The sequence below is a fragment of the Aythya ferina genome, assembly GCF_964211825.1.
Source record: "Aythya ferina genome assembly, chromosome: 2".
In the NCBI taxonomy this organism is placed as follows: Eukaryota; Metazoa; Chordata; class Aves; order Anseriformes; family Anatidae; genus Aythya; species Aythya ferina.
In genome coordinates this window covers 100,249,014-100,390,201 of record NC_140297.1, presented here as the reverse complement: position 1 = coordinate 100,390,201, position 141,188 = coordinate 100,249,014, and the positions used below count along the sequence as shown (strand labels likewise).

General features: G+C 37.5%; 1 long non-coding RNA gene across 5 annotated transcripts; it reads right to left on the bottom strand.

The window, feature by feature from the left end:
• Positions 1–49,124: 49,124 nt before the first annotated feature.
• LOC311431442 lies at positions 49,125–112,834 on the bottom strand. 5 transcript variants are annotated; one of them, XR_014689431.1, is made up of 11 exons: positions 112,225–112,834; positions 111,504–111,614; positions 110,684–110,834; positions 102,480–102,537; positions 74,915–75,070; positions 69,135–69,212; positions 68,619–68,755; positions 68,356–68,477; positions 66,391–66,769; positions 50,127–50,217; positions 49,125–49,434 (listed from the first exon to the last, which is right to left on the bottom strand). It is a non-coding gene; the product is annotated as an uncharacterized lncRNA (long non-coding RNA). The 5 variants fall into 5 exon arrangements; XR_014689432.1 differs by lacking the exon at positions 102,480–102,537; XR_014689435.1 differs by lacking the exons at positions 74,915–75,070; positions 102,480–102,537 and having other exon boundaries at positions 112,225–112,514; positions 112,632–112,834.
• Between the last annotated feature and the right edge of the window lie 28,354 nt (positions 112,835–141,188).

The following is a 141,188-nucleotide window of genomic DNA, read 5'->3' as shown; positions in this document are numbered from 1 at the left end:
AAATTATCCAGAAGATAAAAATACTATCTGAGTATAATTTCAGTTCTAATGCATGGGACTGAATTTGATGTTCTGTTTCTCCTTTTTAAATGTCATCCTGATTAGAAATTATTAGAAGGGAGACTTTTTTTTTCCTTTTATATTTTTAGGGGAAAATACCCTTTTTCCTGGGATAAACATAAGAATACCCCAGAACAAATGCAAAAACAGTTTCTAAGCAGCTGAAAGTTTAAAAAAATAATAAATAAAAAGATTAGAGAATCAACCAAGATGAGTTTGATGAGAACAAAGCTTGTTAAACCCATCTAAGTGCCTTTATGGCAGGGTAACAGCCCTTATGAGCAGAGGAGCTTTACCTCTGACATTGTTTAATGTGACATTTTCAAAGCAAGCTAGAGCAAATAACTCTAGCTGAAATAGCTGTTAGGTGGGTGCAGAGAAAAAATGACTTACTGAATATCAGCAGTTCACAGTAACACTGTGATGAAAGAAGGAAGTATTAGGTTCTAGTGCTCTCTCCAGGATCTGGTGCTGTTAGTACTGTTCAGCAATAATAAGGACGATGGTAAAGGCTTATGAGATTGAAAGAAAATATGAAGCTGAAACAGGCTGCAAGTACTCTCAGGGAAAGATTACAACTTCAAAAAAATTAGAAAAATGAGAGAAGAGAAGGGGGAGAGCGAGAGGAAAATCATTAAAGATAAAAGCTCAAGGGAATAACCCAACTCACACAAATAGAAGATGGCAAAGCTGACCTAGTATGTAGGCCTAGTATGTGAATCATAGCCTGAACACAGTCAACATAGTGCTGTAAAAATTGAAATAGTACCGCAAAATGCCATGCAGAATGCATTAACAAGAATATAATGGGCATCTTTTCAGCCCATACTGACATCTCACTCCATTTGGGGATTCACAAGTCAGGAAGGGTACGATCAACTGCAAACAATCCAGGAAATGATCGGACATCTCAGAAACCCATCTTATGAGAAAAGACTACTAGGAATGCTGAAAACTTCTGGGTTATTCTTGCTTCAGAAAGTTCTTCAAAAATAGTAGTAGAAATGTTCTCTATTTTCTTAATAGATACTGTTCATATTTGACCGATAACAACAACTTGCCAATTCAACTTTGTGGAGGAAACATATGAAGTAGATCAATTTCAAAACTTTTTCTTCAAGATATTATCAAACTTGTAAAGTACAAATGGCTCTGAGTACAAATTATCAAATATCTCACATCTAAGAGATAATTAAGACATCAAAACTAAGTACTGCTAACAAAAAGCTTTCATTTACTAGGCCATTTAAAGAACCTTGTTTAATGTGAACAAAGCTCTGTAATGCCTTTCAAGTATAGGTCATAACACCATCTTGTTCTACGTAAGTATGGTTGTTTTTTTGGTTGGTTGGTTGTTGTGATTTTGTGTGTGGTTTTTTGTTTGTTTTTACATCCCCCACTAACCTTTTGAAATATTAAGAAATACAACTGCCAACTACACTATTTAAATACATCCATTTATTTTAAAAGATGTTAACCATCATTATGGAAAGGCTTGATTGCTAGTAACATGACAGTCACTTCTTACATCTTCGCATTAGTAAGTTCAAAGTCACTAATTCCCTTGGACACAATATTAATAATGCTCTAACTTTTGCATGTGCTCAGACTATGAAACTAAATGGATGGCATAGGAAAAGACAACTGTGCTCTGCCAAATCCATTCCAAATAAAGAGGTACATTACATACTTCCTACAGGCATTTTAGCTGTGATACGTTACCAGAGCAGGACATTCCCAGTAGGTAAGAGCAGAATTCGTTCATTTTCATTATATTGGACATTGAAAGAGAAATTCAAAAAAATATGGCTTTGGAAAAAGTTTCTCCAACTTCTTTCAATTCTGTATCTTTGGTTTATGCAGTTTGAAGGTGAAAAATTTATGTTCCTAGACAAATCATTTTGCACATTATTTCAAATCACTTCTAGGACCATGATGCCCATGGATCTAGAGTAGGTAGAACAGGTAAACTGCAATGAACAACTCCAAATTATCAAAGCTGTTCATTCTGTATCAGAAAAATAATTTAGTCTGTAATTGTTACTGTTTAGGCCTAAACTTCTCGAAGTATTTAGCTATTAACAAGGATCGGCCTTTAAATCAATTATACACTCTCATATCCAGTCCTAGATTCACACAAGAATAGACACAGCCTGCTTTGGGAAACACATGCTATTATGTCTGCAATTCTAAGATATTCCCATAAATATGTAAAACCTTATGCCTTTCTTACCTTTACTAAATTGTCTCCTGAAAGCTGATAAGATGTTTTACAACAGGATTCTTCCCAATCCCACTGTACAATTATTTTCTCCTCACTTGTAGTATCATCACTTTTTGAAAGGAAAATGTTTTTGACTGTATGCATTAGAAAAATCCAACACTTGCTAAATGCAAAAGAAACTCAACAGTCTCCTGTTGAGAGAAAGAGAAAAACAACACTTCTGGTTGATTGAAAGCATTTATCCACAAACTATAACAGAAAAGATCAGCTAAATGTTAAATATATATATATACATACATACATATATAAATCAGATTGCTAACAATGAGAACAATACATATAAAGTGAAAAATCCAAACTTCTGATGCTCATTACATTGAAAATACAGCCAAATGTCCTAAGTTTGGAAAGTGTTTTCTTAGAGTCGAAACCAATGAAATGTTACATCATCATCTGATGTTAATTAATGCCTTTGTGTTGACCTGAGTGAGCACAGGTGTTTTGCAAGGTATGCTCTGTTAAAAGCTATTGATAGGCTAACCACTTTGTAGTAACTAGCTCTGTCTTCCTCCTCCTTGCACTTCTCATGCTGTGAACTAATTAAAACTAGGAATGATTACTAGTATTTAATGAAATACTAGTATTTCATTAAATTCATTTCATTTAATGAAATACTAGTAATTTAAAGAAAAAGGCAATCTTCACCCTTGCTGAAATTGTTTTGACTTGGTACAACACATTTTCCAAGCAAAGCTGTAGGCTACACACTAAAGAGCATTGGATGTAAAGAAGGTTAAAATGTCAAATCCAGAGTGAAGAGTCAAGATGCAATCATTCAAGAGTAACACAAAGTGGCTGTGGGAAGTGGAATTAACTTACTTATTAGGCAATGTTATTAATTTGGCAGCTCATAGAAAGCAATGTTTTGCTGAAGCAAGATATTGCTTTACTGATAATATGTAAGCAAACATCTGAACAGGCAGAGAGCATCACATCCTTCCTGGCACATGTTTGAGTATGATTCCAGGAACTGCCTTATCCCTGAGCCTAGGCTGTTGTATATCGGCATGTGCACCCCTCTGTTTTGAGATGTCTACCATGTAAGGCCAAGGTTAATACTCAGTCTCATGTTCTGTCTGTGACACATTAATAAGCTACAAAGAGTCTAAGCTGACACATTTTTAGACTAACCAAAAAGCGCACAAGACCCTCCACAGCCTTGACATTACATGAAGAGTTGGGTCTTCCTCCATGTCCTCTCATAAATCATGATCTGCAATGCACAACAGCCCCAGCAGAAGTAGCTGGGTGAGAAAAGAAGAACATTCAGACTCAGTATAGCTAATCATTGTTTTTTGTCAACTGAAGCCAACAAATTTTACAAGCTTTTCATTACCCTCCACATTTCCAGTCAATAAAATCTCCGTTGCAGGTCTGCAGCAACTGGAATTCAGTGGTACCAAGCACCCACTGATGTGGAGATGCAGAAGCAGTTCTGTAGTCATGTTTGGAGATAAATCCAGAAGGACTTGTGTAACCCTGTAGTACTCCTCCCAAGGCCTCCAACCTTTACATCAATCTCAGAGCTCTTTGTGACCATCCTCCCCATCTCTCTGCAGCACAACTGATTGAGTGAAAGGAGTGCACCGCTTTCAATACAAAGTTCAGCACCCTGCTTAAGACTACTACTACAGCAGCAATGACTCAGTAGTGGTCTTCTCCCAGAAGCAGCTGAGGTACAAATATGTTTCGTTTTGTTGACTTTGCAGTGATAGCAATTACTTCAGGCAGGAAGATGGTAACCCGCCACTGGTGAGGACAATGAAGTCTTAAAATGCTGCAGCTGCATGCTGAGGGAATGCAAACAAAATTGCAACTGAACATCCAGGCCGTGTCTATCCTAGTCAATTAAAACTGCCAGGAACATGCCATTCTTAGAGGCCAACTGGCAAGGATCAGTCTTCATTTATGCTGATAGTCTTTTAGCCTCTGACACAAACTCTCTCCATGCTAACAGCAATTAGGATCAGACCCTGAAACAGTTTTAACTCTATTCACACCCAAGTAATGTTGCAGTGTGATGCATTCATGTGCCTGGCAACCTTTCTGGGGAATACGTAAATTAAAAGTACAGCTGTGTATTCAGTATCACTCCTGGTATTGTCAATATCCAGCTTGCAGATGCACAGGTTGGTGTTCTGACTGTGCTACATTGGGAGAGATATTTTCTTTTTCTCGCACCATTAAGGTATCAAAGTGCAAGAGATTTCTGCCAGCAGTGTATCCTAATACCTTTTCTGGATAGGATTTTTTAAATTTTTCATAATATTCTATCCTTTTGGTCTTTTTCCTTCTTAAGCTTGTAAGTCCAAATATTGAAGCCATAAAATAAGACAAAATTCATTCAGCTTCCTAAAAAGCAAACAAACTAGGATTTGCCATTTAAGACAAACTTCAAAATGTCAGACTTTCTTTACATACACTTTTCTTTCTAGCTCAAGTTTATTTATACTTGTAAAAAATACTTAGATCAAGTGGTGTTATATCAAAGCAGAAAAGTCAGGTAAACCGAAAACAGGTCAAAGGACTAATGCTGTTTTCCCCTCAGTGGAGCTACAGCAGAACATACCCACCTGCTGTCATAGAGCGCTTCTTGGAATCTAATCAAAGAAAGGCTGAAAATGCCACAAACCCGGCCTACTCAAAAACAAGAGACACTGGAAATTTCCAGAGAGACATGTCCATGAGTTTTCTGTCTGATTTTTTTTTTTCTGATTACATTTTGATCCTCAGCTAGAGTGAATCTCTGAAGATGCTGCACTGTGCCCACAGTTGTGGACAGCTTAATAACACCTGTATTTATGCCAGCATTGTTTTCAAACTACAGCCAGGTTTGGCAGTCAGGCAGCTGAACCAGATGCTCTAATGCAATTTCTGGACACAGAATGTAAAAATATGATGATTCAAAATCCTGACAGGGAAGAACTAGTCCTCAAAAACAACTTATCTGATCTCCAGAGTACACAGAGCAGGAAGATTCCAGGTTTGGAGGCTATGCGTATTGTGGCAGACGCCCCTGAATTTACCCCAGGTACAAGCAGATCAGGTATAGCAGCATGGACTCAATTCAGCACATGCTGTATCTGCTGATTTTTTCCAGTTCCCAGCAAGTTCCACAAACTGTGCTGAGCTCCTTGCTGCTGAAGCTATATTGCTATTAGTCCCTCCATTAGATAACATAAAGCCTATCTCAGCTGCATATAAATTACACCGAAGCCCTGACGCTTTTTTTTTTTTTCTCCCCACAGAATAAGCATTGCTATATTCTATCACAACTATGTTTTTCTAAGGAAGATACAGAGATCTAGCTTCATAAACTTTTTTTCTTTTTTTTTTTTGTTCTTTTGCAGCTGTTTTGTATCATAATGAATTGCACTGTTGTACTCACTATGATAACATACTTCTGTCTATGTTAAATGAGACTTTTAACAATGTGCAGGACAACTTTAAAAAATAAAACAAGTGATTAGTGTTTCTGCATTTTATTTTTACAAATGGTTTCAGTACCTCAAATACAGAAAAATATCCTATATCGGGTAGAAGGCAAATGCTGTTGTGTGGACTTTTTTAACATGGGATTTACCTTTTTTATTCCCATGAGGAAAAAATATATCATTGGTACTCTTGCTTCTCCTTGCTACCAAGAAGTTGTCCAGAAGTTTTGTGATATTCTCCAGAGGTTAACTTCAGCTTGGAGGAAGAAGTCTGGGAATATTTCAGTGTAACTAGACTCCTTTACATACCTAGTTTCTACTCATGGAACAGAAATAATCCTCTTGCACTTCACCCAGGGATCTCTACCAAAAGCCGTGGCTCAAGAAGGGTGAACTTTCCAATGCCCATATCGAACTGTGAAGATACAGTGAATACCTCTAAACAACCTTTCCTATCAAAGCCTCCACCACCACCAAATCACAGTATCTGAGTTCTCAGCACCAAGCAGATGGGGTTAGCATTAATACTTTAAAGCATGATGGTTTTTCCTTTTTCAAAACTTTTTCAAAACACAGTGATCTTCAGCCAAGTATTAAACCATTTGACTGTTGTAAATATATGCATCTTGATGAAATCTAACACCAAAGTTACTGAAAAATATTTTTAAGAGAAAACCTGGGTCTATGGGTAGGGTAAACTGCAACAAATTAAATGAAACTCATTATGCAGCACAAGCTAGATACCTACAGACTCAGGATGGAGTTTACAGATTTGCTTTAGGGAGAGGTTTTGTTTTTTAAACTCAGTAACATATCAGTAATCCTGTTTGTGGTAAGAGTCCACACATTGCTGCATCTGCACAGCTGCAAAGGTAATGAACCACAGCAAAGAAACAAGCCTCTGGGAAAAGAGGAAGATTGTATAGATGAAAACCGGCTCATCACGAGGCTATACCCTGGCATTTCTTCTTCCCATTTGCCTTTGAGACACCTTGTTAAAAATATGCATACAAAAGATTTATCTTTCTGCAATAAGCTAAAATAAAATGCCATTCCTTTTCCAGACATCAATGTATATTTACACTCATTACACATTAAACAGGCTCCCATCAGAGTTGGTAGAATTCTTGTTGGTAGAGTTCTTGTAATGCTAATGAGCTTTGTATCAAAACCAATAGAGGTTCCTGTCATCATTACCTTGTATTAGAGGTTCCTGTCATCATTACCTTGTATTTAGAAAGCTACAGTCATACATTTATAATACAAGTGTAATTACTTGTTGGACTTGCTTATGATCACTTTTAGAAAGCGATAAGAAATATGATTTGATTCATTTGCTTGGTATTTTATTTTACCTCTTCCTTATTTTTGCTCCTTTTTCTTTGTTTTTCATTCATTTAATCAAATGCATATAATTAAGATTTATATAGAAATGCTAAGGATTTTGTATAGTACCATGTGTACCAGTGGCCCCCTGCAAGAAAAGGGTGTTGATTTCACTGTGTTGTTTTTACCCAATCTCTCAGGAATAGATAGCAATTTCATTCATTGCTGCCTTTACCTGAATAACCAGCTTGATAATAACAGTACTTCTGCTGAAGAAAGAATGGGAGAATTAGCAATTCACCTGCACAGCTTCAGTGCAAACGTTGCTTCTCTGGGGAATCTTATATCCACGCCCTTAGCATAGTTAGACAGAAAAGCAAGCATCCAGCAGAACAAATTTTTGCAAAAGGCACTGGCTACCAAAACCAGAACTAACGTAACAAACGTAGTTTAAATCATCTTTTCAGAAGTGTAGGTGGCTTTGGTTTGTTGGGGATTTTGTGTGTGTGTGTACATGAGGTGTTTTTTTTGTTGTTTGTTTGTTTGTTTGGGAGGGTGGGGGAGCTTAGATCAACTCAACTATAGAGAAGAAGAAAAAAGTGCAGGATGGCAAAGCATTCTGTCAAATGTCAGATATCAAATAAGAATTTTTTACCCACTTCTGAGACTGTGGCCATGGGCAAACCTCACCAGAGCAAGGGCATTCTTGAGAGACTGCAGCCATGAGAATAAACAGAGAGAAACACCCATACCCCAGCCTCCTACACTGTTTCTCCAGCAGGGTTGGGAGTCACTTAGTCTTTCCCAAGACATTTGACTGATTTTTTTTTTTCTTAAATCCTGAATCAGAGATGAAAAGTTTGTTTTAATTAGCAATAGTTGGCATAATTAAGTAAAACCCCAATCTGAGGCAGTTTTGCCTGCAGCAGTGGCCGTTACAGACATACTGCCTATACCTAGCTATTAGCCAAGTACCGCTAAGTACTGATCCTATACAGTTTTCATAACTTTTAGTGTGTGAGAATTTTTTGTTGCAGTTCCTACCCATTTTTCATCACCACCATTATTAACCAAAAGGCACCTGACTTCTGTTCATGTTTCACTTGAATAAAGAAGAACTGAAAGTACCAAAATCAAGATAACTGTAAAGAGCAGGCCACGGGGCTCTTAAATTACAGTTTCCATCACATGAATGTATATGAAAAGGAAAGTCACCCCCAAAAATCTGAAAATTTATAGAAACAATAAACTGCCATTTTAACAGGGTGCTTTGCTGATGAATACAGGACTAAAGTATTACATATAAATCCTAAGTGGGGAAGAAGCTACAAATCTTATTTACACATTTTTTGACAAAAGGACTGTTCCATATAATCCTTAAGCCCCTGATACTACAGTCTTTTGATATATGTGTATTTATGTATTTTTTAATCTTATAGCATGAGTCTGTGTGTGAATGCTCATTTGTTTTAAATATATTAGAATGCCAACATGCAAAGATAATAACGGATGCCAACACTCAGGATTTTACATTAAATGAAATACATCACCATACCTCTCAGAAATTGTATTTTCACTTGATTTTCTGGGCTTAGATTTTTGTCATATATTTGAGTCTAAAAATATGAGATTGTAACGATAATATGAAAACAATGAAAACCGCTGAAACTTGAAAGCAGAATAGCATTAACTGTCAATAAGAACCCAAACCCAAGTGTTTGATTTTGCTCTTCTATAAAATTTTTGGTTCAGAAGTCAAGTTTCATACTTTTACTAGCACAATAACCATTAGGAATTTAAAAGGATTCTGTAATGCACTTGTATATTTGTTTTGTGATTCCTCTCACCCACCTTCTGCTGTCAGCCAACAGGTAATTGAAATTATACACAGCTACAGAATGCCTTTGTGTGCCTAAGTGTCAACTGCTGTGAGGGATTCACCTTGCTCTGCCTCCTGAAAGTTAAGGATCTGTTCAATGTATATTTACTACAAGTAGTAAAGCTGTGTGGTAAGTATTCAGGAATGATCCCTAAGCCACTGTACGCACGATCAAACTCAGTTTGCAACTATTGTGTATTGAAGCTGCATTTAGACAAAGTCTGTTTCATTCCCTAAGGTTCACTATGGGTTTTACTTTTATTTTAGAAACAGCTCCTTCCTCTCGCATGGTGGTTGGTACCCAAAACGTATTCACAAAAAAAAAAAAAAAAAAAAAAAAAAAAAAAAAAAAAGAACACTGCCACATCAGATAAGGGATAATGAAAACTCTGTAACACGTTGCTAATGAATTAATTCACATAAAAATATTTCCTGATATTGAGTTAAAGTCAGTTTCACACAACTGGTATTTTGGTTAGTTCCTTTTACAAAAATTAAACCACTCTGACCTCTTCCTACCCACCCAATCCCCCAAGCCCTTTGGAAACTGTTTAAAATTACAGCACATCTAGTCTAAGAAATTAGCATTATATTGAAACTCATATTTTAGGTAAAATCTAGAAACAAAGCTGAAATAACAGGCCAGCAGAGATGAAGCAACTATAATGAAAACACAAAACTGTAAAAATTGGAGTCTTTTCATCTTGGATGAAGAAATGATGATTCTTTGATTTTTGTCACAGGCAAGGGAATAACAGGAGGCAAAGTACTTTGATACCAGCTAAATTTAGTGCCAGATTCAGAAGTCATAACGATAATATTGCTGCAATTGAAAAGATGAAAATTTCAGATTCATACACCACAACACTGATATTCAATATTACAGCTGACTTAACATTAAATATATTTTTATCCTCATCATACCTTATTATATCCTTGCCATAGTCACTCTCTTTTTAATTAAAAAATGAGGCTCTTCACTACCACTTCTAAAAATTATCAGTGATTGAAAAACAGGCTTTGAAAATTGAATTTGCATGATAACAGTTAGCTGAATGTTTAAAAGGACTATCCTGGTAACTTCAACTATAAAGATATGACATTTTTAAGGGTTATTCTGCTAAAATCAAAAGATAAAATTGAAAAAAAAAAAAAAGACTTAAGAACCATTTGTTAACATGGCTTGGGAAAAAAAAAATGCTTCAAGACAAAACTGCAGTACACCTGGAAATAAATACCAAAACCAAATATGATCAACAAGGGCCTAGGGGAACCTTCAGTTAGTGCAATGCCATGGCCACTATTTGGGAATCACCAGAAGAGTTAGCGTTAAGTTTAGGGAAGAGATAAAAGAAAGAGATTGAGGTGCAGCTGGATTGGAAAGGGGATACCAGAACTAAGTGGGGGCAGCTGCAAAGTGATATGGCCTAGAAAAATGTTTGCATCAGGATAATTCCTCATGCTTTTCAGGTTCAGAATGAAGATTAGCATTATGGTTATGACAGAGAAAAGACTAGACCTTCCATCTGCACTGGGGATGAAAGAGGTAGACAGAGCAAAGTGTGGGCAGCAAAGGTACCTAGCCTGGGAGAAGCCGTGTATCTCAGCAATATCTGAGTGAATTCAGGGGGATCACTAGAAAAAAAAAAAAAAAAAATGGGGTAAGGAATTAAGGAGTTAAGGTTGGGCAGAGCTCCAACTGCAGTAGAGCTGAAAAAGGACTGCAAGTGTTCCTAAGGCAAGTGTTCCTAAGGCAAGTGTTCCATGCAAAAAGATCTGGCCTGGAAGAAGTTTTTAATCAGGACAAAGCTTGGAGGTATTACTTGATTTTTGTTGTTGCTGATGTTTAAGGTTCAGCACAAACACTGCAGTTACTGTTAATGAAGAAAAGAAAAAGCTTTGATCTCCAGGTGTAGTGGGGCTGGGAAGCAGCTGCCAAGGTAATAACCAGTCTGCAAAGGGACCCTTCCTGGGAGTTTTGCATCAGGACCATGTCTCCAGGACCCTGAAGATGTTTTTAGGATTAGCTTTAGAATCCTAAAAGGATTCTAAAAAAGGATTCTACCTGTCTGTTAAGGAAAAGAGAAAGTCTAGATGTTTTTGTGTCAGTCAAGCCCCTGTTCTCCTATGTGTATGCTACCATTATTTCTGGACTGGGGAAACTTTTCTTCACTCATTGAAGTGTGTGCATGTGTATGCATGCTGTGGGGGTGATGTCCAGATTTTCAGATTTTTATTTTTTATTTTTTTTAAGGCAAGGTCTTTCTCTTACTATGTTTCATCAGCTTGAGCTCAGCTATGCTAGATGTATTCTCAGGACAGCCTGGTCATCACTCTCAATGAACTTGACTTCTCCTTCCAACACTGTTTCATATCAATGTTCACCCGTGAACAACAAAAAAGCCACTGGCCATTTGACATAATATCCTTTCATCTATTTCACATTTTTAGTTTTTTCATTCATTGGTCATTGTGGTCATTTTGTTCTATAAATTTTGTCCTAGGAAGGAAACAGAGTGGGGGTTAAGGAGCTCAATTTGTGCTTTGTGGTTAAATTCTCATTTTACTTACAGTGGCATCAGTCTGGTCTGTTAAGTGAAACAGTGAGGTTATACAATGAGTTATGGGTGAAAACTATCCTATGTCCCCTGAATCATAGAAAACGGCAGTGTTTGCAGCAGTTCTTAAATCAACTCTTCCCTTTCCCAGGAAGCATCTTAATTTTTACCACTATCACACTACCTATTAATTGGTTCAGTATCATTAAGAAACAGTGCTATTGGAAGATCTCCAGGCATTATTAATCTAAGAGCAATCACGCTTGTTACAGCCTGCCTCTTCTTGACTCCATGGTTCCCTTTGTGCCTGTTGTAGGGGTTCATCTTACCCTGAGCTGGATGTTACACAAGCACTTCCTTCATGGTAACCATGGGAACTGAACTGAGAATGTGATCTGCAAAGTGAATGCTTGGCCAATGTTTTTAACTTACAGTAATGTTTTAAGGACACAGACATACCAATATAAAAATTTTTAGAGATTAGAGCTTTTCCTACCCAAAAAATACACTGAAGATCAGTTGTTGAAAAACATTAATTCTGTATTTCAAGCAGAGATTCATAGTTCTGCGTAGAAAACTATCCTTTCCAGTGAATAACTGCAGTAATAAGAAAATAAAACCATCTATCAAACACATGCATTCTTAGTCATCCCATGACCAATTTAAGCAATGCACCCATAAATCTGGAAGTCTCGAGTTCTCCTTCTGTGTAACCCACAGGCAGTTAACCTTGTTCCAGTCAGTCAAACCACCTATGCCTCAGTCTATCTCTGTGTATCAAGTACCTAAATATTTGCTTCTTGAGTAATTTCTTACATTCAAGTTCATTAGACAAATTTCTCAGACAGCAGTAGTACAGAAAATCTTAACCTTAAAAGTTAGGACAGTTTGTAGGGAGATGGCACAGCCACCACAATTGATCATAAGAAAACCATAATCTACAAAGCCTACTGAGCAGACATAACCGAACCACATAATCTACAAAAAACATTGTCTCATCTGAGATTTCTTCTATATTCTTTGTTTTGTTTGAAACATAAATATTTCAAATACAATGTATATATTGATAAATATATATAATATATATATATAATAAATGTGTATAATATACATATTGATAAATACATCTAGAACTGAGAAAGGGAGAGAGAGAGATAGAGGGATAAGGAAAAAAATTTCAAAAAGTTTCATATAGGTTCTTTTTTTTTTTTTTTTTTTTTGAGAACGATTTAAGACTAATGACTAGGCTGCAATTTAGTTGCTGACCCATCCTTAATACAATGATGTAACCTTCTTTCTGTTTGTATGGGATGGAATGGAATAGTTCAGTTGGAAGGGAGCTACAAAGATCATTGAGGCCAAATGCCTGACCAAAATCAAAAGTTAAAGCACATTACTGAGATCATTATCCAAATGCCTCTAGACAGGCATGTGGCACCAACCACCTGTTCCAATGTTTGACTGCCTTCACTGTAAATAGTTGTTTGCTGATGTTCAGCCTGAACATCCCTGGCACAGCTTTGTGCTGTTCCATCACATTCTAAATCTTAGCCTCGACCCTCTATCCATCCTCCCTTTCCTCACTACTCAACAACTGCTCTCAGATCTGCACAGAACAACACAGTATGTACTCCCAGTGGTGCCAATACTGTCTGAAGAGGCAGTCTAAAGCTTAGACAGATAGAAATATGCCTTATTAATAGCATACCAAATTCACATAAATTCATATTTTAACTGCAATAGGTTTTTGCTAATAGAAATATAACAGCTTATCTGACTGCTCTGCTTTCCCATGTTCCCTACCCCCAGTTCCAACTTTCCTTGCCATACAAATTTCTACTGTTTTCATCTTTGAACCTTTCAGATGTCCTTTATCCATTATTTGTAACAGTAATCCCAGATTCCTTTTTCCTCAGACAGTACTGCATACAAGTCTGACAGGATATTCAAAGCATCTGCTAAATAAAATTAAATAAAATGATACTTCCTAGACTCAGATCCCACAGGCAGAATACCTTCACCCCCACACCTCTGCCTACATTAAAAAGAGACATATTAAGGAACATGCTATTAGACACATGTTATGGAATCATGTACCACAGCCCCCCCAACAAGGTCCTAATCTTTGGCTAGATACGTGAACCAACATAAAGACAATCATGTTATATGCCTTGTTTTTTTCTCCAAAAGATAACCAAGCAGGAAAGAAGCCATACTGCTTTTTCACAATTATTCCAGTCTAAGTGACAGGGGTTTGTACCTGTTTGTAGGCAGAGCTGGCCAGGGTTAGCTTCTCAGGAAGCAATGTTGACACGTCCTGTAATGACAGAGTATCAAGGTCAATAAAGGTATTTGATTTCTTTATTTAACATGTTCCCTTCCCCACACAGAGCTATATTCCTCCACCAATATTGTTACCAACCTTGTCTCCTAGTCAGACATCCTTTGCTTTTGTATTTTTTTTTTATTCATTCAAACACGATCAATTTTATTTTTATTTTTTTTCAGGATAGGATTTCTCTGAGCATCTTTGCTACAGATCCTATATTCAGCATCTGGATACCCAAAGACAGGCTCTGAAAAACTCTGAGTCCAAAGCAGCTCATGCAAATGACAGATCACTTTTCTATGAATTGCATAAGTCTCTACAGAAAATACAGCCGGTTCACTTAGATATTTTTCCATACCTACCTATAAAAAAATAGATATTTGACTGCAACAAATCTTGTGTCTTCTGTGTGCTTTTCTTTCTCTGTCAACAACTTACTTATACTCCACACATTTCGTCTGTTCACAATTCACCTCCAAGCAATACTTAACACAACCCATGAGAACAGTTTACAACCAAACACAAGGTCAGCAACAAAAGCTCTGATTGTAAAGCAGCACTTTTAGGGAATAACATTTATCCCATTTGTCTTTTGTTTATTACCATCATTTAAGCCATTTTCTTTTCCGAGGTGTTCTCCAAAGGAACCATTTTCCTCCGCACAGTATTATTCAACGTCTGCTGCTCTCATCATATCTGTACATTCTCTTCTGTGTGTTAGTCACCTCTTATTATGAGCAGTTTCAAGTAACCCCCCTGTGAAAAGCAGTTTTCTTACATACTTGCTTGAGATTTATTAGCTTAGCATGAATGTCACTAGAAAAAAATATTTCTAAAATAACAGAGGTAAAAATAATGTAAATGCAATAAAAACAGCCTATCATTCAATCTGCAATAAAATATTGATTTCAAATTATAAATATATTTATTTTATTTACTGTCATTTACTATATGTTTACTATAGCATTCAAACTGCATTCTAAGATCCCTCAATTATTATGAATTCACAATAATGGTACATGTAGATATTCAATCCCACATAGTACCATATGGAAACTTTAAACATCAGAGTATACATGCTTAGTCACACAAAATGCATCACAGCAACACATACACTGCCATTTTGTTGGCTTGATTTAATGAATATTGTGCTACTATGAGTAGAACTTCTAGTTAGGAGGGTAGCTTACTCAAAATCATATAACCTTTTTTTTTTTTTTTTGGTACTGTAAAACAAAACAAAACAAAACAAACAAAAAAACCCAAACCACCGGTATGTTAGAGAGGAGAGGGACGACTCCCCACACACCAGCCCCCACCAGACATCTAAAAAGTCCTATAATTGTCACACACACATTCACAATAAATAAATAAATAAATAATCCAAAACTCTTTCCTTACTTGAATATTACTCTAAAACATGAACCCAGTCTCATCTTCAAAAACTATTTACACTAAATACTCATGATCATGTCTCATTCCATTTATTTTCATAATAGCCTATACAAACAACTATACACATAACTAAAGAATAACTAAAGAACTAAAGAATGGTTTGGTTGGAAGGAACTTTAAAGATCATCTAGCCATGGGCAGGGACACCTCCCACTAGACCAGGTTGCCCAAAGCCCCATCCTGAGTGGCCTTGAGCACCTCCAGGGATGGGGCATCCACAGCTGCTCCGGGTCAACCTGTGCCAGTGCCTCACCATCCACTGAGTAAAGAGCTTCTTCCTAATATCTAATGTAAACCTACCCTCTTTTAGTTTAAAACCATTACTCCTTGTCCTATCCCTACACTCCCTGACAAAGAGTCCCTCCCCAGCTTTCTTGTAGGCCTCCTTCAGGTACTGGATGGCTGCTGTAAGATTTCCCCAGATCCTTCTCCAGTCTGAACAACCCCAATTCTCTCAGCCATTTTTCATAGTAGAGATGCTCCAGCCCCTTGATCATCTTCATGGTGCTTCTCTGCACTCGTTCTAATACTTCTGTGTCCTTGTGCTGGGGGCTCCAGAGGTGAACGCAGTACTCCAGGTAGGGTCTCACAAGAGCAGAGCAGAGGAGGAGAATCACCTCCCTTGACCTGCTGGCCACACTTTTTTTGATGCAGCCCAGGATACAGTTGGCTTTCTGGGCTGCAAGTGCACATTGCCAGCTCATGTTGATCTTCTCATTCACCAACACCCCCTCCCAAAGTCCTCCTCAGGGCTGCTCTCAGTCCATTCTCTGCCCAGCCTGTGAGTGTGCCTGGCATTGCCCCGACACAGATTGAGGACTTTGCTCTTGGCCTTTTTGAACTTCATGAGGTTCACATGGGCCCACCTCTTAAGCTGTCAAGGTCCCTCTGAATGGCATCCCTTCCCTCCAGTGAGTAAATAATACATGCAAAGCACACATTTGCACTGAAATATTCTAAAGCTGTGTGAAAAATGGTCAATATTTACTGATGAATTATGTATTTAAAATCGATGCAAGACTTTAATTGTTTCACAGGCTTCAAATTCCTTTCACTGAAGACAGGTGTGTGATGATCAATATGCTTACTTACCTCAGACTTTGCATTTTAAACCTGATTTAGCTGAAAGACTTGTAGAAGTTCATTTTAGTAATCTAGCTTTCAGTTGCTTTCATAACTAATATGCAAGTTGTAGATTTTGAAAGACTTCCATTACTACAGTTAACAAAATCACTCATTACTCAAACCCCAATTTATTTTCAGTTTCTGGTATTTAAAATGTCCCCCCAAAGTAGGGGAGGTCTTTTGAAATCCGGCATGTATACCAATATCAATGAAATGTCAGGTATAATTGTTCCAAATTGTATTAAATATCATACTTTTTATTTTTTTTAAGGCTATGCAGCACTGACAACACAGAGAACTGAAGCTGAATTTCTGTATTTAATACACAATTCAGACAGTGGTCGAGTGTCAAAATATACCTGCTTACAAAGCTATAAATACACACAGTAAAAGAAGTATCATAAATTAATCCACCTAAAAATTTGTAGTTTCTGCAAGGCTAGTACAAATTATGTTGGGTTTTTTGTTTGTTTGTTTTTTTAAGATGGGTAGTGTAGCAGAAGACCAGCATTTGAACGCATGAGCTAAGTCTGAAATAGAAGCAGTGAAGTCAAAAAAACAAATATGAACTGACCATTCTTCTTAATTTCACCTGAGTCATAGTTAAACCACCTTAGAGAAAAGCAAGTTGGTCACGGTGAATAAGAGGAATGCCAACAGAGAGAGATCATGGTTGGTTAATTTCTAAAAGACACCACAGGACACACAAAAGATGATAGGTGAAGACAATTATACTGTGTCACAAGAACGTAGTGTCCATCAGAATCAGGAATTTCAGATCCTATGCTTGTTTTTGCATGGCATTCAGCCTTTGAGGATCAAGACAAAGAGACCATTTGCTCTGTGAAAGATTCACCCTCTAGTAACTGCTCTTGGTCTTTTCTGTTTATGTGTTTGTGAAAAAGTATTTGAAAATGTAAGCAATATTCCACAGTACGGAGTTGCTTTAAATTTCCTTTTAAGAACCAAGACCTTACCAAGATAATCAAAACCAGCTAAACAATGATTACAGAAGAGAAAAGAGATTACGGTCTATTAGTACTGCTATTTTTCAGGTACACAGCTAGAGAGTTTTGTAGTATGTTGCATATGTCCTTTGCTACTTACTAACAACAAAATTAGCCAGAACAACCTGCAAATCAACAGGAATTGCCCCTGTGACTTCCAGCAGGACAAACAGACTCTTTCCCCTAACCCAAAAACAAATTAGAGGAAAAGGGAATTTGGACTCCACAGACAGCTTCACAAAATAAATGGTCAGAAGGAAAAAGGCTAAGCCTTGATTACAAGAAAGGCAGGGGAGGAAAAAAAAAAAAAAAAAGCTTTCCCAACTCAATGCTGCAGTCACCTTCCTCTCAAGGGAATTTGTACCCCAATTAGATTAAAACCTTGGCAGCAAGCCTTGTATCAAACATCCCAGCAGTTAAACTTGATAAAAGTTCCTGGTGTCAGACCCATATCTAAAAAGAATAAATCTGGCCCAAGCTGCATGTTTAGCTTGGGTACTGCAAAATATTTTTAATTTCCATGTAATAGATATCTCTTTGCTCTATCCCTTCTTGCACTGACCAGCAAGTTCCATAGTAAGGAAAAATCTGTTTCCAGTATGGATTGGAATTACACTATAGTCCTGTAACATGCCAGATGTGTTAAGTACTATATCACCAAAACAAACAAACAAACAAACAAACAAAAAAAACACACAGTAATTCTAAAGGAAATATCACTGGTCAGCACAGGGCTTCATTTATTCAGTTTTTGAGTTTTTCACTGTTTACAAAACAGAAGCAGGGCTTTTTGTTTTCCAAAGAAGAAAATAGATTTGTGTGAAAATTAAACTGCCATCTTTTAGCAGATGCCATGTTAGTTTGATATACCCTGGTCATAAAGACAACAAAATAAATGACTGCCTATAAACAGTCCTCACACTGCTAAAAGTCTGCAGAAAAATGTGCGCACACCAAATGATTCAGCACATTTGTTGCCAGCTTTTTAAATAGCTTTACATAACTTAATGAAATTTAAATACAGTGAAAGGATAAGCTTTGATGCCTAAATGCCAATTTCTATATTTTCTTTCTCATGAAGCAAGGAAAAAAAAAAAAAAAAAAAAAACCAACAGAGCAGCTTTGATTAGCTTTGTCCTGATCAGATTTAGAAATTAGACAAACAGATGTCCAAGAATGCATCCACTTCATTTTGTGTAGAAAGAATTCCTGAGAGAACTTGCGACTTCAGTATTTCCTTTAATGGAATATAATAAGTAATAATAAATAATGAAGTCTGAGTGGGAGGACACCTTACACCAAAATAATTTGCTAAAGATTACCGTAGCTGAAATGTTTAGGGTTTTAGAACTTTCTCACATCCTACATCATCTTTTTTTTTCCACATTTAAGCGAGTCAAGTAATGCAGATCTCATATCAAATGGTGCCAAACAAATTTGGTTCTTTTTAAAAACACTATTTGCATAAGCCCATTTATGTACTTGAGTTTCTTTCCCTGAGGAGCTCTCCAGCTCCATGCTGTGATGCCTCTTTAAGGGGAAACTTGAACGTTAGGCAAACCTGAGGCAGGAAAACACATTTTTACGTCCAATTTAAAACTCTAAATAGCACAAAGCTACAATTCTGATGAAAGTACTTAAAATTGGCAAATGACTCCATGTTTGCTCCTATTTTAGGAAAAGAAGCAATGGCTCTGCCCATCTCAGTACAAGCAAAAGACATTAACAACTTTGAAAATTTTCTAAGTAAAATCTGTCTCCAGCTTGATGTTGCATGCTCCTGGTGACGTTTCCACAGTACGTTCCCTATTCAGATGTACCAGCAACACATTTTGTAGTCTGCCTCTTTAGTGTCCTTCCTCAGAACAGGCTCAAACTGTTATCAATGCTAGCACAACTGTAGCTGCTACTGAAGTGGCTAGGGAATGCACAGATGCAGAGTATAGCATGCCCAGGCTTCAGCACTATTGAAACAATTCAATTCACTTTAAGTGCATTTGAGTTATCAGTATCAATTTTAGCTAATGAATTTAGGTATTTCCTTTCTTAAGCTCTTCAGGGCACCTCATGCATCTGTTCCCATCTTAGCTGCTGAGCTCTTCGGGCATATGGATTGACTACATAGTGCTTTTTGTACAGTTCTAACAGTGATTTTAATATTTTTCTGTACAGGGTCAGTAGTTAACAGGTGTGATCATACAAGCCTTGATCCAGAAAATCACCTAATCATGTCTGTAACTCCAATTTCTTGAGCTGACCATTTAATCTGACAAGACGAGGCACATGCTTGAAGTTAAAGACATGTCCCAATGCTCTGCTATTTATCAGTGAGAACGTTTAGCACTATGCAAGGAGAAACAACTTGGTAAAAACGTTATCCCTGCTTTGAGTGAAAAAAACAATGTTCTCATAATTAAACATTGGAGAATGCATGATTCCACTTACATTAACATTTCCCCTGAAGATACGCTTCAGGACAGGTCTTACTCTCAACTACACTATGAAAAAAATCAAGGCACGGGTTTCTTCAGACAGCTACCCATAGTCACTTCTTTTTATACAAAGTACATAGGACCCAGCAGATTCACTTCAATCAAATGTTCTCTTTTAACCTGAAATCCACTAATGTCATGCTTCTGCCTCTCACTTTCAGCAGCAATTTTGTTCCACATCTCATTATGCTAATAAAAGGGAAAACTTGATTAATCAGAAGGTGTGAGAAGAATTTAGACTTACCAAAAAATCACCTCAGCTCTAAGAAAATTGGTACTACAATGAAAACACTTGAAAAACTCTACCAGAGGTTTAACAAAACAGCACCAGATACAAAACTAGACTTTGATATCAGAAGGAAAATGCCTACAGCTTACAAAGCCTCTAACCATTAAATCATATTTCTCTGGTTGCTACACTATTAACCCCTAACTCTTCTTGTGAAAAAGCTACTCATATGGAAGATTTATGCAAGGAACATTATGTAAACAGCCAAAAAAATTATTTTCAGAAACAATTGGTATTTATTAGTAAGGCACATTTATGTAATTCTCAAAATTAGACACAGATACACTGCACATGCAGTTCAAAAAAGATGTCAGATAGATACTACAGGCTAGAATGGAACATAAGAAAATCCAGTAAAGAATCAAGAAAGTGATAATGGAATTCCCGAGGAAATGATAGACAGCTTGTCCAACTATGACAAGTGCCAAATATCACAATTTCACAGACAACTAGTAACCAGCTTGGTAACTGTTGTATATTCAGATAAATAGGTAATTTTGAAATATCTGCAAACAACCTGACACATCTGGTAATGCTTTTGGTTTTGTGTTTTGTTTTGTGTTTGTTTTTTTTTTTTTTTTTTTGCCCATCTCCTGCCTTTTTCATCATAGTTATGCACGATGGATTCTGGCTAATAAAGGCAATAATACTTTAATAATCTTATTACTGAAAAAAAAAAAAAAAAAAAAAAAAAAAAGTAGTTTTAAATTAGGCAGTGCCAACTCAACAAGACAAAATGTGTAATGTCTGTATGCTTTTTAGGAACAGCCAACACCGATTTCCAGCCACTATCTTAACAGAGTAATAAAAAGTGTAAGTGGCAGTATAAGGTTCCTTCTCTATAATTATACGGGTGTGTCACAATCCTGTTTTTTTAAATATTCACCTCTTACAATGAGCAGATCACTCTTTTCTCTGCACTGTTCACTGTGTGGTCACTGTACTGACTATGTTGATAAAAACAGAAACATACAGACTGAGACCATCAGGTAGATTCACATAGGTCACTGTGAAGAGATTTGGTCAACTTCAGCTAAAGAATAACCTGTCTAATAAATTTATATTTCCATCCTTATCCCATCAATAGGATACTTCTGTGGAAGATATTTGGCTAGACTTTGCATATTCAGTTTATGTAAATAGATTCAGATGGAGAGGAACATGCCAGGATGAGAGCTCAAAGAAACTAGTATAATTTTAAAAGTGAAGCTGGTTATACCCTTTTGTAGTTGTTTTCACACTTACCAGCTTTAGAAAAAAATACAAGAAAGCAGAACACAGAGCAGTTCAGTACAGAGCTCCAAGAGTTGTATCCAGTCACTGGTGGCTCTGGGAACAAGAGGCCAGCAGCAGCCTCTACCTTGTGCTGCCTACAACACAAGGACCCAGAACTCAGGGAGGAGGAGATCAAGTGCAGCAGCTAACCTCCAGCTAAAGTAAAATTAAGAGATTAAAACTAGATAACCATTTGACTCCTCACACCTAGAAAATTCACCAGTTTTCACTAACTGTAGGGGCTGTTAGTTCACTGGAAGTCTTTTTTTTTTTTTTTTTTTTAAGGATTTAAAGTTGCTCAGGGTGATTTAAGATTATTATTGTTGTTTTCTCTTTTCCCCTGACTGAAAACTTCACCATTTTGTGAGACAGTATACATTCAGGGAAATTACAAAAACCTATTTTGTTTGCTTTTGGGTTTTCTATCTAAAGTATATAACACCCCATGAAAAGAGGTTATCACTTTGTCTCCCTAACATATGGCTTTTAAAGTGATTACAGACAGAAATTGTCTATGAAAAAATGTAGACAATTGTATACTTTGGAGTAAAGATAGCATATACTTTTAAGTTATTGTACTTTAAAAGCATCACTCTAATTACCTGTTTTGGGGGAGTTGTACCAGTGCCAGCTGGAAAAAGCACTCTTATCGAGCCATCAGCTACAAAGAAGGAAAACAAAGTGCAAGAATTATTGAGCTTTTGGAGTTTGGAATGATTGAGACCTAGTTAAAAGAAACTTATGCTTCTTTGATTACATAGCAGCGTCTACTCTAGAAGTAAAAACAGCAGTACAGACTATGTTAATTGTATAACAATACTTAAATAAAGATACAAGATACTTAGTAACATAATATTAAACATGATGGAACAGTGAAATTGTGTGAATAAAATTCACACTTAAACCACTTCAATTTCTAGTCCAATGAGTGGATGCTGCTTACTCCAAATAAGAATTTACTGAGTATAATACAAGCCTTCAAACAATACACTGACAAATTAAATACGTCTCTGCATCCTGCTTGGTTTGGGGGGTTTTGCTGTCATACAACAATACCCTGTGCCTTCTAGAATTATGCATATTGAACTCAATTTGAAAATTCAAGTCACACTATAGCTAAGAAAGTAAGGGCTTTAGTATATAAGCAGCAGCAAATTCCCATGCAGTAAATTACAGAAAATTTGAAGTGGGTTTTAGATTACATATTAACATTAGTAACTTTAGTAAGAGTATACATCCAAGTGAACAATCCACAAAATTTTGCTTAATTTCTTAGCCAGTTCAGGTAAAGGGTGTCTGTGATCACATTTAACCCATGCAAGGAGCACGCAGACACCCAGAACACCACTGCACTGTTATATTCTACTTGCAGAACACCAAAACACAGGTTCAGGTCTTGAAAGCAGCATAGCTTCAGCTGGGCTATAACATTTCTGACAAGTACTAATACACCAGTACAGATACAAGTCAGACATGCTCCGCTTGGATCAGTCAGAAAGGTTAGTTAGAAATCTACAGTACTGCTACCAAACTGCCATCACACCAAGGACACTGTAGAGTTCACAAAGTATCTAAGGTCCCTTAATTAATTTGCATCTATTGTCAGCCTTTTAAAGAACCAACATGTTCAAATAAATGTTTCCTACATCCCATGTGCCCTAGTAATTAAGCAATTAAATGCTATGAGAATATCTCCAACTTTAGTTTTCCTGTGCCTTTGAGTTTTGCAGTAAACTCAAAACTATGTTAAAACAATAAAAAAAACAAACAAACAAACAAAGGAATACAACACTCAAGCCTGCTGTTGCACTTGCTATATTGTGGGAATACATCTCATTTCTCATCTCAACTCGCATTAACTGGGGAAGGCCCAAGCTCCCCACTTCAGTTAAGGCTGCCTTGAGCATTCCTCCACGCAACAGGCAGGGTTTTACAAATCCTATTTCTACATCCATTTTGTACAACAGACAAGTTACATCCTAGAAATTCTGTATCCTGAGCATGAAGATGCATTACAGCTGAAATCCTACTTTAAGTTGCTAGCCTTTCTTTCATGTGGCGGGCAAGTCAGGTATGGCAACACACAGATGACAGCTGCATCATCACTGATACCAGACCTTTACACTGCCAGACCAGCCAAAAGTATCAATCCAATCTGGGTTTGGAAAAAACATAAAAAATTGCCTTCATGGTAAGGCTGCTATACCCCATGATTTTAGTTCACTGAAGTTTCATGCTTTCTTTTGTTATTTACAGAAAAAATGAGGATACCTGACACATTGTAAAGACAGAATGGCATGGCAAAAATGATAGCAGATCCTTCAGTACCTAGTTAGCTCATGTAAGTGTTTTTCACATATGTGAACCAGCACAGTAAACTCATCAGCTTTTCAGCACTTTGCCTCATACAGTCATGGTTTTTGTGATGTGATTGATCAGAGAAGCCTTTAAGCCCAATGCACTTCATGGTCAGGCCACAGCCTCACCATCACCATTTTAACTCCTTGGATCCAGGCCTAATTGGCTGAAGAAGCATTAATAAACAAAGAATCTTGTAATTGCAAGAGGTATAAGGTTTTGCTATGCCTAACTTAGAAAACCTGCTCTCCTAGCAGATCCTCAAAGCTCCTTTTATTATCATTACACACATGCAGGGTAATTTTTATAATTCTGCTAATTAGTCAGTATGGATAAAACTGTGGCCAACCTCCAGTTTCCCAGCATTTTTCCTATTATAAGCTCTTAGAAACTCCAGAAAAAAAGACTCAACAACTCTTAGTAAATTTTGTTCCTATTTGGACTTGATCCAAGACATCCTACACAATTCCATTAAAGCACAGCAAACAAGACTAGGCATTAATGCATATCTGAAGAAGGCTTTATGCTGTCAACATGAATCAGATTCAGACTGGCTCCATTCCAGAATTATGCTTTTAAAAGCTTATTTAGTAACAAATTACACAGAAGATAAACAAGCAATTAACCAATCTCCCAAGAAGCTAACAATCAAAATACTCTGTGCTGAAGTATTAAACATATCAGGTTGTTGCCCTCATCTATCATTTGGTTTGGCAGTATCTATGCTACTATGCTATGTGACTTTCAGCCACAGCAAGGTCATAGTTAATTGACATAAGTGCATTCCACCATTTCTTAATTATAAATTCCATGTTTTAACTACACAGCAATATGCTGAAAGTTAGATGGAATACAGATCAAGGAATGAAAATGTACAGACTCCAGATGTATGTTGTGATTGCCACAGTACTCAGTAAGTGGATTTACAGCTGTGTGATATGAATGACTTCCAGTAACACTACCTATATCTGTCCCTTCATAGTGATGCTAGTTCTCATTATTTCAAAATTTATATGGAGACAAATCCTAGTCATTTTATTCACACAGTTCGTTAAAATCAAAGAGACAATGAAATTCTGAGTTCAGTTACATCTCTGCACATTGTATTGAGTTATATCCTGTACGTTTTCATTAGATCAGACAGATAGCTTGGAGCTTAGTTTCTTTTTTCTGCTGAAGTTTAGGAATGAAACAGATAGAGTTTAAGACAATCACTTCTGAGTATGCCCAGGAACAGGGCTATAAATCCAAGGTCATTCAGAAAATCTGAAGCAACTATTCAAAGTCCTTACTTTGCATGCTTCTAAGGTTAGCAAAGATCCAATTAGGAAAGGTAATTATAGACAAGAGTCAGAATAAGCGGCATAACTCTGGATTTATGTCTCTGCAAGCTCACATAAGAAAGATTTCACTACTTTGGAATCAGCTGTTTCAGGTTAAGATTACCAGGTAACTGCCTTGTCAGAAAACATACCTGTCACATAGAGTTCAGGAGGTGATGTGTTACACTTCTCTGACTTTCCTTACAAAGGATCAGCTAGCTTAGATCCCTTCAAGGCATTTTGTACTTCTGCCTCCTTCTACTAGACATCTCACTTCCTATTTTCCAAAGCTATATTATGACTGAATAAAAACTTTTTCAAAAATCCCTCGCATCTCATTTCTTCCTATTTTCTCCTCCTGTTTCAAAGTCAAATGGTATTGAGTTATCTGAATTATTATGATATGCATTTGCCTACCTCCTTGATCAAGCTGTTTTTCACAGGTGCATGCTATTATAGCTCTCTATTGTCAACTTACTAACAAATTTCTAAAGAAACTAAAAACACCCTCCCCTCATCCACCCTCTTCTACACCCTTCCCCCCCAAGCAGCACAGAGGAATTGGGAATGGGGGCTGCATTCAATCCCTAACACTTCATCTCAACCGTTTCTTCACAGTCACTCTCTGCCCCTGCTCCAATGTGAGGTCCCTCCCACGGGATGCCGTCCTTCCCAAATTGATCCTGTGAGGGCTTGCCACAGGCAGCAGCTCTTCAAGAACTGCTCCCACACGGCTCCATACCACAGGGTTCATCCCCCAGGAGCAAACTGCTCCAGCACGGGTCCCCCATGTGTGGGCAGCAGCTCCCCCGAGATCCCCTGCTCCTGCGTGGGCTCCTCTCCACAGGCTGCAGCTCCAGCCCAGGGCCTGCTCCTGTGGGGGCTCTCCATGGGCTGCAGCCTCCTCCAGCCCACATCCACCTTCTCCAGCTCCACGTGGGCTCCATGGGCTGCAGCATGGAGATCTGCTCCATGTGGGACCCACGGGCCACAGGGGGACAGCCTGCTCCATCAGGGGCTTCTCCACAAGGGAACTTCTGCTCTGGCACCTGGAGCACCTCCTGTCCTCCTTCTGCACTGCCCTTGGGGTCTGCAGGGCTGTTCTTATTCCTTGCTCTCCCAGCTACTGTTGTGCTGCAGGTTTTTCCCTTTTTAAATCTGCTCTCACAGAAGTACAAAGAACATTGCCTATTGGCTCAGCTCTGGGCAGTGGTGGGTCCCTTTTGGAGCCAGCTGAAACTGGCCCTTACCTAACATGGGGCAATTTTTGGTCTCTTCTCACAGAGGCCACCCCTGCAGCCCCTCACTACCAAAACCCTTCCTCATAAATGCAATACAGCTGGGAAGGTGATGATCTATTTTTAACATTGTCCTATTCTTTCCCATCTGTAAAATCCTTAGAAGGCAAACAGTAGCACCATGAACACACTGCAGTTATTAGGAATAGTCCAGCTATTCAGTTTATATACTGGAATGGCTGAGGGTAGAAGGGACTGTTCACTCAGGTGGGATGATTTCATCTCCCTGTTCAGCCAGAGTTCACCCATGCCCCAGGCCAACACAGAAATTCTGAAAGTGGGACTACATCCATCTGCAAAGTCAGACTAGTAATACTTCTGTGGGGGTATTACAACCTTAATAGTCTAATCAATATGCAGAACAAATCAAATCAAGGTTATCATAACTTAAAGGGAAGGCACTGCGTGTATTCATTCATACATATCCAAATGAGTAGCAGTATAATTGGTTCAGTAACTTTATAGCAGTGTCTTTTCCCCTTGTTTTCCCTGCACTTCCCATATCATTCCCTGACATGCACAAAATTAGAGCAGTAGCCTAAGTGCTGCAGATGCACAGGAACATCCCTGAGAAGCTCAAAAGCTACAACACAGCAACTCTGTGGTAGTCATTCAACGACCTGTCATACTTGCTCTTCTCCATTTCTTCTGCCAAGTAACAGCAGAAGCACACAGAAGCACAATTAGGCCAATCTTTGGATGTGCCCTTATCATGACCACTTGGAGTCAGTACATAAGAAGTGTTCTTCTACTCTCCCTACTAAGTATTACTGAGCTCTCTATGAAAAATAAATAAATAAATAAATAAATAAATAAATATGCATCATGCCTGCATGTCAGAATTCAATGGGATAACACTAGCAAGAACAACGAAAACTTTGAAACTTTACAGATGTATGAACATTTGCTGCATACTAATATTGGCCTTAGCAACAGTAAGGAAGCAATTTTTACATAGTAATGAACTGTTCCTCTGATACACAGCACGAAGTTCTCTCCTTCAAAATCAGGCATGTAAGTCATCTTCATCTCATTAACCTTTTCCTCAGGAAAATGTACGCTGTAGTCTATAACTTAATAACTAAAAAATTCTGAATTCATGCTGCTATTACATTTCATTCCTTACTTCATAACCCAGCACAGCACTACAGTGCCTTATGCAAATCTGTTTCTCTCCTGTTATGAAGTAAAGTGGCAAAGAACACTTGGTCAAGTTTCCATGTATAAAATGAGACTTGCTGAATGTGCCCACAAGTAGTTGTTGTGTACCAACTTCCCATTCTCAGGACAGAAGGACAAACGGTCTGCAGGAAAGCATAGTTAACCAGGATCACCAAATCCTAAACTATAAATAGGGCTTGCATTTGCACATTGCAGTGGCATAAATAGGTGTTCTAACATCAGTCTACCTTCTATTAATAGGAGGCTGTACTTGTCATTACCAAGTACATAACAGAATAACATCATGTATTCTTGCAGAACAGTTTCAAAGATGAAAAGCCTACTCCTTCATCCTTGTAGCTGTATATCATTAGATTCTGCTATACAGTGGTCATATTTCTACAGGTCCCAAATTGGAGAGACAGAAATTTCTCAAAAATGTGTCAAAACATTTTTTCTTAATGCTTCTTCGCGCACCTGTTTAGCCATCTTTCAAACAGCTCTACCACATTCCACTGTACAAACAGAATTAAGATATGGACCAGATCCTGCAACTCTTACTTGTTTGTATAATCCCTCAGACTGTCACTGTATAGAAACCAATGAACTTCTAATAATAATAATTTTTAAAAAGCACATTAATATAATAAGCACATGTGAAAAATACAGGATTTTCTATATAATATTTGTACTGAATTCTATACACACTTATCAATATCAAGACCTGAATCCTTACATCTGACTTTATTTCATCCTAAAAATCTTCTGTGTATTTTACATATCAATTATCCTGATATTTAATCTCCTCTAAAGACAGAGGAATTCACTATGTTTCTGTGTTTAGTTTTACAGGAGAGAAATAACCAATATAATTACCTATTTTCCTGTTAGCAGTTATCACTATTCCATGTTGTGAGAATATAGCCACCTTTAACAGAGCTCTTACCACAACAGTTGTGTGAAATTGTCCTTTGTTGATTAAGGAAGGGACCAAATACAGTGCACATTCAGAGTCAACGCTTGCATATGTTTCACTAATATAATTAACTTACTCTGGACTTAATTACAAAAAAAAGAAAAAAAAAATCTGAAAAATAATTTCTAAAGTTTTGGATATTACTTTCACCAGGATAGGAATGTTACAAAAATAAGTTTATATGCAGAAGGTTTAGATAAGTAAGCCTGTATAAAACCACTAGAAAGCAACCATTTTGTAGGAGAGAAATATCAGTCTGTCCCAGAACACAGGAACAGAGTGGCTTATTAATTTGTTGGGGTTTTTCTGCCAATTGCATACAAAATCTATAAAATTATCATGTCACTGCACACAAATAATTATGTATATGGAAATGACATTACTTCTTAAAAAAATCAGAATTTTGCTTTCAGATATGACTATGCAAATGGTTGTATAGTTTAGAGGTCACATCACAAGAGCTTGGCTAAGCAGCAATATCGCTATAGATTGACTATTACTACCTTTCAAGCAGATAAGCAGAGTTTTTCACCTTCTACTAATTTACTGTAGCAAGTACTTTAATTTTTCTGCTCTGCTACACCATTATGCCTAGAAGTTGCTCTCAGTTGTTAATTATTTTTTTAAAAAACAAAAATACTAAAATATATTGTTTATACTTTCAAATTCCCCATACTACCAAACAATGTATTTCTAGAATATATGGTATAAAAAAAGAAACAAATAATGCTGACAAATTCTTCCTGTATTCCTGAACATTAAACTGAGATTTTAGGCAGTGTCCCTCTATTGTAAGAAAATGTAGAAAATAAATCATGAAACCTTTTAAAATATTTTAAGCTTATGTTGTGTATTGCATGTTCAGCTTCCGTTATCCATGGACTTTCAGAACTCCTAGGAATCTACAGAGAAAATGCTGAAGTGGCAAAGCAGTTTCTGCAGAAAATGCTCTTTCCTTGGTATGCAAGGATAAACTGTTATTCCTAATAAGAGAGAGCCTGATCTACCGTATCTTCTAACAAGCAAAGCCAAGCCTTTCCCTGCCTCCTCTCACCCGCAATTTAAAGATACTTTGATCTTAAAGCTGGGAAGACACTGACTTCATTCTCCTGCTCCCAAGAGCATCTTCTCTCCTAGATTCCCCATTATGTTCATATCCAATGTCAGCAATGATGTTGACACCCCAATTTCATAGGAAACTTCTAGGAATGTGGGAAGGCAACCACGTGATATTCTGTCCCACTCTCTCTATCACACAACCACTACCCCCTTATCTTGTGTGTGTAGCTGATGGGAACACTCCTGTGCAATTCCCACATTCTCCAGCGCTATCATCTCACCCATCAATAGGAAAAAGTAAGTTCAAGCACAGGTTGCAGCATGAGAGAAGTCATTGTTTAATAGGGATATTTTTCTTCAATTTAGTGACATCGCCAAAGACCAAAATTTAAGGACTGCCAAATGCCTACTGATTTTGAGACTTAGTTTGCTTTCCTTTTGCACTCACACACACTTGCATTTTTTTCATAGGTGGAAACACCGGTCTCTGTAATAGACTTCTATGGGTGATGGGAGACATTGTCTATTGACTCCACTGTATCAAAACAAACAAAGTTTATATATGTGTAGTTCAATAAAAAGCAGTTACAACGCAATTAGTAGAAAAAATGTAGATACTCCTTATGGCAGTAAAAACATTGCTTGCTTGGTCCTACACCTTAAATTGGAAGTAGAACTTCCACTTTCAGTGAGGTATTTGTTAGAATCAAGTGAAACCACCCTGCTGAGAATATGGTTGAAGAAACAGCACTTTTCATCCTAAGAAAGGCCTTCAACAGAAAACAAAGTGTAATGCCAAGACTAAAACACTCACCACTTTTGGACAATTCTCTTTGGATAGGAAGAGGATCAAGCATTTAACTACACACAGAAACTTTTCTGCTCTGCTCTACTTGAGTTAAAGAGTAATTCAGCAAAGAATAACCTAGCAAAACAGCAATGTAACTCCCCCCATCCCCTCAAAAAATAATAAAATAATATATATATATATATATATATAAGGACTGACACTTTATTTTTAGCCTGTTTTCAATAGATTCTGAAATGCTCTTAAGTATTAAAAATACTGTTTTCTTGGTTGAAAATGAAATTTTCTGAACTTCTTACCATCTTATCACTTATTTCTATGAAAAAGAACTAAATGTTTCATATATTGTTGCTCAGAGATAGGTGCCTAATTCCATAATTTAAATTGTGAAATTCAATAAAGAAATGGTCTAAATCCTAAAAAGTGGTTTGTTTGTTTCAGTCTAGTAACCTAGCAATTGGACAAGTGTCTTCCCATCTCAGTCTTGAACTCTAAATATTAAGACCCAATTTGCAGAATCATTAAAAATTTACAACTGTTACGGAAGTAAAATTTAGGATCTCTAGGAAAAAACAAACAAACAAACAAACAAAAAGCTGCTCTATTATAGTAAGTTATCAGACTTGGCTCCCTCTCCCTGTAGAGTGAGCCTAACATACTTCATTTTAAAGATGAGTGATAAGTTTGGAAAAGCAGAGGGGAAAAAAAAAAAAAAGATCCACAGTTCTTTTCCTCATGACAACTCTTGAAATATGTTTTGTATTTGAACAGAAAAGATGGCCTCATGCACTCATAAGATGACTTTTGAATCCTGCATTACCAGTACTAACAATACATAGCTCTTATCCAGTAGCATCAGCTCAAGAAGAAACAAGGTTTAAATTTTTCATTTGGTATGTTCCTGAAGATTTGTCAGACAATTATCATTTTTCAGTATAACTTGAATTATATACAATATATACATTTTAAAAAAATGCAACCATCCAACAAACCTTTAAGACCTGTCCCATCTCTCTCTAAATTACAATAGAGCTGTTAGGGTATTCTATCACTTCATTTAATGTAATCCCTGCTTTTGCATGCATATTGAGGAATGCTTCTCAGCCAGAGATGCAGCAGACAGTCACTTGCTACTGCTATGGCATGTTTCTTTGCTAAATTATAACAGAATAATCAGCATAGAACTGCTGCCATTAAGATAGGAAAGTTCATTAAGATAGGAGCTCAGTTTCCTAGAAAGTTGTCTAGAAGCATCTTGCTGGTTCAGCTGGAGTAAGCATTATAATCCTTCTAGAGATGTATTAATTCAGAAAAATAACTGGCCAGAACACCTACATTGATTTTAACCCAAAAATGACAAATAAAGCCCAGTTTAAAAGTAGTAGACTTTATTTTGCAACTAGTTAACATCTTACCTGACAGTAAATTCACACAAAGATTGTTCAAGTCATCTGCCTGACTTCCTGCAACAATTACAACAATTATTGCAACAGAAAACACTTTGAAAAATAAATAAATAAATAAAGAGAACATACAAGCAGAGATATGGGAATCTTATTAAAAACCTATTGTAAAAATTTTTATTCCAAGGTCTCCCTACAAAGCAGAATATCAATCTGCTTTTCTCAATCTCGAGCTAAAAAATCTGCTGCAGTTATGCAGTTATTCTCTGTTTTACTATGTTTGGTATCACATCACTGAATTCTTTGGAGAAACAATTCTTTGGAGATCCCACTACAGGCACAGAATCACCAGTACAAATTAAACACCAAGGATTTTATTGTTCAGTTTAATGAAAACCCTAAGTATTAAAAATATAAAATTTAAGTCTAATTATGCACTTGTGTGTGTCGTGTATTAAATAATGCAGATAAAATTCTGGATATGGCCAAAACAGCCATATCAGAGCTACTGAAGGCAAGACTCCAGATAATCTATTTCTATCACGCAGAACTAGTTTTAGCAACTCAGTTCTGTGCAAATACATCCAGCTGAAAAACCCACCATTGAAACCATGCCAGAAATTGACAGGACTAAAGAGAAGCAGAATTACAAGCTCTAATAGGAAGCCAATGAGGTAGGAAGGCTTTAATGTGTTCCATTTGTTAGAGGTTTGTTCTGCTGCAGATGCTGAGCTATGTCTGCTTGTAAGTCAAGCAAACTGCAGAGGTGATAAGGTATATTCTCAAAATCTACTGATTAGTGATTTCATATTTGAAGGTAATGCTGCATGCCAGCTTGGTTCTGCATTATTTTTCTTATTAATGATATTGACAAGAAAAACTGCTCATAGCTGTGCAACTTCAGAGGCAGTCTTCTGAACTTTCATTTTAGTGATGGGTTATGATCATGGCCAATTCAAAGTTCATTATGGGAGAAGTCAGCCACTGCTAAAAATGGTAACAGCTCTTGCCTAAGTGCAAATACTAACTTAAAAAAGGAACAAACTTCACAAAGAGCTTTGTAATCTGAACCCAAACATTGACTGATGTTGTCCGTCTCATCATTTCAGTCTCATCAGAGTTCAGTCTGTATGGCCTGGCACATGTGCATTATTGTATTATTGTAAAAGGCACTGGAGGTGCCTTTTCATAAAGATGGGGCTATGCAAGGATAGGGAAAAGAGGATTAATAGCAGCAAGGAATCAAGAGTCTTTTAAAGAATCAAATAAGGAATTATTTTTAAATAAAATTAGTCTCAGTCCTAGCCAAGTTTAAAAGCAAAAAGACATAGTCCAAAGTAAAAATGCTTTGAAAATCTGAGTATTATCTTAGCACTGCTATGTTATCTTTCTACATACAATTTATTAAACATTTACACAAAAGCTGTAAGAAATATTTTTGTTTTATAATTTAATTCTAAAAAGCTTTTAAAAGGCTTGTAGAGAAAATCCTGTAACACACAAAGTTAATGCTACACTATTAAACAAAGCAGGCCACAGACTCCTCTTGCCTTAGGAACCAAGCAGCACAGCACAGCTCGGTTCACACCCACGTGTCTGCAGTGACTTCCTCTACTCAAAATAACCCCGATACATCCCAGCTTCCCGCCAGGAACAAATCCCTCATGGTCAACAAATCCCTCATGCCCAGCCAACAGCTGAGAGATGGTTCATCAGCAGGAACCAAAGTACGTGTTGCTGAACAGTGTAAATGCTGGTACTCAAAGACTGTGTCTTGGACTCTTCTTTAATAGCAAAGTCATAATTAAAGATTCTTTGCATCATTCAGTATTAATGCAAGACTCAGAATAATACTAATATGTCTCAATCACTCACAATCAATGCAATGAGTCTAGAATAATGTCCATTACCAGATTATCCATCTGTTTATTTTTTTGAAAATACTTGATTTTTTTTTTATAACGTTACACTTCACTAGGTCTGTTGGATTTTATTTATTTATTTATTTATTTTTGCACAGCGAATATACAGATGATGATATATTTTATTTTCACGTACTTGTTTCACGAAGGGTTTTTTTAATCTTTTTCAGGATTTAAGCAGTCATTCTACATTATCCTCTCCAGTTCACTTTTTTTAATCCTTGATTAGCATGGAATAATCTCTCCATAAGTGAAAATAAATCCAATCAAAATGAAGAGTTCCTTCAGTGGGAGAGATTTTAATAGTGTTCAGGGAACTCAGACAACTGGCACTGCATTATTTCCTGGCAGTCTCTTTCGCTAAGCCTAGAACACTGCCATAGGGAAAGTGTTTGCATATTTCTGGGATTAACTGGAGGTGGGAGAGAAAGGGACAAGGGGACCAGTAGCAAACCAGAACATGCCAAATTCTTCGTAATAGAAAAAAAAATCACTCAGCAACATGCCATTGCTATGCTTGTTTCAGATGACTTCACTGGTATTTTTGAGTATTCCCATCTACAACTGAAAAATAAAATAACATTAAACAAGTGGTAGACAAGCTAATTTTATTTTATTTTTTTCCTCCATGAAGAGCAGCCATTTGAAAATACTAAGCAGCACTGACAGCATTAATTTTTAGTGTGTCACAACAAGGTCAATATGTTACTTACTTTACAATTCTTTAGATAATAGATGAGGTATGTTGAAGCAGCTTTTGGTTCATTTGGTATTAGCCTCATTATGGCTTTAGCTGGCACATGGGATCAATATTTCTGAACATTACATTATTCCCAAATAGTCGGAAGGGCATATTGTTTATTTGGCTGCCTAGTGCTTTCTCACACAGGAGCCTATCAATTACATTACGGCACGAAAACCATTGCCAACTAAAAGGACTCCTAACAGCTCCGGTGGTGTGGTTGCTTCAGAGTTGATTATTCAAGAGCAATCAAAATATTAAACCTAGTAAATAATATTTATTGTGGGGTTGGTTACTATTGCAATCTCTTTTTCAGCTTTGCAAGTCTACTTGCCATTGACTTTAAATATTTATTTTTATGAGGTATTGCAGGATTCCCTAGAATCTACTTGATTTCTGTTGCCAACAGTTAAAGCCTTTGGCAGAAATTATCCATTTAAGCAAATACAGCAGCTAGGCAGGAGATGGAATTACATTACTTTCTTTCAGCTAGTTATGTTCTTGCCCAGTGTGTCCATTATTGTCCAGAAGCTTTTATAAGCACCATTACCCTAGACCCTTTAGAAACTGTCTGCATTGCAAGGTTAAATCTCTCAGCTGCACTAAATCTCATTTCAAACAACCTCATTGTTATTACATATGCATCACTATTACAGACACTCATTGTGCATCTATAGTTAAAGCTGAGTTGTGGTTCCATAACAAATATCAGCAGCAGAAATTTGATTTGCATTCAGAAATGTCTCCCTTCATCTCTCCATTTAGGTTTGTAATAGACTTTTTCTTTTTCCTTCTTAATGAATCATTTTAAACAAAGAAAAACTTTCCCGAGTTTAGAATTTATTTCAACTATAGTATGAGAACCTGAAGAAGCCAATGGATGCCATAGTGCTTTCATACATAACGAGTCACAGAACCACAGAACCATCTAAGTTGGAAAAGAGCTTCAAGGTCATCATGTCCGACCATCAACCTGACCTACTGAGTCCCATTATCCCCACATGCCCCTTAGTGCAACATCCACACTTCTCTTAAATACTTCCAGGGATCCATATCCCACTTCCCTCAGCAATCCATTCTGGTAATACCCAACCTAAACCTGGCCTGACACAACTTGAGATCATTTCCTTGTGTCCTATCACTTGTCACCTGAGAAAAGAGACTGACAACCTCCTCACGGCGACTTTCTATCAATTAGTTTTAGAAAGCAATGATGTCTCCCCTCAGCCTCCTTTTCTGAAGACTGAACCACCCCAATTCCATCAGCCACTCCTCATAACCTTTGTTGTTTAAACACACACACACACACACAATACACATCTTTGCATTTTCTATTTTGAAAATGGAACAGAGAAGATTCAAGTATATCTTACCAGCTGAATGATCCTGTTACTAATAAACTGACTACAGTATTAAACCTTGCTAGGTTGGCACTACTGAACTGCCATTGAGGGAAACCTCTTCAGAGCAACAGCCATTCCATGGGATAGCAAAGTCAAATGACCATTAAAGGTTAAATAACAACATACTCCAGTGTAGCTGTATTTCTTGCAAAAAAGCAAACTTCTGTTCATATGAACTTCCCATGAATAGCTCTAAACAGATGTTTTTTGAATGAAAGAATTCCTTTTTGAGCTACAGAGTATCACCACAACCACAGTGGAGATTTTGGCTACAAAGCCCCGCTCTGTGTCACCTCCCAAAGTGGACAAAGTCTTTCCATTTGTAAATCAAGTCTACACATGAGAAAGCTATCTCTTCTTGTGGTCCACAATCACTTTTCATTTTTTTATTTTATTTTATTTTTCATAACACAGCAAGACATTTAACACAGTGAATTCCTCCTCCTGTCAGGGTAGGTAATCACACACACAGGTAACAAATGGCATCTACAAGACCCTTCCCTTTCAGCCACAGCCACTGATACTACAAGCAAAGATTGTCATCAGCTTAGGCAAAATCCCTAGGAGCTTTTGGTCTTTCTGCAGCTACCCCTACCATCAGGGTTGGAAGGCCTCACTGCTTTCCTTAAAAAGGGCGTTAAACATGAAGGTAAGTAGCATGGTCAGGATGAAAGGAAGAATAGACAGAATATGTTTACCACAGAGGTATCATGACATAGCCTCCATGGATAGGCCTGAGACAAGGCAAACCTTTAGACAACCTGGAAAATGCAAAGTGTATGCAGACAGCACATAAAAATCCAAGGCATCTTTGTCAGGTATAATCTGACAGATAACTGAAATGACAGAGCCATGAAGATAGAATCAAAGAGAAATGAAATTTGTTAAGAGAAACTATTCAGAACAATAGTGAAGAAATTCTTCTCTTGCTACAGTGAAAACCAATAATTACACAAGGAAGGCCAGCTTAGGGGAAGAATAATCAAGTAATTTGTTCCTGTGAATCAGTGTGGTTACTTTGACTTCAGCAACAAAATGAACTTTAAATACAGAGATAAAAAGACTTTTGCATATACTGCAAAAGTTTGGCCTAGTTGTCTGCTAAGTAATGTGTATAGATGAAGTATGAGGGAATGTTTCTACTGCTTTAACAAGTCCTTCTAAGGAAATCTCTCATTTAAATCAGCCTGGAAGTTTCAAGGCTTGCCTTAATCAACAATTTTAGTGCAAGTGTGAAAGCTTGAAAAACACCTGTTACATTTAAAGAGACAGAAAAAGTCTGCATTCAAATGCATTATAGGGCTATTCAAAAACTAACAAGCAAATAAACAAAACAAAAAAACAACTTACTGAACTTTTTTTTTTTCCCCACGACCTTTTGGACTTACTATATTATAAAGTTTCAGGTATTCTGTTAAATTAAAGGGGACTAGAAATAGCCCCTGGAAAACACCTAGGTCACTCTCCTGCCCTGAAGCAGAACCAATTATCCCTAAAGAGAGAATTTGTCTTGAATATTTTTCTTACAGTTTTTCAGAAACCAAACCCCACACTAGTCGTCATGTATACCATTATTTTGCCATCCCTTTAATTTTTTTTTTTTTTTTTTTTTGTCTGCTGTGTACCAGGAATCATCCTAGTTATCCCTTTGACCTTCCAAGATGGAAGTATGCATTTCTTCCCTTCTTTGAATGAGGCCCCAAGTTGGGTATCAACATTTTTAATCATTATTAATGCAACTCTGACAGTTTGGCACACCTTGCTCTTGCCTTCAGAGTCCGTGACCAGTGACAACAGTCTTTCCAAACCAAAATACCCTTTAAACACATAAACAAAGAATGATTTAAAGAAAATTTGAAAAATTAACAATGATAAAAAAAAAAAATGAAAGTTTGAAAATGAAAATGTTAGTACTTCTAACAACATCTTTTAAAATGTTACTAACGAGATGTTTATGGTAAGGTTGAAGTGAGTTGCAGTTCTTGGGAGCTACAGGGCAGCTTGCAGCTGGGCAGGAGGTAGAAAGCACAGAATTAATGAAGCAGGAATATGGTCTCATCTGCTTTTAATAGCTCTAGTAGTTGGTGTTTTCTGTAATTATTTTCCATTCTTGTTAGTTTACAAATAGACTTAAATCAATACCTAAGTCAATGTTATCCTTATAGCTGATATTAGATCTTATACAGTCTCAGAGTAATTTCCCTTATTTAAGAATGTTACTTGGTTATGATAGGCCTGCCTCACTTCTGCAGCATCATTACCAAGGAACAGCAATAACAAATCTTAAAAAAAAAAAAAAAAAAAAAAAAAAAAAAAAAAGCATTTAATTCACTCCTCTACTTTCCAGTCTCTAAAGTTGCACATAATACACACAGTGCCGAGTGGTTTTCTAAATGGTTGACTGCCAGTAAAAGATACTCTCATCATCAGAAAGGAAAAGTTACTAAATTAATTGCTGATTCAATTTACTTCTGTATTTACCATTCTTGGTATTTTTTAATTTTTTTTTTTTTTTTTTAGAAAAGAGGATGTGAACATTCTGCACATCACCATCTCAATTCAACCTAAGAATTAAAAAAAGATACTCCACAACTACACCAATATCAAACTATATTTCCACAATCAGACTTATTCTTCTTTCTAGAATTACTCTTCTCCTCTGCCCTCCTTTTATCTCTCCATCCTTCCCTACCAGCACACTGAAATGCACATAACCTCCCAAGGATAATGGCTCTGTTCCACATCAAACACAATATCACTTCTGCCAGTGGTTATCATGAAGAGAAGCTGGCCTGTTCAGCCTTGCAATATTATCAAGATTTAACAGACTATGTACAAACTCTTTTCCTCCTACCTCTGCCAAGATTATTAAAAAAATAATTGTACTTTACTTCCCTGTCAAAAAGAAATTGGTAGTCACTTGCGAGACTTTTTTTTTTTTTTGTCTCCCTTCCTTTACTATGGACCACAAGTGTCTCCTCCTGGAGTAACATGGGTTTAAAGTCTATGTTAACAACATATACTCATGGTAGGTTATGATGAGGTAAATGACCATTACCAGTAGGTTTTTCAGTCTTTTTTCACAACTTCGTTCTGCTTCTCCTTGGTTTTATTTTACTTGTCCCAAGCCAAGGGAGGGAAACAACGCTTTCTGAGGTCTCCCCAGCTGCCCACTTCTATGATTCTACAGAGGCAATTATGCTCTTAGGAAATGGTCCAAAGCCAATTATAAAGCAAATAATCTCTAGCAATTTTATGGGTTTTATTACAGTACATCATTTTACATAACAAAGTGGTCTTGACTTAACTTACTGTGTACTTGACTGAAGCAGTAAAAATAGTATGGACATAGTATTGTTATTGATAATTCCTCACTATAACAATAATATTTATGTCAAGATATTGAAAACCATTTCATTTTGCTATGAAAACAATGCAATAACTTTCATTAATAGACGTGAACATGCCCCTTTTTCACTCCTTCTTGGACACATATAAGTACCATTTCACACAACAATTTTTAGAAGGTAGGCATTTACTCCAACAAATTCCATTGTTAAAATTACATTAGTTTCAAACCCTCATTGGAGTTAGGAGCACTCAAAAAGCAGTATATGAGGGAACCTAAACACTGTATCAGAAAAGGGACAAAACCACAGTTTCAATTTAGACAACTCAGCCCAACCAATATGAGATGGCCAATCATCCTGCATTTACATGACTGATTTACAAGGGAATTATCATGCTACTTTTCACATTACAGTATTTCTTATCCACCTGTTCTGGTCCTTTCCAGCCTACTGACAAAAAGGTATAAAAAAAAAAAAAAAAAGTTTACATTAGCCTTACAAAAACACCCTAAAAACAACTCCCAGTCCAGTGGCTTTCTCAAGACACAAATGAACAATAAATTTGTATGACTGAATGGTCATAGAGTCCTTCCCAGAATCTATTAAGACAACATCTGTTTACTTATAGGATGTAATTAAGCAGTTTGAGAGGTCTAAACTTTCCTCCTTTCAGAACTGGAGTAGAGATAACTGAACAATGACACACCACAAACCCTTCAGGACATCACTTCCCCAACGTGCTCAAAGTCCATTTGAAAATTGCAGTCTTCCAGTACCTGTCTGCCTGTATCTACAAAAGACAGAAGTAAAATATTGTAATGAAGTTCATAATCTTAAACTATTTTTTTCTATCTCTTCACTTGTTTTTCAAAAATCTTATTTGACTTTTACCCTACCTCTATCTCAACAAGACTAAAAACAAAACAGCAATACAACTGTGAAAAAATTTCTTCTGGACACCAAAACATAATCCATACCAGTTCATGACACATACACCAGGTCATACTCAATGCATACTCCGCTGCATACTCAAAACACAAGTCACCATCTGCAGCGCTAAAGAGAGAACAGATGGATGTATTAAGATACTTCTGCAGCACAGAGGAAAAAAATGGTAAATTATTCAGGGAGAAAAGCCATAAGGTACTGCATTCCCCTGGATGCCTACTGAGCTAGTTTCTCAGCACGGGCTCTGCCCTTCTATTGGGATTAGCTGGATTCTTCTATCCAGTCAGGAGTAGTCACAACAACATATTAAAATGAAAGGACCTTTTGCAAGCACATGCTTTTCCCTCCTGCCACATGTCTTGCAATCAAAACCATGTTTGCTTGCCAGCTGAGATGCAGAGAACATTTTGAAGCCAGTTACAAAAGAAACCTTGGCTGCATATGGGGTAATAGAGATGAGATTGGATGAAACAGCATAATCCGTGTCATATACTGCTAGAAATGAGGCATCTTTAGAGATGGCCATCTGTATTACAATACTTCACTTAATATCAAGGTTTTTCTCTACATCTCATGTGACATTTGAAGAGTTTTTAACACTAATGATATATGAGTTATATGTTGTGCATTTTAATAAATGCTATAAAAGACAAATAAAGCTTCCTATATATGGAAAAACTGTAACCTTTAATTAAGACATCTGCCTTTAGAGTATAGAAACACCAGTGAGGAATCAATAAAATGGACAGCATCTGTTTTCTTTCTCAGCTTGAAACTACTATTCCCTCAAAATGGGACTGACAAGCTCACAAAGACTCCTCTGGAAGGAGGAGCTGATTACTTCTGCTCTAGAGAGTACACTGAAGGATAACAGCTTTTTAGCTCAGAATAAGGCATGCAGAGTTTTTGATAGAAAGAGGCAGAAAATGAGACCAAACAGGGAAAAAGCCCTCTGCATAGTAAAGAGATTCAGATGTTTCTGAGAGGAACAGGAATGAAACACACAACCAGGCCTTCTTGGTGGACTACACAAAAGAAGAGCACACAGGCTTGCTGCAACACAAAAGACATTAAACCTCACAGGTAGGTCCAGACAAAGGAGATGGGACAGAATAAAAGTTATTTAACAAACCCATTGGCTTTTCTTATCTACTCTTTCTAAGGATCTTTTAAACAAAAAGTTAAATAGTTAAGTTTTGCTCTTAATAAAACCTTTTCTAAAAATAATTTTTAGAATTATACAGTTCAGGTTGAAAAGGCCACAGGAGATCCCTTGTTCAGTCTCCTGCTCAAAGTAGGCTTAACACTGAATTCAAGCCAGGCTGTTGAAGGATATTGTCCTTTGAGTGTTCTTTGAGACACTCACTGTAACAAAAAACAGACTCACCTCAGATCAATGTGTAAAGGTAATAAATACCGTTCATAGGTACAGTTTCCTTATTTTGAAATAGGGATTTTTTTTTCTCATCTCAATGCACCACACTTTTTTCTTTTTTTCTTTTTTTTTTTTTATATATATATATCACCTATGACCTATCATATCTGTGATATATAACTTAACACTAAAAATCCTCCTGTTTCTGTCTGAGGACTCTCCATTTTACCATGATTCTTACCAAACCAACCAGAGAAGTGGCCTCTACTGTTTCACTATAATTTTGTGGATGCAACAATATACTTTACAGCTCTTTTTTTGCTGTTATTGTTGTTATTATTGTTTGATTGTGTTGTTGTTGTTTTTAACAGAAACTTGTTGGAACACACCACTTTGGCCAGAACTGTCAGATTCATTCTTTCAACAATAAAAGCAAGCTTTTGGAAAGGTTAGAAGAAACTGGTCAAGGGACTTTCAGATTAAAGGCAATTTAAAGACTGCTCTGATTTAAAATGTGTTGCAAGATGTTCCTTTTTACCTGTACCCAGAAATCAAGTGTTATTAAATCAAATGTTCATCAAATGCTTGAATGAATCTTCAAAGTATTTTAAGATAAAGGTCATTATGCATTCCTCAATATACCATACCAATCACTGCTGCAAGTTAGAAAAGGGAAAGATCACTAAATAAGTAATGGGGACAAGTTTTCCAGATGTGCTACCATCTGTACTACCATCACATTCATCAGTGTTTATCTATACTATTAAGAAATAGCACTTATCAAATCTTGTTTGGTTTTAGTCATTATGTGGTATGAATCAAAAAATATCGAATAAGAGCTGTCTTCACTCCCATTCTTCTGTCAACAGTGACAGCTAACCAGGTGCAAAAAAACTCCTTGAGAGCTACTGCATCTGCATGTCCCAGACTCACAGCAGGAGTATTTGTTAGGTTGATTGCCTTTCAAAACAATGACTTCAGACAACTGGTCTGTCACTTCGCTTGCATTAGACGGGCAACTAATAGGGCTGCCAAATAAGCTAGAATACACAGCTCTTGCAGGACTAAGTTCAAGCTTTAAGTTTTCTTAGTTTCTAAACAGGGTTCATAAAATAAATAAATAAATAAATACACTCTTTAGTTTACCACAATACATTTTGATTAGTTTATGAACCAACATGAGTACATAAAACTACAGAGAGAAAATTTGTTGTTTTATTTTCTCATGTAGTAGTTCACTGAATAAATGTTCCTTCTCCCAGTTGAAGTGTTCATGTAGTAAAATGAAACACATAGTAAGGGTCACAGAATTTATTTGTTGGTGACCAAAATACAACAGCATTCTTCGAAATGCTTCAAAATTGTCTGGTCATTTCTGAATGGTAGGTTTTATGGATTTGCTAATTGTCTCCATGATGGCTTCACTTATGGTTTCCACAGCCTTATTTCTTTTTCTTGCCAGGAAGTCTATTCTGTTGATTTCTAGATAAGCTCTATTTTTTCCTGTCACACATCTTAAGGACTGAAGAAGCAGAACAGCTGGGATATTAATGGAGCACTAAGCAGAACAGTAGGAAGGTAAATGGAAGAGCAGCAGCCAGCAAACAACCAAAAACAGATGAAAAAACTTGGTGAATCACTTCTTTCTTAACTCAGCACTGACCTACATGATGTTGAACTGCATAATATGTATATTTATATTTATATATATAAATAAGTACTGATTTATAAAAATATACATGAGATACTGGATCTAGGAGCTAAACAGGCTCTTAGATTTCTTAAAGACATACTGTATAGACCAAGAGTATCAATAAAATTTGTCTGTGCTTTAGAGTTTACTGCAGGATGGTCAGGAACCAGAAAAAAGAAATCACCACCCACATCCGTACTTCATAGGGTCTCTATCATAATATAGAAAGTGTCCCCTGTTTCTCTTTTCCCAAGGTATAAGCTAAGGATTAGTTCAAGGGACAAAAACCTCACCAAACAGCAGAGCCAAATACATAACTTGCAACAAGTTGCAGCATTCATTGCATATACATTTGTAGTCACTTTTAACAGAAACACCAACAGTGTTAAAATTAAGTAGTTTTAGGTAAAATATTGTTCTTCCACATTTAACTGTAGCAATAGATTTTAGCTTTTTTGATATTGTCAGAATGTTTGAAAATGATAGGTAGGTTTGTTCTATTTTTACCATTTCCTCTGGACATTACACTAACCTTGAGGGTTTTAAAAATAAACACAAGGTTTACTACTAAAACCTTTAAGTTCCTGTATAAAAATGCTACTGTATTCTTTTTATGCATCGTTACATGCCATAACCTCTTTAGACTGCACCAGCAGAGATTATTGCTACCCACCTGATGGATACCTTTCTTTCTCCTCCTTTTCTACTTTCAAAGAGAAAAATGCATCTGAAGTTTTCCAGGTGCTGCTTTTGTTAGCTTTTGCTTTACCTTTATGTGTGCAGTGAATAGCATTGAAACATGCAAAGCTCAACTAACAAATTACACTTTGGTGCAAGATTATTCAGGATAGCAGATTATATACAGAAGGTTTTAATTTAAGAGACATTCCACTCACACACTGGTTTTCTAATAGCCAAATACTCAGAAGATCCCAATAGTCCATGCAGGATGGCTTGTGGTGTGTGACATGCAGTTTCATGGAACAGCAGCTACTGAATTCTTACTGGGTCCTTCATGGACTGGCAACCTGGTAGGTTTTGGATGAAACTTTTATATAGCTTATCACTTCATAGTGACCGAGAACTTTTGCCTCATAATCCTGTGCCACCTCTGAGTCACTGAACCATATACTGCTTATGTCTTCACCCTTTGTGTTTCCTCAGCTAGCTCTAGGCTGCCCTTCGTTTTAGGCTGCCTTGTGTGTCCCTAAATTGAATGTTACTGAAAAATTGCATGTAGATGTTCTTTGATCTTATAAAAATACTGATCTAAATCCCATTGATACATCTCATTCTTTTATCCATCCCTTCTTTCACTGTTCATTCTGGTGCTTTCACACTCAAACATTCCCATTCATACTTCCTTTATACCAACAGCAACATTTCTGTTGCATATTTCTACAACCTTTTCACTTCATGTAATGCTTCAGTCATATGTCTCTACTAAGAATCAGTGTCATTCTTTCCAGACTGGAGTCCTGAAACAAAGAATTAAAAAGTGTCTATCGTACATAGAAGCAAATATGAAATATCCAGAGACTCAGAATGATGCTAAACCTAGCTATAGTTCTTAACAAAATCACCTCTTTCAAGACCATAAATTTATATATGCAAACAAAGGTTACGGTAAATATAATCTCCTGGTCATGTGATTACCCCAATACCTTGATTATCACTAGGTAAGCCTTTTTATCTTTTAAATCACAAGTAAATCACTCAGATGTCCTCAAGGTTATCAGAGGATCAAAGGAAAATAAATGTTTGATGAGAGTTCTGAGTTTTATTTGTATTTTGTGTGGATTACTGATTTTTCAATAGCTTAAAAAAAAAAATCACCCAAAAAAATCACAAAAAAAGTCACCAAACAAGTGCAATACATTCTCTAGGGCCTCACTATGATGCTGTGACAGTGATAAGTTTGAAGACAGCTTTGCTGTCCCCAATCACCCCCAATCCAGTGTATATTCAAAATAAATTGCCCCTTGTTTGGACCAGTGAGAGATCGTATCATGCATATATGTTTTAAGATAATAGATTGGCCTACGGAGTTAATAAAATCACCTGAGTCAAGTAGTAATGCAGTGTACTTTGTATGCTTTAATTTTCAAACTAATTTTAAATTATTATTAAATAAATAATTTTAAATAATTGCAAAATATTATAGTAACTTTACTCAAGTTATTTTCATGTACACGTTCAAAAGACACAACCCAAAATAACCTCAGACTTAGTTTCTAAGTGGCTCATTATTTAAAAAGAAAGAAAAAAAAAAACCTTCTACAGGCACTAAATAATCCTATCATCAAGCTGGCAATCCTCAAATCTGAAGTTTGAGGCCATTGTACAACCTCTTTATTGACAACCTCTGTGACAGGACAGAAAGCACCTTCAACAAGCTTGTGAATGATACTAAATAGATGGCAGCAGTCAATATACTGAAAGGTGGGGTTACCTTTCAGGGACCCTGAATATCCTGCACATTGAAAAAAAAAATTCTACGTGTTTTGTGTAGCAAATGTGATGCTATAGAAACTTCACGAAGTTCAACATAGGCAAGTGCAAAATTGTGCATGTGGAAGCAACAGAACAGGCTGAGGATGTCTGCCTGGGCAGCATCTTTGAAGAAAAGGACCTAGGTGTCTTGGTGGACAAGAAGTTTAGCACGAATCTATTCCATGGATTTGCAGCTAAGAGGACTAACCACATACTGAACGGCCTTAGCAAGAATATAGCCAGCAGATCAAGGGAATTACTCTTGATTAAGCAATTGTGAGACAGCATCTAGAGCACCATGTCTACTTTTGGCCCTCCTGGTCATGAAAGACATAGGTGTACTATAGCAGGTCCAGCAGAGGTCCATCAACATGGTTAGGAGTCTGGACCATGATTAGGAGTCTATTTGTGAGAAGACTCTGAGAGAGCTGGGTTAGTTCAGACTGAAATAGAGATTGCTAGAGGTGTGGGGTGAAGTTTATACATGTGTCTCTCTTCTCTCTTCAAATAAACCCTACCAAAAAGTAGAGCATAAGATGGATGGAGACAACTCCCCTCAGGCATGCACGGTGACAGAATTAGAGTCAATACATACAAGTTGCAACACGGAAAATTTCAGTTAAGTAAAAAAAAAAAAAAAAATTAAAGGCCTACATACACACTCTGTCCCTTCCAACCTAAATGATCCTATGAATATAAAAGAACTCTATGCAATCATATCATTCTCTCTTCATCTGAATATAATCTGGCATAAGAATACAGGCAGAAAGCTTTAGTTGAGAACAATAATAATTTGGATTTAATTTGGATTTTTTAAAAAGTTACCTAATTTATGTCAAACACATTTGGATTCATAGCCATACTTCTTTTGCAGTAGATTAGTTCTTTCCCAGATATTTTTCAAAGCCCACATTTCTATTATTGAGAAAATGTATGCCTATATACAGCAGAAATTTTCTATATGTGTTCCTTAATCCAATTCTCCCAAAAGCTTATCTAAGGCTTGAAGACCTTTAAAAACACCAGAAAATACCATGCTGAGAATACAACCAACGCTGACAAGAGCAAATGCAAACAAAACATGATGTACCATCAACAGTCTACATACTCTTACTATTGCCCATATAATGCTGGTCCTATATAGCAATATCTATTCTTTATTAAATACCTATGCTGTTTAATATTTAATCAGTTGTGGAAAGTTTTATTTGAATAACAACCTAAAACTGTATGAGAATTGTATTTCTAAATCCTTCTAAATGTTCAGGCATTAACTTAAAGGGAAGTTAAAATACTTTAAGTAAAAGTCTTAAGAATTTTAAAAAGCAGTACTTGTAACTAAAATTCACTGAAGTTGGAAACCTCCTTACCAACCCTTTGGAAAAAACAAATTTGTAGGCCCCAATACAGGCACTCAATTTCCACAAGAACTTAGTGACAAAGTCAGCCTTAATGGAAGTTAAAACTGTTCTGGGTCTGGCTGGAATGTTAACTTTCCCAGCAGCAGCAAGTGCTGAGCTCTGCACTTGTAGCTGGAACAGCAGTGGTATCACACCAGTGTTGTGTCTACTGCTGAGCAGTGCTGGCACAGCGTTGGGACTCTCTCTAACCCTCCTAGGGGGTGGGCAAAAAGTGAGGAGAGAAACATCACAAGGGCAGCTGACCTAAACCAACCAAAGGGATATTCCATACCATGTGATGTCACACTCAGCAATAAAAGGTGGAAACAGGAAGAAGAGGGGAGGGGTGGTAAAAGGTGGAAACAGGAAGAAGAGGGGAGGGGTGGGCTCTCGTTGTGAAAACGTCAGTCCTCCTTCCGAACTCCGGCTACGTGCGTTGAAGCCCTGCTTCAAGGACATGGTCAAGCATCGCTCATTTGTGGGAAGTAGAGAGTAATTTCTTTCCTCTGCACTTCCACATAGCCTTAATTTATTTGTTTGTTTTCCTCCCTTTTTTTCCTTTTCACCTCCCTTTTCCCCTTTCCCTTTTTTTTTTCCCTTTAGTTAAATTGTTTAGTTCATAATAATCTTTCTTTAATTATTATTATTATTATTTCCCTTTAATTAAATTATCCTTATCTCAACCCATGACTTGTTCTTTGCTTTACTTCTTCCCCTCCTCATCTAAGGAGGGGGAGTGAGAGAGTGGTTGTGGTGTTTAGCTGCCCAGCACGGTAAAACCACCACAAAACAACTACAGTCTACTTTCAAAGTTGAGGATATTAAGTTAAAAAATAAAAAATTAAAAAGTCAAAGTCCAAATCAGAATTCTTTCTAATTTTAGGACTAACCCAAATGCCACTTCCATTATGCTGCCCATATGCATCTGGCACAGATTTATAGAACAGTAGGAAAAGTCTATCTGAAGACATGCCAAGACCAAATTTAGTCTTAAAAAATCTTTAATAATTTTAAAATTTAGGTGTAAGCCTTCTGTCTTTATATTTTAACACACCTAAAATCTCTATAAAAATAAATCTAAAATTAAACAAACAAACAAAAAATATCCAGTTTCTTTTCCCCCATACTCCCCCTTGTTTTATTTGCTGGCTTGTCTGATTTATGGGAGATTTTTCGGCTGCTGTTACTGTGTTCTGACTCTTAGGCTCTATAAAGGGCTGACATCCAACTCTCTCAGCAAAGGCCACTCTGAGGCAGGGATTGGGAAGTATTAGAGAGCTTACTAGGAGGAAGAGATAATGACAAAATCCAGCATTTTAAGCCCCCTGCCATACCCCTCCCACAAGATCCTCAATGCCACAAGGGTGTTTTGTTTTGTTTTGTTTTAACCATTTGTTTTTCAACCAATAAAATGTTTTATATAATGTATAAAACAAATTATATGTTTTGCCAACGGCTCTTCATAGCTGGGTTCAGCCTTCTGGATTTCAGCTAACAAAGTACAAAACAGATTAAAAAATAATAAATAAATAAATAAATAAACAAGCAAACCTCAGCCTGTAAAATAATTTCTACATAAGCCACTTGGTTTACAAACATCTTTTATTCTCAGAATGCAAAATCACAGGTCAATAGTAAATTATCATGTTTTAACTTATTAGCATCTCAACACATCTAATGTCCAAAGGAGTATCGAATGTGCCTACCAGATATATGTCTAGATCTACAGTTAAAACAAACTTCTCTCCATGCGTTTCAACAAGTACACTTAATGGCTTTGAAACAGGGGAAAAAGTAAAGCAATAGCAACTGAAGATGCAAAAGCCAAATTCCAAATGATAAACCTTCACAATTCAAAGTGCTAGAAAACAAACCGCAGCAGCATTTGATAAGCTACTTGTCTGAGTCAACAGATCATTTATTTTGGAAAATATTCAGGTCACATGCAGATAATTTGACATGCTTCCCAACTATAATGTACTATTTCTCTGAAGTCTCTATAGTTATTATACTAGTGACATATTTATTTTTTTTTAATTACTGCATATGGCTAGCTGTACAGGGTATTACAGAGTTCCAGTCAACAAAATTGCCTTTGGGGATTTTAAAAGGAAGAAATTGCTAGCTCATTTTGGTGAAGATAATAACAATAAGCAGTAACACAGTGTAGTGCTGAAACCTCAAAAATTCCAGATGGGAGTCTGTCTGCACTGTCAACCAAAAAAAAAAAATAAATCCCTGGTGTGTTAGTATGGGTCAGAGGGCTAGTGTGCATTCCACATCCAGTTACTGGCAGGAAAACATGTTTTTAGAAATGCAAAGTGTGAAAGAGCAATGGGCCAGGCTTCATTGCTTCTGGGATCTTTTCAAAAGACATTCTCAAACTCTGCTACTTCCTACTTGACCAGAGAGTGTACCAGTAGAGATAACATCCAAAGAAAACACTTCTCCATCTCACATCAATATTTAATTGATGTTAATCAACATAAACAATAATGTTTAATGACATCAAACAAGATTACAACAGGAAGCCAACTCATTTTAAAATCCATTTCAACATAATCTCAGGTTATACTTATCAAAATGCCTTAATTTAAATTGTGTTGCTATTATATTGCAAAATTAAGCAAGTGTGAATTTTTTATATATCAGAAACTTGGATCTTTAACGCTTCAGTTTTTCTTTTGCCATTTTAGAGTTAACGTTCCATTTTTTGCACTTTTAATTGATTTCTTTAAAGTCAAATCAAAAGACTCATTCTTACTTTCAAAATGTTGAAATGTGCTTTTATCAATAGCTATTTAGTCATATGTCTGCATGATAAGATTTCATATCAGGTTATCATCAGTTAGAATAAAAGCAAAATTCTGATATCATTAAAGCTATAGATTTTCCTGCATACCTTACTAGGCAGAAGCTGGCACAGGCAAATATTTCACAGGAACTTTTTTCTCCTAAATCTCCATCTCTCTTCTCTCTTCAAAGAGGTTCCCCTGAGAAAACCAAAAGCATCAGTGAAAGCTTTTACCTCAGTTAGAATTTTCAGTTTCTCCTTAAATTGTAATGCCATTGTATGCCAAGCACATTGGGGTATATTTGATCTATGATCTCAGCAGTAGTATTCAAATTAAGGCCTCTGCACAGAGCAAGAAAATATTTATTGAATATTCAGTCATATATTTTAGTGATAATGTTTGTAGCTCTTATATTTTGCTTTTTTCATAAATAAATTAGCAGTGACTTTGCAAATATAAATGCTCATAAAATCAGTATTTATTTGTTTAAAAAGAAAAACGTGTAAAGGAAGTGATTCCCCAACCATTCTTGAGTACTTTTTGCAAAATTCAGCACTTACAGTATGCACTGCATCAGTCCACTACCTCATATTTCATTCATCCTCAGTGGATGAGTTCTAAAGCCAGTTAACAGAGCATGAGAGGCAATTATTGTCAGCTAACCTGCCTGCCACGTTAATTTAGTTATGTGAGTTATCAATTATGCTCATATAATGCAGTGTATTATTTAATCTACTGCCCCACACAAGGTCCTCATTTTGTTTCTGCCTACAGCTATCAAACCCTCAATATCACATTCCTAAAATTTAGCCAAACCAGAGTTCTACAGTGTAGTGAGTTTACATGGCAAGCTTTTGGTAGTGGGGGGGCATAGGTGTGACTTCTGAAAGAAGAAAGAAGCAGCTGCCCCATGAGGCCCCATAAGAGGGCCCTGCTGCAGTCCGGAGCCAAAGCAATAAGCAATGTTGTTTGTGCCTCTGTGAGAGCATATTTAGGACAAGGAAAAGAAAAAAGAAAAATAATAAAACAAACAAACAAAAAAAAAAAACTGCTGGACGCAGCAGCTGGGAGAGTGAGGAGTGAGAACCAACACTGCAGCCCCAAGGTCATTGTAGTAGGAGGGCAGGAGATGCTCCAGGCACAGAGCAGAAGTTCCCCTGCAGCCTGTGGAGAGGCCCCTGGTGGAGCAGGCTGTCCCCCTGCAGCCCATGGGTGCCACACTGAGCAGATCTCCATGCTGCAGCCCGTGGAGGAGCCCACATGGAGCTGGAGCAGGTGGATGTGGCCTGGAGGAGGCTGCAGCCCATGGAGAGCCCCTGCAGGAGCAGGCCCCGGGCCGGAGCTGCAGCCCGTGGAGAGGAGCCCACGCAGGAGCAGGGGGTCTGGGGGGAGCTGCTGCCCAGCCGTGGGGGACCCGTGCTGAAGCAGTTTGCTCCTGGGGGATGGACCCCGTGGCACAGAGCCATGTGGGAGCAGTTCTTGAAGAGCTGCTGCCTGTGGGAAGCCCATACAGGATCAATTTTGGAAGGACAGCGTCCCGTGGGAAGGACCCCACGTGGAGCACAGGCAGAGAGTGACCGAGGAGTGGTGGAGACAGTGCTATAGACTGACCACAGCCCCATTACCTGTTTCTATGCCGCTCAGGGGAAGGAGGTGGAAGAAGGTGGATGTCAGGAAGGTGGTTTTAGTTTCTTTCCTTTGTTTCTCACTTCTCTAGCTTGTTAGTAATAGGTAATACATTTTACTAAGCTCCCTCTTCTGAGTCTGTTTTGCCCATCATGATAATTGAGTGATCATGATAGTTGAGTGATCTCCCTGCCCTTATCTCAACCCTTGAGCCCTTTTCATTGTATTTTTCTCCCCCTTTCCCTTTGAGGAGGGGAGTGAGAGAGCTGTTGCGGTGGAGCTTAGCTGTCGACCTGAGCAAAATCACCACATACAGCTGACTGAAGGAAAGGGGGTAGATGAAATGAAGTGTGGCAAGGTCAACTGAAGGTTTATGGATTACTTACCAACACAATTACAGCGCTGACAGTAGTTCAAGGCTATTTTTAACACAATTTGAAAAATGCAGGAAAAGGAGAGAAAATGAGACTATTAAACCAAAACAACAAAGGAGAGCCATAAGAACATCCTCAGCTCTCATATTCAGATGCTACTGAATGCATTCACACCAGGAATAGAACTAATAGCACTCTTGGGTTCCAAGAGACAGCAAAAGTCAAGATGGCTCACAAGCAACATGGTTGTCTCCTTGAGAAGTTCTGAGGTAGTACTACTACTGGCAGTAGCAAGTACCCAGGCTCTCTGATATGTTAGTGGATTACTGAAAATGGAAGAAAAGTATTCCAGATTAGGGATGCATCATCTCGTTCTAGCAAATTGTTTAAATAATGATAATTTAGCTGATCTGCAGATTTTCATTCAAAATATTTTTATCAATTTAATCCTACTATATGATTCGATTTCCACAAAGTTACATACCTCACTATAACATAGTCAACATGAAAACAACTTTATAATATATGGTGGCATTAAGACATTTTCATCAAAAAGTGTAAATCCCTGAGTACAAAAATAGCTTTCTCTAGGTAAAAGCAACAGCCAGTTTTACATGTTAATAAAATCCCAAATGACAAGATTATTAAGAAATGTCTATAATTTGAGGAGCCTCTTTCAAGATGTTGTTGATGTAAAACATATTTCTACCAGTTCCACCTCACTATTCTACCAATACTTTTTCCAGTAACAGGTGAAAGCTTTTATACGTGCCAACTGAAACTTCTTATTTTCAGATGCAATGCGTAACACTGACCTCTCTGCCAAAACCAGCCTGCTCATGCAGGCCCTTTTTTCAATAAATGCAAAAGATACTTGCAGATTATTTCACAAGCATTTATCCAGTGGTGAGCCATTGCTGCCAACTAGGTGCACCATAATTCTCAGAGGAACACACAACAGCATTGTTGTGGTAGGCTGAAGAGAAAAGACTTAATTTCATTACAAAACCTTTTTTCCCTTTCACTCTGTGGAAATGTATAGTTTAATATTAACACAGAATGCATTTTTCCACTGACCATCTTTTCTTGCCTCCAGATTAACACCACAGACATTTTTTCCTGCTTGTAATATCAATTAGCTTTCACACGTTAGCTGGTTCTTCCATTTATTACATACTCCACATACAATTCTTACAATCATTTTGTTAGAAGAAAAATAAATTCATGCAAACATATCTTCCAGTAAACTATTTCAATCCTAGATCAGAATGGTTACACACGGGTTATTTTAGGTTAAAAAATATTTATATTGATTTTTTAAATTGGCTGCTAAAAGGAAAAAGAGCATTAGACAGATGATCTGATCTTGGCTTCCAGAGACTTGCTATACAAGCAGATTTTCTCCTTGATGGCTAAAAAAAAACAATCTATAGTTAATTGTTGCCAATTGAGACAGTCCGTAGCTAGTGATTCACAAGTATTTACTTTAACCCTATAGTCCAAGTGAAAACACATATTATATGATTGTTTTTTTTTTTACCTACAGATGTATGTCTACATTTATTTACCTACACAGAGCAAAGGAGATGTCTTACACTAGGTGTCAAGTCTGGTAAGAAATTAATAGAAGATAGAACATTAAAGAAAATAGTAAAATTAAATTAAAAATATTGCCATGAAATAAATAAATTTCAAAACTGTGATTACACTCTCAAGTGCACTTTCCCTGCCAAGAAGGTACAATATACATATTAGCACATCATGAAATACTTTGCACATACAGAATCAGAAAGATGTTAATGCCTAATGCTCACAAATTTGAAAATTTTGTCTTTACAATATATGTCAAAATGCTTAAAAATTACGTCAAAGAACAAGTTATATGAAAGTCATCTGAGATGTTCTTCGCAGCTGACCGTTGAAGTGGGAGAGGTTTTCAACACTTATATCAATACCAGATTGTGCTAAGTATACCATTCTCTTCACATGCACTGGCACTGTGCAGTCACACAAAATCATTCTTGAGGGAAAATTTCGCATACCTGTCCTAGTATGCACACACCTACATCTACCTAATCATCCATGCACCTATAAATAGTGAAAAGTTAGTCTTCAATGCATTGGGTTTAACTTAATCACTTAACACTTAACCCACAGACCTCTGAAGAATGCTTCCTTTGAGTTTTGAAGGCTTTACATTAACTAATTGCATAAAAGTTTTCCACACGCCTTCTACAGAAGCACAAAATATTGCCAAAACAGACCTACAGGCACTATGGCAGCTGGGGATCTAAACATACTTCCAAATGAAAAGTGTGTTAAAGTTGATATTAACTGTACACATTAAATAAGAGTAAGGTATTTTTTAGAGTATTAATTTCTGTAAAGAAGTGCTAAATTTGCTGGATTCTAGACATGTTAGTTGGGAAAGTGCATCGTTAATGCACCTGTACAACGCGGTGTTGTCTCTCTCTGAAATTCCTATGACAGAGTACTCTCTTCCTCTATCAAGGACAATTCATCAGTTATAGAGAAGAATTTTTAAAAATATAGCATTATTACTCTATAAAAAACAATAATTTGCAAATGCAACTGAACAAATATCTGTGTGAATTTTAAAAGTTCCTGATATTCCATTAAGATCACCAGGACATAAAAATGGCCTGAAAAATACTAATGTTCTAAAAGGAACTGTGTTTAAATTGATTTTAAGTCAAAATAATAAATGGATTTCCTTGCACATTCTAAGAAAGCTCCTTGTGCATCTGAGAGTGGGTACGTGATCTTGTGTAAGAAATAGTACAGTTTTTGAATGTGAAGAAACTGAACCCCTGCTTGAAATAGTCTACTCCAGCCAAATTTAACACTATGAACAACATAATTTATTTTTGTTTTACGTTCTTTTCTCAAAATTATGGTAATGCCAAGTTCTGTTTCAAAGTTACAGAATGTATCTAGACAATAGAGAACTACAAAAATGAAAGCAGAAAAGAAGAAAGAAAGGACCAAATCCTGTTACTTTACAGTTCTTCATCCAGAAGAAAAAAAATGCTATGTGTCTAGATTTTTATGGCTGTTGTCAATGTAATTTCTGAGCTTCTTACATATATTAATGGATTTGTTCTCCACAAAAAGCTCCAGAACAGAAAAATAAACTGCTGATTTACAGGGAAAGAGCCACATCCGAGATGAAGTGACTCACCCAAGATCACACAAAAATACTTTGGGCAACATTGGAAACTGAATCTGCATTCAGATGTACACATCTTATTTATGAAGTCTGTTTCCCTTTCTGTTAAGAATGGAGACAACAGTAGCTCATGCAATACCCAAATAGTTTCCATGTATTAAATCTCAGCAATAACCAAGGAACAACCCCAGGACAGATCTAATCCATACCCAGCCAGGCATTCCCATCAGCAGTAGAACTGGAACCAACCATCCTGAACTTGCATCTGTATCAGAAAAGCATTAAAGCATTTACAAAATTACTACATTTACATATTTTGCAGTATAATTTGGCCAGAAAAAAAAAAAAATGGGGGGAGGGGATATGTATAGCAAGAAAGACATTTTACTTCATTTTGAAATAGGGGATTAGACTAAAATAAGTAAAGTAGATGGAGGGGACAGCCATGCCATTTGTGTGTCCCTTCAAACATAGATTTCTGCTCTTGCAGACTCAGGAAGTTTACAAAAGATAAGCCCAGAAAACAATGTATTCTGCATACATGCCACTTTTTTTTTCTGCTGGTTAACACCCTTAAAATGCCTATCCTCCTGAACTTAAGAAATTCTAACAGCAACAAATGCTGTTCAAGAACAGAAAATATTCTGGTATTGTTGCTGCTGTGAGCAGCAGCAATGCCTGCTCTTGAGAAATATCCTTTTAACCTTGAAAAGGATTGATGTCTTCATGCAGTGATGTATGGGGATATCCGCTCAATAGTTATGAGCAATTACTTCACCTTGCAGGCTATTGCTACCAGTAGAGACGTATGCATTTTTTGAACCTAGTTAATCACTGTGTAGTATGGGCATTGGCTGGATTTATAACCACGGCTCTAATAGTGCAGTTGAGTACAGTTTTATTATTTGGGGAAACTGTATCAAAACTGTGTCAAAATTAGAAGTTTTCAGGAAAAAATAAAAAAAAAATAAAAAATAAAACACGATGAGGTTCATTTATGGACTTCTGAAGCCTATAATTTAGAATTCTGTTGCATGTAATTTTAATCCAAGCAAACTTAAAAGCTACTACCATAAGATTGAAAAATAAGCATCCTGAGAAACTGTTATATCCATGACTTAGGCGTAAACATCAGACTAACCACCCACCCAGCAGTGCCCCAAAGTCCTCACAATGTCAGTTTGACTCCTCTTTAGTAGCGTGTTACTTTTCCATGTAACCTAATAATCAGCTGCTCAGGACAGCAAGAAGGTGGCTCAAGGAGCGTAACAGAAGCGTGAATACAGAAGCTACCAATGAAAAAGGCAATGAAAATTATATTAGTACCCTAAGATGTCAGAGAACAGCATATATTTCAGCCTTCACTCAGAACATCAAATATTTAACTCCTTAAACTGCTGAAGGTCCTCAAGTTTTTCAGCCAACTATCTGGGAAATATTCTTATAAAATGAAAACCATTACAAACAAGAAAAACAAACAGGCAAAAAAAAAAAAAAGAAATCAACAGATAGGGTCAAGCTAGTTAATGTTCCATTTCTTGTATGCTGATACAAGAATTCCCTACTCCTCTACCCTACTAAGCCATGAGCTATGGATAGAATCACCTTTGTTCTCTATTCTTATTCAGCAGCCTTAAAGCCTGCTGCTTTAGAATTTCCTGGCCGTATCTTCTTTTGCTACTTGGACATTTTTGCTTTTTATACTACCATGTACACATGTCTGGTGCATCTGAAACATGACAGAGTCATTGCACACCATAAAAATATGGCTGTGTATGTACTTCTGACTAAGAAATTCTGAAGAACAAGGTGCCATTGTAGGGAGTTAAGAATTGCCCAAGATTTTTTCTTTCTACAAAACACTGTGGTTATAGAGCAACGCATTACATTTAATGTCAAAATAACAGCAGCAGGCAACTGAACCATTCTCAAGCAATTCTCCAGACTGTTGTTCAACTCTCTACCTAGGTGGCCTTCACAAGAGAGCACAGATATAGATTGCACTGACTGTTAACGCTCTAAGTAACAGGCAGGATGGGGTAAGTGGAAGGGGCAGGAAGGAATATGTGGATGCCAGTTCAGCAATGCATAAGTAGACTGTGTCCATATGTTTGTATGTATTTGTCTCTGCATTGCGCATAAACCTCTCTCTCATGAAAGTAGTAATAACTCTGCAAGCCTAAGGAAGATCAGTCAAAAAATAAATGAAAGACAAATGCTTTTCCCCGCTATAGATGGCACTATCAGCTTTAAATTAAGCAGGAAAGGAATATTTTTTTTCATTACCACCATGGACTCCCAACTTTCCTCTGACTCTTTATGGTCAGCAATTGCCTTAGTGTCAGGGCTCAAAGAGCAGAAGAGAAGCTGCAGAGCTGTTGAAAATACATGAGCCAGAGACAGGGACTAAATGAATGAGTCCCATGTATAATGCATGAGATTTGACAGATCTGTGGGATCTGTTCCTAAATGATTCACAGCCCTAAGAAAACCAAGCATATGGTTCTTCAGATACCTGCTCTTGAAGGGTTCTTGCAATCACTTCTTGTCTCAGGGTGGAAACCAGGAGAGGGGGAAGAAAAAAAAAAAAAAAAGGAAGAATTAAAAATTCGTTCATTCCAGTTTACCCTAAAACAGAACACACACATACAAGAATCCAAGCTCATCTTGCTTTCAGAAATGCGCATGAAAATATGTACTGAAATATGTATTTGAAATTTAGATTACCTCTCCTCCCTGCAGGAGCCAAGCCTTAATTCAGCATTAGATTTGATGCATTTCTATAACCCCTTATTGTTTTGGGATCAATCTCTCATTGCTTTGCTAACCAAACATCCAACCTACTTTTCAGTGTCATCTTCCTATCACAATTCAACTGATAAGTACAAAGCTGCATTCAAATTTGAGGGACTTCCCAGATAAACACTTGCTTGAAGACTTATTTGGAGACCTTGGGAAATTATACTAATTATATTCAAAGTGACCACTTCTTCCCATCTGCAAATTTAAGGAGAACAGTTTAACATTTTCATTAAAAAGGAGAAAACATGGTAAGTAAGCAGAATAATGAGTATTAATTCTTAAAGTGTAACTAAAGCCATAAAATTTCAGAGTCTTTCCCTCTGGGGAAGCAACTGTTCAGCCAGCTGGTTGCTTTCCCTTCACTCCAGTAACAATCATTCACAGTTTGAGGCTTAAGTCTTCTAGATAGCAAGGCCTGGTGTGGGCTGCACTGATCTCTGGTGCAATGCATGTCAGCCAGGTGCCTGTCAGTCTGCAAGCCATGCCTCATGCTGCCTTTCCCATCAACAGCTCCCACCAGCCATGCTTTACACCAAAGCTCATCTAATTTTTTGCTTTACCTGCAATTTTTTGTTTTATTTCTTAAAACATGCATATTATGTCAAGAAAAAAATAATCTCTCAGGTCACCAGAAACTTTGGCAACATCTTCTGCCTCATACATTACAGAAGAGACTGACTTGTGCCTTTTGCGCTTTTGATGAGTGACCTACAACTTTTTTTCCCCTTTTTATTATGCATCTTAAACATACCACATCTTGAGAAACACAATTAAGTTTAAGGTTTCTGTGAATTTTTAGAATTGGTCATACAGCAGTAAGTCCCAGGTATGCTGTGAATAGGATAACAAGATTTTTAATCAAGCAAACTGTGTACTAACCAACAATATGCTTGCAAGGCAAAAGTTATATACTGATTTATTTTAAGTTGCTGAAACAGGATCAATGGGATGGAGTAAAGAACAAAGAAGCAGAAGCCAAAAGCAGAAAGTTAAGCCAAGAAGCAAGCCCTGAGGGGAAACAAAGGTAAGATCATATTTATCTATACAGCTGTAAGAAAGCAAACCTGCTTAGCTGTTGACCCTATGATGATATGGAATAGCCCATATGGCAAACAGTATTTGATATTTACCAGCAGACTCTCAAAGGAAAATCTCTAGGGGTATTTGAATCTGCCTTTTCTTTTCCTTGACTTGTCAGAGAAGAAAGATGTCTCTTGCTTTTCGCCACCATCAACACAAAAGAATAAAACTGAATCCACCTAACTCACTCCTAGTGAAAGCAATCTTAAAGAACAAATGTTCCACTTTTCCCATGCACACACACATAACCCTGATGACAGCAATACAGAAAAAAATTGAGCATGCTTAGGTACCCAAGAAGAACAGAGGGTTTAGTAAGCAAGATTAAAGGTCACCTAATGTGCAACAACAGTCTTACCTGGATAACAAAAGCCAGCTTTCATTCATGAGCCTGATAAATTAAAAAAAAAAAAAAAAAAAAAGACAAAACCAAACAAAACCAAATGAACAGAACAGAACTACCTATGTATAATATGCTTAAGTCTCCAAATTTAGGTATGCATAGGAACACTAGTTAACTGTGTTTTTAAGTACATGTCTTTACATTTGGAAGTTTTTTCAGAGCTTTTTTTTTTTTTTTTTTCCATTTAAACATAGTATTCGACTATGGCATTGGTTTGATAACAAGAACTACTGTAAGTCATATCTTGCATAATGAAGTTATGGCTAATATAAAACACCAATTTAACAGGCTGAAAAGGGCATAAAAAGTCTAATTTTATTCTGCTACAATTTAGTATGTGTTAAAGGGAAAAATATGTAAAGGAATAAGGGAATATACTTATCTGCTAGTATTGCCGAAGGAAAAAGTATTGACTTTAAAAAAAATAAAATAACTAATAGTGGTCATTCCTTTTTGCTACATAGTAACAGAATTTCAAACTTTTAGTACTATACGAAGTTTAGGAAGTAACTGCCCCTAACTTCATATATCCCGGAGTAGAAAAGTATGACAATAAAGCCAAATATCATAAAAGTGGAAATTTTTAAATCAGAAATTTGAGCTGTATAGTTTTTAATAAAAAATCTGATGTGCTAAAAGATATCTTTTATTAATTTACATATTGACATTAAAATATTTTTGTTGCAAAATCAAAAGACTGAAAAAAAGGTTTCTTTTATATTTCTCCAACTGGCAAATTACAAGCAAAATATAGGAGCATATACGTGAAAGGGTAGCTTCAAATTATTACATTTTCTAGTTCAGTTTACACAAATTGTGCACAAACCTCTCTCTCCCACTCTTATTCTCTCATATTTCCTACACATGCTCACATACACCATGTTTAAAACAATACCCTTGGTCTCGCAGGTTAAATCCTGACTGATTTCCTAGGCCATTTATCCAGGGAGCTGGGCTGGATCCTTACTTCCATGTAAAACTTCTTAATACATGAAGGAAGAGTTGAGGCAATCCCAAGCATTCAAGACTGAGCAAAGAATGGACCGAGAGCAACCCTGATGTTAAAGACCTGAGGGTGCTGGTGGATGAAAAGCTTAATTTGAGCCAGAAATGTGCACTTGCATCCCAGAAAGACATATGTATCCTGGGCTGCATCAAAAGAGGAGCAGCCAACATGTCAAAGGAAGTGATTCTCCTCCTTTGTTCTGCTCTCATGAGACCCCACCAGAAGCCCTGCGTTCAGCTCTGGGACCCCCAGCACAACAAGGACGTGGACGTATTATAAGGAATCTAAAGGAGGGCCATGAAGAGGATCAAAGGGCCTCATTTCTATGAAGATGGGCTGAGGGAGCTGGGGTTGTTCAGCCTGGAGAAGAGTAGACCCCGAGGAGACTTTATAGTGGCCTTCCAGTGCCTAAAGGGGACTACAGGAAAGCTGAGGGGGAATCTTTGTCAGGGAGTATAGGGATAGGACAAAGGGCAATGGCTTTAAGCTAAAAGCAGGTAGGTTTAGATTAGATATTATAAAGAAATTCTTTACTCAGAGGGTGGTGAGGCACTGGCACAGGTTGCCCAGAGACAGGTTGCCTGTGGATGCCCCATCCCTGGAAGTGTTCAAGGGCAGGCTAAAGGGGGCTTTGGGCAACCTGGTCTAGTGGGAGGTGTCCCTGCTCATGGCAGGTCAGGGTGGGATTAGATGGTCTTTAAGGTTCCACACAACCCAAAATTCTTCGATGCTGTGAAGGATCAGGTGGTGGTAACCCTTTGGGTGAGTTACTCCCACACCTTACAGAAATGTGTTAGAAGAACTTTATAAATGATGTTGTGACATAAATTATGCATATCATCCTGGGTTTAGTGCTTCTCAACTAATGTTAAGAAACATGAGCACAGAGGCTGGGGTTTGGGCAGATTTGTGTAGCTCACCACAGTTCCAGCATTCTACCCTAATTAGAATTCAGAGGCATGCACAAAGCACACTTCCTATATTAGGCATTTTAAAACAATACAATGACAAACATTTCATCTTCACAGTGGCTACAGTACTTCTTTTATCCAAAAGCTCAGTGGGTAAAACAGTTGTTTTGGAAAACACTATGCAATGGAGTCTACTTATTTCCCCACAGGAAGAATATCCTAGCCTACAGAGGCTGTCTGGTCTGAGATAATTTACCTTCTCATTGAAGCTGTGCCACTTTGCATGTTGTGTTCCATGATTTACTGGACCAGGAAGAGAACTGACTCACTGCATGAGTTTGACCCTCTCCTCTGGGGTTATACACATTCCCTTGAGAGAATACTTCAATCCCTTTACCCTACCTGCAAAATCTCATTCTACTGAATGAGCACATGATGGTCTTCTGTCAACAAATACTTGACCTTACTTACGCCTATATGAGGCTGAGAGCTAGCTGAGCTTGACCTTAGAAGTCAAAACATAAGTTGAGCCTGTAACACTACAGTTATGAGAAAGCCACTGTCATGCATCTAGTACCTATGGGAGGCCAGGGATGATCTGAGAGAAGAAATATTAAGATGTGGAATGGCTGAGCACACATGGGTTATCCTGCCACTACCACAGCAGCCCACTGAGGGCAGATGAAAATTCTTCACTTTCTATATGTCTGCAATGAATTAATTAAAAAAAAAAAAAAAAAAAAAAAAAAAAAGCATTATATCTAAACTGTAGATGAATACTTGAGAGGGACATTAGATATTATGGTAGGAACAACAAAGATCTCATTCTGAAACAAATCAATACCTATAACAAAAATTACTCCTCATCTCCAAACTTCATGAGATTTTGCAGTTAGAGGCAAATATTAGACCTCGCAACATCTGACTAATTATTTATACTTTGCTCAAAGATCTTGGTAACTGAAGCTATACAACTGCAAAACATTACTTGGTCATTACGTGATTACACAAATATCAAAAACAGTCACAGCTTAACAACAGCAATACAAAGCTGTCAGCACAGGCTGCAAACCGAATGCTCTCTCCAGGTTAATTCCTTTAGTGGCATTTTGGCACCGCAAGCAGGCTACATCTGATCTGGTAGTGTTTCACAGTTGGAACAATCCAGCCAGAAAACACAAAACCCTCCTCTTAGACCTCCAGGAAGGAGGACATCACGTTGTTGCACTTCTGTGCTATAGCCAACCTCTACTTGTTCTACCAGCCCTTTGTAGGTTTTACCATCTGAGTGAGAGGCACCGCAGCCCACATCACATTTATTTACACTGGTAGCTTACCATGACTGCAGTGAGCTGCTGGCAAGCATGGCATAGATCCACTTTTTGCCTGTCTGGCCCTGGGCAAATCAGGCCTGGATCAGGCCTACAAGTGCTCTCTGACTCCGTAAATAACAAACTTATTTTCAGTTCTTGCCAATCAAAAGAATGAGGAAGATGGAAGACTGAAGTTAAAACTAAGCCTGGTGCACTTCTACAGAAGAGACTTCTCCTTTCAACTTAACGCTCTGACCCACATTCCAGTATCTTTTTTTATATTGCATTACATAGCCTGTGCCCAATATGATGGTGCTCTCCTGTTCAGGTCAATTTGAATTTTTCAAGTACGATTTCCTGAGACATACTACCATGCATTTCAAGATCTGTAGAGGATGCTTCCATTATTCATTGTGTAGTGCCGTAAGTAAAAACAAATAATTCTAGAAAAACAATTGCTACCTCTATTATAGCTCATATTGATTAAATATGTGATTTAGAAAATTAATGGACAATAAAACAATAAATAGCTCTTTTCTAGGATGACATATTTTCAATAGGCAAGGTTATTCTATCTTGATTTAAATTACTTACAACTCCCTACAACAAAAATTTGCAGTTTTACTGGATTAGTATGCCCTTTAGTGAAGACATTTTATTTTTATTAGTTATGAGATGTGACTATGGACACAAGGTATGGTGAACAGTATTGATGCCATTGTAACGCCCTCTGTGACATGATATGTTCCTAGCTGAAAGAAGTTGGATTAATATTAAAAACTATTAATCTTTCAGAATACAGGAGCCAGACTGAACTGACTTTCCCAAGCAGGGGGAAGTTACATACTACTGTCTAGACCCACCTCCCTGCCTTTCTGTGGTTGTATTTGCATACCAGGTGTCCAATTCTCTCCTATGCTGCACGTTTTATAAAGTAAATATAAGATGCCAGTACGTAGCATACAGTAGGAGAGGACAGATCCAGTTGTGACAGTGCTCAGCTAGCACAGGAGTTATGACAGCATTTGGGCATTTAGTCTTTTTTACACTTCTCACCTCGAAGCACTACATAAAGCATACTCCACAGCCACCATATGTAGGGCCAGATTCCCCACTCCATTTCAGGTGTCATGATTGCATAGTGGAAATCAATGAAGTTACACAGCCAGAAAATTATTGAAACACAGATCGGCCCCCATGCCCCATAGGGACTTTAGTTCACTGGTGGGAGAAGCAATCCTTCTAACATACATTTGTCAATCTGACTCCATTTATGTCAATTATAAGTATTGCTTTTGACTTCAAGGGAGTAGCCACACATATGTCCCGTTTGTAAAGTGCTCTGAAAACTCTTTCAGAAATCTATTTTAATCAGATAGAGATTAAAAACCTCTATACACAATGAATGGTATTTAAATGAAGTTAGCAGTATTTTTTAAATGTGAAGACAAGAGGTATTTAAATGTTATAATGAAAAGCAGCAATTTTCTGAGCAACACAAATTAAGTGACTACTGTTAGTCCTCTACATCTGAGAAATAAGATCCTTAATTCAGGCAAATTTAATTTAAGGTTGACAATTTATACAAGGTAAATTTTAAGTTGTGTGCAAATTTACACAGTCCCTTGTAGAAAAATTCATTAATTCACATGAAGCAGAAGATACCATGCAGTGAACTACAATTTACCAGTAGAGAGTAGGGGACACATAACTAAATGATGGCTAGTCAATCACACTGTGAACTTAATATATATTCTCACCAAAGAATCACTACTTATGTCCACTAAATAAAGCACAGGTTGATAGCATGATACACTCTAGGCAAGATAATAACCTGTCCCTTCATCCAGTTAATGTTTTTTTCAAGTCTTTGAGACTGATCCAATCAAAAAGTTGAATAAACAGTAGGCAATTTTTACCATACAAAATAGGAAAGATTATTTAACACAAATAAAGAAATGGATTCTAAATGTTGTTTCTTGACACTTTGCTTTAAAAGAGAGATCAAGAGACATTACCAGACATGTAGTTCAACCTACTTGGTCAGATAACTGAGGAACATAGCACAAAAGTAAACTAAAAATACATAGTGCATTTCACACACACACACACCAAGAAATATTTTTAAGCAAAAATAAAAGCTAAAATAGAGAGGTGGGTGTACAATGAGATTAAGCTCTATATTTTGAAAGAGCACAAGAAATTACGCAATAGTTAGGGCACACACTGCTTTTATATAATGAAAATAAAATAGAACTAAAGAACAAAACCTGCATTTTTCATGATGTCATTATTTCAGATTCTTCCTAAAGAAGACTCAGTCCTGCCAAAAGAAATACTTTTTTCTTCTGGTAAATCTGTTACAATAGTAACTCTTTTAAGTATAGAAACATGCTAATTAGGATGTGTGCTAACTATGCAAAAAAAAAAAAACTTTCTGTAAGTTCCAGAAATAATTATTTCACTAGCACAGAGAGCTTTTAAGTGAATCTAGGTACTGGAGAATTCTGGTTCTGAAGTAATAGGAAACCTTCTCCATCAAAATAACAGAGCTTTGATAGGCACCATTTTAACTTTACAAAGCATTAGTGGTATGAGCGTGTAGTTCTTCAGTATATTAAACAACAGTTTAAATTTATACTTGTATAGAAAACCACAAGGTGTTTTTTTGTTGTTGTGTTTTTTTTTTTTTTTTTTTACAGCCACCTCATTCGATGATGTGATTTAAAAAGATCTCTCCTCGCTGAAACCCTCAGAATATCATTTTTCAAAGGTGCCTAAGGTTGGAAAGATCACTTCAATAGAAAATCACTGCTCAGACACCTGCCTGATCAAGTTCAATCCTGTTAGCCATATCCAGCCTGAAGCAACATTAGACCTATGATGATATCTTGAAAAATTAAAATGGTTTTTGAATGGGAAATGAATTTTTTATATAAATATTTATATATATTTGGCAAGAGCCTGAGATATTGCAGAAGTTACTAAAAACAAACATTTAACAGCTATAATCATTAACCACAACAATTTGTTTACACTTTTCAGGAGGACAAAGTAACTGCTGTGCACTACAAGTAGTTTCCAGCAAGCGTGCTGAAAATACACCAGAGAGTAACACACACAGAGAGAAGCCACGTCCACCTATGCAAATTATCATGTATTACTGCTAGATTTTTTTTTTCCTGTAGGACTCCAGTCAGCATAGCAGCATACTTTCACTGGGGTGCCAAGCCCCCTGTTTCCCCCAGCTTGAACAGTGGTGACACACACTCCACATCCTGAAGGAGAGTTCAGCACAGATCTGAGTGCTTAGTGAATTACTGGCTTCATCTAACAAAGCACAGCCGTTTCACGTTCTGTTTATAGATGCATCACGGTGATGCATGGACCTTGCCAAAGGGAGAATTATACAGCAACACTCTTTACAGCTAGGGAATCTTAGCCAAAAATAGAGGCTTATAGCAAATTGGTCTCCTGTTTCCTTGTGATTCTTCCACTAACTGATTCCACTACCTGCCTAAAATATATTTACTAAAAATAATGCATTATTAAATGAGATATAGGGTGGCTCTTTAAAAATACCTTTACACACCTCTTGTCTATTCAGCTTCAGAAAGGAAAGAGTAGATTTTGTTTGATTTTAGTAGGTACAGTTCGATGACATACCTTCTCACCTGCATCACACAGGAAGGATTACAAACAGGTTGTGGCTGAGCCTGCACTGTAACCTCCAGCCCTCATGCAACCACCCCAGGGAATTGTTCATCATTACAACCTCTGCCTTCCTTTGAGTATGAAGGGAGATCAGGGCTAGCACACGACAGGGAGCCTTCTCTGATGATCAACAAACTCAAAATGGTTCAAGTCAGACACATGAAAGAAGGGAAATGGATGAAAAACAGCTTGATCTCCTCAGTATCCAGAGGGAGACCAAGAAGCTGCATGCTTCAGTGCACAGGCAGTACTATGGTATGGATACTGCCATGAATCTGCACAGTTGCTGGCACAGACACAAGCTGAATTCTGATGCAGTCTTTCAATATATCTAGAAAAGAAAAAGCAGATATGAGTTAAGTAATATTTTCCTTCTTATTTTGACAAGGCAAAGAGTACAGACCACTTTTACTCTTGATGCTATGCTATTAACTGAAAGGATAATATGTTGTATAGGATTTAGTGCCAGTTTTTATGAAGCAAAGGCATTCAAATTTCACTGTAATTGAGCACAAGTTGTTTTGTTAGGAAAGTTTAAAATGTGCTAATGATCTGATGAAATCCTTCATTTGTGCCAGAATATGCACCCTTGTCAAAGCTGGAACTTTCACATCAACACATTGATTCCACTAAAGTTTTGAGCAAGACAAGCTCTGTGCACTGGGGTCTGCTTCACACATGACAGAAAACTAAATTAAAAATGTAGCATTCTGATACAATTCACAGAGCATTTGAAAGCTCTTCCTAACTCCACCGTGTAAGAAAACCAAATTTAAAACCCATGAAAGTGATCAGAACTTGGAGTATTGCCAAAATGCCCACCACTAAATTCCATGATGTGGTTCAAAGTTTTGGAAACACATATGCACCTCAGCTTCCTTTCTCTACAAGTTTTCAATTGTTGTTTCAAAGATTGTCACGGAACAATCCCTTTCTTTCCTTCTAAATAGAGCATTTCTATTCAAAACACTGATTAACAACTCTCCTTTGAAACAATAAAATACCACTCGACCATGAAGTCATGCCATGTTTTATGTTGCAGGCCTATCAGCCACCTCATTCTTTGAGCTTCATTGCTTTGAGGCAGTTTCAGGCTAAAGTACTGAGATAAAAGACTGCACGAGTATAATGATGGGAATGCAATAAACGGCAGGCAGGCAATAGCAGCACCTGAGCACCAAGCACCAGTATGGTTGGAACCACCATGCTGCACTGTTATGAGGATGCTTATGTCACAGAAGATGCTTTCATGAACTGAAGTTTCTGAAGGTTTACAGGACTGAAAATCCTATGACAACATTGCCAAGAGGAAATGTGCTTCATTAACATGCGATTACAACTATCTTTCTATTCTCTTTCTTCCCATGCATCCTCACAATCTGTTTTGTCTCACCCCATCCATGGGGTAGGGCCTGGCGCTGACTCAGTGGGAATTACTGTCCTGACTGCCCCACTGTACATCAGCTATGCTAACTTTTCCTTAGGATGCTCCCAATGAGGTCCTGCTGCTTTAATACTTCAACTTAGATCATGCTGTTTTAGAATTCAGATAGTAAAACCAAACCCTTTTGTTTGCTCTTTTGGATATGTTTTAGAGCCATACTTATAGGCAGCATTTACTTTTATTGAAATCATTCATGCTTTAAGTTTTACTTCACCTGAGCGTAAAGGAACATAACATCTCTAGAGTGCCAAAATAATTTTTTCTACACAGAAAAAGAAGTGCTAATCCACCATACAATAAGGGCATAGTATTTCAGTGTGTGTTTTCGTTGTTGTTTTGTGGTTTTGTTGTTTTTTTTTGAATTTTCCCTCAATATTATATTATCTCTCTTTCTTGAGGTTCAGTGTTTATCTGTTTTTGTTTGTTTGTTTTCCAGAACTCAAGCCTTATTCAAGCACACAGATGAATCTTACCCAAGAAATTTGTAAGAATCCTTCACTTAAAATAGAAGATTTGACTTGCTCAGCTTCTTTTTACGGGTACTAGACACTTGTATCCAGTTTCAAGGACAGCCATCACTAAAATGAGTTAGGAGCTGGGGAAAAAACAAATAAACAAACAAACAAAAAACACAGTATTATCACATATCTTCTGTTCTTCACAGCACTTTAGACAATCCGTTTTATATCCTAAACATTTTGATCCACAGCCTACTGCAGGTCAGCTCAACATTTACCAAGGTCTGCAAGGGAAATGTCCTGGCTCTGCCTCTGCTGGTCCATCCAGACACAGCTGGGACCACAAAGCCCAGCTACAGCTGGCCCCAGGAATCCGGTGCTGCATCTCGCTGTACTTCTACTGCCATTCAATTCTCTGCCAACAAAAAGCCAGTTAAGGAAACGCCTTCTGCTATTTCTGGCACAGGGAAGGACTGCAAGGCATTGCTGCATCCATCTGCATTTTCAGCACTGAACAGCCTGTTATTTATTTTGTGTCAAGCATCAGATTTCCCCATATGAAAAGCAAAAATACATGTATAGCCACAGAGAGCCTTTTAGATTAAAAAAAGTAAAACAAAAAATGTGACAATAAGAACTCCAAGAGAAATCATGCTGGAACATGTTTCATACAGATGTCTACAGTGAGCTAATTATAGAGTGGCTGCATGTCTGCTGACAGCAGGATGACCATGGAAAACTTTATAAAAACACAGATACTAAACAACAATTACAGCAACTGATAAATGCATTACCCCTTATCTATGCATTATACCCACGGAGCACTGAGGTACTTGATGAAGACACTGCTACTGCCAGAAAGATCTTCTAACCTGAAATAAAACATGAATTAATAGAATTCAAGCAATATGACACAAAATACTGAAGTTTGTCTAGCACTAGCATTGCTTTGTCTAACTCATAACTCCACTGAATTTACTACCGTATTTCAGCTCCCAGATTTCATTCCTGGTAATTTCTGAGTTACTGAGCAAGCATCTGCTTCTCACTTTTATAATATTAACATATTTTGAAAAACATGATTCTCCAAAACCCAAGCTTCTACTTAAAAATTGATTTAGGGGCACTTACATGAAATTAGTCTTCCTAATCTGTAGTTAGTAGATCTTACCCTACAGGTTCAAAATTAAACATGCAATGTTTATTCTAGTCCCCTGCATATGATACCAGAAAGAGATCCTTGTGGATTCTGAGTACCCAATGCTCCACTTGGAATATGAAGGAGCTGATGTTTAGCATCTCTACATATCATACATACGCAATGCATGTTTACTGCTTCTGTTTGCATATGCACACACAGCATACCATTGCAGAAAAAAAAAAAAAAAAAAAAAAAAAAAAAAAAAAGAAAGAAAAAGTCAGCTCAAAGCACAAACTGCTCATATATAGAAGTATAATTTATTGTCGCTTTCCATGTATTAAACCATCTTCATGAAACTCCAGAGCCTAAAAAGAGCTAGGCTGGCCCTCATGCAGAGATAGCAGAGCCAAAATATATTCAAACACTTCACCCCTCTCACTTCTCCTTTCATTGGCATTCACTGACACGTAAGCAGAGAGGATGTATCCAAGCAAAGTGGCTTATTACTAATTGCACCAGCTTCATTAATACTGCATTGTGTGTCTCTTGGCTATAGAGGGCTGGTAATGCAAAATATATCAAAAGCTTATCAAAATGTACGTATAAATATTTGGTCCAATATTCTACATGAATATATTAGCAGTTTCTCCTTCAACAGGCCAAACAGGAAAAAGGGTAGTTTATCAGCTGTTCACCAGAAACAAAGGGGAAATAGCTATAATTTCCCAAACACTCAGAGCTATTTACATCATTCCTATGCCCTTTACGTAATTAGGCATCACTTCAGAATGAGAAATTCTCAATGTGGTGCAAAGTTATCTGGCTGCAAACAGGGCTATCTATGGTGCTTTCATTTGTAGAAAAATCCTAACAACAAAAATGTAGATAAGGAAAGGTCTTTATCGGAGGCATCCAGAACCTGAAGGAAATCACTCCATAAGGACCACAGCTACTTCAAACTCAAGAGAAAGAATTCTAGACAAGAAATACCAAAACAAAGGCATAGGCATCTTTTTGCTCAAGTGCAAGACAAGGACTGCTTCTTGCAACTGTTTACAAGTGTCTAACCAAAAATCTCCATGCTGGTTTGCTAAACAAATGACTATCACTCTCCACCTCTGAGAAAAGCCTTATGTTTTGAATAATGGATATCTTATGGCCAGCAGTTTAGTAATTAAAGTGAGCATGGAATTTGGAGATGAACAAGTAGATTTTTTTTTCACTTAATATCTGATGGTCATCCTTTATACTGTTAAAATGCAATCATATAGACACATGAAATTAAAAAAATAAAAATAAAAAAATCCTGAAATTGCTTTGTTTTCACTGGGTCTGCCAGGGATGGAGTTAACTTTCTTCACAGCAGCTGATATAGCACTGAGCTCTGCATTTCTGTCTAAAGGAGCGATGGTTTCAGCAGTCACTGAGCAGCACTGGCACAGCCTTGAGGCCTTCTCTCCAGCCACCCCCTGCCCTGCATGCACACACTAAGGCCAGCAGGCTGGGTAAGAGGCTGGGAGAAGGCCCTGCCAAGGCAGCTGATCCAAATTGACCAAAGGGATACGCCATATTATACGACATTGTGCTCAGCAATACAAGCACAGGGTGCAGGACATTCATAGCTACGTTATTTGTCCTCACAAGCATTTGTTACAGGAGCTGAGGCCCTGCTTCCCGGGAAGCAGCTAGACACTTACCTGCCAATGGAATGCAGTAAATGCATTCCTTATTTTACTTTACTTGTGTATGCTGCTTTTTCTTTCCTCATTAACTTGTCTTTATGTTGACCCATGAGCCTTTTTGCATTTCTTCTGTTTTCTCCCCATCCCACAGCAACGGGCAGTAAGTGAAAGGTAGGGTGGGTGTTAGGCCGCTGGCTGGCGTCAAGCCACCACACCGAGTTTTGTGACTATTTTTTGTAGTTGACCATTCCCCTTGCCTTCTGTGGATTTCATTCAAATTCTTCTGTGGAATTCATTCGAATTGTCTCAAGTGGTCTAACAAAAGCAATTTTCCACATAGCTTCTCCAGCCAAAACTAGGCTACCTCTATTTTCAAGATGATTCTGTTAACAAAACAGTCACCAAAATCTCAGAATAAAAAATAAGCAAATAATTTAAGCAAAGAGTTAATTTGATATACACATATAGCTGTTTTTCAAATATTGTGTTTTGAAGGTTATTTAAAAAAAAAAAAGAAAAAAAAAAAGAGAGAGAAATCAGGTATGTCTATTGTAGGGATCAATATCACCCTCCAGGTTTGGTCCAAATTGATGAACTACTGAACAATTTCAAGAAACCGTTCTTTTATATAGACAAGGCTTTTGCAGTATAACTGTTTAATGTTCCAAAACTAAACATGCAGCGTTAATTCTGTTTAAACATTTACATAAGAGAGGCCCCAGCTCCATCAGAGCCCCCTGTGCTAGGAAATACTCAAAGTTTCATGAATGATAATGGCCTGCTGCTGCCCCACACCAGCCAGCAGTGGCACAGTGACACCTCCTTTCTTTACTGATAAGGCACCAACACAGCTTGGCAAGAACTCGAGTCCCAGTGCCCAGTTTACTCTTCCAACCTTGCAAATTTGATAGACAGACTGTAAAGAGGGAGCAGCCAATTTCCATGGGTACACAAGCAAACACAGGGGAAGAGAACAGCCTGCCCATATCTAAGCAGAATGTACCAAATACTGAGATAACACTAATTGAAGGCAATTCTTAAAATGCTTTGAAATTCCAAGTGTCCTACCTTCACATCTGAAAATAACCTGTTATCTCCAAGTCACAGAGTGACCCACAGACAAAATACTGGGGTCAATAACTGCATGCATAGTAGCTACAAACACGTATGCATTTGAAACAAACCATGCCTATGTTTCTGTAAGGATTTGTAACTTTGGCTATAGAAAGACAAGGGCATTATTACCAAGTTCTCATGGAATGGAAATATTTGGCTTTAAAACTATTTAAGAACCAAACATGCAACTTTTTTTTTTTTTTTTAAAGGAAAACTGAAAACATGAGAAACATTCCTTTGAAAACAAACAGAGGTATTGGAAAGGGAGCGGCGCAAAACAAATGAAGTCAATAACATTCTGATTTGTTCAATCTTTGCCATGGTGTTGCAGTTTTGATGCTTTATATTTCAAGTCTCAAGGCCATATAGAAAGATTAAGTAAATCCACCTTATGTGTGCCCACCAGAGAAAAGGCTAGAGCAGCTACAGAAATACTGTGAATTGTATTGCCCTTTATCGTTGCTTAACTATCTGTATGTAGAATGCCATACTAAATCCAATATCCAAAGAAGAATAAAGGAAATTTGTTTTACACGTAAAAAAGCAATTGATTATGCTGACTATAAACTGTATGAGTTAGGGAAGGAAAGCAATAGACAAGCATAGTAATTTGGTTATATGCACAGGTTTAACTGCTGAAAAAAAACAGGCATACTCTTCAAAGTCAGGAGTAGGAAAGGCTTCTGAGAAGCTTTTAAATGCTTTGTTTTAGTGGCTAATAACAATCAAACCAATGAAGACTGTCTGGCTACATATGCAATATAAAGTAGCAATTTGCAAACATTAACCATTTCAAGAACAACTAAAATGTTTTCAGCATCTCAACTAGCAAAGTGCACAGAAAATTAAAATGACAAAGATATTCACATAACTGGATTATACTATGTTTGATGACGACAGCTTTCACCTTTACCGTATTTTCAACACTTCTCTGAAGCAGGAAGCTTCTGCTAAGAGGCAGTGGTGGCATAACTCACTGTACAGGGGACAAACAACACATGCTTGTCTTTTACATCCATTTATTGCCACAGTAATGTAAAAGACAATACAACAATAACATTGCAAGGTCTTTTCCCAGGAAAAATAAATAAATAATGCCCCAGGGAAGCTCATTTACAACATATAATTCACAGCATAGTTACTCTTAAAGGCTCTAACCACTACCTGCTAAGGCACTGCAGAAGTGCACAGCTGGGTTAATTCAGCTGGTGAATGGAGTGAAGGGAATATTAATAAGTATATATTTTTTTTTTCTCCAGTAAAAAAAAGTTTCTTCATCCTAAAAATTTCCCAAAATAATCCACTCCCTTCCAGCAGATCCACTCCCACTTAGATAGAGAAAGGATTTTAAACTGAAACATCTGCAGTCTAAATAGCATCTCACCTTCTGCCTTAGCCTTACAAGGATAGCTACAACAGAGATGAAGACAACAGACCATAGGAAGAAAAGGAGGGAAGGAGGGAAACTATGCTTTTATCAAATATCACTCCTTCTCTTCCATCATATTTTAAGTGAAAAATACTTGAAAGCTCATTCTACTAAAGAGTAATCTTTTTTTTTTTTTTTAGAAAGTAAGGGGCTGATGGCTTAGCTTCCTCCCTGAGGTTTGCCTCCAGGACATTAATAGGGCCTCCTTACTAAGAAACAGTCATAGTTTTGCAAACAAATACAACAAAAAGTTCACTTTTGAGGGTGGTCACTTTTGGAAAAAAAAACTTATTTTCCAACAAGAAAATTCAACATCTCATTCACATTTGTTTTGTGTTTAATACTGACATAGCTTCACTCCTATTAAAATCTGAATAAAATCGTATTATATGAACAAGTGGAGCTGGCTTTCAGTTCAACAAAAACACTTAGAAAGTGACAAAGTCATGCAGAACAGCTGTAGGTAGAAAAGTTTGCAGTAATAAATAATATCACCATGTTTTCAATCTGGGGGGCTGTGGGTGTTCCCACACAAATGGCTAAGAACATGTGAGTGCCTTGGCCATACCAATGGGACTTTAAGCTAAATTGGTTTGAGTATAAACCCTGACTTTGCTCTTCCTTCTTACAGTCCTTGCATTTAATTCTTTGCACATTGTGTCTTTACTGACTCAGATTTGCTGAGTTTTTTGCTGTTCTGGTTTTAAAAGAGTCTGAAGTTGGAACAAGATCTAATTAGAACATTTCCAGTGAAACGGGTCAAAAGTTTTCACGTGGAAGATATCCAAGAAGTGTCAGGATCAGGTTCTACCTGAAGAGAACAAAATTAAAATCTTGAGCTTTTAAAATGGAAAATGGTCAACTTCAGTGCAATTCTGTTGTGCAGTGTCATCAAAACATTCCAGTTTTGTTCTTACGTGGGTAAAGAGCCAAAGCCCAAAGCCTCAAAACACTGAGAAACAGAACTGTTCTCTCTGGTCATTTATAGCAAGTATTTCCATTCACAGAATTAGGGACATTAATAACAAATCTAATTCTCAAAAATACTCAAAGATGCTTAATACCGTGAAGTATACATGGACGTTTGAACTACTTTTTCATAATCATATTTTTGGGAAAAAAATAAGGAATCTACTAAACCGTTACTTTGCAACATATTTTTCACTACAAGTATGGTAATTTAAAACTATTTTCAATAGTTCTTACCTTATTAGAGCTTAGATCACATTTTGAAGAATAACCTAGAAGCCTGCATTACATGATCTCATTTGAAAGCTTCACTCATTTGTTCTGAGGACATAGAAATAAAGATGAGCTCATACTAGCACATGTGCTCTTAAGAGACATCACTGGGCTCCTGTGCTGTAACAAAATAAGGATAAAAGGAAGTGTTAGCCTGGGATCTTCCTTTGTTTTCTCCTGCTTTACCAATTTATATTCCTTTAAAATTAATTATGGGCTTCTCAAAGTTAAAGGTTATGAATCAGATCTTACGGGTTTTGCCACATACATGTATCCATTTTTTCAGATTTCGAGCCTAACTCCACATTAGTTCAGTCACCGCTTTAACATAATCACCTAATTATCTAAAATGGTATCAATCATATGCAATAAAATCACAAAAATAAGAAATACTATGTCACTCTAAACAAAAAAACAAGTGCTGAAAGTGTCTGAATAAGAGAAGGATAAATTCCTTAAGAAGTGCTGCTGTAATTTAATAAATCTTCTAGATGTATTTCACAGACCTTGTCTGTCTCTAATCGCTCTTTTATATTCCTTTATGTAACACTGCCAGATACTGAAAGCTTTCTTCACAGCTTACAGTGCAGACAGTGGTGTGGTTTTGTACATAAAGTACCAAACCACTTTCCCATAAGAGATCTGAAAATCTTACAGAAGGGTTCACATTTGAAAACCAAACTCTCAAAGTATGGAGAATAAAATAAGCAATGAGCACATATGACAGTCTCTTTGCAACATATAGTGATTTTATCATATTCTGTGAAGAAAAAAAAATAAAAATGGTGTAATCTGACACATAACGTGGGTATTTCACAGCACATCACACACAGCAAATGGCTTACGGAGCTGCATTTAGAAAAACCCCACAGATTCTGCCAGCAAAACTGTAACTTTTCTGAGTTGATCCTGCTTCTTGAATTTCTTTATAAACATGGTATATATAGGTAGTACCATCTACATGGATGGAAATATAAATTACAACACCTAGCCCCTCTAGTCAGACAATAAAGCACAACAGTCATTCAGTCAAGAAGATTGCTTTGCCTACTCTACACATGCTCGCACAGAACAACCACACAAAAAACTTGCTCAAACCTTGCAACATACTTGAGACTTACAATAAAAAGGTTCAAAACCAAACTTGACACAGGAAAAATGAAAAAATAACTAGCATTGCCAAGGTCTTGGCTCCCTGGGAGTTCAAAGAACCTGTTACTGGAGATTCCCAGGTGATCCCAATAAGTTAACATGCATTACTTCATGAGATAAAACTTCCCCTTGGCCTCTTCCAGATCTGGCAAATAGAAGGAAAGCAAAAAAAGATTTTACTTCCAGAACCACAGATCTGGCACAACAGGTGAACACACCAGTGCACACCAGCCAGCCCCACAGGTGCACCAATGCACCAAGCAACCCACTGTCTTTATTAGTAGACAAGTTTGAAGCTTCAGGAAAGCAAACAAACAAACAAACCAAAACAACTTTCTAAACTCCACCATCACTATGCCTGAAGCCAGGGGATATCTGCTCTGTCTTGATATGGGCTTTAGGATCCATCCCAAGACTCCCTTTGTTCCATTACTGAACTTACATATGACGAACACACAGACAAAACAGAGCTGAGGTGAGGATTTGACTGCTCTTCACATCTCATTCCCCTTCAACCCCCGACCTTCTCAGAATATTGTCACTGCTGGCAACCCTCTTGTTTTGCAGTTTCTACTAGACATACATATTTCATTAGATGTTTTACATTCTCAGACCTGCATTCACCCTTTTGCAATTACTGATTTCAACCCCTCTCCACTATTATTGTCTTCACAACTGTTATCTGTTGTGAAGTATTTTAAGCTCATCTGTATGAAACAGCCATGAACAAAACAAACTGCATTTCTCTAAATGTTTCCTTAAAAGTTCAATATAGTCAGATTAATTTTCTGCAAAATAAAATATGAAAGGCCTCCACTACAAATATAACTCCTCTGAAAAGTCATCTTATTCCACTGAAAATACCATACTCAAAAATAGAAACTCTTTCAAGAAAAATAGTGGGGGTAAAATGTCCCCGTCTCTTTTGTATTTGTGAAGTTTAAACTTTCTGTGTAGGTTTAAATCTCTTTCCACCTCCTCTCTTCTTTGTCAGCCAGAAGACTAACAGCACTGGGGTCCCAGTGATGAGAAATGACTCACCCACAAGTGCTGAGTCACAGTCACACTGAACACACTCTTACATCTTGATGGAGCATCAAATGCAATAGCTTCGCTTAGTCCTTTGAGTTTGCCGTAATTCCTATGATTCACTCAATTCCAGAACTTTGATTTCAAATGTCTTATTTTTACTCTCAATATATATGCAGTTGTATAATGCTTATACAACTCTTCAGACCAATTTTTTTTTGCATTTTTTCCATTAATTTCAAGTTATATCCCAAGCTTCAGAGACAAGGCATGTCACTTAACAGGTCTAAAAGGCCTATGCAGTGCACATTGGCTCTGTTTGGAAATGCTGATCTTCCATTCTCTTGACACCTAAAAAGATTTCCAGCTGACATTTGAAGACACGTGCATTAGGACTTCATCCAGCCCTGACTCACATCAGCACCAACCTACTGCTGGCGTAGAGGTGGTGCCTTTCTTTAGAAGGGCCCCTCATTCTGACAAGGTCAGACATGCAGAAGCGAGTGCTCAGTGCTGGTCAAACACATTATACCCTCCGTACAAAATGCTGAACAAGTCAATGCCAGAGTGACAGATTTCCAATTCTGTAGTCACTTTGGTTTGTTACCTTTTGTCCTATCTGAAAGCAGATAAAGCAAAATTACTTTGCTCAACTGTTTATCGAATTCTTTATATATAGAAGAAGCTACATTTGGCCAGAGCTCAGCTAAGGTAATTAACTGATGTATTTCTTTCCACAGGAATTTACAGCAACGCTTTGTCTAATTACTCCTACCATTTCAGCCATAATCCTGAGCACTTTTCTAAAAGGTTGCAGGCAGGCCAGTACAGGGGGATGAAGGAGACTCATCGCTGACAGAGGGAAAGGAAGACACAAATTTCTGATGACTACCACAAGGCCATACCTACTGGAGGTAATTATCACCATACTGTTATTTATTTTTCTGTCTTCAGGCACAGTCTTTGTGTTTCCTCACTGTCCTTTTCTGTAACAGCTACACTTAACCAGTAAGCCAGCATAAAACTTGTAATAACTCTGCTATGCTAAAGGCACCTGGTCAGTTAAGTACATCTGGAAAATATTCCCCTATGAGAACATACTATGAGGAAGGCAGGGGTCAAACCTGTGGATTTCTAGGTACAAAACAGAATGTATATGCTTAGATATAATTCACAGAAATTCTACAATAAAGGTGGGATATCTTCACCCTTGCTGAGGGATAACTGCAGATTTAAAGCTTCTTTGGCCACCTATTCTGACCTTAGCAATATTCACTAACAGCATGAAAAAACAAAAAAGCCAACTGAAAAAGTGAACATTTGGCCTTTGGTCATACAAAATTAAGTTGCAGGCCACACCTTCTCCATAGGGTGCAGGTTCCCAAGCCCTCCTCCAGACATTTACACAGTGATACTACCTTTTTTTTTTTTAATCCTATCCAACCTTAGCTACAAGCCTTAGCTATAAAATTTTGCTGTTCTCCATTATGCATATGCAGTATCACTAAATGAGATGCATTCTGATCCCAGTGACCAGGCTAACAAACCATGCAGGAACTGCTTTTTTCTGTAGGCACCTGAGATTCAGCAAGCTATCCTGACACTATTGCTCTAGACATCCAAGATCTACTCCTAATACATGAAGCACAGCCACAAGGCAATTAGTTGCAGACCTTCCTCCCTCCCCTCAGGCTTAATTACTGCATGTGTGCATCAGTGAGACCATGAAGTAAAATGCCTCAAGAGAAGAAATAAGAGACCCACCCCTGAACAATTCATATCTTGGTATCAAAACACTCATCTTGTTCTGGGTGCTGGTCTGATTCAGGTAGAGGACAGACATGAATCCAGGCCTCAGACTGTGGTGAAGAGTTCTGTGTTGTGCAGAGAAGAAGCCACTTTGGCACTTGCAACTCCTTTTTAAAAGAAAAATTCCAGTTTATTCAAGATCTGAAAAACTTCATTACAATAACACCACCGTGAAGCTGTCAATTTTGATACAGGTGTCAATTTTGGACATGCTGATTTTGTTTCCATTGAAACCACTACTTCACCAGGAAAACATCAACTACCTTTATCCAAAACTACCACCTTCCTTGTTTATAAACACAAAACACATCTCCATCTCAAAAGAGACACACTTATATTTCTAGTCATCAATGCCAGAAACTGTGGGGCAACCAGTTTCCTTTTCTGAAGCTCCAGTAAGACAAATGTTCGAAAGCTGCTACTGATTTAAAGGAAAAAAAAAAAAAAAAAAAAGGAAAAACATTTTTAAACACTCAAATTCTATTTTTATCAGGGCTGTCTTGCTCATGCAGCTCAATGACCTTGATACACAGTGAAAGCCAATACAGTTGCTGAAGACTGATTTCAATAACTTTCTGGAAAGAGGCCAGGGCAAATTTTCTTTTGGCAGTCTGTATATCAAAGGCAACATTCAAGTACAGCAAAAGGAAGACAGAGAGTAGCTGCTCTTACCTGGTGTAAGAGATCTGCAGTTTGCTGCTGCCACCACAAACTTCATTGCAACATCTTTTCTGTGGGGAGTGTCTACATCCTACCTGTCACTTACCATGGCTATATGCAGGCTAGCAATGAAATACCACATTTCTATTCCTGCATCAAAATGTGCAAAATTTGCTTAAATTGTGGTGTGTTTATTATTATTATTATTATTATTATTATTATCATTATTATTTTGTGTGTGTGTGGTTTTTTGTGTTTTTTTTTTTTTTTTTTTTTTTTTAGAAATAGAAGAATCTCACTTAAGAACGGTTGAATGTCTTTCCATTATAAGCAGGGTAAAGTGCTGCATTGCTGCTGTTTCATTGCTACCAGTTTCATAAGAGTAAACAGTAAACATCCCCTAATTTAAATATAGCCAAATAGCCAGCTACCAGAATATTATTATACTACCCCTGGACTCATCAAGATAAAACAAAGGAAAAAACACACTGATAATCTCTGCAAGTGTACCGTGATATTAGCCTGTATACACAAATAAAAGCCTTCTCAGTCAGCCTACAAATGTCTCCAGCCCTGAAGTGCTCCACTGGAATCCTCGGACTGCATTTCTCTGCACATAATTTAAGCTCTTTCTACAGGATGCCAAACAAATACATTCACAGGGACAGAGCATTTCTAAACAAATATCAAGACATGAACAAAAAGTGGACTTGAACCAGTAGCTGAACAAAGCCAGTCCACCCTCTTCTGTGATAGCTCTGCTTATGACTCCTTTTAATGTCTCATGAGAAATTATTTAAAACATTAGATTTTCATGTTTGTTCTCAGATTTTTATGTGAAATATTTACTCATAGCCAAGTAGACTATATTGTTTATTTGTCATTGATCAAGCTGGGGCTGGAGAAGAGAAGGCTCTGGGGAAACCTCATTGCAAACTTTAAATACTTAAACGGGTCTTAAAAAAAAAGATGGAGAATGACTCTTTACTTGGGTAGATAACGATAAGACAAGGGGAAATGACCTTAAGCTAAAAGAGGAGAGATTTAGACTAGACATTAAGAGGAATTTCTTTGCTCAGAGGGTGGTGAGGCCCTGGCACAGGTTGCCCAGAGAAGCTGTGGATGCCCCATCTCTGGAGGTGTTCAAGGCCAGGCTGGATGGAGCCTTGGCCAATCTGATCTAATGGGTGTCATACCTGCCTATGGCAGGGGGGTTGGAGTTAGATGATTTTTAAAGTCTCTTCCAATACAAGCCATTTTATTATATAAGTAGTGGTTTTCTATTCACTGGATGATGCTTGCAATGAAGCTTGAAGTAGGGAATCTTGCTAAAACTCTAGAGAGTAAAGCCTGGAAAGATCAATGTGCACCAGGCTGTTAGCACCCAAAAAAAAAAAAAAAAAAAAAAAAAAAGTATGTCTTTTAAGGCACTTTTCAAGCTTGGCTTCAGAGCAGATTCCTTCAGGAAGAGGCCTCAACGTACCCTCAAGCCACCTACATGGTTACAGGTGATTATCATAACGAATACTAATTAATTATAAATTGTAACAATTTTTTCCCAATTACAGAAGCAGACAATATCTAAAAGTTTTAAGGATTTACTTAATGACATGCTGGTAGCATAAAGTAGCCAAAGCTAGTACTTTCTTCATGAATCAATTTCGCGAGTATAACATCACACATATCTTTCATCATATTTACTCACGCACACTCATCTTTCCTAACATAAGTACCTGAGATCAGCACTGAACTCCCCAAACATTACCACACATTCCATCAAGGACTGCATCACTTTGGTTTTCAATAATATTTATCCAGCATTCTCCCTTGACCTTCCCCCACCCCATCATAACCCCACTATTCCATCTTTTCTTCTTTTCCTACTCAGCTCAATTCTTGAATACACTTGTGGAACCATCTAATTCATTTTTACAACAGTGCCAATGAATCCTCCAAGTGCAGCCATACCACAAGCACAGAATCCCTCAAATCCAGCATATAAAAGTGTGCTTTTCCTCAAGAAATTCTAGACAGAAGGCAAAGGACCCCAAAATTTGCATCTTTATCAAGTTAAAATAATTGTTTTTCAGTACCAGATCCAAGATCCTAAAGCAATGTCTAGTAGTGGCTCCAGGTGAAAAACATAAAAATGGCTTGTAAATAACTGAAATAATCTACTGAGAGGGAAAGAAAGCAAATCAAGTTTTATCAAGTTCTTGAGGACTTTAAAAAAAATAAATAAAAAAGGAGCATTTTGTAATAGAAAAAAATCAAGAAAAAGGAAAAAGGGGAGAAAAATGAAAAGACATACGCAATATTTTACAGGCCTTCTAAAATTTTGAAGTTATCGAAGGCAGAAGATTGTTTATATAATATTTCTGGCCAAGCTGGAAGCAAAAAGCCCAAGAAGGAATTTAAGGTATTTTGTTTACATGAAATATCTACCTTAGTTTTGCATATCCAAGAGAATTATTTGAGTAAAAAAAAATAAAATAAATTTGTTGAAAATGCTTATAGGCCAATTTCAGTTTTCCTAACATCCCAGAAGAAACTGTTGATGTTTATGCCACCTCAGAGCACAAACAAGAAGGAGCTCTTCTAGCCATCTCCAAAAGCTGTAATGTATCCATTGTGTGAAAAGGAAGGACAAAAGATGATGTATAGTTAAAGTGTTGACGTGTCACACAACGTATTTGTACAATCTTTCCAGAACTGTCACAATATACAGAATCTTTACCATCACAAAACATCAGTAAAGCGGTACCATACTATCATGACAATGGGGTCAATCAGCTATTCTCACAACTACTTTGCAACCTGGAAGATGTGGATTAATGATGACAATTCTGCTGACAACGAGATACCGCTAGCAGGAAGAAATGTGCTGCAATGTTGTTCTCCAGCTGGGCTTCACAGACAGTGATGCTCCTGTGTTTTGTCGTACGTACAAGGTGCCATTGACTTCTCTGATCCAACTGCTTAACCGGAGTGAAAAAGCTGATGGAGGATTTCAGCTTTTTTTTTTATCCACTTTGTTGCTATTGCTGTCATTTGTCTTCCACCTAGACATACTTGTTAGTCTGATAATACAGTGCTGTAATTACTAACAAATGGCCTGGCTCTGAAAGTTCCTATCTTACTGTAGTCAGATGGGGACAAAATATAACATCTTTATATAGCAACTGCTATAAACACACCAGAACTTCATATAACAAATTCCCAAATATTTGGGGTCTTTTTACATAAAGATACGTATAGCCCTGCACATCACTTCCACTTCCTTCTTTCCTGCTGGATTTTTACTTTTTTCTGCACATCATCCCTCAGTAGGTTATAGCAGGGAATAAAAAATCTTTCATCTTTTATGGACATGGTAAGGTAGCAAGAGAAAGGAATTTTGAGGTAGAAGTAACAGTTGTCAAAAAGAAGCTTTTTTTTTTTTTTTTTTTTTTTCAAAGTTAAAGCCCATCGACCATATTGGGTAAACAAAAAAAAAAAAAAAAAAAGTCATTGTCTCATCTCTCTCATAATAAAATCAAAGTGCTGGAAAAGTTTCTGAAGATGGAGTGTGTCCTCAGGCTGGATTATTCACATTTAAAGCGGAATGTATCGTATGGCTAGTTCAATCCACTTACAATATGTAATCATTTCACACAAGTCAGAATTCAGTTATGTAAAATTAGTGATATAGAATGGAAAGCCCCAACAGAAATAGGAGATAGATAATTAATTCTGGAACAGGACTAACTCTCAAGTAGCTTCCAAGGTTTTCTTCCTCCAGCATTACTCCTTTTTTCTCTAACCTTCCCTGTGAAAAACAGAACTTGCCTTTCTGAGGTGATTAAGAAATGCATTCTGTCCACTAAAAAGACTTGGGGCATTCCCACCCCCTCTTCATCTTTGTCTGGAGCAGGAGAAACAGTTTGGCAGGGAGAAAAAAAAAAAAGACACAGGAAACTAGAGATTTGTTTCTTTTTAGCCTAGACTGACCCCAAATTCCTTCTTGTATTTTTCATCTACAAGAAACAACTTACAACAGAAAGCAGTAATTTTGCAGAAATATACAGACCCAAAAGCTATGCATTTTGTCTCAAAATCTAACAGAGAAAGAGACAGAAAGAAAGACAGAAGGAAAAGGATTTTCCTTCCTCATAAGATTTCCCCTCAAATTTCCTCATCCCAGCCAGTGAAATCAACTGGATTTAGATCAGCTCTAACACTGCCATATGCAACCACACAAGAGGCTCAGTTCACCCTAGCTTAGAGATAATCATTAAGCTACTGCAGCTTTCGACACAAACATAAAGTAGGACTGGCTTTGGAGAAGAATCAAATCAGAGAAAACCCCCCTGTTTAAATGAGAACCTTCAGATGAACTCAATTTTGTCAGCACCATGAAAGAGGCATTCTCACAGTTGATAAAGAAGATGGATCTATTCCCATTCTGTGTTACAGAAGAATTAACTGTTGAAATCTCAGCCTATGCCAGTCCACCCCATCTGTTCATACTCACTACAGAAGGATGTATACAGTGAAATCAGGGAGGGGAAAAAGGGTATTCACACAGGCCATCCTTTGAAGAAGAGAGGATAAGATAAAGATTTTTTTTTTATGCCTCTAGGCTACAACACAAGTTAGGATTGGCCTCTAATGCTTTATTTATCATATAGGTCATTAAGATCTTTGAGAGATTTTGCTGTCCATGTAACCCCTAGACTAAAGCAAATCCTCAAAAAATGGCACTCGTTATCCGACGTCCAGACAGCATCTAAGCTCAGAAGAGAATGCAAACAGTCTTGTCTGCTTTGGCTTTCTGAAGATTATCTGTACCTCTTAGCAGAAGCAGCTGGGCCCTCCATTCACAATAAGTACTATCTTTTGTGGAAATCCATAGAAAGGATCATGAGTGGCTTCTCCCCATGGAGGCTTCTCCTTCTGGCTCTGGCCACCATCCAGCAGCTTCCCTGAGCTGTGAAGGGAACTTACCTGAAGAAATGCCCCTCTCTTCATGAGACCTGGAGAAGCCAGTTTGATCAACAGGATGACCATGCAACCTGCCTCTAGAAGCCTGACACAAGCATGCTTCCTCAGTAAGACAAATTAAGACTGCTTTCCCTGGAGATAATCTTCCTCAAGACATCTTCACATGCAGCAGTGAATGACTTTGCACAAGCTGTCATACGGGGGGCCCAGAGGCATAATTTGCAGACAAATGCACTACTATAAAAGCATAATTATGTCTACTGTACACATACTTTGAATTAAGTCTGCCCATTGCCAGGCAACTCAGTCTAATAAACAGCTCATAAACAACATACAGGATTTACCTCATTGTTTTGTTTATTTGTTCAGCTTGTCTTTCAAACCACAAAATACTTGAGCTACCTGAAAAATATTTGAGGAAACAACACATTGCTCACTGTAACTGAGTAGTCTTAAGTTCATATAAAGTTGGTCCTGTCCTGGTATTATCAATAACAGAGCTTCCTTTTTTTTTTTTTTTTTTTTTTTTTCTCTAATGTTTACCTCTAAAATATACAAATGATTTTGCCATTTTGTAAGCCAGTACCAATGTATTTTTCTCTTCCTCAGTGAACTTAGCCTCCATCAGATAAAGAAGGTTCTCCTAAAAGAGTTCTATCTCATAGCCTGAGCAATTAATCATCTTTGTAACACAGCAGACTGCAGAAAAAGTCAAAGAGTCAAATAACGTACTTCATAAAAGCAAACCATCAAACCATATGTTTTAGTTTCTCTCTTTAGAAAATAAAGGAAAAAAAAGCTAAAAATAATACTGATGAACTCTGAAACAGTCCATCTTCAAAGCTTTTCCCAACTGGAAAGATATACCGTATGGTTAATAAATAAAAATTCAATAAATAGAAACATAAACTGTTTAAAAGTCATAGTTTGCACACCAATTTCTTAAAAAGATATACTGAGCAAGGGCATATGACCCAATATATACTTCCATAAAAATATCACTGTTGCTTGCATTGGTACCAAATATTGAAAAGCAGTTTTCAAAAATAAAGATAATCAAGAGATCCAACCGGTAACCCAAAACAAGCAAACAAACCACATTATTACAGTTGTACTATGCAAGCTAACCAACTTAAGCTGCTCACTGAGAAGCTATACAGAAAAGACCAGCATTGCTATTTAATAGCCGACATGGACCATTGAGTAGGCAAAGCATCTATGTTCTGCAGTGCAAAAACTGCTTGCCTGGGACAGATCTATTAGGCTGAACAGCTTCACTGATAGGGACAGAATTATAGACATGACAGTACCACCAAGGATATTAGATCATAAAGGAATGAAACTAAGAGATTACTGTAGTAACTGATGGACTGTTAAGGCCTGGCAAGTCTATTATTTTTTCCACTCCTGATTTCCTCACATTGTCATTCTACTGCTAATTGCCTAATTAAAAGAACCGTATGAGCTTAACAGCACATCTACTTCTCATGGAGAGCTGAGAAGATTCAAGATTAAGAACGTATTGCCTCTTGCCTCTTTTGGAACAATGACAGAAGCAATGTTAACAAAAAACAAAACAAACAAAAAAAAATAAAAATTTTTTTGGTTAAAAGCTCACTAAGTTCTCTGAGAACATCAGGTTCACAACCTGTTAATATAGAGAGTACTTGCAAGTTACCCCCAGATGTCAGGCAAACACAGCACACAATGAAATGTATGTTTTACAATCCCAGTATAAGATGGGAGGAGCTAAGACTTCAGGAAGTAGTAGTAGGCAATTCATCTGTCATTTTAGGTATTACAAACCATGATTCACAATGTCAGCATATAGGTGCAAGCTTTTACTAAGCAGCTTGCAAACAACTGTCAAGGAAGTTTTGAGGTGGCATGGTTTACTGAGAGGCTTGGGATGCAGACAGCACTCTTAATGGGTAGCAGAGACCAAGAATCCTGAAAGCAAGATTAGTTCACAAATATAAAATGGGAGCACAACATGGTGCACTGCCTGGACTTTAAACACAGCATTTGTTAACTGAAGAGCTGGGATAGACAATGCCTCACGGATGAAGCATGAAAAGCTTTCTATTTTGAACCTCTTTTTCCTAGCAAGATGGCTCTTCTAAAGCAGGTTAACTTTCTTAAAATAAAATAAATAAATAAATAAATAAAAAGTATTTTATTCCTAGCTACTTTGTGCCAAAATGATATGAGTTTATTCATCAAGATTTAACTACTTTACCATATACTACTGATACAGAGTTGCTTAATTTTCAAATGTTCAATTAGCAGCACTTTATATCAGTGGTCTTTTCAAAAGCAAAGCAATAATTCAGTATTTCTAGAGAGAACAGCTTGTAATACAGATGCTTCACCTGGCGCATAAAATTGACCCATGCAACTTCTAATTACTTTTTAAAATAGTGGCCTTAGTGTTGAGCAAAATAAGTAACCAATCAGGACAGTTAAAATTTTTCTTTTAGCCAGAATTACAGAAATGCACCCATTTTACCTCCTACTGTTCCCTTCTATTTCCAATTTCCTCCCTTGTTTGCCATGCTTCCAAAACACATAGTCAGCACTACCCACAGAGTTATTCAAACAAACAAAACCACAGCAGTGGGACAGTTATTGATCCCATCTCTACAAGTTTTAGATTGTGCTCAAGCACCAAAAAAACCCTGTTTTTACTTCGATTGCTCTATGGTCAATAGGATTATACCATACTTCACAGGCTGCAGGATTGATGCAGGTCATCATAAAATATTTTGTTGAATTTCTTACATGGTGTGAGGTTTTTTCATTATGTTATCATAAAGTCATTAATTTGAGTGCATATCCATGTCAATGGTCAATTAATATGTGGGAACTACAGTTTCATCTTTATAGAGTCTCAGAGTTAGACATATTACCTTTACTTCTGTCAACTTAAGACTTTAAAGAAAATCTTTACAACAATTTCAGTTTAATGAGGTTCATCATTACTGTTGTTTACAAGGTCAGATTCTGGAATACTGCAGAAGTTTTAGCACTTCATAGTGCTGTCTAATATTTTTGAGTCATATTGCAGAAACCAATCCTTCCAACCAAATGTTTCTAGGCATAGCCTCTAGCAGCCATGCTAAAAAGCTGGTCTTTATCAATTTAATCATGTTGAAAAAAAATTTTACATCCAATTTTTACAGCTCCTCCAGGGAACATAGAAGTTCTCTGACAATACTCAAATTAACCACAGTCTGTTAGTCCTTAAGGTATGTGAATCTCCAATTTAAAAAACAACTAAGTTGTGGCATGCTTGTCTCAGAAAGGTCAAGCTGAAGGTGCAGTTGGAAAGCTCCATAAAGTTTTCTCCAAGTATGAGAGACTATTTTCATCATATTACTCATCTGTGTAATTTTACTCATAGAGGGTACAGAGGATTTAACCTAACAGCACATATAACCATTGAGCAGAATAACTGCAAATTTACTTCCAAACTCATAATATGGAATATTACAAGTAATAGTTTCCACTATATTCTACAGCTGAGATTATCAGGTGACAAAATTTAACGTACTTGAAGAAAATAACAAATAAAACTATTCAGCTCATTTGTCTCAAAAGCCAAAAAGCTTGTCAGAAATCACAAAACTCAAAATTTGTTCAGTCTAAAGTCTCCACAGTATATTTTTACTAACTGCACCATCTACTGGCAGAATCTCGCAATTGTTTTTCAATCGATTCTTCTTCCACAAGTTTTGATACTTCAGTGGTTCTCCATCATCTAACAACCTTTGAAAGATCACAGGCAATTTCTGTGAGGTTCATAAAAGGCAACAAGAAAAGCAAATCCATTTTCAGACTTAAATTAGCTATTAGTGTGTCTTCTCCTCAACTGGAAAACGGTACCTACAAAGAAAACTAAAAGCACTGTCCTAGTTCAATTATTAAAATAGCTTTAGTAGTGCCTGGAAGACTCCACCCCAAAAAAAAAAACAAACAAACAAACAAAAAAAAATAATTTAAAAGATCCAGAAGACACCTAAATATTTCTACAGATTTGTTTAGTATAACTTCTTTGATCTATGTTGTATGTCCATCAAGGAAGTAGGACCACAATAATTAAACTTTGAAAAAGAACTGCATGAAAAAAAATAATCTAGATGGTAAACACAATAACTAGAATAGACAAGGAAGATATTACTGTTCTTATTTCTGCTCTTTCATGCATTTTAAGTTTACAACTCATACTCATACCAAAGCAGTAAAGTTAAGCAAATAAGTCATCTGTGTACCATCTAGACTATAAACATCAACGAGAACATACATTACACAGCAGCACTATAGCAGTAACATATCAACGACAGGCTTTCCTCAAATAAAACAGTATTTATTTGCCAGTATTTTACAGTTTTTAAAAAAGTTTAGTAATGCAGACTGGATGTGTCTTAAACTGTATAGACAAAGGAACAGCAAGAAATATACATTTCATCTTCAGAAACACTCACTGAATGTACTAAGCTTCTCCTTTCATTTTCGTAAGATCATTTGCACCCACTTCTGTCCTTAACCATACTATGGTCTTAAAGTCTTCCCCTGCAATACTTTTTTTTTTTTTTTTTCTTCAGCAAAAACAAAAAACAAAAAACACTGGAACAGTGTTGACATCCAAGAAATGCTGGCTTCTAATAGTGTGCTGCATTGCAGCTTGCTCTAGGTACCTTGCAAGGATACTTGAATACATTCCCTACTTCCCACAAAGCTTCCACACCAGGTGTTGATCATAAAGACCACATTTTTGTACATATTAAAGGGCCAAAATCTAAGAATCACATGCAAATGTAGAGAGCAGCTTGTCAGCATCATGTGTAAGGAATGAAATTCAGAAATTGCTGCATCTCCCTTTGAAGTTTTAGCCATCGATCTCAACAAAATACAAGGCTAGATAAATTACCATCCCTATTCAGAACAGCAACATCTATATTCTTCAAAAACTACGTTAGTAAATGGACTGTTTTTACCCCAGAATAAGGGACTAAATATTCTTAACACACACCAATTTCTATGAAATTACTATAAGATCTACTCCAACCCACACAAGAATCTATTTGTATCCTCACTGCAGCTTTGGCAGTACATCAATTACTTTGACAATCCATACAACTGTAAGAATATGTATAAACCTTGATCCAAAGATGAAATACTGCTTTCATTAGCTTTAAATAGCATTAGATAAGCAAACTTGCCAGCTATATTAGGACACTTCACTATGTTATTATGTTCTACAGGAACCACCTCCTCCCCTTCACCTCTGTCCGTCTTGTAGCTTACAGCAATACACTGGGGGATACACAGAACTCAAAAGCTGCAGCAGACTGTGACAATTCCATGTGTTAGCCGCACTAACTACTTACTCAGAAAGTCTTTTATTCAAATTTAACAGCTTGCAAACATTCACTGCCCATTTGTCAGATAAAGTTAAAGTGGTGATCTTCCGTTCTGCACAATTTTAAAAAGTAGATAATTGCAGACAGATAATCATAGGTATAGCCTATAGCATACCATCACTCCACCAGAACACTCTTCTGACCTGTAATGAGACAGGAACCAGTGTCAGAAATTTACTGCCTTATGATTTAAAAAGGCCCCAGGGGAAAGGAGGCACCACATACCTCTCAGTTTTCACTTCTTCTAACTAGAGATTATTTCTGATGTTTCCATGAGACACTGTTCTGAAATATTCAGTGACTAAATAAATCATTTGTGCCATTTGTCTTTGCCCTTTCTACTTGTGCAGCTAAGTAATTTGTCCTCCTGAAAAATGTAAAGCTGTTTTAAGGATTTCTCAAGATTATATGTGACCTACTACACATTCCCTGAATGACACTAGATGTCCCAACAGTAGAGTTCAGAATTTGGCTCTGCAGCTTCTGTCTGCTGCCACTTCTCCCAAACTTTCCAGTGTTATCCTAATTAGAGTCAAAGAGACTGCTTTGTCCTTGTCACAGTCCTGGAACTCCTACTACCCTGGAAAGGTTTTCCTTATTGTAAAGGGTAGCAAACCTTCAGAAAAGAGTAACACCCAGCTCTCTACCACTACTGATTTGGGAACCACTACCCTTAGAGGTTGAAGTATGAGTCTACTTCTGTTGTCAGCTCTACATCTCCGCTGCCACCTCTGGTTAACCTTCATTGTTTTGTCTGGGGTCTTTAACTACTTCCCTGACGCACATCTGCACAGCGTATATCAAAGCTAACTGGAATGTAAATAAATAAATAAATAAAAATAAAAAACTGTCAACAAGAAGTCAAAGATTCCAGATGCAGAGTTTTTATCTCTCTGACATAATCAAATATTCAAACAGTCTAATTTGGAAGGCAGGTTAATATAGTTCCCGTGAAACAGCATTAAAAAAAAAAGTTAATCCTACCTTTCAAGAATTGCAGAGAATTTTGACAATACACGATTACAGACTGAAAGGACTTTCTATTGTTATTACACCATGAATACTACAAAAAATAAAAAAATAAAAATTACTGATATTGCAGTAAGATCATTAAAGATAATAAGACTACCTACAAACACTGTCCAGCAAATACATATTTAAAGATTATCTAAGAATAAAAGATTGACAGAATGAGAGATAAAGGAAAGAAAGGAGGAAAAAACACAAAACAATATTTATGACAATTCCCTTGATCCAGGAGTCTATCATTACACTTTTATAATAAAATAGCATTTTCACAATGCATTTATACCACAGAGTGGGAGTAATTTCACTAGAAAATCACAAGCTGTCTAGCTGGGCTTGAGCAAGACAGAAAGAACTTTTATCTAAATACTTACTGGAACAATATTTCTGCATTAAGATAACTCCTTCTAACTTCTTTAACAAGTTTTACATCAAAATCCATGTACGTGTATAAATTAGGAACTGGAAGAACATATCTTTTTCTACAGTCTTGAGAGAAGAAAACATCATTTGCGAAGTGCACACTCCAAGTGCAAGTAACATTAACTTCTGTGTGCTTTCACCTAATCTCCATTGGTCTTGGGAAGCAGATGCTCAATCTTTCTCCACATAAAAATCAAGTAGTACAGAAAACTGTAGAAAAGAAAGAAGTAATAAGCCTATCTAGGCTTAAGTTTCACTAAAACATTAGCAGACACTTGCTATAGATGTGTAAATTATTCCAGCATAATAAGTCTCTTGCTAGTACCTCTACCATTATGGTTTCATTAATTTGAAACATTTATCCTAGATGTGTTACTATTCCCTCTGAGCCTAGAAGAACTTACAAAGCTCTCATTAGCTTATTCAACACTCAGCAGCACAGAGAAAGGACTGAAGACAGGGAGCAGGAAGCATGGGACTACTCCACAAGGGAAGCCAAGCTGTGGCCACAGGCCCTGAGCAGAGCCAAGTTGATGACAGTAGCAGGGGCTGGGGTTCATCACGTGAGGCAAGGTAGGGTTGGGACAAGGGTCAAACTGCAACATCCAGTCACCAGGTCAGGCCAGCTGCAGCCAGGGCTACTGGTAGACCTGCTACCTGCAGGTCTAGGTCCAAGCTCTGACTGGAGCTCCTCACCATGGATGGAGACCCCACGTGAGACTGGTCAGGATGATCAGTGCTCTCACGTGCCCTCTAGGCCCTGATAGTAGACACACATTGCAAAGGGATGATGCTAGAACATCATAGAATCATCTAGGTTGGAAAAGACCTCCAAGATCACTGCGTCCAACCTCTGACCTAACACTAACCAGTCCTCCACTAAACCATATCACTAAGCTCTAAATCTAAATATCTTTTAAAGACCTGCAGGGATGGTGACTCATCAACCAAACTTGGAAAGAAACATGACTGTAGTCTAGTAGGCTAGTTAAAAATGCCTTTATGTTAGCCACTTGTTTTTTAATCTTTCAACTGATACTAGTTCCTGATGGCTAAGAAATTTGAATGAAAGCTTATGTGAACAAAATCCAAAAGTTCAGAACCAAATACATGGTTGTATATACAACCTAAACTCTTCTTTGACTGCAAATGACTTATCAGTGCTTAGTTAGATCCTTCCATCTTTTCTCTTCCTACAGGTTTCCACACACCTACCCAACATGTCATCTCCTTGACCAAATGGGGGAGCAAGTGGTGTAAGGATGCAAAAGCTAGCTGCAAACTGAATGTATAAAGAGCAACTTATCCATGATCCTGCACATGATTTAGCCTACTGAATTCAATTCAAATCCACTGCCATAATTTAGACCAAGCAACTTCTAACAAATACATGGAAACAAGACTGCCCAGAACTGATATTTCACAATATTAAAAAGCATTTTAAGAATTCTTATTTCATAGTGTGGAAGAATTATCTGGGGCACGTCAAAATGAGCTGACGTTCAGGGAGATTATCCCAGCCCTACCTAGTGTATGGATCACACGCTTCTTTGCCTTATCTGCAGATGCCAGCATCTGCACCTTATTTTCAACACAATTCTACTGTAATAGCCTTGTAAATCTGGAATAAATCCAGTGAAGTTAATGAACGTGATTCAGATTTTTATCAGTTTGAGAGTAGTTTGGGCCTTTAGTAGACAAATGGACCACAGGCTGTGAAACCAGCATATTGAGAATGAGAAAGTCCATTTGTTTAAGGACAAGGATGAAAATAAACATGAACAGCTGTCTCTGTCACTAGGCAGTCCATCTAAACAAGGCAAAGTTCCAACTGGAAAGAGTTGCACAAACATATTATAGCGCATATGAAAGCACTAAAAGTTTCAGAGACAGCTTTACTTTTGACGTTTCCTGAACTGTAGGATCTACTTCGCAAAATTGAAGCCTGTTTGCAAAACAGAATCCATAGCTTTATATTTATTTGAGTGGGTGCTTAAATTTTGAGGACTTCTTTCCTCTCCCTACTTAAGTAAATCAAAAGATTTGAACTTAAATTAGACATACCAGGAGAAAGCTACTTTAATATGAAGGAAAGCTGGGGTCACAAGGGATAGAGCAAACGTGTCTAGGGGTAAGCATGAAAGGGGAGATTCTCACACTTCTTCTATAGAAACAGCATGACTTGCAGAAGTCACTGCACAGTTACAGCCTTACTGGGATTGAGAATTAGCTCCCACAGAGGTGCAGAAGAAGGTCTCTAGGAAAGATGGGGTGGGCAGGCATGGAGGAGTCACACTGCAAAAGGGTGTCTTGAGTGGATTCAGCTTTATCTTGGGACATGAAAGGAAGTACTTCAGAGTTTGTGGGTAAGAACCAAAGACCACACCAGCACAAGTGATGTTGCAGTAGGTGTCTGCTACAGATCTGATCTACCAGAGCAAGCAGATGAAGCCTTCTTTAGGCAGCAGGAAAAAGCCTCAGTCACAGACACTGGTACTTTCAGATGACTTTAACCGCTTCAACATCTGCTGGGAAGCCAATGCCACTGGACACTATCCAGAAGACTTCTAGATTTCCTGATGCAGGTGATCAGCAAACCAACCAGAGGAGCTGCTCTGTTGGATTTCCTATCCACAGACAAGGAAGAGCTTGATGATATAAAGGGCAAGGGCTGCATCAGTAGCACTGACCACAAGACTGCAGAGTTTAAGATCCCAAGATGAGTGAGCAAGAGAAAAGAAAAAAAAAAAAAAACCACAACACACACAGAATTAAAAACCCGGTCTTCAGAAAAACTGTGTTCGGCTTGTAAAAGTACCTGTTTGACAGGATCTTGTAAAGAACTCCCCTGGGAGGTGAAGGGGACCAGGAAAGATGGATAATTTGCAAGGACAACCTCCTCTGAGCAGAACAGTCCCTTCCAGTGGGCAGAAGACAAGCACTGCAGAAGACCAGTATGGATGAACTTGGAGCTACTGACTGAGATCAAGGAAGTACAGAGAAGGCTCAGCATTATTTAGCACCTACCACCCACAGAGATCCTGGTACCTAGTTCCTAAACACTTAAAAGTGTAATTATAAAAATAATACCTCTCTACAAGAAGTTTGTGAAGTTAGCAGTCTAACAATGTTCCTATCATATTCAGAGCTATCCATATAGTTGTACCGTCCTCTTCATTCAGGTAAACACACTAGCAGAAACCATGTTCCAGAGAGACTATTACAATAACAGCTTCTTCAATTTTCAGTTTTTACAGAAATTTCAAGCAGACATAGCTGATGTATGTTTTCAACGATAACCAGTCAATGGCCTTGAGCACAAAAATCTCCAAAGAAAAAATCTCCTGTGCCCTGTTAAGTGATTTTATAGTAGAGACAGAATTACTCACATGAAGTGCAAGCGCTGCCACCTCTCAGATGTAGTCTTATGTCCTCATCCTCCCATCCCTAATGCCTGCTTGCTCTTTGCCACTTAGCCTATTTTAAATCCAGAAGAATAAGGCAGTAATTCACTTCAGTTATGACCCACAAATATTGTAACACAAGCAATCCGTATCCAGCCTGTAAAACCAGACTGGAACAGCAGTTAACAGTAATTTTAACATTCTCAAAAATTCACATTAAAGGCTGGGAAACTCATTTAGCACAGTGGTTTTACTTGAATGTTTAAGTGTTCTGTCTTGCAGGAAGTAACTGTCCTGTCTGGGCAGCTCAGCAGCTTAAAATAACCTGTGTCTGTACATGGAAATTAATAAAAGAAAATCTCTGGGAATTTTCTAGAATTTCAACCACCACAATGTCAAGTGTCAAGCTATTATAAAGAAGTCCACAGTTCTGTTTGCTGTAAAGTAGTGACAAAACTGGATACAACAGCTTTGAAGCCCACTAACCAGCATCAATCGTGGGTGTCATTATCAGCTGAGGAGAGCTCAGCATGCTTGTGGCATGACCCTGGGATATTCATGCTGAGGCACAGCTCAGAACTGCAGCAGTCTGTCACAGGAGCTCTGATTGCAGATTTTGTTTGGGGGCGATTTCATCTTCTTGCAGATATCTTTTCACATTGTACCAAGGAAAGAAATAAGAACACAATGCAGCAGTGGATGCCTGAAATCTTCTGCAGCTGAAAAAGCTAGAAGAAAAGCAGCAATCCTAACAGCAAACTATTGGTAAGGATCACACAATACATGCAAGTTTGGTCACTGCCACTGGTGGCTGTCCTCTCCCAGCTAATGCTGGGACACTGCATTGAGCAACATATTTCCCAGGGATTTAGGAAGATGAGAAGTAGCTAAGCATGCATAGGGGCATACTGCAGTAGCTAAGAACAATGAACAATTTCTTTTCCTCTTTGCTCATTCAATCATTCATTCAGTTATCTCCAGTATGCATTAGCAACGCCCAAGGAACAGAAGCAGAGTACAAGCAACACACACAAAGCTCTTATCTGTTAAAAGTTGTCAAATTTCAAATAAGATAGATGAAATACCAGTGATCTTAGGGTAATTCAGCTCATTGAATTAATCGCTAGACTTCTGAATGTTTTAGAAGCTATTAAAAAAAAAAAACAAGAAAATGTTCTACTACCTCAAGAAGCTTTGGAACAAGACCCCAAATCATTGAATACTCAGGAGATTTACCTTTGCTTAATTATTCCTATTCAGTTACTCAAGATTCCCTAAGCTACATGAAGAAAAAAAAAATGTCTTCACAGCAAAATTCAGCATATGTTTTTGTTCTGCAGTCCATGCTGTGCTCGTCTAGTTTGCCGGGTATCACAAGTACAGCATCTTAGGTCATTCAATGCAACAAGTTCTCTGAGCCAGTGTGATGCGCATTGAAGCTTTTCAGTAAGAAATAAAATAAAAATAAAAAATAATAATAATAAAAAAACAGCAGACAGACATGCATGACTCCCACCAAGAAAGCACCAAGGTTTTGCAGTCAAGGAAAAACAACTGCATAAGGAGAGATTAATTTTATGTACTTGCAGTGCATTCTGCAGGTATTGTAGATTTGAAACATCAGTATCCCATTGGAAGTAATTTGACAAGCCATGAGAAGATAAAAAAGGAATCACAAACCAAGCACTGTCATTTGTTGACAAAACAGACAATAGCTGCTCTGCTGGATAAATAATAAACTTACCAGAACATTAGCAGATCATCATTCATCCCAAGCATCCTCAGTAAGCCACACACAAATTATAACCTACGTATACAACTATAACCCAACATACCCAACTATATACACAAAACTATGCATCTCTACACCACATGCATATGCACACACAGAGACACTCCCTTTCATAAAATTAAAGCCACTGAAACAGTCACCAACACAGCAAATACTTAACAACACACACTTTTCTTGCATATTGAATCCACTAACTTTCTCCAAGAGCTGCCAGATTCACTCCGTGTTCACTCAGCAGTATGTGAACCCTGCTGCTTGAATGGGTTTGAGCGAGTCAGAAAAGAATCTGTCCAGCTATTGTCCTGTTCCATAGACGGCACAGTGCTTATTCTGGAGCATTTCAGCATGAGATGGGCCAAGTATCTTCCAAATCTTAGCCAAGAAATCTGCACAAAGAAGCTATATTAAGTGGTATTTATCTTTTCCGATTCATTCCAACTGCAGGGAGATACAAGCATCCGTGTTTCTCAGACCAAACCAAGACAGTGTGCCACAGAGTAGAAGCATTCCCTGTGACTCTGGGAGAGAACCCCTGTATCTTAATAGCCACAGACAGCTATGAAATTCAGTGAAGTAAGACATGTATTTAGTTCTGCCATGATGGCCTAATTTGTCCTCACTTGTCCAGAACATAACCAAGTTCAAATCTTCTCAGTTCTTTCCAGTAAATTAGATGCAGATCCTTTCCCCATAGAATTGGTTTACAAAGAAGTGGTTTACAAACACAGTGGTTTACAAAGTCTCCCACATGCCTTTGAATGGCCACCTTTCAGAACACTTAACTTTCACTCTCTAAATGATTTAACTCAACTTTAAAAAGCTTGTGAGTATATTTAGATACTTGGTCAAGAAATATGAAAACTATACTTAGAAGAGGAAACGCTAAGAAGAAAGTCAGTGAACATGACACCGAAAAAAAGCATTTTCAAAACTATATTACTGTAGTCAACATCAAGAAGTGTGACTGTGTGACTAGAGAGAAGAACATGATTTGTAAGAAATCTTATCATTCTGGAGCTCTGATAAAGTTTTCTGCTTTATGTAATAGAAATAGATGGATTGGAAGCATTTATCAAGTGTCAGGCAGCTATTCAAAGATCTGTTGTCAGACTTCTGTTCTCCGAGCAGACAAAATAAACCAAAAGTAACAACTGAAATGTTTTCCTGAATTCAGTTAATTTCAGTTACATTGTTCTTTTCCTTTCAACAGACAGACTAACACTGAAAAAAAAAATAAATTCGTTTTTTTAACAAAATATTATGGAAAGTTAAAAAGAATAGAGACCATCACTGCTATAAGTCAGTACATAAAATTTAATCAAATCCAAGCGCAAGGTGTAAAGAAGTCTCGATCTATGCACCAACAGGGATTGAAAATACATAAAAGTAGATAATGCATAAACTTAGGCACAAACCCAGATAGTTTTACACTCAAATAAGCTAAAACACTCTAATTGAGTGAGATCTGATACAAGGCAAAAAAAGATAGATAGATTTTTGAGCTTAAATAAATAAATAAATAAAGCATGCTTCTTGAAATACAAATAGGATACTGTTTCCTAAACAGCTGAGTATCTGTTTTACATGCTGGACAAAAGAGGGCAATGCTAGGAAAGTCACTCTATGAAATCTGTACACGTGGTAGGGAATGGGTCATGACAGCATACCCTATTGCACAGTGAAGGATAACAGTGGGAAAATAACCCGTCTTGCTGCCTTCATAATATTTATTACTGTACAACAAAAACACAACTGAAAAATCTCAATAGGCTGGCCAATATTTTTTCATATGTGTGTGTGTATTCTACATGAGAAAGCCATAGAGACAATTTCTAGTTGAGCTGAATTAAAGAATAGCAATTTAGACCAAAATAGCAAATAGAGTTGAGCAAATTAAAGAATAATTAAATTAAATTGAATTTAAAATTAACAGATTTGTATTTAGTAAAGTAACAACTAAATGGCAAATGTGTTCAGCAACACAGATTCTTAGAGTCACAGAATGCATGACAGACACAGCCAGCACTCAGGAAATCCCAAGGTCAGGGACACTGCACAACCTGTTCTCTAAAGTAAATTTTACATTCTTCCACTATCCTTCCCTCTATCCATTGGCATGGTTAATATGAAGCATAGCTCCCTTGTTTGCCAGGAAATAAAATAGCACACAGACCACAAGTATTCAGTGAGTAAGTCAAGAGGGATTGTAGGTATCTAAGCCAAAAAAGGGGGTGCCATGTGCCAGCTGCTATAAGAGCAGTTTCTTGTAGGAGGCACATCAGCCTTGCAGCTGAGAGACAGTGAAAGCAATTTTGTTGCTTTCATAAGCAACAAATGTTATGTTTATGTTTTCACAAACATAAAAAAAAACAAACAAACAACAAAAAAAAAAAAACTAACGACCTTTATATCCTTTTTATCCTTTTGGTTTTTTTTGCTTAATCACAGATCTACTTTCAAAAAACAACCTAGTTTTTTGAAGTGAACTTTGAGAAAAGTCATTGCAGCCTGATAGAAGAGTGAACAAAATACAACATTTACAGCTCTGTCAGAGTTTAGTACTGCTCAGGGGTGCACTTCATTTTAGCACCTACGATTGATTCTGAAAGACTGACAGCATAGATGATCCAGCTTATCATTCAGGGCTACGTGCCTTGGAACTGCCAGATTTGTCCAGGACTGTATGACCTCTCCTTCTTTGGCCTGATTTCAAGTTACTTTTCTATCTGGGCAGTGGCAGGTGGCACCATTCCCTTGTACAAAAGCCAGTGAATGCCTTATGCCCCAAATGCACGCTGTTAAACCTCAGGCCATTTGCACCACCCCATTCTGAACTCCACCAGAATACTGGGACTATCAATGGGAAAACTGATTCTAGAAGCATTAACATGACTTTCAGTAGCTAACCATCTGAGCTCTTTGTAGCCCTTTCAGATTTCAATTTTCAATGCCCTTCAAATGGCAGAGGTAGTGAGGAAAGAACAATTCCTTGAGAAACCTCAGCGATGGGAGCTGAATGATCCTCTGTCCCCCAAACTGACACCAGCACTGTGGCCACTGAGGCATCCTTTCTTTCTGTATATTCCCCCCTGCTGAAAACACCCTGTAAGAAAGCCTTCTACAAGCCATTAACTTAATTTGGCTTAGTTTACAGTATTTCACAGCCTCAGAATAGAAAACATCATGAAACTGTTCAAAGAAAAAAATAATAAAAAAAATCTGCATCTTTCATTCTAGAACCCTATCTCACTGGGACATGACTACAGGGGCATGCTATGATATAACACTGAAGCCAATGCTGAATGTCACTCCTTTGGCAAAGAAAATTACAAATTAAAAAAAAGGCCAACTGTGTGTTGACATTTTGTGTCCAATTCACACATTGATACACCTCATTTGCTGGAGTCACTATTTGTTTTCTGTCGAAGTAAGACTGAAAAACGGCTGTTTCACTTACTGGAAATTGAATTAAAACAAAAATAAGTGAAGCTGTAAAAAAAATAGTAAAAGAGCTTATTCTCAAGGCATCAAGACTATTTCTCTGCTTTTAAACTTCTCAGCTTACAATTTTCATATAAGACTAAGTCAAAAGTCATACCAATATTCCTGTCAAGTCATACATTTTACTTAAAGCAATGGTTATTTAATAGTACGCTTATATCATCACATATATATCATATTATGGAAACAGATAAAAAGCCATTTGGTCTTGTGGCAGTCCTTAAACTCAGGTTCTGTTCTATCCTAGCACTCAAGAGATTTTGTAAACTTGTAAGAATATTTAAATCCAGGCCTGGCTCATGGGAAACACAAGTTCAAACAGCTACTCTTTGCCAGAGGCAGAAAAATCACTCCTCTGACTGAAATTGAGCAAGAACTTGAGTCTGTTTATTCCAACCCTTAATATCTAATTGCTAGACTTCTGTCTCCATCTGTTTACCAAAATCTCTGCTCTTTATGCCTGACCAATATTACTTATTACTTCTACCAAGATGAAGAATAAATCCAAGATCTTTGAGGTAAATATATAATTTTAGCATTTATTATTCATAACAATCCTTCAACAGGATTGTGTATAAAAGTAATAGTATGTAAAGCACACAAGAGTATATTAGGAAATCCCAAAAGATTACACATAATTTAATGAACAGGGACGTATTCCGAGGACTATAACACCACAATCTGAGTTTAACAAAAAATGCTGCTGAAGATCCTGACAGTGAAGTGATTGCCTTCTGTCTAATTAGCTACTACCAGTAACAGTGTCAGTTTGCTGAGGACAGTGATCATACAGTTCTGATGATCATTGTAGTTTTAATTAAGTGATATTTGTCCATTTTTAAAATACAGTAGTCTGAATAGAAGCCTTATCTAAAACTCAAGAACTGAAAAATATTTGTTGGAGATATGGACTGCATTTTAAATGAAGTGCTGCTGTTTTGTTTTATTTTTTAAATAGAAGAAACAATCTTTGGAGGTGTTTGGAATGTCATGGGGTGTGAGCCATGCATTGGTAGTAACTTCCCATCAAGAGCTATCACATAAGAGCATGGAGAACAGACAGCACCATCAACTGTGCCATTCTCTAAGTTTCAGGTACTTTCATCTACCAAACCATTTTAAACAGAGAAGTTCAGCTTCCCAAGTGTACCTAAATTTACACGATATTTCTCTAAACAATAACTTTTGCTTGAAAGCCAGCTAGAGAGTATGGTGGTGTCTCTTTTTGGTAAATTAAGAACTGAATTATTTTGATAGGCAAGCAAATTGAGGAGATCGACTAAATTTAGGAAGTACTTAGTTCTTTGCTGCAATAGGCAGTTACTCTAAGTTCTGCTCTTCCCTTACTGGTATGGTATTAAATACTACATATTCCCAAAGACCAGAATTGTTCCATCCGATTCCTTCAGACAAAAGAGGTCCTTTTCACAAATTAAAAACAAAGAAGTCAAACTTACAGTCTAGTGACAGAGGTACCATATCTTAAAAATAGCTACTGGGATACTATGTCATCACCTAATTACAGCAACACTCAGGCATGTAGAAACCATCCCCTGAGGGAATAACAAAATTGTCTGAAAAGCTCATTTATCTAAGACAGTAAGAAATATGCATATATTAATGGGTTTATTCATCAGAATTAAACATTAATCCACTGATTCAGCGGAGCAGTAAAAAAAAAAAACCTTGAGTTTGCTTTTGCATGCAAATAATGTTTATCCTATTTAACATACTATTGTTCACACTTCCTCTACACTTTCAGGAAGAAAATATCTTTACCACTTGATATGTATTTTTGACAATGTCATCCTCTTCTGCACAGTATGTCAATTAACCTCTTGTGAAAACCTACACATTTCAAGGTACTTGTCTCATTAGAAAGCTAACGCATACCTAGCAGCCACAGAAATCCCTCTTATCCCCAAGAATCTTTGGGGTAGCTTCACAGATTGCTTCCACTCCTTCAACTTATTAAAGAAATAGTCTGACAGCACTATAATGGGAGAGACAAACACTTACCAGCCCTCTGTGGAAGAAATGCCACTATCCAGAAAGTAACAAGCAGGAGACCAGTTCTGTAGCCTTATGATCAAGTGACCTTTAAATGGGAAGCCAGACTTCTAGTCCCTGCTCCCAAGATGTTACTGTCCTGATTCTCACCCTCCCACACCTTATACCCTGGCCCTTGTTATATATCCAATGGCTCACCAAAAATCAGGTGACGCTTATCTTGCTCTTCGCCCACATTCACAGGAACATGAAAAAGGTCCCAGTGAGGAAGAAAAAGCTGTTCCTCACTTCTGTGCAATGATTTATTATTGACTCACCTAAAGGAGATGAGGACAGGTTCAACTTCCTCTACAGCTGATAGAAAGCAAGCTTTTCCTATGAGACAGAAACAATAATAACGGTATTGCCATGCATTTTTCTGATTATTTTTGACAGAACAACATAAATCTGTCCAAATACAACAGGTATGATGTGAGACTGAGTTTTTGTAGAAGAAACATAACTGCTATCTGCTGCAACCTACTGCTGAGCTTCCAGAGGAACAAACCAGACAGAGGCAAGACCCTCAGCTTAAGGCAGATCCTGTCATGAAGAATTACAGAACAAAGGTAAACTTCTGAACTCTAGAAAGTGCTAGATTTCAAGTCAGAGAAAGTCCAGCTGCAGAGAAAAAGAGGCCCAGGATATTTCTGGTTCAGTACTTGGAGCAGTGGTGAAGGAAAGGATTGTCTTGTTCTTACTTAAGAATAAAAAAAGCCAATTTGAATGCCTTATCCCTTTTTCACATACAGCTACAGAACCAGTAATATTACAAACCAATCTGACCATTTCATAGTAGGCAAAGACTCCTCAAGAGCCAGACAGTCTTAGTAAGACTGACATTCCTTGTCCAGTCAGGATTAAGAGAGTTCATCATTTAAGTCTGCAATGTTTCTCCACAGATAAGAGAATAACAAAAAAAATCTACTGCCAGAGCACTGAACACAGCACTGCCATCCACACTCAGAGGTCTTTAATCTTGGGAAGGCTCATCCAACAGAATATCTTGTCAAGCTCCTGACAAACTCAGGAATTTATGTTTTGGTACTTCCATTACCAGCTTCCATTAGCCAAAGAAATAATAAACAATACAGAACATATGATTCCCTAGTGCAGAAGGAAAAATCAAACCAATACTTATTTCTGTGAAACTGTCATCATTTTCATGGAGAATGAGCTGCTGGTGGCCATCTGCTCTCACCACTGCTATTCAGCAAACAGTTCATTACTCAGTAACAGGGCAGAGAACAGAGATGTTCTTCTACTGACTTTCAATCCCTGTTTCAAAACACACATGCACAAAATGCTGCACCTTCAAGTTTCTCTACAGTTCATGAATGTTTATTCTCTTAAACAAGTGAGGGATTCTACAATCAGGCAAAAAATTCTACAATTATAGAGCACGCCCAGCTTTCCTAAAAAGCCTTTACTTTTATCGCAGGGCACAAGTCTTCAGTGTCTTTTTTTTTTTTTTTTTTTTTTTTTTAAGATCTATAAAGTAATCAGCTGCTCTTCCCAATATTTTTACCTTAAAAGGAAGGCAAGTGTTAATTCTTACACATTTCTCACATACATTACAGTTGCTTTCAAGAATACTCTTCATTTTATTACAGAACCTTGCTTATTGTTCTCACATTTTCCACTTGCTCTTTCCTACCTCATCAGTTTAGGGGAACAAAAAAAAAAAAGTGAAACATATCCTCAGCCAGATGTCATGCAATGCCACCTACTACAGCCATAAGCAACCATCCTACTTTCATAGGAATCAGCTGCAAAAGAACGGACATCTAAACCCTTATTTGTCATTTTTTGGTAGCAAAATATGTTAAATGTACATAAACCTAATTATTAACAGGCTACATATCATCAAGTACAAGGGTATATGAGCATCTTTCCTCATAGAGGAGCCATTTTCAAATGACACCTCAACCACACGCTGAAATCTGGGAGAGGAAGTTCACAGAAGTGCTGATGAGAAAGGTCCAAGCACAGCTTCATCAGATTCACTGATTTGATTCAATACTTGTGGCTAATATAAAGTTTTCTACCCGTATGCATTTTTATATTAGAAGAAACCAATTTAGATGCATAATATTCTGTGTGTCACTTCTTTAGCATGCAATGCTTCAAACATGATTTTGTCTTTTCCACTTCAAAACTTTCCCTTTAACAGGGATTAAGTTATGATTTAAGGACAAAAACAAAGATAACGAGACAGGATTACCAAGTGTGCCCACATATCCTCACACTCAGAATCATCAAGTAATTGCAGTGATTATTCTGACTTTTTAACTCAATTAGAAAAGGATGCTAAGAAAAAAAAAAAAAAAAGTAATAATAATTATAAGTTACCGTACTCGATTAGGTATTTTGGTTAAATAGTGGTTTGGTGTTCATTTACACCTTCTCTAGTCACATGTAGCAGACAGAACTATACCACTGGTAATTCTTACCTCTGCTTTTCATAACTGTTAACTGAACCAAACGATGGTGGTGAAACAGCATAGTACTGACATCTTCTGGCATAGCTGTATTGAAGACCATGAACTCCACAGTCAGACCAATTTAATCAGTAGGCTGAACTCAATATTGCAGACAGGTCAGATCTAGTCAAAGAATATGGATGCCTTCAACTCACCCCAACAAAGGACAATCCCACTGATAAAGAAAATGGAAAGTTACTACCATCTCTAAAGCATAATGCCATGCAATGGTTATCCAGCAAATTCCAAGCAACCATTTGCAAAGCCTATTTCCAGTGCTGCCATCTACAAAATGCTTTATACTTTATTGTTTATATTTATTATATGATTGCCCAAGATAGACTTGCTAGTGTCTTAATATCAATGAACTACAAAACCTCAGAAGAAAATGTTCAGGGGAGTTCAGCAGTTGCTTCGCTTTTATCCTCTACATATGCAAGGAAGATGCAGAACTGAACACCAAAAACCTTAGCCCCCTAACATTAAGAAAATCTATAACTTATGGTGAAATCTTTAAAATCATGAATTATGATTTTAACTTCACCCCTTCATGTTGCAAATTGGGAAGAATAATGCAGCACTTTATCTCATAAGTGACAACAGGCCAACAATCTTTAAAGAATGATTGGTGTCAAAAGACAGCCCAAACTTCTTGTTCAGCTTACAGTTAACAAAATGATACATACAATGGTTTCATATTCTATTTGATCTTTTCTGTCGTACCTTTATCTCTCCCACCTCTGAGAAATCCCTGCCCAAACACCAACATTATGCAAGGGACTGTCTAGTCAACCAGTATAGCCCAGGAGATAAAGCAAAGAGAGAAAAGTTTTCCGCTGTTTGCTAGAGCAACTTTTTCTCTCCTCTCCCTAAATGTCATTCTAAATAGACCCATACAATTGATTCCTCCTCCTTGCCCCTGAAGAAAAAAAAAAAAAAAATCAAAAAAAAAAAAATGGGGAGGGGACGGACAGGAAAATCAAGAATACCTTTCCGAAAATATCCTGTAGATAATTAAGAAACAAACAAGCAAACAAACCATTCTTGAAAATTCTTGTAAGTTTCTGAAAGCGCTGGCAAGATTGTCTCCAAAATTATGCAGAAATATTACTATTTTTGGCACTACAGAACTTGGTTTCACTGCACAAGTGAAGTGGTCTGGACAACAAACAAACTTCAAAGACAGGTTACCCAGCTGGTGACTCCTAATTAGAGAGGAGTAGAATGGCACAGAGAGCTTTCATACATTATGTGGGTTGGTGACGACCATACATCAACTACTGCACCATCATCCCTAAAGTGCAGGACTGAAGAAACTATTTTCTCAGTTCTAGTTGTAACTTTTATAATTTCTTGTTCTCAAAGCTATTCTAAATAACACGTAGACATTGTCAACTGTCAAACGCTGCTGAAGGCATAATTGAGGACAGGAAAAATGAACCTGACTAACTGCATGGTTGCCTCTGTATCTGCCAGGCATCCAATTCTGTCACACAATGTGATGACAGCATCTTGTAAAAAGGGAAAAGAAAAAAAGAAGAAAAAAAAAAAAAAGCATATATATATATATATATATATATATAAAAGCTAATTGGACACATTTTCATCTGTCAGATGTGGAGGTACTGTTTGGAAAGACTATTGTGTCTCTTTTATAGAAACACAGATAGAAATGAAATATCATTTCTGTATGTTTTGTATTTAGAACTTCTAGTACAATAGTAATTATTCATTTTTTAGGTGCTTTACAACTTTTCTCATTCCTACTTCAATCATCCTCTCCTATTTACATAAACTTTTAAAAATGTAATCAGTGAGGAACGTAGAAATATCAGAGTAAATATAAAATGGACCAAAAGTCCGACAAAAAAATATATCAGGAAACAAACTTGCTCCTTAAAATCTTCTTGTTTTTTCTTCTAAAGTTATCCACTTTAAATGAAATTGAGTTATCCACTCTAAAATGAATTCATTTAAAATATAAGAGGTGTAAGCTGGATGACTTTACTTCACACTTGGGGCAGCAGACACTTCTAAACACTGTGCGTCAACTTAGCTAAGAAGCTAATTCATTAAGCAGTACCATTCATTCAAGTGCTCATAATCAGACTTCATACTCTAGTTGTTCTTCCACATCTTTCCTGACAGGTACAAAAGAAACAACTCCCCCCTATTACCTGACTAAAAAAAATTAGTCAGGCATGCAACTTTTCTTGGCTACTCTATTCAACCACATCCTAGCCAAAAACGTCCTTTGCTATCTTCTAAAAAAGATAAGCTAACTGAACTACATCTACAATCAAAATAATCTGATAAATTGGTTTCACATATTCCATAACAAATGGCAAAGCAAAGCAGCAAAGCATAAACTGGAGATGTTTCCATGCCATTATTGAAAAATCAATTTGAAGATGTTCTAATTCTCTGCTGTCACTAAAACGCTTTATGTAACAAACACACTATTAAGATTTTATTTTATTTTATTTTTAACTTGTATGCTTTTTCCTTTTAATAGTCAAGACTTCCAGTTAATTTGTGCCTTCCTTTTGTAGAGTGAGACCATCTTCAGCCTTCTGCAACATCATTACAGAAGTGTGATGTCTGGTACTGACAGCAGTTTATTGAGAAGATTAAGTTTATTAAGAAGAGTTAAAATAAGTAATAGTAGCAGATTAATTTCCAGTTCCACAGTTACCATTGCCCCCTGTGTTTCCTTTAAGTTTTTCATCATTCATCTCTGCTCTGAGTGCTCTTGAATTCTATGAACTGTTTTATTTGGAAACACCACATCTAAGCTAGCTCTCCTCCTATTCTAGGTAGCATGCAGAAAGAAAAGTCTGTCTATTAGCATCTGCCAACTTCCTCCAGGCAGCTTCAGGTAGACAGATTAAAAGCAAACACTTGCACAAAGATTTGTCTGCAAGCAGGTCTTAAAGAACAGAACATGAATTTAAATAATTGCCTGCTGGATGGGATAGCAGTCATAAAACCAAGAAATACAAATCTGAAACATCACCCAGTTATGAAATGTTTCTCCCTGTTACACCTCACTGAAGCTACATGTCACTGAAGATGGTTCTAGCTATTAATCAGCCAGATTCTTGTGCTTCAAAAGCAACTTGCTGATTAAATGACTTCTAACCACCTGTCAGACCAGCCCTAGGACATCCAGTGCAGTAACATGCAATCTTTCTTCCTTTTGCAGAAGGGGTTAGGGACTTACAAAAAAAATACACAAATAGTAGAAAGTTATCCTCCTGGATATCCTCTCATTCCCACCATTTTTTTTTTTCTTCCAGAAATTATAACCCAAACAACCAAGCATCCATTAGACAGAATTTTCATTTTTTCTGTGAAGATTTCAGTTTGTCATTCATTCCTCCCACCGAGTAACTGCTAATGTAACTTGTATTTTTTCCACACTGAAGTCAGCACTTGGCTTCAGTTAGAAACAATGACTCACCCAAAAATGCTGCAATGTGAAAACATGAACTTAAAACTGTTATGAGTTTCTGGTGAAAACAAAACTTTCCAGACCACTCAAACTTAAGGTCTTTAATCCTATCCTAATTACCATAAAAAAGCCTGAATTAACTCTGGAAACACTTGAGTATTCCATAGGCACTAACTCAGTTTTTAAAAGACGCTCAGATAAAAGTATGAAAATAAGGAGGATGAGAAGGATAAGCTCATGCAGAATCACATGAAAAGCACTGAAAAGATGAAGACTTTGTGGAATTATTGGCATACTCTCCATCTCTCTCTCAGAGATACCCCACAAAACACTGCACTACACTGAGGCAATGCTACCACTGAGCCCAGCCAATAAATTCACATTTTAAAAGCGCTGCACAATCACCCCAACATCCTGCGCTTTGGTTTGATTCCCAAAGTGATCTTACAGCACATGAGCTGGATACCTTTCAGGTGAAGTCAAACCAGATGTGCAACAACTGCCTGTGAATGCTGAATTCATAGAATCAGATTCTCATGCAATCTCCCTACACAAACAGGATGGGTACTGGGTCCTCTGCACCCATTGTTTTGCTTTTCAGATCCACTTAAAATGAGCTGCACTACTTCCCAACATATACACAGGCAGACAGGGTTCCCCTAGAGGCAAGTAACCTCTACGTGCTTATCCACCAACATACATGCAATTTCTGAAATGCTCTCCATGGAGAATTTCATTCTTACTAGCTCCATAAATCAATAAGGTCAAATCCAATTGCCCTAGATATATAGGTATTCTCTGCAATAATAACTATGTTTTATTTTCAGAAGTAGAAAATTGTTCTTTTTACCCCTCTGCCAGAGGGGGAAAAAAAAAAAATAATAAAATAAAATAAAATAAAATAAAATAAATCTCTTTGTGAGTTCTGTATCCCTTACCAGTGAGCTGTTTCAAGCCAGCAGAAAATCCAGCATTGCAAAGAGAAACATATTTAACTAAGTAATAGTAGTAGAAATGGAGGAGTATAAGCAAGTCCAGGGAGAAACTGCTGAAATGGCAATTTGCACTTCACCCATCCTACATTAATGATCAGTTTTATGTTAAGTACAGTAATTTCTGCTCAGCTCCTCACATTGTCATCATGGTTGGAGGACAGCAAAGTTAGGATTAAATATTTACATGAAACAATCAAAACCTGCTTTGAATTGCTATTGCATACCCACCATTACTAATTCAACTGCACTTTAGTTGAAACTTATTGCTTGAACTGAACTTAAAACTTTCAGCCATTCAATACTTGCATATATTCTCCAAATATGAAGATCTTGCACTTTAAAAATTTTGCTTATCATAACAAAAAGTCTCAGTGTTTCATTTCTACCAAACATCTATCTCAAGTTTCTAAAACTGGGAATAACAATACAACCTTGTCCTTCAAAAAAGACTCCTGCATTTTACAAAGCTTTTATGGAACAAAAACTGCCTTTTCTACCAAACACTATCATTTCCTAAAAGACAGCTTCCTTCAAAATAGGCAATTGGACTAATAATCTTTTTAACTGTCCGTATTGTATGACAGTTCTGTAGCAATTTGAAACAAGCAAAGGCAATTGTTAAAATCATAATTGATCACTCAGAATTGATCATTCAGACTTGAAGGACAGGTTTAGTATCATACCTGAAATAGAGGATTTTTATTTTTAGTCTCTAGCACTTCTGTAATGCAGCAGCCTTCACATATTCAAAAGAAGAGCAAGAGGCCTATAGTAACGCACTGTATTTTTTCAAAACCCTGATTTATCAACACAGTATGAGCAGTGGAAGAGCCCTTGGGAGCACACAAACAGGCAGCCCCACCTATGCTCATTCTCAGTCAAACATCATTACACTCATCTCAATTAGACTCACATGGCTGCATCAAGGTTTCAGCCTAACCTATATGATTAAATATGCAAAATACAGTTTTATTTCCTGCAGTTGATGTTTCTAAGAATCTCTCTCAGTGTAAACTGAAAGCATTTTTCCTGTTACATACACATGATACTCACCAGCTGGTCAATCATAAAAGGAGGTGCTCTCTGACCCCAGTTCTTGCCCCATTTGCAGTAACATCAATTACAAATAAATTTAAGGGGATTATTCTGCTGCCAAATTACTTTAAGGCAACTAGGTTCTGGCCACATCAGCACAAATGCTGCAGTGAGAACACAACCGGGTTCAAAGCCAATCTGCATTTGTCCCCTGCTCCCACAGCACTTCTCTCATGGGCAATCCCAGACAGCACAAGCTACGCCGGTTTCTCAGCACATGGCAACACACTGAGAGCAAAAAAGGCAATAGAGATTTGCCCAACAGCTATTTCACACAAACAGCTTGAATATTTTAACTTCTTTGTTTTTCCTTTCTCTCCTCTAATAGCAATAATCAAATATTTTTAATCAATAAAGATTAAAGAAAGGAAAAGGAGAATCAAGACAGTGGCCATAATAAACATGGTTAGCCCCACTGAAATGGAATAACTATGTGTGGTAGCAAAATTACTTACTTGTGTGAGTGTTAGTAAGGACAGATCTTTAAGTTCATACTGCAGTACAGCAAAACCCATGCGTATGGATAACTTTTGAGCACACAGAAGACTTGTGGAGTGCTTCCTAGTTCCTGGACATGGCTGCTTACCCTGGCAATATTCCAGCTACCTGTTGGGGCAGAATTCAGACCTCAGACCCTTTCATCTTCATGAAAAGAAAACCCAACACATAGGTCAGAAAAAAAGCTGCAACACCCTCTAGCCCAGGTCCAGAGGGAGTATCCCTCAAGCATCTGCCCAGAACAAGGCAGCCTGCTGGCAGCCTTGATGCATGCCTTCAGTCTCCTTCCACATCCGAAAGCATCACGCTTCACTGGATGAGGGCCATGTGGATGGAGCAGCCACACAGTACACAGCTGGTCAGAAATGAAAGCTGACCTTTTCATTCAGAAAGAAGTTTCACAGCTTGCCAACTAAGTGACACTCCTGACACTGGTTACTGTGCTTCCTGCTATACAGCTGCATGGCATGAATCAGACCAACGGGAAGTGTTCTATCAGAGTTAATTGAAACCTAGAGATAGCAATGGAAATAATCATTCAGCCTCTGCTAGCTAGGGATTTAGTTTCCATTAGAAAGGAAGAACTGACTCACTCAGTATTGACAAACACAGCTGACCAACAGCTATATGATTTCCTGATGACAGGTCCCTTACTTGCCAATAACATATTAAAATCAATAGCTAGATGAATCATTCTCAGATCGATGCAACTAACTCAATTGTTCTTACTCATCCATAAATATTCTAGATTGATTTAAAATATGATAATAGGTTTACCTTGTCAAGGCAGATTTTAGGAGCAGATGAAAGTCCACACAATGCTCAGACTCAGAATTCCACTTGCAAATGTGGAAAAAGTGTTAGATGAGCTACTCCAAAGCCATCAGTCTGTTTCCACATAAGAAATACTTCATTTTAACATTCAAAGCTGCTTATCTAGAGATCTTTGTATGCTTCAGGAGGAAAGATTTAATTTTCCTCTCTTTCTTATTCAGACAAACCATTACCTTCTTAGAAGCTAACTTCCTCTGCCTAGATATGGAGATTAAAAAATAATAATAATAAAAAATAAAATAATAATAATAGTAATAGTTGAACATAGACTAAAAGTTCATTTACATTTGGCCACAATTGCAGGAACTACTCAAGCACCTGCTTAACCTTTCAGCACACCTAATAAAGTCAAGGTATTCATATGTCCATAAGCCTAATATTTGAGCTACATTTGTATCAAGCTTTAGCTAGGAATAAATAAATAAATAAATAAATAAGCAAGCTTTTATACATAAAAGACTAAGGTGATTGCACATTTAAATATGAATGGAATACACATCCAAACACTGGGTGTCAAACCATGCTCATAGAGTTTCTAATTTGGGGATGACGTTTCTAAAGCACTTTCATGATACACAGCTTAGGTTTACTTTCTATTCAGTCTTCTAACATTCTGCTTATATAATCAGCTCTTTTTGTTCCCCCTCCAAAGTCTTTTTATTACCTTAACCAGATAAAAGCCTGAAATGTTGAAGCGAGAATTGCTGAAGATCTGACAAAACTCTTTCATCTCCAAAGTATTCTGTACAAGGTGGGAGAAAATGCCTGAAGCAGCTGTTCAGCCTTTGGCCCACCGTGTTCACTGGCACTTCGGTCCTTTAGCTTCCTCCAGAATCCAGTTTTTATTTACCTTGTGATATGTTCTAGCTTAATATGGAGACCATCTCACTAGTAAATCAGTGACCTTATTGCGTGTGGTATTTCTTATGCGTCAGGGTATACACGTAGGAACACCTGTGTACAGCACAGTAAAGAGCTGAATATCATTATCTGGTCCCTAAGTGCTGTTTTCCCTAAACTTTTCCTTCAAAACACTAGCCATTTGCAAGCCTAGAGATTAGACCACCATACCTAACCTTCTGCAAGGATTCCCAGGACAGCAGGTTTTCCTTACCCGTATCTGTAACACATGTAGGTTATCAAGAAGCACAGCTCTTCACCTGGCTTCACATAAATGACTATGGAAATGAACCTACAAAAACCTTCCACATAGCTTCTTGTCTGACCTAAATAAATGTTCTTCTACCTCCCTGGGTTCTTCCAGATACCTCTTGCAGGAGCCCTGCTCTCCTACTCAGGCTGTCAGGTCTAGTGACCCACTTGTCTTAAGACCATGCAGCTGTTAGGGTTTTCCACAGTATTTAATGAGGTATTTTGAAGCTAACACCTGAGCAAACTGAGATACTCTAGAAAGACACGTCAAAGAAGCTTCAAAGCTTTTTTACACTTTGATGACCAAGCTGTGATCCAGTGAATTGTTTCTCCCTGTTAACAAAACACATACAGTCTGTAATCCAACACAATCAATGAAAGCATGACTGTTTCCATACCAGGGCTAAAATAGAGATCCACAAATATGAAGCTAAAAGAACAGCTGCAACTCCAAGTACTTGTCTACTTACAGTCAACTTTTAATTCCAACACAACAATCTCTATCATCCTTGGTAATCATCACTGCATAGAACCCACACAACAAATGAAAAATAACTATTATGTGTCCCACAGCAGTCAGTACTTGTTTGTGCTTGACAATGACCACTGCCTCTGGGCTGTTTAATTTACCATTAGCAGTTTCCAGTCACAACACTAAAACCGTGCTAGAAGTTAAAGCTAGGAACAGGATACGACCAAAGTTATTTGAACCATGCACAGGGGGAAAAAATGTCTCTGTACAATATATATGTAAATTGGTACCGTACTCATTTAATTTTGCATAGATATGCCAGCCTTCATATTGAAAATAAAAATATAAACACTCTCTAAACCCCAAACAGATTTGTAAAATAAATAAATGAACAACTGTATGACTCCCTTTAAGAATAATATTCATCTATACATAATTCTAGAAAGAGTACAGCAGCAGTTACCATGCATAAAACACAACTTAAAGACAAACAAGAAAAGCAGAAAAAGACAGAATGATTTCTTCTGACAAATCATGAAAAACATGTCAAGTGCAACCTATATAAAAAGATGGCTGAAATATTCCATAAGTCTGCTTCGGATTTTTCCAGAATATCACACACTTCACTCTATTTTCAAGCAGGTAATTTGCAAATAAATCTGTACAAGAATTATGTGATCAAAGAAAAGTAACAATAAATGAAGCACACACCATGACTGATTCAAACTAGTGTTCACTTCAAGGCACAGGTCTGTAACACCTGATGCTATACCGTTGAGATATATATTAGAACACGTTATAAGAGCACTAGTGAAACGAGGTACCCTCTTCTGGAGATGAATTGAATCAGAGTTCTGTTGCACTAGCTTTCTTTCACGGAAGCAGATGAACCTTCATTACAACCTCTGGCTCACTGGCTGATGTAACCCAAAACATCCCAGATAGCTTCATCAATATGTGCAGACCAACAGCAAATTTTATCATTTGCAATGTTAGGTAGAAGCTGTCTCTGCAGTCTCCATTCTTCTGAAAGGAGGGTATGAATTTTAATTTATTCTTGAGAAAAGCCAAAGATACTGTGGAAAGACTGGATACAGCTGGAACAGTCTATAATGTGAGGCCTTTAATCTCTTATTTTGAATGCTCTATGGAGGTTATACAATTTGTACTGAAATGCTATTAAGCTTTTAAATGAGAGCTTTAGGCACTGGTTTGAAAAACAACACACACACATACACACAAAAAATACTCGTGTGTAGTGTGTATTGATGCTTTGTTTTAGTTAGAACTGTCACATCTCTAATATTGAAATGTAATTGTTTAAATAATTTACAACATGCTAAATTTATGAAGTAAGTAATCAAGGCACTGCTTCCAGAACAGGAATATGTGCCACTCACTAAAAAAAAAAAAAAAAAAAAAAACCTTTTATTTTGAAAGACAAAATCTCTGCAAACACAGATTCAGCTATTTGAGACAGTTCCTATATTCTACAGTTATGGTTAACACATGAGAAAGATCAGCTTTATCAGCCAGATTGTAATTGCAAAGAGCTCTGTGCTCAACCAGCTTCCACTGACTTCTGGTATCTGAACACCTATAGTCTTCCTTCTAATATATAACACAGGAATACTTCTAAGTCATTAACTGAGGACAGTACATGAAATGGATTTGTGAATTGAAACATAGTGGCCTCAGAAAGACCAGTGTTACAATCACTGACAATTCTTCATATGAGTAAGTAACAATAAACAAACTATTTGAACCATTACCCCTCAAAGTCCCAGAGATGACACCGAAGACTTGATAAGCACAATGTAAAATGTGCTACAATGAGGGCAGACTATCCCACTGCCAGGCTCTCTTCACAGGGAAAAATATGTTCTTTATACACAGACTGAACATCTTAACTCATCTTTTGCAAGTTGCCTTTCTCCGCCCATCATGCATAGCTGTGGAAAGACCATCCCTTCTCCTAGATGACGTGATCCTTTCTCCTCTCCCCATGGGGCAAGTGCTCCAGCCACCAGCCATCCTGGCAATCCTCTGCTGAATTCAATCCAGATTATCAATGTCTTTCTTATACTGGGGGGGCGTGGGGGAGGGGGAGGAGGATAGGGGTTATGCAAAAGCACATGCAGTAGTTTAGATGTGGTCTAACGAGTGATGATTAAAGGGGGATAGCCACTCTCTGAGATCTGCTGTTAATACACCTCTGTGACCACAAGCAGAGTTCATGTTCTTCCTGTTCATTTCCAGGCTGTATACATTATTTGCATATGCATGCATATGCTTCATGCAGGTGTCTTTTGCCCTTTTTTTTTTTATCATTCTTCAATCTGCATTATCAATCTGCATCCTCATCTGATTTATCCATACTTCCTGTGTTGCTCCTTATTTAAGCTCTCCTCATCAGGTTGTCCAGCCTAAGGGCTCTCACCTCACTTAGTCAGGAAAAACCCCTCCCTGGTGATTCTTGATCTTCCGAGGGTCCTGTTGGTGTACAAGCCAGCTTTCTATCTACAACAGCACCAGCAAGAGCCAGTTGTTGATGTACAGGATCCATCCCTTCCTCTTCAAGCTCTGGGCTCTCACAACCTTGAGTCTCACTCACCTCAAAGCTGCATAACCACACTTTGTGCGTTCCAGGTCTCTCCTGACAGTATAATTGATGCAATGTGAATGAGCAACATGTAGCTGGACTAGAAAAGCCTGCCAGTCTGTCTGTAACATCCCAGACCTAAGTCCCCAGCGGGTAGCAAGCCCCCAGCAAGCCTCCCTGGAGAGCAGCTCACACTGACAATCTGTCTGTCTCTATCGCATACAGCAGGGAGTCACTTGTCCTTCTCTGCTGCTGCTGCTGCATGGTTCATGTTGATTCAGCAATGTTGCCTCTCCAGACATTACTTTTACCTTTCTTGTGTGCCACCAACACAGCTGCCTATCTGTGGCTGCAGAACAAGCCATCTTCATGCTGATAGAAATCATGAGCTTCTGGTCTTCCCTATTCTAGCACTCCATTAGGTGACTGAACAGGTGCAGACACTGCCTACTCCTCCTCTTGTTTGGATGGCAGGGTGAAGCTTTTGTCTCTGCATGTTCTCTGCAAAGACATGTCAATCTATTTTCCACCTTCTCTGCTGCTATGCAGATGGCTCCTCTGCAGGCTGGACACCACATCCCTTGCCTCAGCCCAGGCCAACCTCCAGGGCTCCGCTGCAGGCCCATGCTGTGGCAGGGCGGCTGCTGGAGTAGGGTCCAGCTCTGCAAAGGCAGCCACTGAGCTTGCCATCTTCAGCAGAGTCCAGCCAGCCTGTGACTGCTTAAAGATTTACACAGCTCCTTAATGTAGATTCTTCCTCCAAAAATGACCAGTGCTGTCCCCAGAAAGAAGAAGACCCTGTAATAGAAAAGGCCCGTTTTGACCCAACATGGCAATCCCTAACCATAATTCTGCTTGCAGGAAGGCTAAAACACAAACTAGGACCATCCTGTCCCTTCATATAGCTGCCTCTTCAAGAAGCAGCCCCTAGCTAGTTTGTATTCTGCACCTGCCATAGCAAAGGCACTACTCTTTTCCAGCCTTTCAGTCTAATAACAACTGGTAAAAAAGGGAAGCCCAAACAGGTTGCAGAAGGCTCAGAATGGCACCATGTGCAGAGAAACAAATAGGACACAGGCATAAAACAGTTGCTCTTGTCACAGCCACTGAGAGTAACTAGTACATAAAATTATTCAAGAGTATCCAGGAAAAAAATAAAATCCTTATTAAGTGGAAATTCTTCACTCCCAGTGGTGACAGTCAGTGCTGCTGTGAGAGTCCTAACAGCCCCCAAGAGCCTGTAAATTATATATAAACACAATTTTTATCACTGCAAAATGCTGACACCTGGTTCTCTCCCAATTCATATTTCATATATTGAATTTCACATTCACAGTCTCATATACATATTTTAGACAAGGATTGTTACATATCAATGTTAATATAATGAGTGTTTTCATCTAACGCTTTTTTAGAACAAGGTTCCTGCAAAAATATTTCATATTGAACTTGAATAAGCGGTTCTGTGCAGGAGTGCTCTAGTGAGACTTTAAAAGCAACTCTGAATTCAATTTCTATCATAAGAAACATGATGTCCTCCAATCCCTGACTTTGCTCAGCTCATTTGTAGGCACTTTGGTTATTCTTGCTCCCTCAACTTTCCCAAGGACCATGCAAACTATCAGCATCATTAGTTGGGCAGAACTCGCAGAGCATGGAGGAAAATCTGTCAGCATTTTGGAGCTCTGAATGCAAACAAAACTAATCCATGGCCTTACTCCAAAGCAGTTTGTTTTCCCTTTAAGTTATTTGCTCAATAAATCTTGCCACAAAATCTCTCTGATATTCTCTGTGATTCTCCCTGGGAAGCTGGAGAGCACGGCTTGGGCTCACTAAGTGCAATCATAGAGACTTGCGTGTCTGAATTTCTTGAGCCTTCCTGACCACAAACACCAAGGTAGAACTGAGTTTATACAGCTTTGATATGAAACCAGAACTCAAAAGTCCTCAGAGAGCTCAATTCATCAGAATTATTTGTGATACAAAGACTCATGCTTTATGTAGCTTAAGCTGAGAGACTATGAGAACACTAACTGGGGCCTTCTGTAGTACAGCAGCGGAATACAAAGGTCTTTGAAGTGTGTCACCCACTGGCAGGTGGAGGGAGATGATCCTTGCCTCAGCACTGGTGAGGCCACACCAGGAGTGCCATGTCCAATGCTGGGCTTCCCAGTACATGAGACATGGAGCTACTGGAGAGAGTCTGACAAAGGACCATGAAGATGATGAAGAGACTGGAGCATCCCTGCTATGAGGAAAGGCTGAGAAACAGCTGGGACTGTTCAGCCTGGTGGAGGGCTCTGGAAGGGGGGACCTTAAGAAAAATACCTGAAGGGAGGTTACAAAGAGGAATGAGGCCAAAATCTTTTCAGTGGTGCCCAGGGACTGCACATGAAGCAATAAGCACAAACTGGAATACAGGAGGCTTCCTCTGAACATCAGGAAACAGTGTTTTACAGGAAAGGTGACTGAGTTGATGAACAGGTTGCCCAGAGAGGTTGTGGAGGTATCTGTCTCTTCCCTGAAGATCTTCAAAAGCCATCTGGACACACTCTTGAAGAACCTGCTGTAGGTGGCCCTCCTTGTGCATAGGGTTGGACAAGATGACTTCCAGAGGTCCTTTCCTACCACAACTGTTCTGTGATTCTGAACTTACATGATTTTAGCACTTAAAAGCCTAAACCAGTAAAAAATGATATAAATAAAATAAAATAAAAACAAAATTAAAAAATAAATAAATAAATCACCCTTCATACTGTATACAGAGGGAGAGCAGGCTCAGTGTTTACAGTCTGTTTTTTGACAGCTTGTTTACACCCTTCCCTTACTTAAAACAACAGAAGTAATACTAAGCTTTTCTATCTCATGGTCCACATGACTGCAACAATTTTATCCTACCTTCTGTAAGAAAAAAAAAATGTCAGCTTTTAATTCTCCAACAAGAGGCTGTAACTGATCTCTCCAGTGCTGTGCAGTAATTTTAAGAGTAATTTGGAGTCTTTTAAGAGTAATTTGGAGTTTGTAGATGAATAATTTAAATTAATCTTTGGCGAATTTAAGAATAATTGTGAGAGTAATAAACACCCACCTCTACTTAGAACCCTTAATTATAGATGACAAACTATAAACACAAATTTGTTGCATCATCAGAAACCTCAAGACACGTTCCATTACGCATACATCACAAGAAAAACATTATTCCTTCTATTTAGTAGAAGGTATTATAGATGTATTACATTTTTTTATGAGCATGACATGTTGGTAGAAAGAAAATTGGGACCACATTTATCTTTACTATTGTGTTTGTCCATTTTTCCACTATTGCTTATACCATTTTGTGCTGATAATACTTGATATCCATTCTATGCAAGCATAAAAGGAAAACAATTTGTGAGGTAGCGGAAAAACAAGTACTGTGTCTAAATATAAAGGAACTCTCATGGAATATTTGCTTACAGGAAAAAGAGTCCTATTGGACTTCATGGATGTACATGAAGTAAAAAAAACGCACAATACAAACCAGGCACATAAGATTATTTAATGTCCACTGAAAAGAATAGACTACTTCATATACAGACACAAATGTATTTTGTCCAAATCACCAGCTATTGTTACCTAGCAAGTGTTCAGATGCTCCTAGAAAATGATCAATGTTACAAAAAAGCCTGAGAAGCATTTTAGAAATGTAACAGCTTAAAAGGAACTGTGACAATCACTTTTCAGTGACAAGAAGACAACAATCAGAATTTGACAGGGAAAAAAAAAAAAAAAAAAAAAAAAAAAAAAAAACACCCAACTTGACAGTTGAAATCAGTTTAAATATTGCAGCACTGAGTAACGGTTTCCTAAAATTTCACTATTCTCTATGCTGACCCATGTTGTTTCACAACATAAAGGTTAAAATCAGGGGGGCAGGAGCATTATAATGGAAGGAAAACTTGGCTGGCTGTGAGGACTGCCAGAGAACAGGAGATGAACATATTAATCATTGGTGTATCACAGGGAACTCTGCACAGCAGGACTAAATTACTCTTCAGAAACAAACTTCCTCAGCCATCTTTTGCTGTGATCACCAACATGAAACTGTGTACTGCTATTGATGAGACAATCGTAGACCTTTATAGTCCAGCCAAGCAGCAAAAGCCCCAAACCTAAACTAGATCTATGCATATTAAAAAGATGAAAAATGCCCTGCTGTCCCCTATGAGAAAAGTGCCTAATACAAAGGGTATTTGGAGGATGTCCTTCCCGTCTTTTTCAGGTGTTCTAGTTGTCAATTATTTGCAATGTGCTATTTACACATTTTGTAATAGCTATTTGCACAAGAGTTAGTTGCAGGTTCACAACAGTCTGAAAGCCCTGCAAACAGGACTATGGATGTACTATGGTATGTTAGCATTTTGACCGAAAAACCCTGCTACTTGAAAGCAAAACACCCCGCAAATATCGTGTATCCAAACAAAGCTGTCACTGCACAATGCTACAAATAACCAATAATTACTCTACAGTTGCTTAAAAACAAAAATAAACAAACAAAAAGAAAAACAAAAGAAAAGAACACCTTTCCAGCCTGTTACATGATGCATAGTCTCATGGGAAACCCGGTACTGCTATTGGTAGTAGAGGATCTTGTGCCAAAGAGGATCAGCAAGATTATGCTACTTAGTAAATTAATCCTCCATGTGGTTCCAGGAAGGGGTTCTTGTTTCTCATACATTTTGTGAAGAAATAAACTCCTACTTTAAATGAGTTTACAATCACACACTAATTAAATTATAAGGCATAAAATGAACCTTTTTGCAATTAGATGAGGCATTTCTAATACAAAGCTCAGGTCACTGCTGGTTTAAAACCAAGGCTGATGAAAAAGCCAAAAACAATTACAACACCACTAGCATTTACCTTTGTTCCCAGTCCCTCAGAGAAGCAGGGTAGCTCAGAGAATAAATATTCACGGTGCTGCTCTAGCTACACACAGTTTGAACTGGCCTGAGTTACCAGTTAAGGTTTGCACCACTCTGTATGACTCCCCTGCATCTGACATACACTGTCAGATTTAGAATTAACACCACAGAAGACTCAACATCTTTATGTTGATCCCTGCAGTAACGCAAAGGCAACTTAGACAAACACAATCTCTAATGCAATTTTGCAAGAGTAGTCAACAGTTTATCCACTGCATTAAAGTTTGTATAAACAGACACGGTAATAAATGCTGGCTTAAAGTTTCCTCAAATTCTCTGCACAATTGATACATAATCATCTCAGTCCTCTCTGAAGCTTAGTATCCCACCTTATTTCATTGGTTGCCAGTTGCCTGTTCAGTTCCCTAACCTGTGTTTCAGCCAACATTGTGCTCAGTGGAAAAGGTTGCTCTGCCATGTCCTGCTATTCTAGAAATAGTAACGCAATCACACTCAATGTGTTTGTTCCGTGTTTGATTGCTTTGAGAAGTTTCCTTATTGTTTTCTTTCAACCCTTGGGGGAATATATAAATGGAGAGTTTAAATTGAGCTCATGTTGTAGGTTCTCAAACATCTGTATGAGGTAGCAAGAAAATTCAGCAACTTATGTGAACCAACATTGCTGAACTCACTATAACTGCATCCCTGTGTACGCATACCGATATCAAAAAATCATCATCAAACTTGGAAACTGTCAGAAAATCAGCTGAAAAACTTGCTTAAGAGGTCATGAATGTTTCATTATGAATAAATATATAATTGCCACCATCACCAATGTTTGTGCTTCGTTAATTACTTGCTGTTTCTAGGATTACCAAATTATTTTTCTTTAGGAGGCAGTAAGAATAACAGGCACAAGTTAGCAATTTAAGCTCCATTGAAGATCATATCCAGGTACAAATACATGCATATTCATAATCCTCTTAATTCATATTTAAAGCTGATTAATTATCAAAAAAAAAAAAAAAAGGCAGGCCCCTGTGATCCTCTGTGATCAGGATAAGAACAAAAATCAGGTAAATATCAGATCTGTCCAAAGTAAAACATTTATTTGAACATTTAAGTCGTGTTCTAAAGAGAAAAGCTTTATTCACAAAAGATTTCTGAAAACAACAGCAACAGTTTCAAGAAATACCCCTTATATTGCCATTTCTTCCCCAAATCAGTAAGTACGTATGCAGCCTAGCTGTTTAGGATGTTTGTTTTAAAACAAAGAAACAAAATCTAATAAACATTCACTCCTCTCAAGGTTTCAGAAGAGTTTTCAGAACACAGATGGACCTAAACAAAGATTGGCCAAAACTCACTATGATGAGTGGTTCTCTATGAACTATTTGAATTCAAACTACTTCAGGTAAACTTACATGTGTTGTTGATAATTAATAAAATCAGCAAAGCCTAATCTGAAAAGTTAAATTATTGAGGGATTTTTTTTGGTCACCTAGAAAGTTCATTGGTGCCTTTTATCTTCTTGTAACAAACCTGAGCAAATGAGGGTTTGTTTAGTCTTTGACCATCAAATGCATGGTTGGGTTGAGCTCACAGAGAACCATTTAAGAGAAACCACACTGAATTGAAGCACATATTAGTTGTTCCTATATAGCTTCTAGCAGAACAGTGACATGAGATCCTGAGTTTAATTAAGTATAAAAACACCACACTCTTCAAAACAATATACCTATGTTTCTCGTGCTTCCTTCGTTCATCTCTTATAGCCTGTTTTTATGACTCAGAAAATCCTACACTTAGAGAAGACAGGAAAGAAACTTGATAATTATTGCTAACTTGTAAGTGAGGTGATCTATAGCTGCTTTCAAAAGATGCTAAGTGCTTTTAAGGTTCTCCCTCTTTGTACTTCAACTTTTTGCAAGAAAGATTTCCATTCCACTGTTTAACCCTAATGACACCAAGTCTGCATCCATTGCTGCACATACACCAGATGGCAGCAGTCTCTCTTACCCCACACCACCTCTCTGGTTCCACTCAGAAGAAAGATTTCGGCCACCACCTAAAGAGTGCACGTGTAACTGCAGAAAATGAGCAGCATCATTAACTTCAACAGACAACCTGCACACTTAGACACAGGCATGCAAATATTGCAGATCATTAGTTTACAACCATCATTTTAAAGTTTATAAGCATCCTCATGAGGCAAAGAGCAAAAAACTCTGCAGCACTGAATGTATTAATGGCACTTATTACTTAGGAAAAATGGTAGACCTCAGTACCAATTGAAGAAATTCATGTACCTGTTCACCTTCCTAAATTACAGCATTTTTGTAATTCTTTTTCCTTCAGAAACAGAATTAAGTCCAGTAAATCAACACAGTGTTTATTCTCCCTGAAAATGCACACTGAGGTACAGCTGGTATTTCAGCCTTGCCCTATTTGAGCATGCACACCATCACCTACTACAATCAAGAATTACACAGCACGAGCAGGATACTATACTGTGCTGCATTTACCACGTAATTTATTGCTTCACTGTTCATTCGCTGGAAAGATGCTTTTCAGAATGTTTGTTATCTCTTTTCATCCCCTCATTTCATATGTACTGACAACAGAGGACTTACTGAGAGGCTTTAAATATCAGACGAAATCTGTTTGGTGTCAGGAGCCCTGAAAGCACAGGTGGTGGGAAGGGCTGCTTGAGCAACTACTCTCAGGTTGCACTGCAGTTAAGAGACACAAACAAATCTGCAGCAGAGGGCACAATGACAGTAGATCCTCCACAGACTCTTCTCTGATAAGATGATCTAATAAATGAATAGAAACCAATTTCAGCATTAGAAGTCCTAGAGCCAAAATGGTTAGCGGGTAGGAGAATATTCTGTAAATTAATCATTACAGGCTCTCTCTAGCCTTTTGTTCTGCCCAGAGCTCCTTCTTTTAGCCACTGTTGAGGGGGGGGGGAAGAAACAAAAAAAGGTTTCTCAAAGGCAGTCTGCTGAAAAAGACTCAAGTTGTGGTCAAATAGTTCTCCTCATGACGACTGCCCTTCTGTCTTTAAATTCACATCTAATTATTGTCAGTTTCTTATTACTAGAAATTATGACTTTATCTGGAATAAATGCTGTGCATTAATACAAAGGCTGCCTTTTGCTGCCACTTTGAAACATTAGACCTATGCCTTAAACATTTTGGCACATGTTTCTTAAAAGACAGAGGAATAAGTTAGCTCAAAGAGTTTGCTATCTTTTATTTTAATACCTGTTAAATATGTTGCATTAACAGGGGCACATAGGTACTGCATAATACAATACTGTGATGCAGACACTAATTGTAAGGTCAGAAATTCTAAATGCTGTATAAAGGATTTGCACCTTACATTATTAAAAAATGCAAAACATCCTAGATTAACTCAAATTCATACAAGTTGATAAAGAAAAGAACAGGAAATGAAAAAAAAATAATAATAATCAAGATGTAGCAATGTAGTTTATGCAGGTCTCCAGAAACCAGCACAAAATACAAATGGGCTCTATGATCAGGAATACAGGGTAGAATTAATCCCAAAGCATGGTTCTGCAACCAAGCTCTGTACTTGCAAAGCCAGGTTTTATTGGTGAGAGCTGTTGACAGAGTTGACCTACTACTTTATAAATGGCATTTCTGTAATCTTCCTCTTCGTCTGAAGGAAACAACACCAACCTTAGAGCTATCTATCTGCACACAAATCCCTTTCACTCACATGGTTCTTCTCCATCTGAATGGCGTTCAGGGACTTTAAACCCAGCAGAAACACTGCCATAACAGTGAGTATTTTATGAGGGCTCTAGGAGGTAATGATTGAGGATACACAAGTCCATTAATTGATTGTTTTGCATTTAGCTCCAGTAGGCAATCCTAGCTACATGCTGAGCCACAGCAGTTTCTTTCTCAGCAAACACTTTTGGAAGTGAATGCTCTTGCATTTTCAAAATAGTCAAGATATTTTTTAATAATGTTCTTTTAAAAGAAAAAAAAACAAACACATAGCTTTTGAAAAAAAAATGCAGGTTATTTCCATCTGTGAGGATTTGATAGAAAGTGTAAATTCACTAGCACACCTACAGAACACAAACCATCCTATATATTCTTTCCATTCATGTTTTAAATTAACAGCTGTTTTGTCAGCTATTCTGTAGGTGCCTTCCAATTTACCACCACCTCTCCCATTTTGTAATATTAAAACAGATTAGCCAGACAAATATTGTGTGCTACAAAACAAACTTTGACTTACTTACAGGTCTAAGTCCAACCTTCTATTCACAGTTGAGTAATGGCACATTGCAGCAGGTCAAATTTTTGCAAGTTCTTGTTAACTGTTTAACTTCTAGGATGTGTAATATTGCATTCCTATAAATTAAATAAATTTATATATATCTCTATATAACATATATGTTTTGCAATTTCTTAATGCTTAAAAATGTGGGTCTTGCCAATCACCAGGAAATAATCACTTTGCCATGTTTCCATTATAAAGTATGAAATACTACAAGCAAAATAATATATACTTAAATAGCAACTACAGTATACTGTTTGAACAAAAAAAATATATAAAACAGGAATTCTGTAAAAAAAAAAAAAAAAAAAAAAAAACTGGGTCTGATATTTTTACCCATTTAAAAATGAAATTTCTTTCTATTTTTCTGAGTAAAACTCTGTGGTGTCTTGAGGGCACATAGTGTTTGTGTCTTCTATTGAACACAAAATTAGGAAAGGCAGCAATCTTCTATTCCACTGTTTTAATTAGGGAAAGGAGTGAGGAATAAAGAAGGGAACCTTAGGAAAGAGGGGCGGCTTTAACATTCATAGCTTTAATTCAGTCTGTAGCTGAGAAATACCAGAAGTGAACACATACTCAAAAAGGTTACCTAAAACTTCAGGAGGTGTTTTTGTATTGCATTATTAGCCCAGCAAGTCACTGAGTCAATATCATGAATTAACCAAATAAAAGAATTTTCTATTTATGCGAACAGGAAGTTTTCTTAATCTTCCCTGGGCAAGCAGGAGAATGCAAGCACTAATTCCCTTTTTTCACTCACATCATACTGCCCACCCACCCCTTTGCTACCAAGGAATCTAACATGTGAGAAGTAGTAATTGTAGTATATAGTACTGAAACTCTCAGTCCCTATCAAATTGCCTCTTTACCACAAGTAAAGGGCATTGGAAACACACCACCACATTGTAAAGAGTCCTTTCAAGTGAGATTTAGGAACTAGAGACAAATAAACCTGACACCCACAGTTCTTCAGAACTGCATGAGTAGACACATTAATCAACATGATGCACCAAATAAAATCATGATAGCTTTTGTTAAAGGGGAGTCACACCTCATAGATTTTTAAGTTCAGTGAAAGGATCAGGAAGCAGGTGGACAAAGAAGATCCATCTGATACAGTACTCTCAGTTTTCAGAGTGGTTCCCCAATGAAGCCCCTTCAGAAGAATTTGTAAAGAACACAAACAACTATGGGTCAAACATAGATAAACAAACAGCATACATGGATTAAATTAAGCTAATAATAAATAATCATTAAGTGTTAAGAGACAGAAAACTAGCTACTTGTTCTTCCACTTATTGGAATACCACAGTGGAAGGAAAATACCTTGCAGTAGTACCATGTATTCACACACAATCTCAGGAAAAAAAAAAAAAGTATAAAAAGTTGTAAAACAAAGTTTGCTAGGAATATTATCTTGAATCAGGAGAGTAATTGGAAGTGTTATTAGGAAGGAACTCATGCTATATTATATTTGCAGGCAGTAGAACAACAGATATGAATGCATACAATAATTCAGTAATTCATATTGGAATGAACCTCCAGAGGTCATTCAAAATAACTCCATGCTCACAGCACAGTCAAATCAGGCTGGTCAAGGCCTTGTCCAGTTCGGTTTGGAGTATTTTGAAGAACTGCAATTTCACAACCACTCTTGGCATCCTGTTCCAATGCTTGGCAATCTTCATTGTGGAAAAAAAATAAAATTTGTCTTACACATGCGGTGGTGTTATTCAGCTAGGCAGCTAAGTTCCACCACAACTGCCCTCTCACTTTCCCTCCCCAAAAGAAAAGGGGGAGAAAATATGATGGAAGGGGCTTAAGGGCTGAGATAAGGACTGGGAGATCACTCAACAATTATCCTAATGAGCAAACCAAGCTCAGCATAGGGAGATTAATATAATTTATTCCCTACAACTAGCAGATGAGAACAGTGAGAAACTAAAAGCAAATTACAAACACCTTCCCCCCATCCACCCTCTTCCACCTCCTCCCCCCGAGTGGTGCAGGGGAACTGGGAATGGGGGCTGAGGTCAGTGCCTGACGCTTTGTCTCCGCCACTCACTCCTTCACAGTCACTCTCTGCCCCTGCTCCCCTGTCCTTCCCAAACTGCTCCTGCGTGGGCTCCTCTCCACGGGCTGCAGCTCTGGCCCAGGGCCTGCTCCTGTGGGGGCTCTCCATGGGCCGCAGCCTCCTCCAGGCCACATCCACCTGCTCCACCGGGGGCTCCTCCATGGGCTGCAGCGTGGAGATTTGCTCCATGTGGGACCCATGGGCTGCAGGGGGACAGCCTGCTCCAGCAGGGGCCTCTCCACAGGCTGCAGGAGAACTGCTGCTGCCTGCCTGGAGCACCTCCTGCCCTCCTGCTGTGCTGACCTTGGGGGCTGCAGGGCTGGTTTTCTCACATTTTCTCACTCCTACCTCCTGGATGCTATTGCACAGCAGATTTTTCCCTTTCTTCAATCTGCTCTCCCAGAGGCCCAACCAGTGTCAGTTACTGGCTTAGCTCTGGCCAGCACCAGGTCCCTTTTGGAGCTGGCTGGAGCTGGCTCAGATCTGACATGGGGCAGCTACTAGGCTCTGCTCACAGAGGCCAGCCCTGCAGCACCCCTTGCTACCAAAACCTGGCCATGTAAACCCAATACAACACTGAATTGAGATTTCCTGTGTTTTACTTTGTTGTTTACCCTCACAAGTGTTGAGCACTAAGAAAAGGTCCTGGATCTTTCTTTCCAGTACCCCCCTATTACACAGCTAAAGACAGAAAATAAAGTCTCCCCTCAACCTTCTCTTTTCCAGCTAAACTTGTCCAGTTCCCTTAGACCTTCCTTGTCATATCATGTTCCAGCATCCCACCAGCCTAATGGCTGGTCGCTGGGCTTGCTTTAATATGTCAATGCCTGTTTCGTATTGGAGAAATCAACAGGACACAGCTCTGCAGATGCAGTCTCACAAGTGCTGAGTAGAGGGGATTAATCACTTCTCTCAACCTGCTGGTCACAGTCTTGCCAATAAAACCTATTACATGGTTCAACCATCTTTGCCACAAAGACACGTTACTGATTCAGTATATACTTAACATAAAGTGAGCCACATATGAAAAGGATGTTACATATGTAGTAATGAGCTGTGAATCAGTTGATCACTCAATTTTTTGTGTTTTCTATGAAAATTTCCTGCCATTTTTTTGTCACTCAAAAAAAAAAAAAAAAAAGTCAAATATTGGCTAGCTTCTGAGAGATATCTATAAAATTGCAAATAGAATGGACACACTATCTCCAATTCAGCAATTACTAGCAATTAAATGAAAGTAGCAGATGGTAAGTGGAAAAAAAAAAAAAAAAAAAAGGAGACACCACATATTGTGCAATTCAGCTGTGGAGCTTCTTGCCCCAAGACATCAAGAAAACCAACAGTTTGCAGTCAAAAATAGAGTAGACAAGCTCATGAGGGAGGGAAAAAATATGTCCAGTTTGGACTGCTGTCTATGAAGACATCCACCTGTGTCTCACAATATACCTATGATAAATCAGGGGAGCTTAGAAGATTGCTTGGCAAGAAATGTCATCGATTTGCCTCATACAAAGATTTTGCATAGGCATCTGATATAAACAGACAGATAAAAGGATAGATGAAACTCTGGTCTCATCTACAACATAATTTTATTTAGAAGTAGATGTATCAAAGGTATCTTACATAAGACCTTAAATACCCACCTTAATCTGACAGTTCACAAAAACAAACAGGCCATTAAACAAACACAAGGCTTAGAAGGAGAAAAAAAAAAAGTGTATATATATATATTTCTTTACTCAAGAAGAGCCTAGGACAGCCATATAAAACTGGGATAATGTGCCAGTTTGGTCAAAATTTGTCCAGTTACTTATAAACATTTGAATTTAGAGTAAGAAATATAGGGAAAAAAATATCTGAAGAAAAGGTGAGATTGTGGAGGAAAAACTGACTTCAAATGTTCAGTGAAAAAAGTAAGGTAAGTAAAGGAAGGTAAGAAAAAATAAATAAAATAAAATAAAATAAAATAAAATAAAATAAAATAAAATAAAATAAGTCACCTATAAAAGCAAGAAGAAAGCCAGGGAAGAAGGATGGGAGAACCACCAAACCAGGGACAGAAAACTTGACAGCAAACTGAAAAGAAGGACTACTGAGACAGTATTCCTTTAGTTCTCACATTTCTTAGATGAAATTGCAATGGTCCTGATAAAAATCCCTACAGATTTGCATCCAAGAAACCAGGAAAGCAACCAAGAAAAATAAGTCAAGCTGATTTATCTGAGAGATGAGGGAATCTGTGTAATGTATAGAAGGCTGAAGAAAGAGAGTGAAATAGGGAAGGGAGAAGAGCACAGTACAAGTATTACCACAGCATTTTTCTTTATTTTGTAGGCTCGTGATAAACGCATGATGCCATTTTTCCCAGACTTGGGCCCCAGTGAACTTCCAGTCCAGCTAAAAGCCTCCAAATGCTTCCAGAAGTGGCTGCAAAGAAAACATATGCAAGAGAACAAATACAACATATGCAAGCAATTGTTGAAGTGTTCATTCCATGATCATAGTTGTAGTTAAAACCTGAGGGATAATTCAGTACACATGAAATCGGTCCCTTTGTGCAATACTCCATTTTCCCTGATCAGCTGAAGCAGAAAGCATTTTTGCACTAATCAGTATAATCTACATTGCCCTAAGTAACAATGTATCAGTGCCACCTTACTTATTTTATATGCAAATTATTCTATTCTGTTAATTACCATAATTAAGAATTACTGATGGAAAAAGTCATGTCATATAAATAATGAACCTGCTCAGAAATCATAACTTCTAGAATTAGAACAGCAGCTTGAGACTAACATTTTGCTTTGCACTGAAGGAGTTTGAGTTGACAATTTTGTTTGCCTTGTTAAATAGGGAAAAGTTATCTTCAAGCAGACCTCCACTGCTGATATAGAGCAAGAAGTTTAACAAAAAAAAAATAAAAAAATCAATGCTTCTGCAATGCTTCTGTAGGATTCAGTGGTAAAAGTGAACAGGGTAATATTACCATAAATTGAAAGCACTAAAAAAAAACAACAGTCTGAATAATATTCCATTGCATATAATAAGATAACGCATGGACACATTTCAGTATTGAGAACAAACTTCTAAATCTGCAGGAAGACACCACTGAGACAATGCCATCTAACAGGAAAGGTTGGACTGTTTGTGAAATAAGTAATAGGGCCTCAAGATAGAAATAATATGTAATACACAGTTTGAAACCTTATTGTGCAATTTTGTACAATGAGGTACTTTGTAATGTTATAATTAATCAGAACATCAGAAAGTCTTAAGCCATCAATGGGGCAACAAAATGACATATTATAATTAGTTTTGAGAATATTCTCATGTCAGTTACATAGGCATTCTGGAAACTGCAGTATAAAACACCCCACAGCTAAAGTATTAATGTTGAGATGAAAGTAAGAATGAAAGTCATTGTGAACACATGGAAAATCATTATGAAGATGAGGATTTATACAACAATCTTCAATTACTGCAGTTGTAATATATCTGCATTCTGAAAGGCTTCACACAAAACCTCTACAGAGAAGTGTAATTGGTATCAGTGAATACTGGTGCAATTAGCTTCTAATCCTACAAGCCATTTACCACTGAGAGAATCTACCTAGATGAGAAAGTAAATTAATTTGGTAAAACAACCTAGGAAAACAATTTGCATCTTTTCCACAGTTCGTAGCATGAACTTCAGATACCTTTAGGATGGTCTCTTTTGTTTATGAAGGATGAAGTGCATTTGCTTTAAGATTTCTACATAGGCATTGCACTGATATTTCAGTTCATTTTAAATCTCTCTCACACAGAATACTATAGTTAGATCGTGCTATTCAATCTGCTCACTTTTAGCTGGATGTCTGCAGCCAGTGTGGCTTGCTGTAGATACAAAAACTTCATTCCCTAGCTCTGCTGAAATACTCATTCTAAATGGGGAGAAATACTAACAATACACATAGAGCATACATGTAAAACACAAGCAACAAGAAAACTTAAGTTGATATCACATACATTGTACTAGACACAGATGACACCATCATAGACAGGATTTTTTTTTTCATCCAAATAAGACATCTTAAAATCAATTCATCTTACCAAGGCAGTTTCTAACAGCTGAACAGTTCAAAAGCCTGAACGAAGTTGACCTATTTCAAAGCATTTTTCTATTCTGGCCACCCACATTCTGTGGATCTACACATATGCTACACATTTGCAAAATACCAAAAAGCTCCTGCTTGACAACGCCTTTCTCTTTTGCATGGGTAGAGGAGCAATTAGAGGAGCAATTATTATTAGTTTTATTTTTTTTATTATTTTTTTTTTACAAAGTTACCCATTGGAAAGATTTAAGGTAACTCAGTGTTTTATGTGAGGTCACCAGAATGTCTTGAAGGCACAGGCATCAGAAGCAATGGAAGGCAGGAAGCGTTCACCTACAACAGTGTTGCCACCTGATATGGTGATCGTATCTAAGCATTACAGGTGCTTTCCATAACCGTGCATGACTATCTTCTTGGGAGTTTACATTAGATCAGCTTTTATAAAATGATGCCCAGGCATCTCCCGTTTCAGCACTCCAGCTGCTTTAATACTCCTACATGTATGACAAAGAGCATTTGAGGCAGATCATGTCACAAACACACGATTAAAAGCACCTCCATAAAGTAGACAGCAAACTACTTGGGGTCTACTTACTGCAAACAGCCACTTGCTGTGCTATTGGGCCTCAACACAAGCTGAATTATCCTTGTCCATCATGTACTAGAAATATTGTACAGTTGCATGATATTACGGTTGTGGCATTTAACCTCAGCGATCACAGACTGGCTCTCACCTACCTTTGGTTGCTGCCCATAGGTTCCAGAAGCAGTACATCAGCCTGTATATGTAATTATCTTTTTTAAATCAGAAGGAGGATTTTCCCTTATAGAACCCTTACAGGTTTACAGCCTTAGGGCTGCATTTTTTTTTTTTCATTTTTTTTTCTTTCACAATTTTTGCTGTGCACTGTGCAGAAGCACTCAGAAAAATACCCAAGCTAAGACTGTGCTTCCAGCTGCAGAACTGTATCAGCACAGTCCTACATGCACACATAACCGCATGTTGCTGTAGCGATACTGTTCTTTGAAACTGCAGAAGGATCTCTGAACGCCTTTGCTCAGTGCAGTCTCACTGCCTATCTCAGTCATCTATTGCATCCTGCAAACAGTAGTGCATCACACAATGCTAACATGCCTTAAGTCAGACATCTTTCTCCACTACACAGGTACAGCACACAAACAGTTAATAAAGGATATACCTGCGGTGAAATACGTAGAAGGGAGGTATTTTTCTGAATCCTCTCAATATAATTTTCCCAATGCTTTTAGGTAGTCAGTTCTCACAGGCAGGAAACAGAACATCTGCAAAAACAGAAATACTTACCTTGGACTCCAACAGTCCTTGGGATACTGCTTTATCTTGCAAAAGACCCTTCTGGGGTATTTTGTTTTATTTTACTGGTTAAATAAATGCAGACAAGGCAAGAATATTTTGTATTGTGGTTTTGGTGATTGTTTGTTTGTTTGTTCCAGTTTATAAAGCTTGGCACTTCAGTAGCTTTTACCCATTACTTCATCATAAGCATTAAGGAATGGTCGTAAGTTTTTCTAAGATGCTGCCATTTGTAGTAACAGCCTTCTGACTCTCAATAGGTAACAGAAATTCCAGGTCAACATTTAGGTATAAGGCAAACAAGATCATCAGCTCCAAAATTAAGCAGACAAAATGACTTTTCAACAGTGCTAGCATTTCAATAAGGCACAACAGGGTTTGGAAATGAACTGGAAAAAAAAATGCAATAGCCACTTTTACCTGGGATCATACATCTGTTTTAGCAGCACTGCTGGTAGTAAGATTTATGACTTTGTTTTGTTGTTACTATTTTGGGTATATAGATACAATAAAGCAAAAGCCACACTGAATAGCACCCAGCATAAGGTAAAGCAGAGCACAGATCTAACCTTCTTTAACACGTTCTGCCTTTGTACTTTGGCTTGTTTACCTCCTCCAGATTTTCTCATTACAACTGTGATAAGCCCATTCTCCTGATACTGGAAAGGCCGCTGCCGTTTTTGAAACAGCAATTCTTCACACTTAAAAACAGATAACCAGTCCAAAATCTCCTCAAATACACACCATTGCTTTGTCCTTCCACAGGAGATCTCAGGACATGGTGTGCTTGTGGATGTGGGTGTTGGTTTATTTGGAGGGTGCGAGCTGGAAACCCATTCCCTTTGACTGTACGGTCACACTTCAGTAAGGAAATGACAGCTAGTTTCAAATACAATTTTACCACCGAGGAATGGGCAGTTCAGCATAAAACACCAGCTCAGAATAACAGTTCTTAAATAATGTATTTCAGACACTCCAATTTTCCAGATTCATAAGTCTTCAAGACTCATTCAAGTCTTACTCTCAAGCTCACTTTCACCAGCAGGCAGCCAGGCATAGCAGGGGCCAGGAAGGGAGGAGCAGCATGGAGCACACCAACCTGCGACACCAGATGCTTTAAAATACCAAAACCACAGCACAGGCAGATGTTATGCTGTGGCATAATATAAAAGGCATAATACAAACCATCTGATCTTCCAAACCCCAGAATAAAAATATTACTTAGAATTACTCCCCAAGAACTTTGACTATTGAGTTGCTGGTTTTTTGTTGTTGTTGTTCTGTGATGTGCATTTTTTTTCTTTTTTTTTTTTTTTTTTTTTTTTGTTTTGGTAAAACAAAACATTTTCTTAATCTATCCAACCTTGTGCTGTGTTTACAACTAAGCAGTTCTAAGGGAGCACCAGAAAAAAAGTGGAAATGACTGTAAATTGTTATGATATCAAAGTCAAATATACAGTAGTTTGCAGAGCAGGGGCAGTGACGTTTTAAAATCTGTACAAGCTGTTGAGCCTCAGTTCTTTGATCCAAGATCTGCTGGCACAAGAAACACTTCAAAGCAATCTGTTGCTTCAGTTTACATGAATAAGAATGTTTCGAGCATATGGATTAACTAAGAGGAAGTGAAATGCAATCCATTTTTAATGCATACCTTAGCAGCAAAGACCAACTCTGATCTCCCATAGCATTTTACAGTAGAACCTTCCTGGCTTTGCCACCCAAAGAAAGTGACTTTATTATAGAAATTAATGCTGCAAAATATAGAAATGCCAAGATGGACCTAGGCATAATGAAATCAAGGAGCCTGAAACAAAATTCACCAGACACTGGAATAGCTAGATGGCAGCTATGATGCTACCGAAAAAGCATTATTTAAAATATAAAAAATAAAAACAAACAAAAAAAAACTGTAAAAGCCCAAAGGTCACCAATGAGTATGAACTGGAACTGCATACCCAGGAGCTAGCTCTTCAATGCATGACTCTAGGACAGTAATAAACAAGTGCATATCATCAAATAAATCCTGATCTACAAACTAAAGACTGACAATCTGAGTAGCCATGTGGGGAGAGCAGTTAGCAGGAAAGGATATTGAAAGAACGAAAGGACATGAACCTTATCAGGTGGATAAGGAATGGAGAAGGACTGACACTTTTCTTGGGTAGATAATGATAGGATAAGGGGGATGGTTTTGAACTAAAAGAGGGTAGATTTAGAATAGGCATTAGGAGGAAATTCTTTACTGTAAGGGTGGTGAGGCCCTGGCACAGGCTGCCCAGAGAAGCTGTGGATGCCCCATCCCTGGAGGTGTTCAAGGCCAAGCTGGATGTGGCCTTGGCCAACCTGATCTAATGGGTGGCATCCCTGCCTATGGCAGGAGGGTTGGAGTTAGATGATCTTTAATGTCCCTTCCAACCCGAGCCATTCTATGATTCTGTGATTTGTTCTCCTCAGATAGCCTAGCATCACAGCCATTGTTAATATTCTTTCAACACCCATAGTGGTTTGCCAGCCTTTCCTTCTCAGATTTTTTTTTTTTTTTTCAGAGAGACATCATAAAAGCACTATTTTCACAGTAACGTGATTGTGAACTATTTACATGGACATACATTTTACTATCATATTACATGAGTGCAGGAACTTCAACACAAGAACAGACCTTCCTATGTAATGCTGGAAAGACATTTTATAATGAGCATACTAGACAAGAATAAAGTTTCACATTAAGCAGTGAGAAAAACCTGTATATAAAATTCAAATTATGTAGTGACAGAACTGTAGACTTTTCAAATGGATACTCACATGTATAACCACTGTTAAGTTCACAAGTCCTGCTGGGAGGGATCAAACCCTTTCCTACAGACATGTTTCTGTCAACAGTCTCACTGCAAATAAACTGGGACTATTAGAGAATCAGGTGGTGGTTTCATTTCCAAAAAGATGATGTAGCTGTATGCATTGATGCTTTAAGTGAAATTTTGTAGTAGAAGGTACATTTCAAGTCACCAGTTAAAATCCAGTCAAAGAAATTAAACACAGCCTTCTTTTATTTACCGAAGAGATATGTTACCTTACAGCTATTTCAAGGCAGCAGGGTATTACCAGCCACATAACTGAAGAGCAGGTAACACAAACATAAACTGCTTGCATGTCAAAGCCTATTTCTCCCCACAGTTAGCTGAAGATTGAGACCAAACTGCAGGTTTATGTTGCTGCAGGACAGCTTCTGAATGATGATGATGCTAACTTGCTGCATCATCTTTAGTATCTCTGGAGGCAGCAAAGCTGAAAAGACGTGACTGCTGAACTACTTGCATATGTCCTGAGGCGACTTTCCCAGGATGAAGTTGCTGACAAATTCTTAATGCCATCCATGCTGCACCATTCTTGATCTACTTAGAACATTTCTCCCTTAAGGAAGCACTTTCCACAGCCTTAAATTCACTTAAAATGCAAACTAGGAAAAACATTGCCTGTAATATCAACAGGAGGTTTTTTAAATCCAATGAATAAGATTAAACAATTTCAGTGCAAATTACTAAATTCTTTTCAGTTTGAACTAACTCATTAAAAGCCTCTACATGCTAATACTCTCCATGCTCTATGATTAGCATGCAATTTCTTCTATTAGATCAGTAAACCATAAGAAAAGTTGAGCTAAATATTTCCACAAAAACACCCTCTTTTTCCCCCACTCCCTGTTTTACACCCTGAAAATTCAACTGACTGAGACAAATCTCACATTTCTGTGTGACTTCTCTTGCTGCATATCACAAAGCTATAAGTGTATGATGTGAAAGTGCCAGGGAAAAGTGCTGGTTTATGATTTATGTCCTCTACAGAATAGCTAGCTAGAAAGTTCACTAAGTCTCTGTTTCCAGATAACAACATACATATTAAATTCCAGCTTCAGTTCAAATTTTCCTTACAGATGGCTGAACCCTGCTCTATAACCTGTCCCAGTCTGCCAGTAGAAAGGAGATGCTACCAAAGAAACATGTTCTGTATAAACTTTGCTTTTTATATTACAGCTGGATTCTTCTGTCTCTCAGTTGCTTTAGCCACTGGAGTACAAGACAGCTACTGCTGTGTTTGTCGGGGACATCACAAATTGCCCCACGCTGTTACAAGATACTCAGTTCCATACCTGTGGAAAGAGATCATACAAGATTTACTGTAATCACTATGTGGCCAAACCCCTTCCTGACAGTGAGGAAGCCAAGAAAGGTCCTCCCAGCAGCAAGCCTGCCAAAAATTCAGCACACAAATAAACAAGAGACAGCCCCCTGATCCCCTCAGTGGATACTACTTGTGGTAAGAGAAGACAGAGGCAGCATCTGATGTAAAAAGTGTGAGAAGAAGCAGGTAAATAATACAAAGCAATGGGGAAAAAAATAAGGAAAAAAAAAGAAAAAGCAGAGCTTGAAGCCTGAAGTACAAAATATTTTTCCCCTTGCTCATGTCATTACATACAGTGACCTTTTTCTTGCAATCTCCTACTGCAGTTTCCAAGGAGGAGCTTCAAAGTTTACTCTTTTTTGGCTACATTTGTTGTGTCACCTTTACATTGCATTTCCTGAATTCTCAACATCAGTCCAGAGCACAGGAGACTGGTATCATCAGTAACAATTAAATCACAGAAGGACTAGTCCAAAAATCCATTAAATTACCAGTCAGTAAGTTACACAGCTCATGGGCAAACTTTGCATTCTGAGAGGTTTCCTGATTTTATATGAAATTCACCTCTGAATAAGGATTACAACTAAGCCAAGGAGTTCCACAGGTCACCCAAATCCAATTTCTGCTTCCACTCACACTCTTTCCTCCCTTTTGGCACAGGTCTCACGGCCAGGTCGTTGACAAAGACCCACGTTCCATGTTGGAGCAACAAAGTTCATGGACTCAAAGGCTTTGGAGTGGGATGTAGATGGGGGAAGCAGAGAGAAGTGTTCATTTTCCTCTATGACAGCAGAACTAGCCTGTTCTGAATGAATGTTTAACTGCAGGTGACCATCCTACCCACCTGAAAAATAAGTGATCTACCATGGGCCATCATTCACTATGGATGAGATTTTGTGCACAAGTTAGTGTGTGACTTTTTTTTTTTTTTTTTTTAATGATAAAAGGAAATTAAAGGAATGAGGGTGCTTTACAGCTGTCTGGAATGCTAAAAGCACAACAAGGTGAGTAAAAGGTGGTGTGTGCTTCCATGGGACTAGAAAGGGAAGAAATAAAAAGAAAATAAAAAAAAAAAAAAAAAAAAGAGAGAGAGAGAGAGAGAGAGAATGTGCCCTGGCTGAAATTTGTTGCAATGATGTGACATAGGCCTTTAAAAATAGACATTCGTTGCCTCTTCCAACAACTCAGTCCTTGGTAAAAGATTCAGATTGCAGATTTAATGGAGGCAGCACATTGTGCTCGGCTAGAAAATGTATTATGATTATTAGATGGAGCTATAACTAAGTTCATACATACAGACAGACGCATATTCTCCACCTGGGTAAGTATGTCTACATTATATTCTCATGAATGTAATGAACCCCCTGCAAAAATCATTAATGAAGGACAAAAGGGGTAAATTGATTGCTGGTATTATCTCTAAAAGAGAAGAAATTACTGAATTTCAGAAGAACAAGTAGCTGTTACAGCAGCCAAATGGTACACATTATTTTCAGTCAGATTAAGCAGTCAAATTTGGGACAGTCTGCTAATGTCTAAAAATTTATATCGAAAATAATTCTGGGGGGAAGGAAAAAAAAAAAAGAAGAAGAAGAAGAATCAAGACTGCTATTATGCTAATACCCAAGTATTACTTGGAAACTGAGGTTATGTGCTTATACCAGATTTTTAAGTCAAGGCAGTTATCGACACAAATCAGAAAAATGAAATTATATTCTTCTTACTTAATATAACCCTGCCCAGTTTCACTGCTAGATGATTTATTTCAGTGGAGATATAAGATTATATAAGACATCTCCTCTGGAAATTCTTACTGCTGAATTAGCAGGAATAAACAAAGACCCGAGCTACAGCACGAACTCCAGTTTTAATAAACCCTTGAACTGATGTCCTATGTAACATAAAGATGGATGTGCAGCCTGACTTGCAGATGGATCTCGTTGGGCTTTGTATTTGTAGATAATTTCCTCTTTGCACTGAAATATTACAATTTGCACCAAAATTACTGTAGGTACAAAATGAGGGACCAAAGCACAGTAGAAGAGTATCAGAGTGTGCTCTGTGACAGTAAATTAAAATTCCATGATTTTATCTATGATATGAGTAACTTGAATGCAAGGTACCTAGTACATTTGAGATTACATTGTATGTCTGTGAGCAGTCATTGTGGGGAGATGTGAGGAAAAAAAGAAAAAAAAAAAAGAAAGAAAGAAAGAAAAAAAAAGCCTCTCCAGAGCAATCAACCTTGTGGTATTGTTTTGTGGTTTGGATTGTTTTTTTTGTTTCTTTGTTTCGGTGTTGTTTTTGTTTGTTTGTTTGTTTTCTTTTGTTTTTCCCAGTTTTGTTTGCTGGGTTATGTGAATGAGGCAAGTACAAATGTACTCATCAGCAATTAATACATTTTTGCGTTCACGTTTTTGAGAAAGAACCCATTGTTTGCAGGATGGGTTTTAGTGGAGTAGAGCTACATAAACAAGGCAATTTTTTTCACATACAGTGTAACAAGAAAAGGTAAACACCTCTCTACAATCCCAAAGAGTATTGTAGAAGTCTCCAGCTGCATAAAACTGGAGTTCAATACTTGAGCTTTGGTCCTCAGAAATATCAAGTAAACTGGGCTGGAGTCCCTCCACAAATTCCTACAGAGATACAAAAAATTAGTGAAAACTAAAATCCAAAATAACTGCCTTCAGCTCATGCTTTATACATATCAAAGTCTGTTTACATAAATTTACCTGTGGGAAACTAACTACTGTTATGTCACTTCCCTCCCTTTCCCATACCTTATTACATTTTCTTATACCATCTTAATCTCAAGCCTCACTTCCAGAAGTCCCAGACTGGTAACGTGTTATTTCCAATTAGCCGAACCAATTATTTCACATCAGACGAATCCTTATTTCACAAAGTGTTCCAAATCTTTAATCAGCCTTCAAAAGTATGTGTATAACCAGTTTCTTCAAGATAACATGAAGGGAGAGGTGATACAGAAAATGGATTGTTAACATAGATTTTCACTTGCTTAAGATGCAGCAGGAAGTAAGATTCAGACATAAATCTGTTGGTCCTAAAGCAAAACATAGATCATGTTCAGTAACTTAACAGGATTTTTAAGATCCTTATACACGTGCAGGAAAGTAGACCTAAACATGGTGGATATATGGTATAATTGCCATAATTTTCATTCTTTTATTTACCACATCATACCAACAGCAAATTTAGAATAAAATAATTTGGTTTCAGAGTACCTTACCTACCTTTAAGTTCTTTGTTAAACATTTTTACTATGTACATGCAAACGCTTCTCTATTTGCACATTTTTAAAAGAAGGTAAAGTAAGGAAAAGCAGTAACTCAAATGAGGTAACGATGAACAAAGAACCACTGATAATCATGAAACGCCATACTGACTTCACTCACTATTTCCAGATTTTTCTGAGAATCAAGATGTTTGGAAACATGTTTCTAAAAAGATCTTTTTTGTTGTTTGTTTGTGTGTTGTTTTGTTTTTAATCTTGGTAGGGAAGAAATATTGATGATATCAACCTCTGTAAGTTAAGCATTTGCCTTAGAGCTTGAGGGGTTTGGCAGCAGTGGGGTTTGTAATTAATAGTTAAATACTTTCCAGTCCCTGAGGACTTAGCTGATTTATTGTATTTCGGTGAATAAACAGAACATTAGCTAGCTATAGCACATTCTTCCCTACCTTGCTTTTTTTTTTTTTCTTTTTTTTTTTTCTTTTTTTTTTTTTTTCTTTTCTTTTTTTTTTTTCTACAAGATTTCATCAAAACAGCTGAATCTAACTTTGTGCCTGACTGATTCAGGATAGGAAAAATTATTAACCTGCATTATAAGCGGTCTGTATGCAGAACAAAAGTAATCCCACGCACTAATATGTGATCAATATCTGACTCATAAGTGCATCTCCCTTCCAAAGGTTCAGAGGTCTGGCTCATGCTCTTAGGAGATAAACAACTTAAGCCTACAAATAGCTTTCCCATTTCAGTTTTCTGTCGTGCATTTAAAAGCCTTACAGTTTTCTACTTTATAATAAACACTTCTACAACCTAAGTAGTGTTAATAGAGTGACATTGCTCCTTTTTCACAGGCACTTCAAAAGAAGTACAGCATGCAAAAGACTCCTGAGTGGTTTAAACAAAGTTTGAAAGTAAGAACGGAATAAGCGGTGTCTTGTCATTCAGTGCAATAAATCTGTCCTCACCACATAAATCATCAGTTATCCTCGTTGCCACCATTTTGATTTACGGTAGATAAAAAAGACAGGAAATGATGGAATTTAACTTTTCACAGTGATGTGTTTCCAATGCACTACGTACAAGAGCTTAAAACCCACTGTTTGTTTTGATTATAATTTGTAGAAATACTTTAATCTGTGCAGTTCCTAATACAGGTATATTCAAGCTCAGATTCAGTTGCCACATCTCTGAGAGTCACTACATGTCAACTGAGCTGTACCAATATGCCAGGC